Here is a 144,179-nt window from a genome sequence, read left to right as displayed (position 1 = left end):
TAAAAACAGGTAAGCTCCTAGATTTCCCTGTCTATGCCTCCTGAGAAAAGAGGAGCATATCTATAGGAAACTGGAAAGATGATGACTGGCCCCCCAAAAGGATCATACAGTACTATAGGCCTGCCATACGAGCACAAGACGGCTTGTGGGGATACTGAACCCCCATCTACATCTACATGCTCAACCAGATCATACGGTTACAGGCCGTCTTAGAAATAATCGCTAATGAAACTGGCAGAGCTTTGACTCTTTTAGCCCAGCAGGAAACCCAAATGAGAAATGCCATCTATCAGAATAGATTGACCTTAGACAATTTTCTGGCCGATGAAGGAGGAGTCTGTGGAAAATTCAAATTCATCAATTGCTGTCTGCAAATAGATGATCAAGGACAAGTAGTTGAAAACATAGTTAGAGACATGACAAAGCTAGCACATGTGCCCATGCAGGTTTGGCATAGGTTTGATCCTGGATCCTTGTTTGGAAAATGGTTTCCAGCTCTAGGAGGATTTAAAACTCTTATAATAGGAATAATAATAGTGTTAGGAACCTGCATGTTACTCCCCTGTATGTTACACGTATTTCTCCAGCTACTAAGAGGCTTCGTTACCACCTTAGTTCATTAAAAGACTTCAGCACAAGTATACATGAATCACTATCGATCTGTCTCACGGGAAGATCTAGATAGTGAGGATGAGAATGAGAACTCCCACTAGCGAGTGAGGTTCTCAAAGGAGGGAATGAGGAAAGAGGCCATTTCTCCTACTGTCCCCTGTCTCCAAAGAAAAGAAGGAAGTCAAAACTGAAAAATAACAGACTGATTGGCACTACTGGCCAGGTCTGTAGGTTTAAAGATTAACCCCCACCCCAACCGCTTGTGCTATCTATAGATCACAGACAATGGTATGGAGAAATACTTGCCTTGCTCACCACCCCCACCTAGTCACATACCCTATGCTTGCTCAATCTATCACAACCTTTTCACATAGACCCCTTAAAGTTGTAAACCCTTAAAAGGGCCAGGAACTCTTTCTTCAGGGAGCTCGGTTCTTGAGATACAAGTCTGCCAATGCTCCCAGCCGAATAAAGCCTCTTCCTTCTTTAACCCAGTGTCTGAAGGGTTTTGTCTGTGGCTCGTCCTGCTACAGAACCAATTCTTCTCAAGTCAAATCCACACTTTTATGCATGCTGAAGTTTTGAGGTTTTCCAACAACGAAAGGTTTGGAAAATGCACTTTGCACTGATACAACACACAAAATCTTATCATTATCAGCTAATGTTATTATTTGGAAAATCTGGCCGAGTATTAACAAAGGTGGGGTGTTTACTGTGGGAAAGTGAAGGCTGTCTTGAAATGGCTTTTTTTCTCAATAGAAGAAATAAAAAAGGGTGGCCAAGAGTGGTGGCTCATGCTTGTAATCCTAGTACTTTGGGAAGCCAAAGAGTGGATCACTTGAGCTCAGGAGTTTGAGATCAGCCTGGACAACACGGCAAAACCCCATCTTTACAAAAAAAATACACAAATTAGCTTCGTGTGATGGCTTGTGCCCGTAGTCCCAGCTACTCATGGGGCTCAAGTGGGTGGATCATTTGAGCCCAGGTGGGGATCAAGAGGTTGCAGTAAGCCAAGATTGTGCCACTCCACTCCAGCCTGGGCAACACATTGAGACTCAGTCTAAAAAACAAGAGAGAGAAAATACAGAAGTGAGAAAACTGGTTATTGTTGGTATCTGCTTCTGGAGAGCCTGGATTCCTGCTGCAGCCTGTGGGTCACTGCCCTGCCACACAAAGGACCATGTAACCATTAGGCACAATGGGCACACACTTAGGGGCACACAAAAGTTTTTTTTAAATTAGAAGAAAAACATGAATGTTCAAGTTGAAGAAAATGCATAATGTTATGTATTTGTCTTTACACCAAAGCAGTTGTAAAATTTAACCACAAAAGTCATAATGTAGCCCCAAGTCACCCCCACTACCGTGGAATTTGTATGCTCTGTACAGGAGCGCAAGGGCTAACTTTACTCCCATTCCTGACCAACGATCTTCCTCCAGATCACATGGGACCTTGCTGAATCATCCCCAGTGCTTTTCTCAGAAATGAGATCTAAAGTTATTCACCAATTCTGCATTCTTTCCTTTTTTAAAAACTCTACTTCTGTGACAGATTACAAATCCTGCATTCTTTATTCAATAGATATTAATTATTTAGTATTACACATGCAGACACTCTGCAAAATACTGGGACAAAATTGGCCAAGACAGGCTTAGTTTTTGTGCTTATAGGGATTAAAGTCAAATTGTGGAAGCATGTAACCAATGTGCTTATCTTACTGGGCTGTAATTACTTAGTTAATAGGGGAATATATATCCATGTCTAAGATTTTCTACATTTATGCTGATCATAGCATATATAACCTACCCTCTGAACTTGACATTCACAAACACACACACACATGCACAGAGTTCAGACAAATATGTTGCCTCTTCTTCTGCAACTTTTCCCCAAAATGCCTATCCTAACTACCACCATGAAGTCCCCTGGTAAGAACCCTTATTCAAATAAGTCCAGAATACAGACTTCTCATTGGGACCCTGCAAGAACAGAGGAAAGAATGGATGAATGGATGGTGTTAAATTAATATGTTAAGACCCTACCCCCCAAATGGATGGTATTAAGACAATGGGTCTTTAGGAAGTAATTAGATCATGAGGGTGGAACTTTCATGATGAGGCAGTGCCCTATAAGAAGAGACACGCAACAGCTTCCTCTCCACAATGTAAGAAAACTTGGACCCTGCTGGCACACTAATCTTGGACTTCTCAGACTCCAGAACTGTGAAATGTTTGTTTAAGCCACCCAATCTATCAGGTACTTTTGTTACAGCAGGCCAAACAAACTGGGATGGATGGATGGATGGACAGACGGATGGATGAATAATATACTGAATAGATGAATGAGACATGGATGGGTGGAAGGAAGAAATAACAAGGATGAAAGAAGATGAATAGGGAGATCGAGGAGTGGATGTCTAGATAAATACATAAAAGAAAAAGAAAATGAAAGAAAAAAGAATAGACAGAAAGATGGATAAATTAATATACATATAGAACTTTGACAGTAGGGATAAATAAACGGGTAGATGGAAGGAGAAAGCAAGAATTGATTTGAGGAAAAAGGGAAGGAAGGGATGTGTGAATATATTATTTAAAAAATTATAGAGAATTCAGTAAGCATGAATATAAGGGTGAAATGAGTTGATGGATGAATAGATGGACAATTAAATAAATGAACATAGTGATGGGCTACTAAATGGGCAGATGGAAGAATCAAGTAATGCAGTAAGAAGGGATAGATGTAGGGAAGGTCGAATTGATATTTGGAAGGGCAGATATATAGATGAAAAGGAGGGTGATGCAAGATAGATACACTGATGACTGAATGGACAAATGAACACACAAATAATGAGTGGCCAAAGTAACATAGGTAGAAATAGACGGAGTTTCATTTGGTCCGGTACAGGGAAAGGTAGATTCGTGACTACATGAGTTTATGAGTGGACTGCATGAATAACTGGATGAGTGGATAGATCAATGGATGATGAATTGGTGAATGAAGATTTAATAAACATGTGGGCATATGAGCATATATGAGAAGATACTGTATTTAATGTGATATACTAGAATGTGGAACACAAAGTGTTATGTTACAGCTTGGCCTAATACTGCTTTCAACTCTTCCAGGTCTGAATGGCTCAGAAGGCATCTGAGGTAATTAGCTCTGTAATCCCTTGAAAGCAGATTTTCATTTGGGCTGCAGTGACACAGGAAGACTTTATAGGGAGGCTGGCATATTCACCAAAGTGAAGAAAACATGGTGCTGAAGGGAGCTGAGGGTCCCACCTTTTCCTCCTCAGGATGAAGAATTCCTCACCTCCTATTTCTCTGAGACAATTTGTCTGCCAGTGATTATCACTGATAAATTGTTTGTTGCTATTAAATAACAAAACATACGGGGTGGGAAGATATTCTGCAGGTTCTCAGATATTCCCTTTTCGGTTGTGGCACATATGCATTTATTCTTCTAGTTAGATTCCTGTTTTAGAAGGGCCTACTCTGTGCCAGGTCCTGGGCAAGTCCCCATGTGGATGACAGGAAAGAGTAAGACAATCACTGCACTGCACTGAGTCCCAGAGCCTCTACACTTAGTAGCCACATGACCCTGGGCATGCTCCCTATCTCATGTCATTGTCATAGCAATCCCATGAAGTGAGTACTATGACCATCCCAGTTTCAAAGACGAGAAACCTCAGGCACAATGTGATTGGAACACATAAAACACTCCCTGTATAACAGGCACTGTTTTAAGTATTCAAATACATTAGATTTTTTTTTTGTTACTTTGCTGTAGGTTACAAAATTCGCCCCAATCCCCCACCCTCTCCCTGACTTTGTGATTTTGTAATGTCACTGCAGCAATTCCCATCAAGAGATGGCATCTATCTCCTTAATTCTTGAATCAGGGCTGGTTTCAGCCAACAGAATGTGGCAGATGTGATGTTGTGCCAATTGCAAACCTAGGCCTCAAGGGACACTGAGGGTTTTTCTGTCTCTTGGACCTGATGTTGTCATGTGAAAAAACTCAAGCTAGCTCCTAGAGGATGAATGACTTTATGGTTGAGAACTCTGGACACCTGGTGACAAGTAGCCAACTTCCAGACCTGGGAGTGAAGGCCTTCTACACCAGTCAGTCCCCAGATGACCCTCAACTAGTCAACTACAACATGTAAGTGAGCCCATCTGAGATCAGTTAAGCTTTGCCTAGATAAGCAGAACTGTCCAACTGCTCCCCAGACTCGTGAGCTAGACTCATGGCTATTGTTTTAAGCCACTGAGTTTGGAGTAATTTGGGAGACATGACAGGAACCTACAAAAGCCACATAAGTTTGAAAGACAGACCAACTTAAAATGACCAAGATATAAATACATGGGAGCACAAAAACAGAAGGAACTCTCTTCCACAAGGCAATCAGTGAGGTTCCTGGAGAGGGTGGTGTTGGGATCAAGCCTTGAGAAAAGTAGAGTCAAGTTCCTGCCAAGAGTGTCTGCAGGTCATCACCATCACCATTGGCAGAGCAGTGAAACCTAAGCCCCAAAAGCCCGCCCAAGACCCTCAGACAAATAGGTGAGTCAGGCTTTCTTCCAGCCACCAGAACCATGACTTGGGTAGGCACAAAGTTGGTCAGGACAAGCAGCACAACATCTCCACTTCAGGGCCAGACTGCTGGACATCAAGCTACAATCTAAAACACCCAGCCAGGGGCTACGCCCTCCATCTCCCTGCTTCTCCCATCCATGCACTCACCAAATCCCTTATCCTCCCATACTCCCATCAGCATTCATAACAGCTCCTGTCAAGAGTCAGGTAGCTCCAGACTCAGGGAAATGCTCAAAGCCATGTTCAATGTCAAAATGAGACAGGAGAAATTATATTTAATTCAACAATGAAGCAACTGGCCTTGGAGATGAGATGTGGCAGGCAAGAAGACAGGGGTGCCTGCCAGCTGCAGTTACCACAAAGAGGTACTCTGTGTGCAGTATATACCACACACCAGCCACGGGGCTATTGACTCTCTGGGAAGGAACACACGGCGAACTACTGAGCAGGCAGCTGCAGAGGGAGCTAGGCATGATATCTAAACTGGCTTTGATCAAAAAGATATACATACTCATAGTTTAAGAATCAAGTACATTTACGAGACTTGCTACAAAAATAGCAGCCTTCTGCCTCTCTCTATTCCTCCCACCCCCAGCTCCCAGAGACAACCACTTTCAACATTTAGCTGATTCATTGGATATTACCTTGATATCTCTGAAATATAAAAAAGGACCTATATAGTGTGCTTTTAGTTTTAGGTATTATCTCTGATCTTCCATGGTTAGAACATTCCTCTTTCACAGCTTCCCTGCCTCCACCATACCTTACCTTCCTTCCTGCCAGCTTTCCAACATAGGTCTTCTTGAAGGAATCTCTCCAGACCATTCCGATTTGCTCCAGTCTGCACCAATCACCCTCATATCTGGTGCACAGCTGTTGCCCTGGGGTCTCCCTTCATTCTGTACCTGAGAATTTCCTTCGCAACTCTTTTCAGTTAGATATCCTGCATTTCCATTCTCTGTTTTTCTCGCTCCCCTGATTTAAACCCTGCTTTTGCTGGAGCACCTCTCGTAATAATTTGATAACAGAGTATAGGAAACTTTAATGTCTAAGAAAGCTATTATTCAGTCCTTACATTTGCTTGATAGCTTGTCTGGATGAAGATTTCTAGGTTGAAAAGTATTGTCCTTCCAATCTTCCAAGGCATTAAACCAACACTGGCTTCTAGCTTCCAGTATTGCTGCTGAAATGTTTCAAGCCATTCTGTTTCCTGATTCTTTGTATATGACACATTTTTTTTTTTCCTTCCTGGAAGCTTCTAGTATCTTCCCTTTGTCCTTAGTATAATAAAATTTTATAATACAACAAAAAAGCTATAAAAAGAAACATTCAGAGAACAAGTATTGAATGTTAAAAATTGTAGAACATGAACAAAAATTCCTACAGAAGTGTTGGAAGACAAATATTTAAAAATCTACAATAAAGGCCAGGCATGGTGGCTCATACCTGTAATCCTAGCACTTTGGGAGACCGAGGCAGGTGGATCGCCAGAGATCAGGAGTTCAAGACCAACCTGACCAACATGGTGAAACCCCATCTCTACTAAAAATACAAGTATTAGCTGGGCACAGTGGCAGGCACCTGTGATCCCAGCTACTCGGGAGGCTGAGACATGAAAATAGCTTGAACCTGGGAGGTGGAGGTTGCAGTGAGCCGAGATCACACCATTGCACTCCAGCCTGGGCAACAGAGCGAGACTGTCTCAAAAACAACAACAACAACAACAACAACAAACAATAAAATAGAGAGGAAAGGCAATCTGAGGATACTTCTGGTTGTGCTGACTTCTTTCATGTAACAGGCTTTCCTCAGCTGTCTGGAGATCCTGAGCTGTCTGTGTAATTTAAGGTCAGGACCCTAACACACTGATGGGAGGCTCAATCACATGATGAGATCTATCAACTATGGGCTTTACCAGAGAGGAGTCATGGGGCATTCCCTTAAAGAATCTCCAATATCAGTATCACTGGGGAAACCGACCAAGAAGAGAGACCTAAAGATTTCTCTAAACCTCTGTCTATGGAGTACAGGCCTGGCAGTCAGTATCCTGGAAGCTGAGTGTGAGAAGAAAACCAGGGGTCATTCAATATAGAAATGTTCATATAACCCCATTTTCAGTACAGCGCCCCTGCTGTCTTTCGTGCCTGGTGTTTCACCCTCTCTGAGAAGATATACTTTCTGTTTTTTCAAGCCTCATCTTTACCTCCACTTCCAGAAGTACCAGGAAGTGCCAATTCCCAAGCCTTTAGTGGTTCTTCAGTGTAAATCAGGCTGCTTCTCAGTAGACCAGAGAAAGCTGACTCCTAAGCCAGAGAGGGGAGAAGCAAATCAGTTCCCACTTGTCCATGTGCTTTTCAACTCCCCAAATTTCCATGTTTTTGTTTCCTCTCTCTTTTTTTTGAGTTTATATATAACCATATTTTAAATCTTCTTACTTTCTGTTTACTCAGAACTGCACTAATACACTAGTTGATGTATACATTCAATCAGCCATCTATACCTAGAACCTAAGCTGGCTTTCAACCACCAAAGAAATCCCTACTTCCCTTTTAGTTTCCTAAGAACAACCAAATACCCTTCCTATGGAACTATGAAAGAGAGAAAAGTTCCCACAATCTCTCACTCTGGGCTGTAGTAGATGATAACAGCTATTGTTTGGGACTGCCCAGCCCCATTCCCTTTCTGTGGTTGGGCATATAATCCACAAATAACCAATCATAGCATCTCATTACCCAGGGCAGTGATTGGCTCAGGAGTAGACATATGATTCAACCAAGACCGATCAGCATCCTTTCCTGGGACAAATATACAGATGTTGGGAAGAGCAACTGCAATAGAAAAAGAGTTTCTAAGATGAAAAGTTGTTAATTTGGGGCTGCCAGGGGCTATCTTTTCAACACATAGAAAACACCTGTTTATAATGAGGAAAAAATAAAGCCAAGCAGAGATGTGTGAGAGAGAAAGTGAGTCCAAAAGAGAGGCACAGAGAATGCTGACAGCATGCAAACAGGAAAAACAGAAAGGGAAGGAGATCTGGAATAAGATGAAAAGAATTTTGTACCATGGACATGGAGACTGGAAACAGAGTTTTTAGAATGGGAAACAGGGAAGAAGTACAAAACTAACAATATGAAAATAGATGAAAGTATAAAACTCACTGTAAAGATAAAAATGTAGTCAAATTCAGAAAACTCTAATACTGCAATGGGGGTGGACACATCATTTTTAACTCTAGTGTAAAAATTTAAACACAAAAGTAATAAAATAATTATAGCTGTAATAATTTGTCAATGGGTATGTGACATATAACAGGTGTAAATTGTAACGTTAATATAAAATGTTGGGGGAAAAGAAGTTAAAAGTGTAAAGCTTTTGTATGAAATGAAAGTTAAATTGTTATCAGCTTAAAATATAATGTCTTAACTATGATTTAGGTAAGCCTTGTAATCTCTCACACACACACACACACACAAATCTGACATAGATACACAAAAGATAAAGAGAAAGAACTGCCCCTACAAAAAGTTATATCACATAGGAAGACAGCGAGAGAGAAAGAATGGAACAAAGGAAGTATAAAATAGTAAGAAAACAATAAAATGGCAATATTAAATTCTTACCTATCAAAAATTAATTTATATGTAAATGGATTAAGTTCTCTGATTTATAAATACAGAGTAGCTGAATGAATTGACAAACAAGATTCAGATAAATTCTGCTTAAAAGAGACACAATTTAGCTTTAAGGACTCAAAGACCTGACTTAGGCTTTCAGTCCATGACAGAAAGGGACAGAAAAATATATTTCATGATGATAGTCATGAAGTCCTTGTCCATACCTATGTCCTGAATGGTACTGCCTAGGTTTTCTTCTAGGGTTTTACGGTTTTTAGGTCTGACATTTAAATCTTTAATCCATCTTGATTTAATTTTTGTATAAGGTGTAAGGAAGAGATCCAGGTACAGCTTTCTACACATGGCTAGCCAGTTTCCCCAGCACCATTTATTAAACAGAGTATCTTTTCCCCATTTGTTGTTTTTCTCAGGTTTGTCAAAGATCAGATGGTTGTAGATGTGTGGTGTCATTTCTGAGGGCTCTGTTCTGTTCCATTGGTCTATATCTCTATTTTGGTAGCAGTACCATGCTGTTTTGTTTATTGTAGCCTTGTAGTATAGTTTGAAGTCAAGTAGCGTGATGCCTCTAGCTTCATTCTTTTGGCTTAGGATTGTCTTGGCAATGCGGGCTCTTTTTTGGTTCCATATGAACTTTAAAGTAGTTTTTTCCAATTCTGTGAAGAAAGTCATTGGTAGCTTGATGGGGATGGCATTGAATCTGTAAATTACCTTGGGCAGTATGGCCACTTTCACAACATTGATCTTCCTATCCATGAGCATGAAATGTTCTTCCATTTGTGTCCTCTTTTATTTCACTGAGCAGTGGTTTGTAGTTCTCCTTGAAGAGGTTCTTCACATCCCTTGTAAGCGGAATTCCTAGGTATTTTATCCTCTTTGTAGCAACTGTAAATGGGAGTTCACTCATGATTTGGCTCTCTGTTTGTCTGTCATTGGTGTATAGGAATGCTTGTGATTTCCTGCACATTGATTTTGTATCTTGAGACTCTGCTGAAGTTGCTTATCAGCTTAAGGAGATTTTGGGCTGAGACGATCGGGTTTTCTAAATATGCAATCATGTCATCTGCAAACAGAGACAATTTGATTTCCTCATTTCCTAACTGAATACCCTTTATTTCCTTCTCTTGCCTGATTGCCCTGGCCAGAACTTCCAACACTGTGTTGAATAGGAGTAGCAAGAGAGGGCATCCTTGTCTTGTGCTGGTTTTCAAAGGGAATGCTTCCAGTTTTTGCCCATTCAATATATTGGCTGTGGGTCTGTCATAAATAACTCTCACTATTTTGAGGTACATTCCATCAATGCCTAGTTTACTGAGAGATTTTAGCATAAAGGGCTGTTGAATTTTGTCGAAGGCCTTTTCTGCATCATGTGGTTTTTGTCATTGGTTCTGCTTATGTGATGGACTACATTTATTGATTTGCGTATGTTGAACCAGCCTTGCATCCCAGGGATGAAGCCAACTTGATCGTGGTGGATAAGCTTTTTGATGTGCTTCTAAATTCCGTCTGCCAGTATTTTATCGAGGATTTTAGCATGGATGTTCATCAGGGATATTGATCTAAAGTTCTCTTTTTTTGTTGTGTCTCTGCCAGGCTTTTGTATCAGGATGATGCTGGCCTCATAAAATGAGTTAGTTAGGATTCCCACTTTTTCTATTGATTGGAATAGTTTCAGAAGGAATGGTACCAGCTCCTCTCTGTATCTCTGGTAGAATTTGGCTGTGAATCCGTCTGGTCCTGGACTTTTCTTGGTTGGTAGGCTATTAATTATTGCCTCAATTTCAGAGCCTGTTATTGGTCTATTCAGAGATTCAACTTCTTCCTGGTTTAGTCTTGGGAGGATGTATGTGTCCAGGAATTGATCCATTTCTTCTGGATTTTCTAGTTTATTTGTGTAGAGGTGTTTATAGTATTATCTGAGGGTAGTTTGTATTTCTGTGGGATTGGTGGTGATATCCCCTTTACCATTTTTTATTGTGTCTATTTGATTTTTCTCTCTTTTCTTCTTTATTAGTCTTACTAGCGGTCTATCAACTTTGCTGATGTTTTCAAAAAACCAGCTCCTGGATTCATTGATGTTAGGCTGTCGATTTTAGATCTTTCCCACTTTCTCTTGTGGGCATTTTGTGCTACAAATTTCCCTCTACACACCGCTTTAAATGTGTCCCTGAGATTCTGGTATGTTGTGTCTTTGTTCTCATTGGTTTCAAAGAACATCTTTATTTCTGCCTCCATTTAATTATTTACCCAGTAGTCATTCAGGAGCAGGTTGTTCAGTTTCCATGTAGTTGTGTGGTTTTGAGTGAGTTTCTTAATCCTGAATTCTAATTTGATTGCACTGTGGTATGAGAGACAGTTTGTTGTGATTTCTGTTCTTTTACATTTGCTGAGGAGTCTTTTCCTTCCAACTATGTGGTCAACTTTAGAATAAGTGTGATGTGGTGCTAAGAAGAATGTATATTCTGTTTATTTGGGGTGGAGAGTTCTGGAGATGTCTATTAGGTCCGCTTGGTGCAAGGACTTCATGACTAAAACACCAAAAGCAATGGCAACAAAAACCAAAATAGACAAATGGGACCTAATTAAACTAAAGAGCCTCTGCACAGCAAAAGAAACTACCATCAGAATGATCAGGCAACCTACAGAATGGGAGAAAATTTTTGCAATCTATCCATCTGACAAAGGACTAATATCCAGAATCTACAAAGAAGTTAAACAAATTCACAAGAAAAAAACAACTCCATCAAAAAGTGGGCAGAGGATATGAAGAGACATTTCTCAAAAGAAGACATTTATGCAGCCAACAGACACATGAAAAAATGCTCATCATCACTGGTCATCAGAGAAATGCAAATCAAAACCACAATGAGATACCATCTCACACCAGTTAGAATGGTGATCATTAAAAAGTCAGCAAACAACAGATGCTGGAGAGAATGGAGAAATAAGAATGCTTTTACACTGTTGGCAGGAGTGTAAACTAGTTCAACCATTGTGGAAGACAGTGTGGCAATTCCTCAAGTATCTAGAACTAGAAATACCATTTGACCCAGCCATCCCATTACTGGGGATATACCCAAAGGATTATAAATCATGCTACTATAAAGACACGTGCACACATATGTTTATTGAGGCACTATTCACAATAGCAAAGACTAGGAAGCAACCCAAATGTCTACCAATGATAGACTGGATTAAGAAAATGTGGCACATATACACCATGGAATACTATGCAGCCATAAAAAAAGGATGAGTTCATGTCCTTTGCAGAGACATGGATGAATCTGGAAACCATCGTTCTGAGCAAACTATCACAAGGACAGAAAGCCAAACACCGCATGTTCTCACTCATAGTGGGAACTGAACAATGAGAACACTTGGACACAGAGTGGGGAACATCACACACTGGGGTCTGTCCTAGGGTAGAAGGCTAGGGGAGGGATAGCTTTAGGAGAAATACCTAATATAAATGACGAGTTAATGGGTGCAGCACACCAACATGGCACATGTATAACTACATAACAAACCTGCACATTGTGCACATGTACCCTAGAACTTAGTGTATAATTAAAAAAAAAAAAAAAGAAGAAAGAGAAAATGATAAACAAAAAAGAGCCAGCGTAGCTATTTTTATATCAGACAAAATAGACTTTAAGTAAAAGAAAATGTCACAAGAGACAAAGAAGGTCATTATATAATGTTAAAGTGGTTAATTCATCATTAGGATATAAGAATTGCAAATATATAATGCATGTTGGTTGCACACTGGAGCACCTATTAAATAAAGCAAATATTAATGGGAGGGAGAAATAGACAACAATACAGTAATAGTAGAGGACTTCCATTTTCCTCCCTCCCTCCCTCCCTTCCTTCCTTCTTTCCTTCTCGACCCTTCCTTCCTTCCCTCCTTCCTTCCTTCTTTCTTTCTGTCTTTTTTTTTCTTTTTTGAGAGAGAGAGTCTTGCTCTTCCACCCAGGTAGGAGTACAGTGGTATGATCTCAGCTTACTGCAACTTCTGCATTCCGGGTTCAAAGGATTCTCATGTTTCAGCCTCCCGAGTAGCTGGGATGATAGGCATGCACCACGATGACGAGCTAATTTTTGTATTTTTAGTAGAGACAGGGTTTCTCTATGTTGGCTAGGCTGGTCGTGAACTCCTAGCCTCAAGTAATCCACCTGCCTCGGCCTCCCAAAGTGCTGGAATTACAGGCATGAGCCACTGCACCAAGCCAGTGATCCCACTTTCAACAATTTATAGATAATCCAGACAGAAAATAAATAAGGAAACAGTGGACTTGGGGCGAATGGGCCTAACAGACATATACAGAACACTCCACCCAACAGCACCAAAATACAAATTCTTTTGAAGTGCACATGAAAAAACACCCAGGACAAATCATATGTTAGGCTACAAAACAAGTTTTAACATATTAGAAAAGACTGAAATCATATCAATTTTCTTTTCCAACAAAATGGTATAAAACTGGAACTCAAGAACAGGGGGACAGTTGGAAAATTCACAAATATGTAGAAATTAAACAATACACATCTAAACAATCAACAGGTCAAAGAAGATGTCAAAAGGGGGAAAAAAAAACAAAACCTTGAGATGAATGAAAATGAAAAAATAGCATGCCAAAACTATATGGCATGCAGCTAAAACAGTTCTAAGAGTTCAGTTTATAGTGACCAACACCTACATAAAGAGAAAACATCTCAAATAAGCAACCTAACTTCACACTTTAAGGAATTAGGAAAAAAAAAAAAAAAGCGCAAACTACGGCCCAAGTCAGCAGAAGGAAGGAAATAGAAATCAAAACAGAAACAAATAACTGAAATAAAGACTAGGAAAATAATAGAAAACATCAGGAAATTAAGACTTGTGTTTTTTTTAAGAGATAAGCAAAACTGACAAACCATTAGATAGACTAAAAAAAGAAAACTTTCAGATAAAAAATCTTTTAAATTAATAAAATTATAAATGAAAGAGGAAACATTACAACTGACATAACAGAAATATAAAAGATTTCTAGAGTACTATGAACAATTATATGTCAACAAATTGGATAGCCTAGAGAAACAGATAAATTCCTAAAAACATACAACCTACCAAGACTGAATCATGAAGAAATAGAAAATCCAGGCCGGGTGCGGTGGCTCACGCCTGCAATCCCGGCACTTTGGGAGGCCGAGGCGGGTGGATCACAAGGTCAGGAGATCGAGGCCATCCTGGCTAACACGGTGAAACCCCGTCTCTACTAAAAATACAAAAATTAGCTGGGCATGGTGGCGGGCACCTATAGTCCCAGCTACTCAGGAGGCTGAGGCAGGAGAATGGCGTGAACCCAGGAGGCGGAGCTTGCAGTGAGCCAAGATCGCTCCACTTCATTACAGCCTGGGCTACAGAGCCAGACTCCATCTCAAAAAAAAAAAAAAAAAAAAAAAACAAAGAAAAGAAAAGCCAAACAGACCAATAATGAGTAAGGAAATTACATCAGTAATCAAAAACTCCCAGTAAAGACAAGCCCAGTACCTGACAGTTTTATTGGTGAACTCTACCAAACATTTAAGGAAGGATTAACACCAGTCCTTATCAAATTTTTATCTGAAAAACTGAATAGGAGGAAGTTCTTCCAAATTCATTTTATTAGGCCAGCAATACCCTGATACTAAAGCCAGACATTATAAGAGACTACTGATCAATATCCCTAATGAACATAGATGTAAAAATCTTCCACAAAATACTAGCAAATCGAATTTACCAGTACATTAAAAGGATCATATATTATGATTGAGCAGGATTTATTCTTTGAATGAAAGGATGATTCAACATACACAAACCAATAAATGGGAACCCACATTAGCAGAATGGAGGACATAAAACATGATTATCACAACAGATGCTAGAAAAAAAAATCTGACAAAATTCAACATCCTGTCGTGATAAAAATTCTCAACAAGTAACAACCACATATGACAAACCCACAGCTAACATGACACTTAACTGTGAAAAGTAGAAAGCTTTTCCTCTAAGATCAGGAAAAAGACAGGGCGCCCATTTGTGTCACTTCCATTCAATCTAATACTGGATATCCTACTCAGAACAATTAGGCAAGAAAAAGAAATAAATGGCATCAAAGAGGAGAGAAAAAAGAAATTGTCTATGTTTGTTGATGACATGATCTTATATATAGAAAACCCTAAAGATGCCACCAAAAAACTGTTAAAACTAACAAATTCAGTGAAGTTGCAGGATATAAAACTATATACAAAAATCAGTAGCAACTATATATACTAACAACAAAGTACCTAAAAATAGAAATAAACAATTCAATTTATAATACCATCAAAAAATAAAATAATAATAAATTTAACCAAGGAAGTGAAAACACTGACCAAAAATTGAAGATGATATAAGTAAATGAAAAAATATATTTATGAATTGAAAGAATCAATATTGTTAAAATGGCCACATAATCAAAAGTAATCTACAGTTTGAATGCAATTCCTATCAAAATTCCAATGTCATTCTTCACAGAAAAAGTAAAAATAATCTTACAATTGGTATTAAGCCACAAAATAACACCAAATAGCCAAAGCAATCATGAGTGAAAAGAAAAAAGCTGGAAGCTTCCATATTGTTTAGAAGTTAGAAATGAAACAAAACAAAAAACAAAGCTGAAGGCATCACACTACCTGATCTCAAAATATATTACAAAGCTACAGCAATTAAAACAACATGGTACTGGCAGAAAAACAGACACATAGAACAATGGAACAGAATAGACAGTCCAGAAATATATCCATATATATATAGCCAATCTTCAACAAAGGTATTAAGAATACACAATGGGGAAAACACAGTCTCTTCTTCAATAAATGGTATTGGTAAAACTATGTATCAACATGGAAAAGAATTAAATTGGATTATACCATATACAATAATAAACTCAAAATAAATTACTCAAATATAAGACCTGAAAATGCAAAATGACTAGAAGAAAACATAGGAGAAAAGCTTATTGACATTGGTCTGGCTAATGATATTTTGGATATGACACCAAAAGTACAGGCAGCAGAAGCAAAAATAGAGAAATAGGATTATATCAAGCTAAAAAGCTTCTTCACAGCAAAGGAAACAGTTAACAGAAGAGACAACCTACAGAATGGGAGAAAATATTTGCAAGCCGAATATTTGATAAAGGGTTAATTTCCAAAATATATGAAGAACTCAACTCAATAGCAAAAAACAAACAAACAAAAAACAACCAAATAACTTTATTAAAAAACAAGTAAAGGGACCAGGTGCGGTGGCTCACACCTGTAATCCCAGCACTTTAGGAGGGCAAAGCAGCAGGATCTGTTGAGCCCAGGAGTCTGACACCAGACTGAGCAAAATGATGAGACACTGTCTTTAAAAAAAAGAAAGACAAAAAAATTAGCTGGGTGTGGTGGAGCATGACTGTGGTCACAGCTTCTCAGGAAGCTGAGGTGGAAGGATTACTTGAGCCTGGGAGGTCAAGACTGCAGTGAGCCACGACTGTGCCACTGCAGTGCAGCCTGGTTGACAGAACAAGACTCTATCTCATATGTAAACATATGGATATATGTCTCAACATAAAACAAAAATCGGCAAAGGACCCAACAGGCATAAAAATGGCCAACAGTTATATGAAAAAATGTTCATCATCACTAGTCTTCACGAAAATGAAAATTAAAACCACAATGAGACATTACCTCACACTTGTTAGAATGCCTATTATCAAAAAGACAAAAAATAAACGTTGGTGAGAATGCTGAGAAAAAGGAACCCCTGTACATTGCTGGTAGAAATGTAAATTAATATAGCCACTTTGTAAAACAGTATTGACATTCCTAAAAAAATTGAGAATAGAATTACCATAGGATCTAGTTGTCTTACTTCCAAGTATTGTGAAAGTTGATTATACAAATTGGGTGATTCTAACTGAATGAAAACAGAGTTGAGAAGCCAGAGGGGAAAAACACTCAGGGTACGTAACACCACTCCAAGAATGTAGTTATTTGTAAGCCTGGCTGTGAAATTGCCTGTAGTAACCTGAAGTCAGTTATATCTAATAGCTACTGACACAAACTGCTGCAAATCTAGGACTAGTTTTACCATCACCACCAGTCACCAATCAGAGCTTGCTCACTCCCCAGAACTTTACAAGTGCCACGAACTTTCTTGAAGAACAAATATGTAACATTTCTCCTTGTTATAAAACTTCCAACCTTCTCTTTGTTCTTTGGATACACCGAAGACCACGCAGTCCGTGTATATCTTCCCAGTTGCAATTTTTCCTAAACAAAACATTTTCATGTCAGAGATTCGTCTCTATAGTTTATTTGACTTCAACAGTATATATCAAAACGAAATGAAATCAGTATGTCAATAAAACATGTGCACTCCCATGTTCTTTGCAGCAGTATTCACAATAATCATGATACAACGTCAACCTAAGTGTCCATCAATGGATGAGTGGATAGAGCAAATGTGAGATTGATATTACATATATATATACACACACACACACATATAGGTACAATGGAATACAATTCAGCTTTGAAAAAAGGATAATTCTGTCACTTGTTCTCATAAGTGATATGGCTCCGGGACTCACACCTCCATCACAGAGTTTTACAATCCTAGCCACAGGAGGGCCCCCATAATCCTCCTTAGGCCTCCAGCTGAACACAGAGCTACCCAGAGACTTTGCAGAGGCACCGCTCAAGCCCACCTGGAATCCCACAGTCAGCCTGGTGCCAGCTGCCATGCCAAGGAGGGAGGCCAGGCTCTTTGCACACTCCCAGGAGAGACAGCACAGCTGCTGTGCAGAGGAGCTGCCAGACCACACACTATACCACTCCCCGCCTCGGCTGCTTCCTGCAAAATGGGGCTTACCTGCTGCAGGTCCCCCGTGCAGTTGACCCACCCCTGCAGAAACACTGGCCTTGGCTAGGTGTTTCTCTGAGACCCGGACTCCCAGAAGCCACCGACAAGCCACAGAAATCTGCCACTTTCTGCTGACCCCAGGCCAGGGAGAGAGGAGGCCTGGCACCTCTGCATGCCCCCAAGAACAAAATTCAGAACAATTCTGCAGGAACAAAGTGTGAGTCGGCCATGTGCCCCCCAGTTGCCAATCTCCAGTGCCCTGAGGGGCCCTCCCTTCCCCCCGTGAAAGGCCACCTGGCTCCTGTCTGAACATTTCCGCTGTAACCACAGCTCTTCTGAGAGCCCAGTCCCCACAGGCCTGTGATCTGCCCTCAGGCTCCCACCACCTGGGCCTTCTGCCTGCCCCCCGCCTGAGGGTTCTATCAGCCTCTCAGGGACCAGGCAGCCCCTTCCCCCAGCACAGCCAATGCCTGAAGCCTAGGGTGCCCCAACCCCAGTACAGCCCCTTAACCCATTTATGCCTGAGGTTGCAATTTTTAAAAATTTTCCAATCAGACCTTAGCAATGATCTTGAGCAGTAGGATGTAAATAAGTCCCATATGCTTAGCATTCCAATAATGGAACACTAGGCATAAATGGGTTTTAAGGACCTATGCTCTCTGTCTAGTAGGCCATCTAAGGGCTTGGGAACTGTGGCACTATGTAGACCAATCCAACAGTGCTGGCACTTGACCACTTTTCCCAGGGCCTGAGGTCAGGCCAGCCCAACCAGCTGACACCACCAGAACTGACACCCATCCACAGGGGCTGAAAGGCAGAGTGTATCCCCTGTCCCCCACAATGCAACAGCATTACCACATCAAAGGACAGAGAGCCATATGCTGTTCATATTGGGCTGAAAAGGTTCTGCCCCAAAACCACTCTTGTGGAGAGTCTCAAGACAGGTGTGTTCCATAGCTCTCAACCCACTGTGGCCTGGATGTAGACAACAGTGAGGATCTGAACTAAGAGTCATGAGTCCCAGGACTGGTGTGATTGGGAATAGATCACATTCCTGCCTATCTAGCACATGGAGCTGGTGCAGCCCCCTCACCCCATGTAGAGACCTCAGCACATGTCACTGGGAGCTCCCAAAGTCGATCCCCATAAGAGTTGGTGCCTATACTTGGCACTGGAGTATTTGTGGGCAAGCCAGGGGGGCCAGCTCTGCCCAGTTCTACCCACCCCCCGCTGAACAGAAAACTCAGGGCACCAAGCACTTCACTGTCCAGCCCATCACCTGAAGCAACAGAGCCCCTCAGGTAAACAAAGACCAAGTACCTACCTATCTGCTGTGCTACAAGCTGGCTCTTACCCATCAGCGCCATCTACTAGCCTGCAGGTTGAACTGCACAGCCAAACATAAAGCCTGGCCAACGGAAGTGCGTGGGCTATAGAAGCAAAGCTAAAAGACCCTACACAACATACTCTACAGTCACTCCCTCAGGAAAGGGAGGGATGGAGAAAGAAAAAAAATAATAAGAAAAAAAAACCACCTAAACAAAATTAAATTCAAAAATAAAAGTGGCTTTCTATGAGCAGCTGCTCCAGATGAGAAGGAATCAGCATAAGAAATCTGGCATCATGAAAAAAATCTGAGTGTTGTGACATGACTAAAGGACCATATTAGCTCTCTAGAAATAAACGCTAACCAAAATGGAAACTGAGAAATGACAAAGAATTCAAAGTATAAATTGCAAGGCAATTAAATGAGATTGAAGACAAGGTTGAAAACCAACACAAGAAACTATACAAACAATCCAGGAAATGACGGGAAAGATAAATATCTTTTAAAAAATGCAAAAGGACTTCTTGAAATAAAAAGTCCACTTAAGACATATGAAAATACAGTTGAAAGCTTTAACAATGGATTACACCAGCAGAAGGAAGAATTTCAGAGCTTGAAGACTGATCATTGAAACTAATTTGTCAAAAGTAAAAAGAATTTTGAAAACCAAACAAAGCCTGTGAGAAATATGAATTATCTAAAGCAATAAAACCTATGACTTACTAGCATTCCTGAAAGAGAAAAAGTAAGCCACTGGAAAATATATTTGAAAATAACTCAAGAAAATTTTCTTAATTTTGCTGAAGAGTTGGACATCCAGATACAAAAAATTCAGAGAACATCTTTGGGATTCTATACAAGATGAACATCACCAAGGCATACAGTCCTCAGACTATGCAAAGTGAATAATGAAGAAATAAAGAATATTAAAGGCAGCTAGAGCAAAAACTCAAATCACCTAGAAAGGAAAATTGATCAAACATTGGACTTCTCAGCAGAAACACTACAAGCAAGAATAGATTGGAGGCCTATTTTTAGCCTCCTTAAAGAAAATAAATGCAAACCAAAAATTTTACATCCTGCCATACTAAGCTTCATAAATGCAGGAGAAATAAAGTCTTCCCCAGACAAGCAAATACTAAGAGAATTTGTCACCACTAGGCAGATCCTACAATAAATGCTCAAAGGAGTTCTAAATATGGAAATGAAAGTACTATACTCACTATCAGAAAAAGATACCAAAGTACAAAGCTCACAAATCCTATAAAGCAATTACACAATTGAAACTCCAAAACAATTAGTTAATAACACAATGACAGGAACAAGACCTCATATATCAATATTAACTTTCAATGTAAATGACCTAAATTATACACTTAAAAGATACAGAGTGGCAAATTCAGTTATAAAAAAATAAGACACAACCATATGCTGTCTAAAAAAGACCCACCTACTGGCTAAAGACACATTCAGTGTCAAAGTAAAAGGGTAGAAAAAGAGATCATGCAAATATCATGCAAATAGACACTAGGAACTCTTAAAAGGGAGGAGGGTGGAAGGGGAGTGAGGGCTAAAAAATTACCTGTTGGGTACAGTGTTCAATATTTGGGTGATGGAAACACTAGAAGCCCAATTTCTACCATTATGCAGGCAATACCCTTGTAACAAACAAGCACATATACTACCAGCATCAAAAATTAAAAATTTTTAAATGAAATAAAATTTCAAACTCACAAAAGCAAAGAATAGTGTTTGCCAGGTACTGGGGATAGAGGGGCAAAATGAGATGTTGGTCAAAGTGAACAAAGTTTGATAGACAGCATGAGTAAGTTCTGCAGATCTATTGCACCGAATGTACAATAATAACGTACACTTGAAAATTGCTAAGAGAATAGATCTTAAATGTTCTCACTGCAAAAAATAAATCTGTTTGTTAGCTTGATTTAATATTTTCACAATGTATACTGTATCAAAACATCACATTGTACACTGTAAAGATAATTTTATTTGTCAATTACACCTTAGTAAAATTGGCAGGGAGGGATGGGTGCAAGAAATAAGGGATATGCCCAAGAAACAAAAGGCATCTGTGCTGGGCTTGACTTTTCCAATGTATTCACTTGTCACATTGCTGACAGTCTCACATTCTAACTTTTCTGACACTGTAGTCTGGAAAAAACTATCCCCTATATGCAACACAGCCATTAAAACACACACACACACACACACACACAGAGGAACTTAATATAGTAATATTCAATATCACCAACTTTGCCTGTTACCATGGTAACCAGCAGCATTAAGTCCTGCTGCTAAAATTTTAAGAGCAGATGACATGAACTATTTATATATAATTGCATTTTATAAAGAGAAAGAACTTGTCTTTCATATAAAATATGACTGAGTCTCAGATGAGATAGGTGATTATATCACACTGCTGTCAGAACAAATGTAGCAAGTCCCTTGTCCCCATGCCCTCTACCCCAGTGCATGTTACTTCCATATGGAAGTGGAAAGCAAGATGGCAATCAGGGGTTAGCCTCCCACAGAAAGTACCTGACCTGATTTGAGCTGCTGTCATTGCAAAGATACTCAGGGCTCAAGTATTCACTTCTCCAAATTGAGTTGTAAGAGATTCCTTTTCATTTCTACTCTTACAAGCTTGTGCACCTGCTGTCCCCTGTGGTTGGCTGGTTCTTGAGCCACAGCCACTTTTATAAGTCATCAGCTTGGAGTGGACACAGACCAGGTCAAAAGTCTTCATCTTGTATGTAGAGATTGAGAGGGGTAAATGTTTCTGGAGACAGGGTTGTGGTCAGTAGTGGCATCCCTTCACCAGAAATAGCACAGGCCTAAACTAGTTCAGCATTGGATCATGTTGATTTTTCCCTCATTCGGGGGTTTTCACTTTCACAGGCCATCATCCTTCCTGAACCAAGCTATCAAGGAACAAAAACAGCAGGTGTTACCTATGTGGTGACAGCTCCCACCCTTGAGCATTGAGCCTTGTTCCTGAGCATTGCAGCACTGTTCACAGCCAAGCGAACCGTCTTCAAGAAGCCTTCGTCACTCCTGCATTCAGGACCAGGAAATATTCTTATTCAATAACTAAGTAAGGTTATATGATTATCTCTTTAATCACATCTTTAATAAGTTTTCTGGGAATGATAGAGGTTTTAAATGAGAATGTATTCAACCAAATAACGTTGAGCTCCTTGAGGGAAGAAACAAATTCAATGTTTTATTCAAGGTGTGATCCCAATGCTGGGTACAGAGCCCCTCACAAAAGCGGTTCTGTTCTGATGCTTGTGGGATGGGTGGGAAGATGGACAATACATGGTTGAAAATTCCCAAAGAGGCAAATACATCTTGAATGAATGAATGAATGAAAATACTGGTTTTAGAAAGGATGGAAGGATGGAGAGATTATCAGGGCAGGGAAGATCTTGTAGGAAATGAGCAGGCTTTGGTGAAAGGGTTTCTTGTTAATGGGAAAGATCCAGATGGGGTTGGCCTGCCATTTACCCCTCTGCAGGAAATTCCTCCAGGCCACACCACACCCTCTCTCATTTTCTCAGCTGCCGAACCTTGATTGAGCTGTGTCCCATTACAATGCCAGAATTGAAAAGGAGAAAACAAATGTGAAAATAAATTATGATAATAATTTCTACTGCCTTAACAAGACACTTGCATTCATGTCTTGTGTGCCATGTTCTGTAGTTACCAGTGCAGTTCTGTAGTGAAAAGGTTTTTTGAGCCACGGAAAGACCCAGAAATGGACCCTTGGTGGCCATCTGGACAAAGTCCTTAATCAGCCACCTATGATACCCATTTGCTAGTCCTGCATCCAGGTTCATGGGAAATCTGCAGCCATGACAGGTTCTGCCTGGGGTTGGCACTCCACCAAAGGGCCTCCGGTCCCTGCCTTTTAGGGCACAGAACCCTACCGCCCCCAGCCCACTGACTTGCCCCAGGCCCCTTCAGTCTTTATCACCACCGCACCGTGTGGTTTGGGTGGCATCTGGTTCTAAAATGTTCCCAGGCTTCTGCCTCGCTCCTCAGGTGCACCAGTCTCTTCACACATGTCTGGGCTTCTCTGAAGCTGCTGCAGTTACTCCCAGTGGCCAAATCATTTCTTACTTCCCCTAATAAGGCAACAGGGTTTTGATTAAAGAGTTCCTTCTTTGGAGGGCAGAAAGGCTTCCTTCCCTTGATTAAAACGTTTGCCAGATGTTTCTCATTCTGGTCTCAAGGTGGCTTAAACCTTCAGGAAAGTCAGACACTTCACTCACTGGTAATTATTTTTCCTTATTAAAAATCTATTTGCCTCCATGTGACCAACATGCAACTCTCCATCATGATGTTGAGCCACTCCCACCTCTTCCATCCATCTCCACTCCAATTTGGTTTTATCATCTGACCCCACCAGGTAAGAGAGGGCAATTAGCCCTCTGCCCTTGAAGTTTGACCCCTACAAGATTAACCCGGTTCCTCGGAGTGTGTGAACACCCGGTGAAGACAAGCGGGGCCTTTTGTCAGGTCTCTCCTCACACCTGTGAAGGTCTCTGTTCATGACTACAAGGCACGACAGCATTCACAGCACAAAACACTTCATCAACATTTTAAGTATACCTTTGCAGCTAAAAACAGTCAGTACTTGAAGGTTTTCCTCTTCAGAGATGGTCTTATCACAACAGCACTGTGTGGTAGTTCTCCTGAGTGCTGCCCAAGATTGCACAGGACTCTGAGGTGCTGAGGTTGAGGAAAGACCGGATACAAGAACACCTCAAGAATTTTGCATAAATGTTTTAAAAAGAAAGACAATTTTCCATGATCTTGGAAATTGCTAGGTCAGATTGCTTTCACACCTATTTTGGAAAAGGGGCCTATTCCATCCTTGCATCAACCATAGCAAAGAAAGTCAACAAAGACCAAAAATATATCTGAATGAATGGGTTTTCATTTATTCTTTCAACAATTTATTGGTTGATTATTCTGCATCAGGCAAGGTTCTAGATGAAGGCACTAGAGCCTCTATTTAATCTGAATTTATCTTTTCATACATGAGTCAAATTCTGCTGACTGGGAAGCACTAATGAGACAATTAAACAGAAATCTAATCTAGAGTGACTGGGGCGGTGCTAGTTCAGTTTGGTTAATCAGGGCAGGCTCTCTGAGGAAGCCCTTGAAGGCATACATGGGAGGGCCTGCTCTGACTTGCTGGGCCTGGCCACCTCTACCCTATCCTCTTCTGAAAACAGCATTTTCAAGATCACAGAGATTAAACTGACACCACTGTCAAAATCTAATTAAAACCTCTCTTCTTCTAGTAAAGATGTTAACAGTGGATAAAGCAGATCTTCATCCCCAACAAAAAAAGAACGTTTTAATGAAATATCCAATTTTAAGTTGGTTTTATTGCTATTGTTGTGTTTTTGTTTCCATTTGTGCCAGACAGAGGACTGGAAGGCTGCAATCTCTTAGAAAACATATGAACATATGTCCTAGAAGGCAAGATCCCTAGGTATCTTCCTCTGAAGTCCTCAGTCACACTCTCACTCACAGACATCTGCTGGGGTGGAGGGACTGTCAAAAACTTTTTCAGGTAATCTGGTGAGATGTATTCAAAGACTTAAAAATGTATCTTTTTTTTGCACTTGTCTTTATTTCCTTAATCTCTGGAAATGGAATTTATCTGCAGTGAGGTTCATTATAGTGCCATTTGCAAAGATGAAAGGCTGGCAACAACCTAACTGTCCAGCCACAGGGGATAATGATGCATTCATCTTCTAGGGCATGGGGCACCATCCCACGAGAAGGTGACATGATTTACAAGAAATCTAGAAGGTGCCGTTGAGTGAAATGGTATGGACCAGTATGATCGCACTGTCACTGATTTTTAACTGTATATCCATAAGCTCAAAGAAATCCAGTTAAATCCCAAAATGTTCAGAGGAGTGACATTGTGGAAGATTTTTATTTTCTCAGCAATATTTTCTTATTTTACAAACATCACATAAATGACTTATCTTTTAAAGTTAATGTTTAAAAAGAGAACTAAACAGTTGCCCAGAGTAACCCTGTCTTTTAAGTATACCTCCTACCCCAAAGTGGGCAGTAACTGGCTTGCCTGGCACCCATGGGTGATCTTGTCTAAGCTTGCTGCCCTGTACTTAGGGTCAGAGGCTACCTGTGTATTAACTTGAGTCTGTGGATTGCAGTGAAGTCCTTGAGAAGGAGCAGGCCCTCCCAGAGTGCAGGCACACTCGACCATGCAGTGCCCACCCTGCCAAGACTCATGGGAGAACCAGCCATTCTGCTCAGCTCCTGGTTAGTCAGTCCTTTCCCCACTCAATGTGTCCAAGCACCCACCCTCAGTGCATTCACTGAGAGTCCCCTGACCATCAGACAATGACTGTCCACAGGCCATGAGGGAGGAAGGGGCGTCACCGAGGCTGCTGGACCTGCTCTCACATTGCCTGTCAGTGGCATGGAGGTTCCTCCCTCCCTGATCCACTCCTTGGTCCTCTGCCCATGTGAACGCTGGGAGTGGGCCTGAGAAAGAAGGAAAATTGCTTCTGTTTCCAAGACTAGCCTTTCTCATGTTTGTCATGGGTGTACTTCTGAGCAGAAAAACAAGCTTTGCAAACTTCATGACTCACCTTCATGTTTTCTGCATGCTTCCCTCTCCCCTGCCTTGTCTCACTGATCCCTTTGAGGCTCCCCCTCCCCAGCCCACATGTACTCCATAGCTTCCAGCAGAGTTTCAGGTTCCCTGCAAAGTGCAAATATACACACAATTCTGTGAGTCAGGCAGAATCTTAAAGAGGTTCCATCACACCTGCAGGTTTGGAGTCACTAGCCTGTTTGTGATGTCTTCAAGGATGAATGAAAGATTTGAACTCTTCAGCCTTAAAATAATAAAATAAAACCTGAAAATGAAAAACTTCACCAAATTACGCTTCTGCCCATTTTAGAAATCAAGGGCAACCACAAAGGAGATGACTCAGTTCTTAAAGACAAGGTTACCCAAATGGGTGCATTGTGGGGTCCAAGAAGGATGCTTCTGAACTTGTTGAGCTCAGCAACAGCACAGATACCCAGCTAGTCCGGGAACTCTGATAGGGATCAGGCTCTGTACTGGTGGGTTAAATCTTAAATCTCTATACAGTCCATTACTATCAGCAAATGGATCTTTATTTAAGCTCTGATCTTGTATTGTGTGTATCCTTCTCCCCAGCTCTGAGCTCTCTGAGAGGACAGCCTACAGTTTTTCCATTTCTATCTCCAGGCCTGCTCCCAAAAGACGAACATTCAGCTGTCTACATTGCACGTCTGGGCCTTCAGCATCGCTGATGCGCCAGCTGGCACTGTGTTTGCATCTGCCATGTCATCTTGGGGTCCTGGGCCCCTGAATGCAGCAGGCCAGCTTATATGGCCCCATCCTCTTCATCTCTGTCTGCCTCCGCAGTGTAGACAGCTCTGAAGTCACACCAGTCTAACTTCCAAGCCCAGACCTGGGGTTAGCCAGATTGCCACATCATTCCTGCATCCAGATCCAGATTTTTCCTGCTGCCTCTGTTCTTCCTAGGCCGCCCCTGTTACTCAGGCCATCCTCGTCCCACTGCCAACATAAGCACCAAGAACCACATCATTCCATTGCTTTCAGCATTCCCTCCATCAATGGTGGCACCATACACAGCTATGGCTGTGTAAAACAAGAGTTCCTGTGCCTGAGTTATGTGGGGTGCCCTTTGCTGCAATCTCTTTCATCTCAGATTCTTTCAGAAGTTTCATTCTTTTCCATGAGGACTTTTCTTTCATCCACAGGCATCAAAAGCCCATTAGAAAGTTCTTCTCAGTTCTGCCTGCATGTCAATATTTCTAAACAGTCTCATTTTTATTCTTGTTGTTGTGAAATAAATGCCTTAATGTCCCCCTTGCCCACACTGACTGCTGCAATCTGCCTGGCCATGCCTCGACCTTCCCAGATACCACGCACCTCTCCTACCCCATAATTAAAATTTACTGCAATCTTAGCTTTGTCACCTGGTCCGTGCCATATAAAAAGAAAGGCATAAACTCAGAATGTTTTTCCTTCTAAATTGCTGTAAAATTATGAATTATGGTAAGTACAGTAAAATTTCAATTATTCAGATGCACTAGGGGAACATGACCAAATTTTGAATGAGTGAAGCGGCTTTACAAAAAAGCAGGGTGTGCGTAAGGAAAGAAGTGAGATTTCAGAGCTTCCCATTTCTGCTACAGGACAATCAGCCTTGCACTGCAGCAGAAGACACAAGGAACCCACCTCGGAGTAAATCAGAAAGCACCCTGAAAATCAGCTCCCCTGTTAGGGTAAGGTGGAAATACACTACTGGAGGGAAGCCTCCCCCTGTGCCCATGTGAGATGTTGGCTATAAACCCCACCCTGGCCAGAGCAGTGATTTTCCACTAGGCAAATTTAAATGTGTGTTATTGTCTCGTGTGTGAGATAACAAAACTTAAGATAAACTTTCATTCACCAAAAACTTGCCATATCTCAAGCACAGCATCCTCCCTCTTTCTTGCCCACATCTCACCTTCATTCTAGTCATGGGTGCTTTTAAACCCTATTCTGTTGGAGACAGAAAGGGTTAACAAGCACCATGAGCCAACACAAGTTCAAGATATCATATACATTTGATTATCTGTTTTGGAAATGTTTATGCCGAAGGAAATGTTAAAGCACGTATCAGAATTAGAACAAGTGTCCATGTAATACAAGAATATGGATTCTGGCTACCATGAGCCACAAGAGCAGAGAGGGAACCAAAGGCAAGATGATGTGTCACGAGGTACGAGGAAGCAGAAGGCAAGCCACCCACATCTCTTTTAGTTCTTTAGGCATTTAATCAGCTAGAAAAGCTGGTGCCTGCTGCTCCACTCCCAGTGGCCTCTCCATTATCACTAAAATAATAATGACAAATTGAGAAAGGCACAGAGGACAGGCAAATGTGAAGCCAAGTGTTGAAGACGGCAACAGGAGGTGACAGCCAGTAGCTCTCAAACACCAGGAGTAGCCAGCGTCAGCCTTGGGGGCCTCCTCCTCTGGGGAGCAAAGCCAGCTGTCTACATTCACAGCCCACCAGGAAGGGCGGATGAGACAAGAAGGGCTGCAGGACAGTGACAAAGAATTCAACCCCGGAGCGCACCAGCCGTAAAGCAGCCTTGCCTCATTTCTGCCTGAGTAAGAGCAACCCCTGGAATCACAGTGAAGGGATTACGTTAGACAGGACCTATGTTAGACAGGAGCAAGGGCTCTGACAACTGGGCTTAGCAGGCAGGAAGGGGAGCTGCCTTCTGCAGGTTGGCTCACCTACCTCACCTGCAGAGTTGGCCACTCAAATGGCTATCTAGAGCCCAGCCTCCGCAGCTGTCCAGCAGTCCCCTGGTTTTGGGTTGCAGACTCTAGCACCCAAATTCCAGAATCCTCTTCTGTCTTATAAGCTCATAGGTTAAGGTACAGCCTGGTTTATTATCCTGCACAAAATCCCAATGACTTAAATTTAAAAACAACAACAAACAGAAAGGCCCATCAAGCACCTAGAACTCCCTGGAGCTCCAGCTTCTTAAGCCCTAAATATCAAAACATCATCTTGTGACTTCATTATTCTCTGTGTTTCCATTCTTCCTATAATTCCCTTCCCAACAACCTTCACCCAGGTAACTCCTGCTACTCCTGCTCTTCTTCAGAGACCATCTTGCATACCACCCCTCCTCTCCCATTACATTAGAGGCCCAGTTGAGCACTTTATTTTACCTTTGGGACATTTATTCCTTTCTTCATTCACTCAGCAAATATTTATTGTGCATCTACTAGTCATAGGCACAGAGCTAGACACTAGGGATTCTATCATGACCAAGAAAGAAACAAACAGTCCATGTCTTCTTGGAGCTTGCCATCTAAAGGGGAAGACATAATTAACAAGACAAAACAAATATCGTATGATAGCATGTGGTGTTTAAATGCTAGAAAGAAACAGCACACTGAGCTATGAGAAAACAGAACATGCTGGACCTGAGGTGAGGCCACTATAACTGAAGCGCTACCGTAAACTTAGGCAGTTTTCCTTCCCAGCCCCACCACCTCCTGACAGAAAGCACTCTCCACAAGGTAGGGTACCGTGACCAGCAGCTCACACCGCAGCACAGGGCACCAGGTACGACGGAGGGCCGGCGAGGGCAGGGACTCTTCACCCAGAAGACTCTGAAGTCTGGCTTTCCTTCACCTTCCTCTGCACCCAGTCGCACAATTTGTTCCTCATAATTAATCCATTTGACAAGTGAGCAAACTATTTTCGAAGTAAACAAAATAAATCAAAATGGTGCTAACTTCTCTCCCTAATGTCTTCCATCAATCATGGATGACTCGAGCTTTTTAAACAGAGAGACTGGGGGAGTGGAGGGAGTGAAAAAAGCTTTAAACTCAACTGTGCTCTCAGCTCTATAATATTAAGATGCTGGAATTGATTTGTCATTAGAAGGAGAGTTGCAAGGACTATCAATGCCTAGGAGGAGGGAAAAAAAATCAATGGTAAACCATGTAACTGGGGGAAGAGGTGAGGAAGTAGAAAAGGGTATATTCCTCATTGACTCAGAGAAAAACCCAACAAAGAGTCAAAACACCCTCATTTAATGCCTCACTTAAGGCTGCACAAGGCAGAGTGACAGCGCCAGGAAGATGTAGAAGAAGGAAGTATTAACTTGTCGGACCCTACATGACAACTGGGGTCCCTGAAAATGCCTCTCATCAGCCTCTAAGGGCAGGAGCTGAGCTGTCTGCTGAAAACCAAAAACTCACAAAGGAGAAGTGGGAAAAGAGGAAACAAGGATAGTGTAGGTCCTCTAGAGAAACAGAGAAGACAGAGCAGCCAGCCTTCCAAATCAGAAGTCACATGCTCATCTCCACACTACCTGTAAATAACTTTTTTTTTTTAAGTTTTTATTTATTTAATTCTGAGACAGGGTCTTTCTCTGTCACCCAGACTGGAGTGCAGTGGTATAATCATAGCTCTCTGCAGCATGGAACTCCTGGGCTCAAGCAATCCTCCCGCTTCAGCCTCCTGAGTAGCTGGACTATAGGCACATACCACCATACTAGGTTAATGTTTTAATTTTTTGTAGAGGGCGGGCTCTCTCTATGTTGCTTGGGGTGGTCTCAAACTCAGGGCCTAAAGGATTCCTCCAACTCAGCTTCCCAAAGCACTGATATTACTGGCATGCGCCACCGCACCTGGCTCTTTAATATTTGTACAGTGTATTGCTATGTTGCCCAGACTCATCTTAAACTCCTGGCCTCAAGGTATGCTCCCACCTCAGTCTAGCAAGCACTGGGATGACAGTCATGAGCCACCACACCAAGCTGCTTAATGTTTTGCCATTCAAATTAAAAATAAATGTAGGCACACTGGGATGGCTACCGTAAGAAATATGGACAATTGCCAGGTGTTGGCAAAGATGGGAAGAAATCAGTGGGAACCTAAACTGGTGCAATCTCTTTGGGAAACAGTCTGGCAGTTCTTCCAAAAGCTAAACAGAGAATTCCCATATGATCCCAGCAATTCCATGCCTGGGTATAAATCCAAGAGAACTGAGAACATATGGCCAGAGAAAAACTTGTACATATATATTCATAGTAGCATTATTCATAATAGCCAAAAAGTGGAAATAAACCAAACAGCCATCAACAGATGAATGGATAAACCAAATGCAGTACATGCACACAATGGAATATTCACGTATAAAAAGGAATAATGCACTGATACATGCTACAATATGCAGGAACCTTAAAAAATGCTGAGACAGTAGCCAGACATAAAAGACAACATATTGTATCATTCCACTTATATGAAATGTCTACAACAGGTAAATCCATGGATACAGAAGTTGGCTTAGTCACTGTCAGGGCTGGAGGAACGAGAATGGAATGAGAGTGACTGCTAGAAGTACAGGTTTCTTTTGGGGAGATCGACATGTTCTGGGATTAAACAGCACTGATGGTTGCACTCCTTTGTGAATATACTAAAAACCACTGAATTACACACGTTAAAAGATTTTTATGATACATGAATTACATTTTAATAAAAAGAAAACAAGATCTCTAAATAAGATATCTAAGATTTCTTATTTATATATAAATAAGAGATCTTATTTAGAGATCTGATTGTTTCTAAATCATGCCCAATTTAGCAACACCTTGAAGTAGATGGTTTGAGGTTAACTATTATGGCCCTGAAAATGGTAAAAATGTTACTTTTGAAACATTTTGTAGTATAAATTTTTTAACAAATTCTATTTGGCTTCTAATAGTTATGTACATTAGGAAGGTATTATGGGCTGAACTGTGTCTCCCACAAAATTCTTATGTTGAAGTCATAACTCCCAGTACCTTAGAATGTGACTGTGTTTGGAGATAGGGCCTTTAATAAAGAGGTAACTAAGGTAAAATGAGGTCCTGTGGTTGGGCCCTAATCCAATATGAGTGGTGACCTTATAAGAAGAGATTCGGATGCAAACAGGAACAGGGGAAAGACTACATAAAGGAACGGGGAAAAGAAGGCATCTACAAGCCAGTAAGAGAGGCCTTGGGAGAAACCACCCTGTCAACACCTTGATCTCAGATTGCCAGCCTCCACAACTGTGAGAAAATAAACCTCTGTGGTTTAAGCCACCCAGTCTGTGGTACTTTGTCATGACAACCCTAGGAAACTAATACAGAAGGCATTCATGTGTTAAATCCAGATTTAACTCTGTATTTATTATATGCTGAAGCATATGAGAGTGAACTAATAAAGAGTGAACTAACCACTACAAGAGCTATTCCAGTTCCTAAAAGCCATCATTAAGCATTTAACTGTAAGGGTCCACCGCCAAAGCAAAACAATTTTTTTGTTTTTTTTTTTAGAGACAGGGTTTCACTCTGTCACCCAGCCTGGAGTGCAGTGGTGAAATCACAACAGCCCACTGCAGCCTCGAACTCCTGAGTTCAAGAGACCGTCCTGTCTCAGCTTCCCCAGTAGCTGGGACTACAGGTGCATACCACCACATCCTTCTAATTCTTTTTACTTTTTTTCTGTGGAGACACAGTCTTGCTATGTTGCCCAGGCTGGTCTTAAACTTGTGACTTCAACTGATCCTCCTGCCTTCTCCTCACAAAGTGCTGGTATTACAGATATGAGCCACTATACCTGGCCTAAAATTCTTTTTAGAAAATAAAATACTTTTGTGTGTGTGTGTATGTATATACGTGTGTGTGTATGCACACTTTAAAAGAATTTTATGATATATGAATTACATACACACACACACACACAGAGTAGAGTATTACTCAGCCACAAAAAGAAATAAGGCACTAATAGATACTTTCCTGTGGTATCAATGTGGGTTGCTACAACCTGGAAGAACTTCAAAAACATTATGCTAAGTGAAAGAAGCCAACGACAAAAGGGTACATACTGCATTATTCCATTTAGATGCTCTATCAAGAACAGGCAAATCCAGAGACAGAAAGTAGATTAGTGGTTACCAGGAAGTGAAGAAGGCAGAAATAAGGAGTGGTTACTTAATAGGTACAGGGTGTTTCTCTGGAATTAATAAAAAAGTTTTGAAACAGAAAACTGGTGCTTTGCACAACATTTAGTGAATATCCTAAACGACACTGAATTGTACACTTTGAAATGGTAATTGTATGTTATGTGAATTTCACCTCATTTAAAAAATCATACTCCTACCAGTATAGCAGGATACCTCTTCCCACACAGGTTCTAAGAAAATAATCAGCTAAATGTACAGTCACACATGGGTAAAAGTGTTTGTTTTAGCAGGCATATGGTTAAAATGTTTTATAATAGTGAAAATTTGCGTAATGTTCATCAAAGAGTAGATAAATAAACAACGGTTCAGCTATATATTGGAATACTAAACAATCAATAATTAGGTAGATCCACACAAAAAAGTCCCTTCACTTAGAAGCACATTAAATTCCTAAGTACTATTAAAAATGTAACTGTTGGCCAGTAAAAATGATACTACACACCAGAGTACTTGCCACCTGTCAGTAGAAGGCAAAGCTGAACTGTGTTCTGTCCCAGCTTTATTTACATGGCTTTGTTCACATGGCTGCAGTTCCCAGAGCAGTGCCTGGCACATAGTAGGAGCTCAGTAAGTCTTAGATGGATGAGTATCTAGGAAGAACCATTAAATTTTAAGTTTTAAGAGGAAGTTCTGTAGGTCATATATCACGGACACTGCACTTTGTCAATAAGTAGAAAGAAGATTACAAACAATGTATCTGGAAAGCTGCCATTCTGAGAAATATAGACATATACATATGTATTATGTGCCAAGAAATAAGTCTGGAGACATATACATTAAAAAGTTAACAGTGATTATCTTTACATGGTGATATTACAAATGATTTAAAAATTTTCCTTTGCATGTTGTCTGAATTTTTCTTTTAACAATAAGCATAGACTACTTTTCTAATCAGGAAAAAACTGAAAAAGCAATAAAGCCATTTCCATGTAGAAAATAAATTCACCTTGTTATCTATAATTCAATTCTGAAGACTGTTAATTGGGCATGCTAGATGCTTTCACTGAACTGCTTTGGTTGTTCTGACAGGCTAAATCCATTTAGTTCTCTAAAATAAATAACTTACTCAAAGAAATACAAACTCGTTCAGGAAATGCTAACAGTAGTAATGTCCAGCCACACCACAGGTACTGGTGAGCCACTGTTGGTCCAATTATTAAGAATCTTTCTGTTTTGGGTGCAATAAGCAATAGGCTCACTCAGTACCTATCAGGCACCAATAGTACCTGCTACTGACATTAACTGGCCAAAGTCCTCAGAGTGTCATTAGATGGAAGAAACGATCCAGTCAGTCAATAACCAGAGGTTACTGAAAGAACACTCCACCAGCTTGCTATTCCCAAAGACCAGAAAGCTGCTATGCTCTTCAGAACTCTTTATTATTATTATTATTATTATACTTTAAGTTCTAGGGTACATGTGCATAACGTGCAGGTTTGTTACATATGTATACTTGTGCCGTGTTGGTGTGATGAAACCATCAACTCGTCATTTACATCAGGTATAACTCCCAATGCAATCCCTCCACCCTCCCCCCTCCCCCCTCCCCATTATAGGCCCCAGTGTGTGACGTTCCCCTTCCCGAGTCCAAGTGATCTCATTGTTCAGTTCCCACCTATGAGTGAGAACATGCGGTGTTTGGTTTTCTGTTCTTGCGATAGTTTGCTGAGAATGATGGTTTCCAGCTGCATCCATGTCCCTACAAAGGACACAAACTCATCTTTATTATGACTGCATAGTATTCCATGGTGTATATATGCCACATTTTCTTAATCCAGTCTGTCACTGATGGACATTTGGGTTGATTCCAAGTCTTTGCTATTGTGAATAGTGCCTCAATAAACATACGCGTGCATGTGTCTTTGTAGTAGAATAATTTATAATCCTTTGGGTATATACCCAGTAATGGGATGGCTGGGTCATATGGTACTTCTAGTCCTAGATCCTTCAGGAATCGTCATACTGTTTTCCACAATGGTTGAACTAGTTTACAATTCCACCAACAGTGTAAAAGTGTTCCTATTTCTCCACATCCTCTCCAGCACCTGTTGTTTCCTGACTTTTTAATGATTGCCATTCTAACTGGTATGAGATGGTATCTCATTGTGGTTTTGATTTGCATTTCTCTGACGGCCAGTGATGATCAGCATTTTTTCATGTGTCTGTTGGCTGTATGAATGTCTTCTTTTGGGAAATGTCTGTTCATATCCTTTGCCCACTTTTTGAAGGGGTTGTTTTTTTCTTGTAAATTTGTTTGAGTTCTTTGTAGGTTCTGGATATTAGCCCTTTGTCAGATGAGTAGATTGCAAAAATTTTCTCCCATTCTGTAGGTTGCCTGTTCACTCTGATGGTAGTTTCTTTTCCTGTGCAGAAGCTCTTTAATTAGATCCCATTTGTCAATTTTGGCATTTGTTGCATTGCTTTTGGTGTTTTAGACATGAAGTCCTTGCCCATGCCTATGTCCTGAATGGTATTACCTAGGTTTTCCTCTAGGGTTTTTATGGTATTAGGTCTAACATTTAAGTCTCTAATCCATCTTGAATTAATTTTCCTATAATGAGTAAGGAAAGGATCCAGTTTCAGCTTTCTACTTATGGCTAGCCAATTTTCCTAGCAAGATTTATTAAATAGGGAATCCTTTCCCCATTTCTTGTTTCTCTCAGGTTTGTGAAAGATCAGATGGCTGTAGATGTGTGGTATTATTTCTGAGGACTCTGTTCTGTTTTGGTACCAGTACCATGCTGTTTTGGTTACTGTAGCCTTGTAGGATAGTTTGAAGTCAGGAAGCGTGATGCCTCCAGCTTTGTTCTTTTGACTTAGGATTGTCTTGGCAATGCGGGCTCTTTTTTGGTTCCATATGAACTTTAAAGTACTACAAAGTACTTTTGAACTATAAAGCAGATTTTTCCAATTCTGTGAAGAAACTCATTGGTAGCTTGATGGGGATGGCATTGAATCTATAAATTATCTTGGGCAGTATAGCCAATTTCACGATATTGATTCTTCCTATCCATGACCATGGTATGTTCTTCCATTTGTTTGTGTCCTCTTTGATTTCACTGAGCAGTGGTTTGCAGTTCTCCTTGAAGAGGTCCTTTACATCCCTTGTAAGTTGGATTCCTAGGTATTTTAATCTCTTTGAAGCAATTGTGAATGGAAGTTCATTCATGATTTGGCTCTGTTTGTCTGTTACTGGTATATAAGAATGCTTGTGATTTTTGCACATTAATTTTGTATCCTGAGATTTTGCTGAAGTTGTTTATTAGCTTAAGGAGATTTTGGGCTGAGACAGTGGGGTTTTCTAAACATACAATCATGTCATCTGCAAACAGGGACTTGACTTCTTCTTTTCCTAAGTGAATACGCTTTATTTCTTTCTCTTGACTGATTGCCCTAGCCAGAACTTCCAACAGAGGGCATCCCCGTCTTGTGCCACTTTTCAAAGGGAATTTTTCCAGTTTTTGCCCATTCAGTAGGATATTGGCTGTGAGTTTGTCATAAGTAGCTCTTATTATTTTGAGATACATTCCATCAATGCCGAATTTATTGAGCGTTTTTAGCATGACGGGCTGTTGAATTTTGTCAAAGGCCTTTTCTGCATCTATTGAGATAATCATGTGGTTTCTGTCTTTGGTTCTGTTTATATGCTGGATTATGTTTATTGATTTGCGTATGTTGAACCAGCCTTGCATCCCAGGGATGAAGCCCACTTGACCATGGTGGATAAGCTTTTTGATGTGCTGCTGGATCCAGTATGCCAGTATTTTATTGAGGATTTTTGCATCGATGTTCATCAGGGAGATTGGTCTACAATTCTCCTTTTTTTGTTGTGTCTCTGCCAGGCTTTGGTATCAGGATGATGTTGGCCTCATAAAATGAGTTAGGGAGGATTCCCTCTTTTTCTATTGATTGGAATAGTTTCAGAAGGAATGGTACCAGCTCCTCCTTGTACCTCTGGTAGAATTCAGCTGTGAATCCATCTGGTCCTGGACTTTTTTTGGTTGGTAGGCTATTAATTATTGCCTCCATTTCAGAGCCTGCTATTGGTCTCTTCAGGGATTCAACTTCTTCCTGGTTTAGTCTTGGGAATGTATGTGTCCAGGAAATTATCTATTTATTCTAGATTTTCTAGTTCATTTGTGTAGAGGTGTTTATAATATTCTCTGATAGTAGTTTGTATTTCTGTGGGGTGGGTGGTGATATCCCCTTTATCATTTTTTATTGCATCTATTTGATTCTTCTCTCTTTTCTTCTTTATTAGTCTTGCTAGCAGTCTATCAATAGTGTTGATCTTCTCAAAAAACCAACTCCTGGATTCATTGCTTTTTTGGAGGTTTTTTTGTGTCTCTATCTCCTTCAGTTCTGCTCTGATCTTAGTTATTTCTTGCCTTCTGCTAGCTTTTGAATGTGTTTGCTCTTGCTTCTCTAGTACTTTTAATTGTGATGTTAGAGTATCAATTTTAGATATTTCCAGCTTTCTCTTGTGGGCATTTAGTGCTATAAATTTCCCTACACACTGCTTTAAATGTGTCCCAGAGATTCTGGTATGTTTTATCTTTGTTCTCATTGGTTTCAAAGAACATCTTTATTTCTGCCTTCATTTCGTTATGTATCCAGTAGTCATTCAGGAGCAGGTTATTCAGTTTCCATGTAGTTGAGTGGTTTTGATTGAGTTTCTTAGTCCTGAGTTCTAGTTTGATTGCATCGTGGTCTGAGAGACAGTTTGTTATAATCTCTGTTCTTGTACATTTGCTGAAGAGTGCTTTACTTCCAATTATGTGGTCAGTTTTGGAATAAGTGTGATGTGGTGCTGAGAAGAATGTATATTCTGTTGATTTGGGGTGGAGAGTTCTATAGATGTCTATTAGGTCCACTTGGTGCAGAGCTGAGCTCAATTCCTGGATATCCTTGTTAACTTTCTGTCTCGTTGATCTGTCTAATGTTGACAATGGGATGTTGAAGTCTCCCATTATTATTGTATGGGAGTCTAAGTCTCTTTGTAAGTCTCTAAGGGCTTGCTTTATGAATCTGGGTGCTCCTGTATTGGGTGCATATATATTTAGGATAGTTAGCTCTTCCTGTTGAATTGATCCCTTTACCATTATGTAATGATCTTGTCTCTTTTGATCTTTGATGGTTTAAAGTCTGTTTTATCAGAGACTAGGATTGCAACCTCTGCTTTTTTTCGTTCTTCATTTGCTTGGTAGATCTTCCTCCATCCCTTTATTTTGAGCCTATGTATGTCTCTGCATGTGAGATGGGTCTCCTGAAGACAGCAGACTGATGGGTCTTGACTCTTTATCCAGTTTGCCAGTCTGTGTCTTTTAATTGGACCATTTAGTCCATTTACATTGAAGGTTAACATTGTTATGTGTGAACTTGATCCTGCCATTATGATATTAACTGGTTATTTTGCTCGTTAGTTGATGCAGTTTCTTCCTAGCCTCGATGGTCTTTACATTTTGGCATGTTTTTGCAATGGCTGGTACCGGTTGTTCCTTTCCATGTTTAGGGCTTCCTTCAGGGTCTCTTGTAAGGCAGGCCTGGTGGTGACAAAATCTCTAAGCATTTGCTTATCTGTAAAGGATTTTATTTCTCCTTCACTTATGAAACTTAGTTTGGCTGGATATGAAATTCTGGGTTTAAAATTCTTTTCTTTAAGAATGTTGAATATTGGCCCCCACTCTCTTCTGGCTTGTAGTGTTTCTGCCAAGAGATCTGCTGTTAGTCTGATGGGCTTCCCTTTGTGGGTAACCTGACCTTTCTCTCTGGCTGCCCTTAAGATTTTTTCCTTCATTTCAACTTTGGTGAATCTGGCAATTATGTGTCTTGGAGTTGCTCTTCTCGAGGAGTATCTTTGTGGTGTTCTCCGTATTTCCTGAAGTTGAATGTTGGCCTGCCCTACTAGGTTGGGGAAGTTCTCCTGGATGATATCCTGAAGAGTGTTTTCCAACTTGGTTCCATTTTCCCCCTCACTTTTAGGCACCCCAATCAGACGTAGATTTGGTCTTTTACATAATCCCATACTTCTTGAAGGCTTTGTTCATTTCTTTTTCTTCTTTTTTCTTTAGATTTCTCTTCCTGCTTCATTTCATTCATTTGATCCTCAATCGCTGATACTCTTTCTTCCAGTTGATCGAGTCGGTTACTGAAGCTTGTGCATTTGTCACGTATTTCTCGTGTCATGGTTTTCATCTCTGTCAGTTTGTTTATGGCCTTCTCTGCATTAATTATTCTAGTTATAAATTCTTCCACTCTTTTTTCAAGATTTTTAGTTTCTTTGTGCTGGGTGTGTAATTCTTCCTTTAGCTCTGAGAAGTTTGATGGACTGAAGCCTTCTTCTCTCATCTTGTCAAAGTCATTCTCCGTCCAGCTTTGATCCGTTGCTGGCGATGAGCTGCGTTCCTTTGCAGGGGGAGATGCGCTCTTATTTTTTGAATTTCCAGCTTTTCTGCCCTGCTTTTTCCCCATCTTTGGTTTTATCTGCCTCTAGTCTTTGATGATGGTGACGTCCTGATGGGGTTTTGGTGTGGGTGTCCTTCCTGTTTGTTCGTTTTCCTTCTAACAGTGAGGACCCTCAGCTGTAGGTCTGTTGGAGATTGCTTGAGGTCCACTCCAGACCCTGTTTGCCTGGGTGTCAGCAGCAGAGGCTGCAGAAGACAGAATATTGCTAAACAGTGAACGTACCTGTCTGATTCTTGCTTTGGAAGCTTCCTTTCAGGGGTGTACTCCACCGTGTGAGGTGTGGGGTGTCAGTCTGCCCCTAGTGGGGGATGACTCCTAGTTAGGCTACTCAGGAATCAGGGACCCACTTGAGCAGGCAGTCTGTCCGTTCTCAGATCTCAACCTCTGTGTTGGGAGATCCACTGCTCTCTTCAAAGCTGTCAGACAGAGTCGTTTGTGTCTGCAGAGGTTTCTGCTGCTTTTTTGTTGTTGTTGTTGTTGTTGTTGTTTAGCTGTGTCCTGTCCCCAGAGGTGGAGTCTACAGAGACAGGCAGGCCTCCTTGAGCTGCTGTGAGCTCCACCCAGTTCGAGCTTCCCAGCGGCTTTGCTTACCTACTTAAGCCTCAGCAATGGCGGACGCCCCTCCCCCAGCCTCACTGCTGCCTTGCTGTTAGATTGCAGACTGCTGTGCTAGCAGTGAGGGACATGGGACCCTCCAGGCCAGGTGTGGGATATAATCTCCTGGTGTGCCCGTTTGCTAAGACCCTTGGTAAAGCACAGTATTGGGGTGGGAGTTACCCAATTTTCCAGGTGTTGTGTGTCTCAGTTCCCCTGGCTAGGAAAAGGGATTCCCTTCCCCCTTGCGCCTCCCAGTTGAGGTGATGCCTCACCCTGCTTCAGCTCTTGCTGGTCGGGCTGCAGCAGCTGACCAGTACCGATTGTCCAGCACTCACTAGTGAGATGAACCCAGTACCTCAGTTGAAAATGCAGAAATCACCTGTCTTCTGTGTCGCTCGCGCTGGGAGCTGGAGACTGCAGCTGTTCCTATTCGGCCATCTTACAGACCTCTTAACAAAAATGACAACGACAAAATTTGCTTTCCTTGACTCTCACCTTGGGAACAAAAGACTAAACCAGAGTACAATGACACAACAGAGTTTCTTGTATACTGTTTTCAGTTCGGTGTCACTTCTGGTTTCTGTGACTCTTACTTTGGGAGTAATTAAACGTCATTTCCTCCAGGATCCTGAACTGGTCATACATAAAATCTTCCCGGCAGGACAAGCCTCAGGTGGGCAGGGAGTCTGTGAAGTGGGGAGTCTCAATCCCAACTCCTGCAGAGGCCAGTGTGGCTCAAACCTGGCGATCTCACTCATCGAAGGGACATGAAGAGAGGGATGTGGGTGGTTAACCTGTGCCAGACTGAAGGGTCCTGCTGCCTGTCAGCTCCTGACATGCCTGACTCAGGGTCCAGAAGCCACATCCTCCAGGCTTTAAACAGATAATAGAAATTCTGATTTTTATGTAAATGCCTATTTTTTGTTCTCTTAGCCACTAATTAGATTTTTTAAACACTATGCAGTCCTAACCAAGAACATCTATGGGCCACCAGTATGCGACAACTGAGCATTTGACCTTTGAGTCAGTATTGAGGCCTGGAGTCAGTATTGAGTTTGATACTGACTCCAGGCCTTTCTACTCCTGGCAAGTCACCTAAACAGAGGACAGGTCATTATCTCAGGACCTTTGGACTTGAATTCCCTTTTCATCTTTACTTCGTGAGTTTCCTCATGTAACTCTAGGGGAGATGCCCCTCCTAAAACTATGCTGTTGTTTGGAAATCACATCAATTACAATCCACAATCAATTTTTCCCTCTAGTCAACTGCAAAATAGGATTATAGGCCCTATTCCTAGAAAGTGTGCTTAGAAAACCATTAGCAGATGTTCACGACCTGAATTCCCTTACTCCACACTATCCTGGATTCCAACAAAGACAAGGGAGCCAGGGCAGCTCTGAAACCAGGCCTGCTGGAGTGGGAAGTGAATGACTTCCCTTCAGTGGCCCAAAAACCTGGCAAGGAGAAATGATGCCTTGCCCCAACAGCCACTGCAGAGGCTGACTCTTACCCCACTGGAAACCTTCGTGTCCTTCCCCTACATGCCTACCCCTCAGTCTGCTGCCCTGCCACTCCTGCATTTCTCTCTATTCCAAATGTTCCCATGCAAAGGGCTTGGAGGCAATCCAGACTCCCTCTCTGGCCAGCCTCCCAGGCTTCCAGGGCACTAAGGAGCAAACACAAATCTCCCTCTAAGCAAGAAGGATAGGACAGAATGGGTCCACACTGCCCATCTGTACTGGATTTGGTAGAAATGAAGTCCATGCACATGTGCCATCTTCCTTGTCGTCCTCATAAAAGCTCTGAGAGAGGTTTCATGTCATTTTCACAAAGGAGATGGAGGCTTACTTTAACAAGAGAGAAGCCTTCTTAGAGAAGGTGAACTTCCAAGCAGAATCAGAAGTCCTGGCAAGAACATGAGGGGCCCACTGGGAGAACAGTGAGTTTCCCCAAACTTAGCTTTCCCAAAGCACCCCTACTAGAGCCCACCAAGTCCTCAACACTCCAGCCACATGGGCTACCATGGGAGGCTTTAGGGAGCTTCAGCACAGAGGATAGGCTCCTTATAACACAATCAGACTTCAGAACCAGATGAAAGGCATGATGAGAGAACACAGTCAGCCCCACAGCAGACAGTTGGAGATGACAGCCTGAAAACCGAAACAGCCCACAGGTGTTTAATGAACACAGGCCCTGCCTAAGAGTCCATTAGCCCTACTGCTCCTGTCCCAGTTACTTCACACACACATGCATGCAGATGCATGCACACACGTGTACACACATGCACACACACACACTCACACATATTTCTTGCAGCCGGCAAGAAATAAGGGAGACTTGAATGAAGTGCAGCAGAGGGCCTGGGAGAGAGGCCTGCAGGAAATTGCTCAGGGAAGAATGCGTGGGATTCAGCAACCCAGAAAGTTGCAGGTGGAGATTGAGGGGAGGCTGTCAGGAGAGGGAGAACTGACTCTTGTTTAACAACAGCACATCCCTACAGAGCTGTTCTTCCTGTGTCGTGTTTAGACATCTAGTTTGCCCTTCGTGTGGCTATCTGACCGACAAGCATCTCCATCAAAAGTAAGGGTTTGGAGCTTGATGAAATGTCAGCACTGGAGACACTGCTCTGAGAATTTTCTGCATAAGAATTATATTTGAAGTTGTACATATAGATGTAATCAGCAAGAAAGAGGGTATAGAGGAGAGGGGGACAAAAGCAATGAATGATGCCAGCAGCAGAAACAGAGACTGAGTCTGGGAATCTCCTACTGAGTATCTTTCCGGTAAACTCCTTTCTGCTTGTTAACGAAGGCAAAGCGGTCTGAAAGGACCAGAGCAGCGGTGGACACCTCAAAGCAGAAATCACAAATAAGCACTGCCTTTAGGAGAACTAAACCCCCACCATTTTTATTCTTCAGTCACTCTGCTCAGGAACAAGTTTCCAGGGAGTTTGGCTGGGTGGCTGCGGTGATCCACAGACATGTCACCAGAAGTGCTTCCTTAGATCACAGGAAAGTGGCCAATGACCGTCCCATTTTACCCAAGAAAATTAAATGGTCAGACCCAGATGACTTGGCAAGACCAGGGCTAACAAATCTGGTTCCCAGGTTCCACTGCTGAGAAGCAGGTCAAGGGCAGTGCATGCTTCCTGGCCTGGGCCCTTGGGACACTGCCATAGGCTGCAGAAGGGCTTTGTGTTACAGGGCTAGAAGTGCTATGATTTTTGTCTAAAAAAAATTACATAACTTCGCATGCTGTGAAAACACTCATTTATTTTACATCTTCATTTCACATTGTTGCAATTTAATTTTATTGTTACTGATATCCTTCTATACATTAATCTAATATTTCATTTGGTCCAAGAAGTCAGACACTGTGAATTATGCCCATCAGCCAAAATTTTATCCAATTTAACAACCTTGATGTGATTTAGAATGTAGCCATAGCCCTATCTTTAAGATAATAATAATAGATAAAAATGTTTGGAAAACCCCAAGAAAATAGATGCCAGGGTATGTCTGACAGACTAAGTTTGCATCACCTATCTCCCTCTTGGCTAGAAGAGAAAATAAAACCTTCAGTGACCATCCTCCCAACATCGCATCCAATAAGAGAGGAAAGATATTTCCTCTTATTAAAGTCAGGGTGCTTTACCACGTGATCTAAACCACTCATACAGAGACAGCTACACTGATTATGTGTGAGCTTACCTGTGACTACTTATTCTAGAAAGCTTTCTCAGCAGATGATGCCACAGAACCCAGACTGCCTTCTCCTTCCCGTCTTCTCAAATCCATGTAGAGACAAGGGAAGGTCAAGTGTACAGCAAACACTTAGGGGATGTGTTGGGTGGGGCCATGCTCAAAGTTCAGTGCAATGCAGAAACAACTCATTAGGGACTACCAAGTGAACAAGCAACAACCAACCATGAACTCAAAATACTCTAGGCAAACTTCAAAATATACCCCTTGGGAATGAGGGATTCCAAAAAATCTTAGGAGGCAGGAATCCTGCTGGCACCCCCCATGCGCTACAGCCATGGCCCACTGTAATAAAAGATCGTCCCTACCATGCATCTGTACTGCCTAAAAGCACCTAAGAGAGGGACTTTCCACCTTAGACAAGAGCAGGTAGGCTTAATGAGTTAATGTTTTCAAATGTTTTCTGAGCTCTTTGATGGGAGCAGCTGTGCCACTACAAAGCAGCCTTTCATCTCCAGGACTGAAATAATCTCTCTCTTTCTACCCCCTCTATCCAGCTAAGCCTAACCAACCTCAGCAAGTTCACACTCTCCAAGACAAAAGGAAAGGGAACAGCTCACACAGAATGTGGCCTCTGATCCTGTCTTCCTTTGCCTAATGCACCCTGGCTAATTTTTCCCTAACGGTATCATCAGCGGCACATGTGGACCTGCTGCAATGCTCTGTGCCATCTGAAAAACAGGAGAAACCCTTCTGCTGGAAAATGAATGCAAATAGATTCTAATCAATAGGAAGAGCTCAATTAGAGCAAGTTCAGCACACTTCAAAGGTGTTGCTATTTTCTTGCTGGCTTATCCCACTCAGCCATTTTAAGGTGCTCGACCTTGGGAGCTGGCTGGCTACAAGGGCTGTTCCAGACAACTCTGTAACTGGACCAGCAAACTTCCCACCATCCTGGATGTCTTTTGCAAGCCAGAAGAGGGGGGAAAACTCTTTATTTCAGTTCAGAGCCACATTTCTCCCTTGCACACCCCAGCACCTCCATCAGAACACTGAGGGCAACTCAGTGAAGACCTGTGCCTTGGCCACTGGTCTGAAAGGCCCTGGGGTATAGCAGTGCCCAGGTCATCGCAACCACCTGCAGGAAGTCAGCTGCTTCTTCAATCTGCAAGGAACAGACTCCTTCCCAGGAGACCTCAGGTAATGAGGTGTTAAGATATAAGAGCCGGGAAAGTGAGGCAGAACAGGAAACATGGGCCAAACACCAGGCACTGTTTTCTGGGTTCAGATCTTGGCACTAACTACCTATCAGCTGTGCAATCTTGCAAAGATTACTTAACAATCCTGCAGCTAGGTGCTATTGTCATCTCTAGTTTATAAGGGACACAAAGGCCGAGGTGGGCGGATCACTTGAGGTCAGGAGTACAAGACCTGGCTAACAGAGTGAAACCGCATCTCTATAAAGAATACAAAAAAATCAGCCGGGTATGGTGGTGCACATCTGTAATCTTAGGTACTTGGGAGGCTGAGGTGGGAGGATTGCATGAACTCAGGAGGCAGAAATTACAGTGAGCCAAGATCATAATACTGCACTCCAGCCCAGGTGACAGCGCGAGAAGACTGTCTTCAAAAAAAAAAGGAAAAAAAATCCTCTCAATATCTCAAAGCCTTAGGAAGAAAGAAAACTATTTAGCACAGTAACAGGTGTACAGTAAGCGTTCAATAAATGCTGGCTAATGATATGCCTTCTGCTGCTGTTAGTAATACCGATGTGCTGGAAAATGTTGAGAGGAACTCTGAAGAGCTAGTGGCCAGAATTTTCAGGAAAAGCTGCCTACATCCTCCTCTGTGAGTTTCATAAGGCACATTTCTGTGGCACTTTCTCGGGACTTTTAATGTGTTGAAGACAAGTTTAACTTTGAGAAACATTGAATTAAATAATATTTTTTATATATTTTTGCTACAAAGAATATCTGTAGATAGATCAAGATGGCCAACTAGAGGAATCTACCACTCATCTCCTTCAAACAACTGACAAAAACAACATAAATAACTGCATTTTGAGTAAAGTGACTAAAGGAAAACACTGGAAGTGACAACATCTCTCTGAAGCATGAAAACTTGGAAAGCTGGCATAGCGAGGGAAGCGAAACACCTGGCCAGGATCTGCTCGGGGCCAAGGGAAAGGTAAGCAGGGGATCCTCCATGGTCTCCACAGTCACTGAGGCTGCCTGCAATCCCAGCTACAGGCTAGCCCCACAGTCCCCACAGGCCCTGAGTGCAGTGGAGGAAACAACCTGGAGTCCACAAGGTCACACTGCTCCAGAGAAGGGATGCATGCTGAGTCACCCCTACCCCCAAGAAGTCAAGCACAGTTCCACAGTGGGACAGAGCCACTGTGGTAGCACATGCTGCCCTGGAGGCCATTAGCCCCTATATATACATCTCCATGTCCCTGGGTCCCTGCCATCATTCCACTGTGCCCACAAAAAATGCTGAGTGCTGTGATCCCAGCTAGACTCGATGGTGCAGTTATCATCCCCGCCCCCAAGCCCAAGCAGTGCTCTACACTCCAGGGAGCAGGCAGAGCACACAGAGGAGAGGATGCCCCAGAACTAGGGGAGCCAGTGTACATACTGAGCAGAGACCTAGAGCTGACCACCTCACATCTGCCACCATCAACAACCCCTCCAGTGGCGGAGGTGCTGCACATGTGTGCACATCCTCCAGGAACTAAAGTGCAGCCAGTGCAGTGATTGCCATCACAGACGGCCACACCTCCTCCAGAGGTGGAGCTGCTGGATGCCATGTGTCCATAAGGAGCGGCCCATCTGGTGCCTACCAATGCAAGTAACCCCATCCACTCCGGGGCCAGAGCCACCCCATGCCATGCACATCCCCCAGAAACCAAGGAGTGACCTGTCCAGCACTGCCAGCATCCCCACCCCCAAAACCAGTGGAGCCACTGTGCCAGGCGCATCCCCCCAGGGCCTGAGAACCACCTTGTCCTGCAACCCCCCTCAATCACAAGCAATGCTGCACCACTGCCTTTACAAACACCTGCAATTTAAGATTCTGAGGAAATCTCAGACACTGCTGGCATTAATTACAGTCAAAGAAATCAGGCAGGGACTACATTATGATGCCTACCTAGAACAAAAGCCAAAGCACCCTACCCAACAGACACCATAGGAAACGTCTATAGGAAAAGGTATTTCTCTACAAAAGTGACTCCATATATTTGGAAGACATGACTATACTCCACCAGATGTGCAGATATCAGTGTAGGAACCAAAGAAACATGAAAAAATAAGTAAACATAACAAATCCAAAGAGCACAGCTCTCCAGTAACAGACCCCATAGAAAAATAAATCTATAAAATGACTGAAAAGGGATTAAAATAATATCAAGGAAACTCAGTGAGATATAAGAGAACACAAAATCAGAAAAACAATTTGCAATCCAAATAAAACATTCAACAAAAAGATATAAAAAAGAACTAAGCAGAAATCCTGGAGCTAAATAGCTAAATGAATAAGATAATCAAGAGCTTCAACAATAGATTGAGCAAAAGAAAAAAAATTTCCGAACTTGAAGACGAGTATTCTGAAATAACCTAGCCAGACCAAAGAATAAACAGGGTGGGAAGGGAATTAAAAGAATGAAGACAGTGAAGAAAGCCTACGTGACATATGGCACACCATCAACTGAGTAAATATTCAAAATTTAGGAGTTCCAGAAGTAAAAGAGATTTAAAAAACTATTCAATAAAATAACAGCTAAACTTTTTTGTTCCTTCAAGATGGTAGATTGGAGGCTTTTAACATGCTTCGGCCACTTGGAAATAGCAAAATAGTGAGTAAAGATCAATTCTGAAGAGTTTTAATTCAAGAAGGAAAATGTTAATTCAGCAGAATAGTGAAGAATACCCCAAATCCCTTTGAGAAAAACGTAGGCAAGCAGTCTTTGTGATAGCGTTTGGCTGATAAACATGAGTGAAGCCCCTGTACATGAAAGGGGCAAAGAGTTTTCCTCTATGACTCACCTTTCCACTTGGTATCTGTGCAACCCATGCCAAGAAAGAGCACCCTGATTCTCCCAAGCCCTGGAACTACCATAAGGAGAGGCTGGGAGACACTGAGAGGGAAATACATTGGAAAAAGTTGCATGTATTTTCCCAACCTTGGATCAAGGGGAAGATGTCATTTTTAATCCACACTAATACAAAGTGAGTCATTGTTTGGTGACCTAACAGTGCAGCCACGCAGGCATTTTAGTCTCAGACTAGAGACTGGAGCCCTTGCTTTGGAGTGGGGTAGAAGCCTCCCAGCCGAAATGGAGCAGCTAGTGTGGAAAGTGCCCCAGCAGTAAGTACTGGAATTGGGCAATCTCCCACCACAGGACTAGTGTGGGAGGAGGGTTGCTGAAACTGTGGTTTCCTCTGAGAGGTGAGACTTGTAGCCAAGAGCAGCTTTGTAACCTGGAACTGGTCTGTGTGTCATTGCTTGGAGTTCCAGCATTCTCCCCTGAGACCACGGTGTAGCAAGGCCCTCTATACTCTATGCTCAGGCCGATCTCCAGGGCATAGCGTATAGAGCACCCACTTCCCTACATTAGCAGCCTAAGCTGCACCACGCTTGCTAAGCAGAGAATTTGGTACAGTGGAGCTCTGCTTCATACCCAGGCAGATCTCTAGGCATAAGGAGCACCCATCTTCCTGGATTAGTAGCCTGAGCTACTTCATCCCTTCTGTGCAGAGATCATGGTGGAGCAGGGTCAACTCCACTCCTTGCCCAGGCAGATCTCCAGGTATATGGAGCATCCACTTGGCTGGATCAGCAGCCTGAGCCACCCCAACCTTCCTCTGCAGAGACCATGGTGCAGCGAGGCTGTCTCTGCTCCACAGTCAGAGATCTCCAGGCACTCAGAGAACCCATTCACCTGATTTGCTTGAGCTGCCCACCCCACTTTCCTACAAAGACCTTATTGCACAACTAATTACTCCACTCCTCACCAGTAGATATATTTCTAGGCAATCAAATACCTACTCACCTAGATTAGTAGCCTGAGCTGTCTCTCCCTTCCCCTGCAAAGACCTTGTTGCAGTTACAGTTTTTCCAAGGCAAACTCCCAAGTATGCAGCATGCTTGCTCCCCTGGATAGGAGCCTGAGCCACCCCTCCCTTCCCATGCTGAGATCTTGGTGCAGTGGCACATTCTGTGCCCCATGACTGGACATGTCTCCAGGCCTTCAGTGCACCTGTCTCCCGGAATAGAAGTATGAACTGTTACACCTTCCCACACAAAGAAATTAGTACAGCATTACTCACTTCACTTCACATTCAGATATAACTCCAGGTATTTGTCACACCTGCTCCCATGGATAAGGAGTTTCAGCTACCCCTTTGTAACATGTAAAGACTTCGTAGTGGCAGCACTTTCTCTGCCTCTTCCCCAGGCATATCATCGGACACGGGGCATACCTGGGATGGGAAGAGCTTGACCCACTCCTCCCATCCCCTGCAAAGACCTTGTTTGAACAGCAGTTTCTCGACTCCCTCCCAGAGCATGTGGCACATCTGCTTGCCTTAATGAGGAGCCTGAGCTGCCCTTCCCTTCAGGTGTGGAGACCTTAGTACAATGGTACTCTTTCATCTTGATGCTCAGACATATCTTCAGGCATTTGGAGTACCCACTCTTCTAGATTAGGAGTTTAGGGCATTCCCCTCTCCCTTCCAGAAACTTGGGGCAGGGAAGGTTTTCCAATTCCATGTCTAGACACATCTCTGAGTCCTTGGCAGCCTCCACTGCAACCCCTCAGAGCTGGTGCTTGTAACTGCCATTAGGGGACCTGAAGGTTGGTCTGCCTAGTTTGGCCCTGCCCATATTGGTGCCCCTACCTGGGACTGAGCAGGGAACTCAGATGATTGTGCATTCCATAGATCAGTCCCTTGCCTGAGGCAAGAGAGAGCTTCCTCCACTAAACAAAGATCAAGTATATACCTGACAAGTTTGGATGCAGCCAGCTGTTACCCATAAGCATCACCTACTGGTCTGGAGATTCAAAGATAAAACATAACAAGAAATCTGAAACAGGTGCACAGTACTGGGGAACAGGGTAAGCTTCCTAAGACCTCTACTACCCTGGCCAGAGAAGGGGTCAATGAGCCTGCTCATATGCCCAGTATATAGTTACTGCAACCAGCATTTAGCAAAGTTGCCAAATAAAAGCTATCTAAAACCATGGAACTTAATGTAGACTATTTGGTACTGAAAACACCTGGAACCAAAGCCATAGGACCCTACATAACAACATATATTACAGATACCTTCCTCAGGGGCGGAAAAAAGATGCCATCCAAACAAAAGCAAACTCAAAAAAGGAAAGATATCCACATGAGAAAGAACCAGAGAAACAATTCTAAAAGTATGAAATAAAAAAGTATTACAACACCCACAGAGTGAAACAGTAACTCTCCAGCAACAGAACCTAACCAAGATAAACTCTAAATACCAGGTAAACAATTCAAATTATTTATTTTATTTTGTACTTTTCTGAGACGGAGTCTCACTCTGTTGCCCAGGCTGGAGTGTAGTGGCACAATCTTAGCCAGGTAAAAGAAATTTTCTTGCCTCAGCCTCCTAAATAGCTGGGACTACAGGTGCACACCACCACGCCTGGCTAATTTTTGTATTTTTAGCAGAGAAGAAGTTTCACCATGTTGGCCAGGCTGGTTTTGAACTCCTGACCTCAAGTGACCCACCTGCCTCAGACTCCCAAAATGCTGGGATTATAGGCATTAGCTACTGTGCCTGGCCTCAAATTATTGATTTTAAAGAAGCTCAGTGAAATCCAAGAGAAAGCTTAAAACCAACATAAAAGAAATCACATTAGCAAGTCAAGACATAAAAAAAAGAGATAGGCTTCATTAAGGAAAAAACCAAACAGAACTCCTGGAAATAAAAAATTTATTGTAGCAGTTACAAAATACAGTTGAAAACTTTAACAACAGGCTAGAACAAGTAGAAGAAATAATTTCAGAGTTGTATGATAGGTCTTTCAAATTTACCCACACAGATGAAAAGAAAGGAAAGAAAAGAATTTAAACAAATCAATAAAGCCTTCAAGAAATATGTTATGTAAACCAGCCACAGCTACAAGTTGTAGGTATTACAGAGGAAGAAGGAAAAAAAGTTAAAAATATAAAAAATATATTTGAAGAAATAATTCAAGACAACTTCTCTGGTTTTGTGAGATAGATAGATAGATAGATAGATAGATAGATAGATAGATAGATAGATAGATAGATAGATATACATGCCATCCAGGTAAAAGAAGATCAGAGAATTCCTGGAAAACACATTGCAAGAAGAAATACACTAAGACATAAAGTCATAAGACTATCCAAAGGCAATGTGAAGGAAAAAATTCTAAGAGTAGTAAAAGAGAAAGGTCTAATCAGCTATAAAGGAAATGCCATAAGACTAAATGCAGACTATTCAGCAGAAACTTTACAAGCCAAAAAAAACTGGGGGCCTTTTAGCTTCCTTAAAAAAAAATGCCAGCCAAGAATCTTATATCCTGCCAAGCTAACCTTCACAGATGAAGAAATAAAGTACTTCCCAAACAAACACTGAGGAAATTTGTAAAAATTAAAATGGCCTTTCAAGAAATACTCAAAAAGTTCTAGACATGAAAATAAAAGGATACTTGCCATCATAAAAGGCCATATAAGTAAAAATCTCACAGATTCTCTAAAGCGATTACACAATTTAAACCCAAGGGTAACTAGGCAACAATATTATGACAGAAACAAAACTTCATATATTAATAATAACCTTGATTGTAAATGGCCCAAGTGCTCAACTTAAAAGATACGGAGTGGGAAACTGGACTAAAAAAACAAACAAAAAAAAAACAAGATCCAACCACCTGCAGCCTACAAGAGACAACACCTCCTGGCTAACAACAGCTACAGACCCAAAGTAAATGAGTGAGCAAAGATATATCATGCAAAAGGAAAACAAAAGAAAGCAAGGGTAGCCATCCTCACATCAAATAAAAGGACCTTAAATAACAGTTATAAAAAAGACAAATAAGAGCATTATATAATAATAAAGAGCTTAATGCAATAAAAAAGATGTAACTATCCAAAATACATGTTGATATGATTTAGCTATGTGTCCACCCAAATCTCATCTTGAATTGTGTAGCTCCCATAACTCCCACGTTTTGGGAGGGACCCATTGGGAGAAAATTGAATCATGAGGGTGGTTCCCTCATATTGTTCCTGTGGTACTGGATAAGTCTCACAAGATCTGATGGTTTATAAGGGAAAACCCCTCTCGCTTGGTTCTCATTTTCTCTCTTGCCTGCTGCCATATAAGACAAGCCTTTCGCCTTCCACCATGATTGTGAGGCCTCCCCAGCAATGTGAAACTGTGAGTCCATTAAAACTCTTTTTCTTCATAAATTACCCACTCTCGGGTATGTCTTTATCAGCTGTGTGAAAATGGACTAATACATTCATGCATCCAACACTGGAGCACCTGGATGCATAAAATAAATACTACGACACCTAAGAAAACAGATTGATAGAAATATAATAATAGTGGGGGAGTTCAACACCCCACTGACATGACAAGACAGATCACTGAGGCAGAAAATCAACAAAGAAGCTCTGAACTTAAATTGGAATATAGACCAAATGAACCTAATAGTCACTTACAGAACACTACTTCCAACGATTGTAGAATATCCATTCTTCTCATTTCTGCATGAATGTTCCAAAACTGACCACGTGCCTGACTACAAAGCAAGTCTCAATACATTTTAAAAACCTAAAAATCTTATCAAGTATCTTCTCAGACCACAGAGAAATAAAATTAGGAATCAATACCAAGAGAAATGCTCAATACTACACAAGTACACATAAGCTAAACAACTTGCTCCTGAATAACCTTTGGGTAAACAACAAACTTAAAGCAGAAATTGAAATCTTTTTCAAAATAAATGAAAATAGATACAATACACCAAAACCTAGGGCACAGCAAAAGCAGTGCTAACTAGAAAGTTTATAATGTTAAACACCTACATCAAAAAAATAGAAAGATGCAAATTAACAACCTAATGTGGACCCTCAAGGAACTAGAAAAACAAGAACAATCCAAACTAAAATCTAGCAAAAGAAAGACTAAGCAGAACTAAATGAGATTGAGATCAATAAAATAATTATAAAATAAATATTACAACTGATAATACAGAAATACAAAAGAGCATCAGAGACTAGTATGAACACCTCTATCCTAAAGGAAATGGATAGATTCTGGGAAATATACAACCTCCCAAGATAGAACCAAGAAGAAATAAAATCCTGATCTGACGATTAAGGAGTAATAAAGCTGAATCATTACTTCAAATAACAACAACAAAAAGGCCCAAACCAGACAGATTCAAAGCAAATTTTACCAGATATGTAAAGGAGAGCTGTTACTAATCTTATTGGAATTATTCCTAAGTATTGAAAAAGAAAGATCTCTCCCTAACTACTTCTATGAATCCAGTAACACTCTGATACCAAAATTAGGCAAGGACACAACAACAATAAACATGACAGGTTAACATTCCTGATGAACATAAATGCAAAAATCCTCAACAAAAATAGTAGCAAACAAATCCAACAGCACATCAAAAAGATAATTCATAATGATCAAGTGAATTTTATTCCAGAGATGCAAGGATGGTTCAACACCTGCAAATCAATAAGTGTGATTCTTTACATTAACAGGACTAAAAATAAACACCATATGAAAATCTCAATAGATGGAGATAAGGCATTCAACAAAATTCAAAATCCCTTCTAAATAATAAATCCTCAACAAACTACACATCAAAGGAACATATCTCAAAATAATGAGAACCATCTGTGAAAAATCCACAGCCAACTTTACACTGAATGGAGAGAGGCTGAAAACATTCCCTACTAGAACTGAAGGAAGACAGGATGTCCACTCTCATCACTCCTACTCAACACAGTACTGGAAGTCATAGCCAGAGCAGTCAAGGAAAAATAAATAAATAAATAAAATCCAAATTAGAAAGAGGAAGTCAAATTATCTCAGTCCCTTAATGACATGATCATATACCTAAAAAAACCATAAAAACTCTTCCATTAGTTTGGTAGATTTCAGAAGTGAAGCTATCCTGGGCTTTTCTTTGCTGGGAAACTTTTTTTTTGTACCCTGAGGTGCATCACTGGATTATTTGAAAACTTTCTACTGTTCTAATGTATGTGTTAATTGCTATAAAATTCCTTCCTAGTGTTACTTTTACTGTATCCTGTAGGTTTTGTTTCCAATTTTTTTTCTTTTGATTTCCTTCATTTCTTCATTGACCCAATGATTGTCCAGGAGCATGTTGTTTAATTTCCATATATATGTACAGTTTCCAAAATACCTTTTGTTATTAATGTCTTTTGTATTCCATTGTGGTCTGAGAATAGACTTGACATGATTTTGATGTTTTAAAATTTGTTGACACTTGTATTGTGGTATAACATGTGGCCTATCTTGGAGAATTTTCCATGTGCTGATGAGAAAAATGTGTATTCTGTAGCTGTTGGATAAAATATTCTGTAAATATCTGTTAGGTCCATTTGGTCTAAAGTAGAATTTAAATTCAATGTCTATTGATTTTCTGTCTAGAGGGTCTGTCCAATGGAGAGAGTAGGGTGTTGCAGTCCCTAGCTATTATTGTATTAGAGTCTATCTTCTTTTTTATACCTGTTAATATTTGTTTTATATATCTGGGTGCCCTGGTGTTGACTGCATATATCTTCTTGGTGAAATGACTCCTTTATCATTATATAATAATCTTCCTTGTCTCTTTACAGTTTCTGACTTAAAGTCCATTTTATCTGATAAAAGTATAGCTACTTCTGCTTTGTTTTGGTTTCTGTTTGTATATTTATTTCTATTATTTCAATTCAATCTATGTATGTCATTAAAGGTGAAGTGACTTTCCTGTAGGCAACATGTTGTTGAGTCCCGTTATTTCCTTTTTTAAATCCTTTCAGCTAGTCTTTATCTTTTAATTGGAACATTTAATCTGTTTGAAGTCAAGGTTATTATTTATACGTGAGGACTTACTTCTTTCATTCTTGTTAATTATTTTCTGGTTGTTTTGTATATTGTTTGTTCCTTTCTTCCTTTCATTTTATTCTGATAAAAGATGTTTTTTAACTACAGATGCAATTCCATGACTTGTTAATGGTCTGATCAGGATTTCTATTTCTTCTTGGTTCAATCTTGGGGGTGCCTGTGTCCTAGAATTCATCTTCTTCCTCTGGGTTTTCTAGTTTGTGTGTATAGAGGTATTCGTATTAGTCTCTGATGCTCTTTTGTATTTCTGTATTATCAGTTGTGATGTCCCCTTTATAATTTCTGATTGTAGTTGGAATCTTTTCTCATTTTGTCTTGATTTATCTACCTAGTGGTCTGTCAATTTTGCTTACCCTTTCAAAAACCAACTTTTTGTTTCCTTGTTTCTTTGTATAATAATTATTTTTTCATCTTAATCTCAATTAGTTCTGCTTGATCTCTTTGCTTTCTTTTCTTTTGCTAGATTTGAGTTTGAATTGTTCTTGTTTTTCTGGTTTCTTAAAAATTTTTAAACATTGATCAAAGAAACTGAAGAGTTCACAAACACCTACAAAAAATAGAAAAAATATCCCATGATCATGGATTGTAAGAATGCTGTTAAAATACCTATACTACCCCAAAAGATACAAAGATTCAATGTAATTCCAATTGAAATACCAACAACATTATTCACAGAAATAGAAAAAGCAATCCTAACATCCACATAGGATTGCAAAAGATCCCAAACAGCTAAAGCAATATTAAGCAAACAAAAACAAAAACAAAAAGCAAAGTTGGAGGCATCATACTACTGGACCTCAAAATGTACTACAAAGCTGTACTAACCAAAACAGCATGGTACTTGCACAAAAACAGACACATACACAAACGGAACAGAATAGAGAACCCAGAAATAAATCCATTTATTTACAGCCATCTGATTTTCAACGAAGGCACCAAGAACATTGAGTGGGGAAGGAATAGTATCTTCAATAATTGGCACCAGATTATCCATACCCAGAAAAATGAAACTAGACCACTATCTCTCATCATATACAAAATCAACTCAGAATGAATTAATGACCTAAATGTAAGAACTGAAACTAAAAAACTACCACAAGAAAACATAAGAGAAACACTTCAGGCTAATATCCTCAGAAATAAAACCTCAAAAGCAGAGGCAACAAAAGCAAAGATAAATGGGATTATATAAAACTAAAAAGCTCTGTGCAGCAAAGAAAACAATCAACAGAGTGAAGAAACAACCTATAGTATAATAGAAAATGTTTGCAAACTATTTATCCAATAAGGGATTAATATGTAGAATATACACAAGGAACTCAAACTACCCAACGGCAAAACAAAAAATAATAATAAAAATAATCAAAGTAGCGATACAAATGGTCAACTATATGAAAAAATGTACAACATCATAATAAGAGAAATGCAAATCAAAACCACAATGAGATATCATCTCATCCCAGTCAGAATGGTGATTATCAAAAGGACAAAAAAAACTCCCCCCCCCCAAAAAAACAGTTGCTGGTGAGGATGTGGAGAAAAGAGAACTTTTATACACTTTTGGTGGGAATGTGAATTAGCCATCATAAAAAAAGTATGGAAGTTGCCCAAAGAACTAAAAATAGAACTACCATATGATCCAGCAATCCCACTACTGGGTGTATATCCAAAAGAAAGGAAATCTGTATGTCAAAGAGATATTTGCACTGCGATATATATTGCAGCACTATTCAGAAGAGCCAAGATGTGGAAGCAACCTAAGTGTCCCTCAACAAATGAATGGATAAAGAAAATGTGATTATATATAGATAGATATCTAGATCTAGATATACATATAGTATAGATAATGATATCTATACTATAGCTACATCTATATCTATATGTATCATTTAGCCATAAAGAGTGAATGTCGGTCATTTGCAGCAACATGAATGAACCTGGAAGACGTTATGTTAAGTGAAACGAGTCAGGCACAGGAAGATAAATACCATACATTCTCACTCATATGTAGAAGCTAAACGAGTTGATCTCCCAGAAATAGAGAATAGAATAGTGGCAACTAGCAGCTAGGAAGAGATGAGAGATAGATGAGACGGTAGTTAAAGGACACAAAAATTATAGCTTGATAGGAGTAAGTTCTAGTGTTCTACAGCATTGTAGGCTAACCATATATTAACAATAATTTACTCTATATTTTTCAGTAGCTAGAAGGGAGGACTTTGAAGGTCCCCATAATGAAATTATAATGGTTTGATGTAATGGATATGCTAAATACCCTGATTTGATCATTATAAATTATATATAGGTATTAAAATGTCACAATGCAAGCCATAAATATGTACAGATATTATGTGTCAATTTTAAAATAATATCTGTAAACATAAAGATATATGAATGTTAGGAAGATCAAATTGAGAACTGCTAAATCAGCATATTCTCCACTCAGTCTCCTTTTCTCCCAAATACTAACATACATACCTGACAGACATACAAGACCTTGTGCAACATGTGAGCAGGTAGCAGGCTGAGGTGTCTGCTCAGCTCAGTATTTGGATATTAACCTCCACTGTATTTCACTTTTCGCTTCCTCTAGACTGGATCATTCCAGGCTAGAGAACATTGTTAATTTATCTTCTATTTGCTTTTGAACTTAGTACATTTCAGGGTTTAGTTCTGTTTTTGTTTTATAATATCTAGCTACATATTTCATCTCTTTAAAAAATAAAAAGAAAATGGAGCCGAGACATTTGGGTTAATTTTATCAAAAAACTTTGCAGCCTCTAAAAAAAAAAAAAGAGGCTGGGCGCAGTGGCTCACGCCTCTGGTCCCAGCTTTGGGAGGCCGAGGAAGGCGGATCACGAGGTCAGGAGATCGAGACCATCCTGGCTAACACAGTGAAACCCCGTCTCTACTAAAAATGCAAAAAATTAGCCGGGCATGGTGGCAGGCGCCTGCAGTCCCAGTTACTTGGGAGGCTGAGGCAGGAGAATGGTGTGAACCCGGGAGGCGGAGCTTGCAGTGAGCTGAGATCGCGCCACTGCACTCCAGCCTGGGCGACTCAGTGAGACTCCGTCTCAAAAAAAAAAAAAAAATGAATTCGATTAGTCCATTCACTGCCCTAATATCTGCAGCCCCAATTTAAAGCCTTCCTTTTTAATTACAAAAATCTAAATTGGGAAAATGCTTCTCCCCAGGAAGATTTTAATATATGGGAACAGGGTAGAGTCATCCCAATACAAGGCCCTAAGCAGCAGAGGTGGGCCCCAGGACCCCTATGAAATATTTCTTGCACTGTTTCTTGTGTGCAAAAAGTCCCCAGAGATAGCCAGCAAGACTCTGCAACTTTCAATTCATCATTCCATACCTGTCCTTCTAAAACTCTATGCTGGGACCAAAGTCCTACTCTACCTTACCTTACCAGGGATTATAGGGTTTTCTTATGGTAAAAACAAAACGAAACAAAAAATAAAAACGACAACAACAACAACAAAACACACACACACAAACAAATAAATAAAAACCCTTAGAAGCTTAGGTCCATATCCTATAAAAATAATGTCACAGTTGCACTTTCAATCCCCACGTTTTGACTATCTGAGCTTTCACCCATAGCAGAAACTCAGACTTCTGCCCACATGTGACCTCCCTGAGGATAAGCTGGACTTGTAACGGATAGAGGTATGGTAAAGAGGCAGTCGCAATTAGCCCTTCCATTTTGTCCCCATATGGAGGTAGGGAGACAGTGCTTTAGTTCCTTCCCAGACTCCAAGATGCCCTACTACAGCCAGATCTGACTCAAGTGCAAGGCAATAAAGAGGTTAGGAGTTCAGGCTCTAGAGTCAGCCTGCTCTGGGTTTGACTTCCAGTTGTGTGATCCAAAGAAAGTGCCCTAACATCTCTGAGACTCACTAGCCCAGTTTAATAGATGAAGAAGCTAATAGCTGTCTCATAAGCCATAATTTGGGGGCGGGAGGGGGGAGAGAGAGAGAGAGAGAGAAGATAAATGAAGCTCTCAGCTCCTGGAACATAATTAATGCCAGCCAACATTTATTAAGAATTTATTACCATAATTAGCAACTAACTAATGGGCAATGAATGCCCACAAAAAGGAGAAAGAAAAAGCACAGAACCAATCAACAGGGAAACAGTTACGTGAACTTGCATGTTGCTTTTGGGTTTAGGAAGCACTGGCACAAACATTGCCTCATTTTATTATGGTGAACATGTAAAAGAGGCAGGTACCATTATTCCCACTCCACATGTTGGAAGTAAAGCTTGGAGTCACAAAGAAAACGAACACTTTGTAGGGACATGGATGCAGCTGGAAACCATCATTCTTAGCAAACTATCACAAGAAGAGAAAACCAAACACTGCATGTTCTCACTCATACGTGGGAACTGAACAATGAGTTCACTTGGACTCGGGAAGGGGAACATCACACACTGGGGCCTATCATGGGGAGGGGGGAGGGGGGAGGGATTGCATTGGGGAGTTATACCTGATATAAATGATGAATTGATGGGTGCTGACGAGTTGATGGGTGCAGCACACCAACATGGCACAAGTATACATATGTAACAAACCTGCACGTTATGCACATGTACCCTAGAACTTAAAGTATAATAATAATAATAAAAAAAAAAAAAAAGAAAACGAACACTTAAACAAAGGATTTCTCAGCAAAGCAAAATTTACTTCTGCAGAAGGGTGCTGCTAGCAAGTCTGGTCACCACGAGAGCACACCAAACAAAGGGGGAAAGAGGCTTTTATCCCTAATGCAGTTTGTCCCTGCTACTGTGTCCTGCATCCATTGGCTGGAGTTGGACTGTACAATCTAAGCTGCACCCAACTGGCTAACTTGAGAGGTGCAGGAATGTGGTTATACCAGTGAAAAGGGCAGTTTTGGCGGGAAGAGCTGTTGTGACAGGATGGGTAATTCACAGAGTGGGTTAGCAGATGTGGTCTCTGCAGATAAGGACTGGGGGGAAAGTTATTTACTGAAACTAAGACAGGGAGGCATAAGGGATAAGGAAGTTGGTTTGGGCTTGAAGTAGGGAACAAAGAACAAGGGCGCTGAACAAGCTAAACCTTTGAAGAGGAACTTCTTTTGTATCTGACACACAGACTAGAAAAAGGGTAGTAGGCCAGGCACGGTGGCTTATGCCTGTAATCCCAGCACTTTGGGAGGCCGAGGCAGGTGGATCACCTGAGGTCAGGAGTTTGAGACCAGCCTGGCCAATATGGTGAAACCCCATCTCTACTAAAAATACAAAAAATTAGCCGTGCACGGTGGTGGGCATCTGTAATCCCAGCTACTTGGGAGGCTGAGGCAGGAGAACCACTTGAACCCAGGAGGCGGAGGTTGCAGTGAGCCAAGATTGCGCCATTGTACTCCAGCCTGGGTAATAAGAGTGAAACTCTGCCTCAAAAAAAAAAGTTCTAAAAATGTGGGTGGGTTTGCCAGAGGCCATATGACCAGGAGGCAGAGAATCCAGGAAAGGAATCCAGATGTTCTGCCCCTAAATCCACTAAGCTAAGTTGTTTCCCACAGAAAACTGAACTCCTTTCTTTATAATCTTCCAAGAGGGCTAGCTTTTCAAGCAACCAGTTCTGAAAGCATGTTCGCTAATGAAGAATTCGGGAAATGCCAAAGAAACCTTTGCATGGTGACCCTCATCTTGCCTCCGTGTCCTAGCCACCAGAACTCTGCTGTTCTTCATTATTTTGCATTGAAACAAGATATGCCCCAAAATTTCCTGACACCTTTTCCATCCACCCTACTATATTTAAAGCTACCAGCTCTGCCCAGGGGATGGGAACTCTGGAACAAGTTCATGGGACTACTTCTTAAGAAAGTAAATGGTAATTTTAAAAAAGCCACACCTGAAGAAAAAAAACACACACACACAAAAACACCAGTGTAGTAACTTAGATATGACAAGGCCTGAGTGACTTTTGAGATTAAAAGTGAAACATTTCTTAGAAAATGATGATTGACTTGATGTCTTAGACTCTCCAGCACAATTGCTGGCCTGTGGCCTCACTGCTGCTGCGTTCTCGAGCTTGGGTCCTTTCTGACTCACCCATAGACCACAGTGACACGTCCTAATTAAGACTTTACCTCTTCTTCTCTCCCTGCCAAGTCACTGTGCACCCAATAAAGTCTCTTTAGAATACTTTCAACGTCATTGCCTTGTGTTCAATGTATTTTGCATCGTATTCAACACTCTCTATACCCCAATCTCTAACTCTCGGCTCTCTCTATTACTGTTCCACTACACATCCCATTCTGTGCCAGATAGCTCTCCAAGGGAAGACCTCTGCTTAAAAGGCAGAATGAAGTGTTTCCTAAAGTCCTCTAAAATTCTGTCCTCCCAACCCCCTTCCTAAAAATCTGTGGTCAAGTTAAGAAATGTTGCTTGGTAATCCTTGATCTAGTTTCCTCATAGTTGTTACATTATTGCTTGGTAGCCATATTTGCAGAAAGCCCAGAACTCTGAATATTTAGAGTTGTGTGAAATTTTTTTTCCTGACCTCTACCACCTACTAGTCATGTGATCTTGAACATGTGAAAACTCATCTGTGAATACTTTCTCATTTAAAAAATGGGAGTAATACAGCTCTGCCTATATGCTTAGAATCCACTTCAGAAGGGTTCCTTAATGTCTAAGTCTCTTAACTAACATTCTTATGAGAATGTCTGAGCATTCCCCAGTGGCATACCTGGACAGTGCTCTGTAGAAGGCATTCTACTGGGTGTGTGGGAGAGTGAAAGATATATGATATCTAGCTCCTGTTCCAATGAACCTTTGTAGGTGAGGAGACTCCTACCAAAAAAGTCTGTACTACTGCACATTAATAGTCAAATGATAAACTATGATGTACAGAGAAAAGAGAAGGCACTGCAGACTGTGTGGTAGGGGGATCAGCTCATCCTGGTCCGTCTGGGACTTCCTTTGTGTTAGCACTGAAAGTTCCATATCCTAGGAAACCCTTCAGTTGTGGGCAAACCAGGAGGGCTGGTCACCCTACAATGGTTAAGGAAGGCTTGGCAGTGATTGGAGTGTGTCTCAGAGGGGCATTTTTATTTAGGTGGTGCAAAACACACAAATTGCCTCTCTACTAAACAAACATACACCCACCCTATGACTCAGCAATTCTAGCGATGTAACTGTGAGAGATAAGTTCATGGCAGCATTATTTATAATAGCCCCACTGCAACCAAGCAGATGTCCATCAATAGGAGAAGGGATATAGAATTGTGCATTTATAGACTAGACTATTAAATACACACATGGCGAATTTCTCAGGTATAATATTGAGTGAAAGAAGCCAGACTTACAAAAATCAGAATCTGTATGACTTCTTCCATATGACAGAAGAGAGAATTAGGAGCTATACATTAGAAGGTGGCACAAGGGAGATTTGGTGTGCTAGAGAGGTTCTATGCCATGATCTGGGTGGTGGTTATATGGTGTGTACATATACATAAGTTAATCAAGCTGTTTACTTAAAATTTGTGCACTTTATTGCATGTATTATTCCTCAAAAAAAATTTTTTTAAGTTGCCATTTATTAAGCGTATGTGCTCAGCACAGCGTTAAACATTTTTTTCCTCACAATCCTGTGAGGTGTAGACATTGGCCATTTGATAGACTAGGCCCAGAAAAAGAAAAAGAAAATTTCTCATGACCAAGTGTTCCTCAAAAAGTGTTTCAAGGAATAGTAGTTCTTTCTGCAGGTGTTAATCTGGGGGAAAAAAAATGGCTTGTGTTCAACTACGTTTGGGGAACTCTGGGATTAAAAGGGTTAAATACCTTTTCACTGCAGGATTAATATGCCAATGTGCATACCTGATCCCTTTTGTAAAGCCTCCAAGGTGTAGTAAATACTGCAGAGAAATACCTGTAGACCAACATTTACATTTTGAGAAAATGATTTAGCTTTATATTGTCAATATTTGCTTTAATATTCTGAGATTTTCCCCTATGACATTATGCAGTTAATTTTACAGTATAAGCGCTCATCTAACAGTAACAGCTCACGTCAGCCCCTCCTCCAGAAACGCTTTTAGGTGATAGTGTTCTTCCCTCATCATAGAATAATGCCATTAGCAAATTAGTTATTACATTTCACAGAGCCTAGTGGAAACCTCTCCTGCCAATTACTGAGTAGTCAATTACATTCTGGACATATGCATTTTACACTGATTAAAAAAAGAATTACAGCCGTTGATTTTGCTTTTCAAATTAAGAGATAACATCTATGTAATATAGAATTACAGTGACTTGACTCAATAAAATAGCGATTTAAAAGAAAAAAAATGGGATTTAGAGAAAAACTGTGACCAAGACATTATGACTTTCCAAAAACAAGGAATAAGAAATGTTGTTAGCCTTGGCCGGGTGCGGTGGCTCACGCTTGTAATCCCAGCACTTTGGGAGGCCGAGGTGGGCAGATCATGAGGTCAGGAGATCGAGATCACAGTGAAACCCCGTCTCTACTAAAAATACAAAAAATTAGCCGGGCGTAGTGGCGTGTGCCTGTAGTCCCAGCTACTCGGAGAGGCTGAGGCCGGAGAATAGTGTGAACCTGGGAGGCAGAGCTTGCAGTGAGCCGAGATTGCGCCACTGCACTCCCGCCTGGGCGAGAGAGTAAGACTCCGTCTCAAAAAACAAAACAAAACAAAAAAACAAAAAAGAAAGAAATGTTGTTAGCCTTTCTAAGTCCCAAAGACTGAAAGACCTCAGGGAACTGTAAGCTCTAACTTAATACCAATACTATCTTGAAAAGCCAAAATGTTAATTTACTCCAGCACTAGAGAGGATTTGTCTCACTAGAAATTTTTAGATATAGACAACAAGTCAAAAACAATTCTTCAGTGACTCTGAGCATTCTGCCAGTGACAACCGATTTGAAATGCATTTTAGAAGCAATGACAGGGAATTAAATAGATTTCTAGTGCTGTAAAGCTTAATATTATTTCACAAAGTGTTAAAGTGTCTGACCTTCCGTCAGCTCATTTGGTACCTTGGGAGCACTGAAGAAAAGTTAAGTGCAGGAGAACTTTATTAATGTATTGGAAGCCACATCAATGGTAGTATGCCTAACACCTTCCAAAAAGTTTTGAGAAATCTAAAGTAAAACGACATGTGAGTTCCTAAAAGCCTTGATGGAAAATATTGGCAGCTAACAACTACAAAGCTGCCTCTAGCTAAGGGCCAGCTATAAATTAGAGATATTTAATTTTGCAGTAACACTCACAAGAAACTACAATGTATTATGCTTCCCCTGAAAATAATGCAAAGATTCTAATTAGCTTTTAATTGCTTGCTAAATTGTTCCAATTTTATTCAAAATGACCTTTAAAGAGCTACACACCAAAAACACTTCCAATATTTCTGTGAGAAAGTTGTCAGACCTCCTGGCCTGAAGGCAGCAGAAACTGAACTCCACAAGTGCACAGGCATGGGGGGCTCACATGCTTTTTAGTAAGGGAGGATTTTATTTCAACCACCTGTGACCTCACCCAAACAAACAGGTCTGAGTGCAGAAAACAACTTGATGGAATCTGGGTTGCAAATGGAATCTGGGTTGCTGAGATCTGGGTGTGAATGTGTTCACCTGGAAGAGATTAATATCCTGGGAGGTCACTCCACCCAGACTCCCCTTTATCTAAATGTTCTCAAATGTTTCTGTGGTCAAACAACAACCATTTTAGTTAAGAGCTATACAGAAATGAGTCAGAGAAACTCTTAGAAATTTGACCTGGTTACCAGTTGGCTACTAACAGAGTCCTCCACTTCCTTTGGAAATAGTTCCAATCTTGAAGATTCAAGACAACTTTAGCTTTCAGTCAAGATTGAGTAACAGGTATCAGATTTACCCTCCTGCCTTAAATAACTACAAAAGTGGACAAAATAAATGAAGCAATGGTTTTCTGGACATTAGATATCAGGCAACAGAGGACTGTGATTCGTAAGAAGGGAAACAAAATGTGTTTTAAATAACTGTCTTAAATAACTGCCTTAAATAACTACAAAAGTGGACAAAATATATGAAGCAATGGTTTTCTGGACATTAGATATCAGGAAACACAGGACTGCGATTCGTAAGAAGGGAAACAGAAAATGTGAACTCTACAATTATACCAGCTTCCTACCGGAAGGCAGTTTCCAGGCCTCAGTAACAGGGAGGGGAAATGAAGCTCGGCTGATTCACTAATTCAGGGAGACAGAGTCAGAGTTTAGAGGACAAGGCAGCCAGAATTTGTAAGGCAGCGCATAGGAGATGAGGGAAATGCAGAGCCAGAGAGCACCAGAAACCTGCAGACGGTCCCCTCAAGGATTATTTGAGTTCCAATCTGTATGGTGTGAGAAGATAATAGTCAGGGCTGGGAAAGAGCCACCAGAAAGGAATAAGCAGGAAAAATCTCACTCCTACCAGCCAGAGTGAAAAGATCACATAATACATGAGGGACCAGGTAGATTTCTTCAAAATAAAGGGGACTCACATGAGGTATCTAAATAAATCAAAATCACAGAAACAGAAGTTGGAAGATGGTTGCCGCGGTTGTTGAGAGGAGACAGAATTAGTGCCTAATGGACATAGAGTTTCAGTTCTGCAAGCTGAAGCTCTGGAAACCTGTTGCACAACAATGTAAATATACTAACATTACTGATCTGTACACATAAAAATAGTTAAGGTGGCAAATTTAACTTTATGGGTTTATAACCACAATTAAAATAAAATTTAAACATAAATAAAAATAAAATGAATAAAAGGTGAAAGGAGGGCCTAAATTAGCCCGAGACTGCTCTGCATGTGCTCAAACGAAGCTTACAAGCAAGCACTGAAAGGATCCAACTAATCCCAAATAACTGTACTCCACAAAAAAGCCACATGACTTAAAGAAATAAAACCAATCACAGCAATAATACGAAATTCTTCGTATTCATCATCCAGTCAGAAATAAGACAGCAAAGAAATGGAAAAATATGACCCATAACCAAGAGAAAAAGTAATCAATAGAAACAGAACCAGAGACAAGAGAGGTGATAAAAAGAGCAAATAAATATACTAAAATGGCTATTAGAAAAACATGATCAAGATGAAGAGAGAAAGAGAGTAAAAACCATTTAGAAACGAAAAATACAATGTCTGAAATAAAAAGTTCACTGAACGGGATTAACAGCAGTGTAAACAGTGCAGAGGAAAAGATGAGCAAACTTGAAAACATGGTACTAGAAATTATCCAAAAAGAAAAAAATGACAGAAGAATGAATAAAGCACCAGTGACCTGTGGGACAAAATGAAAGAAGTAACATACATGCAATTACAGTCAAGGAAGAAGAGAAAAGAGAAGGTGGAATAGAAGAAAAATATGAAGAAATAAACTCATATGATGAAGTACAATGAACTCCTTGAAGAATAAAAATGAAGAAAACCACACAAAGACACAATAATGAAACTGTTGACCAGTAATACAACGAAAATCTGAAAAAATATCCAAGAGAAAAAGATACATGACAGCAGCATTGTCAGAAATTATGTGAACCAAATGACAGCGGAGGAATGTCCTTAAAGTATTGAAATAAACTGTCAATTCGGGATTCTCTACTCAGCGAAAGTCCTCTTTCAAAATTAAAGACATTTTTCAAATAAAAGAGTTTGAATTCAGTTGTCAGCAGAACTTAAGCCAAAGAAATTATGAAGTAACTCGGATGGAATAAGACACTAAATAGAAATCTGAACCTTTACAAAAGAATAAAGAACACTGGAAGTGGTCATTATATTAAAACCATTAAAGAAATTTTAAATCTTTATAAAGGATAAAGTTTCAAACAAAAATAACAATATCTTCAGAAGTTTATAAACATATGTAAAGAGTACAACGTATGACAGCAGCACAAACAATAGGTGGGAAATGGACCTTACACAGAAGGGGATAAAATATTATTTGCAGGTAGTACATGCATGTTGTAAACCCTAAAGCAGGGGTCAGCAAACTCTGGCACAGACTAAATCCAGCCTGCTATTTTTGTATAGTTCAGAAGCTAAGAATGGTTTTTACATTTTGGAAGAGGTCACACAAAATCTAAAATATTTGCTACCTGGTTCTTTACAGAAAAAGTTGCTAAGTCCTGTCCTAGAATAAAATTTCTCTACCTTGGTGCTACTGACATTCTGAGCCAGATAATCCCTTTTTGTGGGGGGTGTCCTGTGCACTGTAAGGTGTTCAGTGGGATCCCTGGCCTCTACCCAATAGATGCCATGAACACCCGCCCCCAGTGGTGACAATCAAGTATGTCTCCAGACACTGACAAACATCCTGGAGGTGAGAGAGAAACCTGATGAACTACTGCACTAGAGTACACCTAATTTTTTTTTTTTTTTTTAAATAAAAAAGAGGTAGAGCTTGGCCAGGTATGGTGGCTCACGCCTGTAATCCCAGAACTTCGGGAGGCTGAGGAGGGTGGATCACCTGAGGTCAGGAGGTCAAGACAAGCCTGGTCAACATGGTGTAACTCCGTCTCTACTAAAAATACAAAAATTAGCTGGGCATGGTGGCACCTGCCTGTAGTCCCAGCTACTTGGGAGGATGAGGCAGGAGAATCACTTGACCCCAGGAGGTAGAGGTTGCAGTGAGCTGAGATTGCGCCACTGCACTCCAGTCTGGGTGACACAGTGAGATTCCATCTCAAAAAAAAAAAAGGTAGAGCTGATAAGCCAACAGTAGACATAATATTAATTCCTCAAAAAACATTTTTAAACTCTCATTCCAAAAGAAGTCAGAAAAAGAAAAAAGATTTTTCAGATAAGGCATAAGCATAAATCACAGAAAAAATATTGATAAATTAGACTTGATCAAAATGTAAGCTTCTGCTCCTCAAAAGACACTGCTAAAAAAATAGAAAACCAAGCCACAGACAGAAGGAAAATATCTGCAACACACACATTTGATAAAGTACTAGCTTCTCTGCCCCATGCCCCTCCCCCGCAAAAAAAAATATATATATATGACTCAAGACAACTTGATTTGGAGACAATATAAAAAGAAGGTCAAAGATTTAAACAGACACTTTACCAGAGATATAAATGGCAAATATGCACATGAAAAGATATTAAACATCATTAATAATAAGAGAAATTTGAATTAAAACCAAAATGAACTACAACGACACATCCACAGAACACTGAAGATTTAAGAGACGGACAATAGCAATTGCTGACAAAGATGAGGAGCAACTAGAACTCTCAGGCACGGCTGGTAAGACTACAAAATGGGACAGCCACTAGGAAAACAATTTGAAACTTTATAATGAAATAAATGTGCACTTACTATATAGTCCAGCAATCTCACAGGTATTTACCCCAAGAGAAATGAAATATATGTTCAGGCAAAAATTGTTGCCCAAGTATTCTTAGCAACTTTATCCATAATAACCAAAAACTATGAACAACCCAAGTGGTCCATCAACTGGTGAATGAACAGACAAATAGAAAGAAACAAACTACTGATACAGGAAACAACAGATGAATTCATTTTAAGGGCATTATGCAAAGTGTAAGAGCAATAGCAAAGACTATATACTGACTCATTTCTTTTCTATGTAATTCAAGAAGAGGCAAAACTATGGTGACAGAAAGCACATCAATGGTTGCCAGGTTCAAGTATGGGCAGGGGAATTTGCCTGCAAAAGAAAATGAGGGACTTTTGGAAGTGATACAAACATTCAATATTATGATTGTGATAGGTATAAAACTGCATATATTTGTCAAGACCCAGAGAATCACTTAAAATTGGTGATTATTTTATTGTATCAAAAAAGATGATATAAGCTGATTTAAAACAAAAATAGCTAAGAAGCCTTTAGAAATAAGAATGGAGTAAGAGTAAGACTACATTTTCCCCTAGTCATTAGTAGGAAAAACAACTTGCTACATTCAGGATGTCTGGGAAATAGTCCTTCTGGTCAAATTTGGTAGGGTGCTAGTGCTTTGGGTCCTTGTAGCAGAATATACATTTAACTAAAATACTGGTTGGGAGTATTTAGGCCAGAAGGTTAACAGTAGGCACACGTGGGAATTTAGTATTATTCCCAGTAAATGGGGAAAGAATCAACGCTTCAATAGACAGTATCGTGAGAACTCCTGAGGCATTTAGAGAAAAATAGTTCCATATCATACAGTACACAAAATCAAATTACAGATGGAATACAAATGTAAATTTAAACAAGATTATAGCCATTAGAAAATATTAAATTTTTTAAATCTTGTGATAGATAAGGCCTATATAAACAAGTCACAAGACCCAGAAGAGTAGATCTGACTATAATTAAAACTTAAATAAAATACCATAAACCAAGTTCACAAGCTCAGACAGCCCAAGAGAATACTTTATACTTGAAAGTATAAACATTTCTATAGATATGAGTATGTTATTTATATATATATACTTATATATATATGATGCTTTTGTTTACATACTAAACGATTAAAAGCTACACTGTATACAATACCTATAAATCAATTTAAAAATTCAAATCCAATAGAAAAGGCAAAAGATGCACTGGCAATTTTCAGAAGAATAAACCTGTGAAAATATAGTAAACGATGAGATAATCAATCAAATAACAGTAATCAAATACAAAGTACAATGTTTTTTTTCATTCATCAGGGAAGCATTTTTTAAAATTGCTAAAATTCAGTGTTACAAAAGCATGTCAAACTATCACTCCCATATACCGTGGGTAGGAGTGTAAACCAGTGCTCTGTTTGTTCAGGACATTCTGGCAAAAGCTATCAAAATTTTAAATCCACAACCCTCAACCCAAAAAGTCTTCATCCAACAATCTAAACATAGAATATCTTAGAGAAGACACAAAGTGTTGCGTTTTGAATCCTTTCTATGTGTCTATTTGTAATAATGAAAAACTAGAAATTTGAATACCCATCAATACCGGCGAATAGGTTAAGTAACGACTCATCCATCCACAGCAGACATCGATGTTTTTGCCTGCAAAGCAGTCTTTCTACCTTCTTCTAGCAACAGAATCTGCCCCTTTCCCCTAGAAACTGCCTTTCCATCACCTGGAAGGCATCATTCACGAGGCTCTACCTGCTCTCTATCAGGATAGAAACGTGATTTAATAGAAACAGATGACTCCATTTCTCTGGTTGTACAGTGAGTGGTCAAAACACAAGCAGAAAATATGGCCAGAGTCAAGCAGATGCTAGAAGAAAGGAGTCTCTCTCCGAGTCCATAAAAACTGGGGCTGCTGAGGCCATCTTTGGCACCGCATCGAACAAAGCCAACCTGAGAGTGACAGCCACACCAGAAAAGGCAAAACTAAAAAGACAGACCCACCAACCATGCCTAAAATCAGCTCTTGTCCTCAGACTTCCTAGTTCCAGGATCGACCCGTATAAGGCCTGCTTGAACTGAGTTTCTGTCACTTATAACTGAAAGAACTCTGGCAATGGAGTAGAACACAAATACACAGGGATGAGGTGGATTTGTATGTACAGACATAATTTTCCACAAGGTGTTAAGGGAAAACAGCAATAGCAATTTTCAGAGCATTATTATATTATGCCTGGTTTGTTGTTTTTAAGATATATATTTTTATGTTAATAGTGAGAGCTGGCAAAAGAGAAGAATGTTCACTTTAACACTAACACATAAAAGACCTTGAAAAATATTATTTATACACATTTTTAAAAATCACACGATAAAATAAAACTTCATGCATAAAATTTGCATCAAAGCCCAGTCATCAAATTTATCTTAATTTCCAAAGAAGCCCATGGAATATTTTTCCTAGAAAGGAGAAGAAATAGCAGCAGCAAACTGAATTATAAAGAAACAAAAGTGGTATTGTTCCCATGAGGTCATCAGTGTTTGATATATAACTTTCTTCATCTCCCTCTGGAAAGCCAAATCCAGAAAATAAATATTTCATCATCCTTCTACAACTCCAGGAAAGGGGGATATACTTGAGGTCAAATGATCTCTAGGCAGTTTTTAAAAATACATTCATGTTTACATCTATGGTGCAATGACAGAACAAGAAACCTAGGAAAGGTGATACTTGTGAAACTCAAATGTAGTCAATTAAGGTACAGAATTTTGCTACCTGCCATATTCAGATTACACTAAGGGAAGACCAGAAGGACAGAACACGGGGTAACTCAATCAACACAGAAGACTATCCTTTTTCCACATTAGCATTTTCATCTAAAATGCCAAATCCATACCACTCCACGGTGCTCTCAATACTCCCTACACTACGCCATCTGAGATGTGTGACTCTCTGTGACTGAGAAAAAAATCTACTCTCTGTAACTTAAACAAGACCACATAAGGCCTATTCACTAATAACTAATCACATGAATAAAAATTAATATTAGCTTAGATTTAAACTAAAATCAAAATAAACTCTTAAAAACTATCAGGAACAAGGATGGTATTAACTTCACTGACCTATCTGTATATTGTCTTGACACTCTAGAAAGTTACAAAAGAATATACAAAATCTAAACTCCAAGATAAAGTGAAAATTCAATTGAAAAACCAATATGGTTTTCTTTAAGATGAATAAATGGCTTTATCTTGGGGCATCATATCTAGAGGGAAAAAGAAAAAAGAATAAATGGTTTTTAATCAATATTTGGCTGAAGCTGAAGTAGAATTAATCAGCATTACATTTTAAAACTCTTTGCAACAGGATTTTTAAAAAGAAGTAAAAAAAAAAAAACATTTCAGTGATCAAACAATAAATCTAACATATATCCTTCTACATTTAGTAGCATCTTAAAAATAAGAGTTTTTTTGTTTTTTGTTTTTTTCAAATTTAAGAAACAAACATAACCACACTTAAGGAAGAAAAACAGTAATACTCTTTCTGAAACACCAAAAAGATAAAATACTGTGGGTTCTTAAGATAATCACATAGGCTGCACTAGCACTATGGTCCATAATGGGTTTGAAAAAATAACAAGATTTGATTTTATTATTTCATCACTATAGTCTTAATCATTAGGCATATTAATGTCACATACACTTTTAAAATATATATTATTAAAAGCTGTGTCTCAACAATATGATACCAAAAACACACAACCGATATAGGTTGTATAGGTAATCATTCTGACTGTGAAAGAATATGATCAGAATACTGTTACAATGAAGGAAAAATAACTTCTTTTTCAATCATTCTCATTAAGCAATAGTAAAAATGCTCTGTCTACACGGTGGCTCTGAACAACACATTTCATCTCTTTTTCAGACCTGGTGTGCTACCTATTGCTGTTTTGATGATTACACAGTTCAAAATGAAAATGCGTCCCATTCAGATTCCCAATAATAAGACGGATTAGGCAGATAACTTCCCAATCATAAAAGCTTTTATTTTAGGACAACTATTATGGAAATCTAGGGTGGAAATCGGACTCACTGTAATTGGGATAAGAAGACACTCTGAGAAGAAGGCTGTACATGTGACATCTACTGCATTTTATGCACTCATTTTGCATTCTCTTCCTTTCTTCCTCCTCTTTGAAGCGCCAGATTAAAGTATAATTACACTAGACAGTTACAAATGGGCTTATTACAAGAGAACTATATGTTTAAGAAAGTGAGGCTTTCAGATAAGAAATCTCCAAATATTTTCTGTTATATGTTTTTACAATCTTTCTTATAAAGGAGTGTTTGATGCGCAACATCTGCTAACAGAAATAAATCTACACTCAAGCCCAGCAGAATAATCGAATATAAAATACAGACATAAAGCAAACTACAACGGCAACAGTGATTCTTCGGGCAGCATGTGCAAAATATACTATTTTGCTATCTAATATCATCGTGATCAGAAATGTGCCAAAACACTCTTTCTCATTCCACTTGAACTGGATCCCCGTAATTCCAACAAACATCACTTGTGACATTAGGTTGTCATCAGCTTGCATGATCCCCAGTTCACTTAACCTTTTCTTCTTTATCTGGCCTTTTTGTGTAAAGGCAGGAACCAGTTCATTTACAGTTTCCCTCAACTTGCTCAGAAAGGTCAGATCTTGCATAAAACTCCATTTCAGCAGGTGCACAATGCATCAGCTCCTCTGGATCTACTCTTTCAGCTACATCTGCCTTTCTACTTGTCTGAATTTTAAGTGCTTTATTTTCTGGAGAAACAAACTATGACAAAGTTCAGTATACGAGCTAGCCCAACTAAAACATGAATATTTCTACACAGTTTGTTAGAGCTTTCAAGTTTTTTCTGCCAAGCATCCTGCTGTCATCTAACTGGAGTTTACAAATTCCTTGCCATAAGAATCTCAATGAGCGACTGTCTTGCTCTTTATGCGGTTTCCTGATCTTCATACAGGATCACAAATTTTGAACTATTTGTCTACCCTTTTCATCCTGGAATCTTCTCCACTCAACAGATATTTATTGGATATTTACTATCTGTTAAGCATTGTGTTAGGAACTAGGATGCAGATTGGTAAGACAGTGCTATTTTCTTTTAATTCCCAATCTTGCAGCAAACCCTAGATGAGCCCCAAGATCCCAGCCCCCTGGTATTATTTTCATGATGATAAAATGGCAAAAGGACTTTGCACTGCAATTTGCAATGTAATTAAGGTCCCTAATCAGTTTTCTCCAGCTGGTTGGAAAAGAGGAATTCAGAGAGATTCAAAGCATGAAAGGTTTGCCTTGAGGGAGGTTCTCTTTTGCTGAGATAGAGCGGACCATGGGGCAAGAATCTGAGAGCAGCCTCTAGAAGCTAAGTGCGAGCCCCAGCCAATAGCCAACAAGAAAACAGAGACCTCAGTCCTACAACCTACATAAATGAATTCTGTTGATGAATAACATGAATGTGTTCGGAAGCAGGTTCTTCCAACTGAGCTTTCTTTTTTTTTTGAGATGGAGTTTCATTCTTGTTGCCCAGGCTGAAGTGCAATGGCACAATCTCGGCTCACTGCAACCTCTGCCTCCCGGGTTCAAGCGATTCTCTTGCCTCAGCCTCATGAGTAGTTGGGATCACAGGCATGTGCCACCAAACCTGGCTAATTTTGTAATTTTAGTAGAGACAGGGTTTCTCCATATTGGTTAGGCTGGTCTCGAACTCCTGACCTCAGGTGATCTGCCCACCTTGGCCTCCCAAAGTGCTAGGATTACAGGCATGAGCCATTGCGTCCAGCCCCAACTGAGCTTTCAAATCAGAGCACTGTCCAGCTGACACCTTGACTTCACCCTTCAGACCTGTGAAGAAATAAAGAACTAGTTCTTCAGGAGTGGACCCTGAAGGATGACAAGGAGTACTCTTGAAACTGCTTTAAACTTTCCTTAACTCAGTCAATACTTAATTCTTCTCTACAACTGAGATTTAGTAGACTGAGATCTATGTCACTGCTTTGAAGTTCACAAATATCCAGTGAGTTAGCTCACCTTTGCTGCCAAGAGAGGCAGATGACAGGGAGGCACTTCCTTCTACCAATAAAAAATGGAGGCAAACTCCACTATCCACTCCAGTAAACACAGCTCTCAACCTGGCACATGGATTTCCCCACCTCCAACCTCAACAGATGCCAGCCGGAGCCACCACTGCTATCACACACCCATCCTCATTCTATCTGTTTATAGAAAGCCAACCACGGTAAGAAGGGAACTGCAGGACCACAGAAACCACAATGTCAAAGTTTTGAATGAACAGTTGAACTAGCTGACTTTGAAAGTTCCTTTGTCCCTCAGATTCTATATTATAGCTTTACCAAACTTCTCTTTCTCCATGCCCAAATATATTCTGGCAATCTTAAAAAAAAAAAAAAAAAAAAAAAAGAAAAAGAAAAACAAATAAAGCAGGAAGACTCAGATCCTTAATCAGATTTTAATGCTAAAAACAAGTAAATTAGGTCTGATTTTTCTATCTAAAATTCCTAAATATCGCATACCTTCAGTTTCATCTTGGGCATTTTCTTGCAGATTAGAGAAAATTGTAGTTTTCACCAAGAAAACACCATAACCTTCATTTTATGATATTACTCACCAAGGATATTCTGGGAATGTCATAATGCTCATCTAAGAAGACCTGTGACACTGAAACAAATGTTTCAAGGAACTGTCTTTTCAACACTGCCTGCTTAAAAAATCTTGGCTTTTTTCACACTATTTTAAAAATAAAGCAGAAAAGCTATGCTGATTGACATGCTGTAGCACAGTGTGATGCAGCATTCCTCTGTCATTTCTGCAGATCTATAGGCAACAAAGCATTCCTGCAAAAGACTTTCAATCATTAGCTACTGATATTATTAGAATTTATATACTATTTAGGCCTTTCAAAATCAGAAAACAATAGGACCCAACATGGGAATGTAATAAAGCATAATTTCTTAGGTGAAATCATTCCAACCTTTAGAAAGCAAGTGTCTCAGTTGATGCTCAGCTTAATGAGAAGCCCTTCCTTGCAACAGCAGGTCCATTCTCACTCAGGGAACCCGAACTTACTGCCATATATTTCTATGCCAGCACCCTACAAGTTACAATTTGAGATAATAACAATCAGTTACAAAAACGCAGGAAGAGTTTTATTACAATCACTTTTTAGCCTTTTACACAGTGCAAATGTAAAGCACAAAGATCAAATGTTTTACAGATAGGCTTTATTAGGTATTTTAAACCAACACTTCATTTGTTCCAGATTAGCAAGTCATTAGCATACATCATTTTCAAACCACCCCACCCCACCCCAACACACAGACTGAGTGTCAACATTTCAATTCCTGTTCCACTGTCTTTCATTCTAGACAAATCGGTTTTCAGATTCTGCCAAAAGTAGAAATCCTTTAACAATTTTGTTGAAAGATGCACTTATTCAAAATGACCATTCTCTCATCTACTCAATTAGTGAAGAACAGTATTTGAGTTTAGTAAAGTATAATTTGAGACTAGAAACAAGGCCCTACATTAAAAAAATGCCAGTTATAAGATACCCCAATCCAACTCAAAAATTGCTTCTATGAATTAAGTAATGGCCTTCACTGCTACACAGGTTAAAATTAACAACTAATTCAAGTGTCTCTGAACCACATATGTACACACTAACTTATCTCTTCTATTGAGATGTTTTTAAAAATCTGCTAACTGGGACTTAAGCTAAAAAAATGTCAGATTGGGGTTATGTGCAAAAAAGACATGGGAGTGATTATATTAAAAATACATGCCGGGCGCGGTGGCTCAAGCCTGTAATCCCAGCACTTTGGGAGGCCGAGACGGGTGGATCACGAGGTCAGGAGATCGAGACCATCCTGGCTAACACGGTGAAACCCCGTCTCTACTAAAAAATACAAAAACCTAGCCGGGCGAGGTGGCGGGCACCTGTAGTCCCAGCTACTCGGGAGGCTGAGGCAGGAGAATGGCGTAAACCCAGGAGGCGGAGCTGCAGTGAGCTGAGATCTGGCCACTGCACTCCACCCTGGGCGGCAGAGCGAGACTCCGTCTCAAAAAAAATAAAAAAATTAAAAAAATTAAAAAAAAATAAAAATACATATACAAATAGTTAAATATCAAACTATCAGGAATCATATCAAATTTAAAAAGAATGGGAACAGCAGCTATCTGGCAAATGATACAATCATATTCAAACTCAGTTATAAAGATGAACAGATAATTTGGCAATTAAAAAGTAACTGCCACTTGTGAAACAATAGGGATGTCTCTATTTTTCCTGCTAGGTATAACCAAAAACCATCGGCATTATACATAAAATAAACATAAGATAACTGAAAAATGGAGAGAAGGTGGCAGACCAGCAACAGACCTCAAGACCCAAGAAAGAACACCAACACAGTGGGAAGTTCCCAGGGTTTTCTTTTCATTTCACAATCCCCAGACTTGGAGCTGATGTAGCTGGCAATCCAGTACACAAACAGACAAAGACAAAAAAAGCCCCCAAAATACTGCTTTGTCTAGGCAACCTAGAAATACTGAAAACAGATAATAATACCTCCATTCTAGTCAAACAGCACAAAATAAAAGAGCAACCCCATTCCCATCATGCCAGCCAAGGTCGAGAGGAACCTGGACTTTTGGCCTCTGAAGGCTATAACCAGATATACTCCCACTGGGGTGGAATCAGTGAAAGCAAAACAGGGAGCCAGGACTTTCGTCCCCAGTAACTGGTTACAAGGCTGTCTCTGCAGCAGTATCAGTGAAGACTGAGGAGCCTGGGCTTGTACCCCCACCTAGCAGCAACAAGATGCTTGTCCCTCCCCACTGGGGTGGTGTCAGAGCAAGCCTAGTGGAGATTACAACTTTCACAATTAGCCAATGGTAAGAAGACCAGGCCCGTATACCACAGTGTCAGCAGAGACCAAATGGGAAGCTAGAATTCCCACCCTTACCCAGCAGTAACAAGGAGCTCCTCCACCCAGCTTGAGTATCAACAGAGGCCAAGGGGAAACTATGACTTCTACCTTAACAAGTTGATGGCCACCTACTCCCATCTTTTATCTTCCTGCAGGAATGTCAGAGAAGTTAGAGAAGATCCAGACTTCCATAATGTAATACAAAAAATGTACAGGATTCAAATGAAAATTACTTGTCATGCCAAGAACCAAGAAGGTGTCAAACTGAATAAGACAATCAACTGATGCCAAAACCAAGATGTCAGAGATGACAGAATTAACTGACAATAATTTGAAAGCAGCCAGGATAAAAATGCTTCAATGAGCAATTACGAACATACTTCAAACAAATGAAAAATGAGTCTCAGCAAAGAAACAGAACATAGAAAGCACCCAATTAAAATTTTATTTTTAATTTTTATTTCAATAGCTTTACGACTGTAATATAGTTTGGATATTTGTCCCCACCCAAATCTCATATGGAACTGTAATCTCCAATGCCGAGGGTAGGGTTTGGTGGGAGGTGTTTGGGTCATGGGGGCAAATCTCTCTTGGCTTGGTTCTGTCATTTCAATAAGTGAGTTCTTGTGAGATGTGGTCTCACATCTCACAAGTGTGTGCCCCCTCCCACCCCCCTTTCACTTGCTCCTGCTTTTGCCATGTGAGGTATCTGCTCCCTCTTTGCCTTCCACCATGATTGTAAGCTCCCTGAGGCCTCCCTAGAAGTTAAGCAAATGCCAACATCATGCTTCCTCTAAAGCCTGCAGAACCATGAGCCAATTAAACCTCTTTTCTTTTTAAATTACCCAGTATTAGGCATTTCATTAGAGCAATGCAAGAACAGCCTAATACAGAAAACTGGTACTGAGGAGTGGGGCATTGCTTTAAAAACACCTGAAAATGTGGAGGCAGCTTTGGAACTGGGTAATAGGCAGAGGTTAGAAAAAGTGTGGAGGGCTCCAAAAAAGACAAGAAGATGAGAAAAAGTTTGGAATTTCTTACAGACTGGTTAAATGGTTGTGACCAAAATGCTGATAGTGATACGGACAATGAAGCCCAGCCTCAGATGGACATGAGAAACTTACAAGAAACTGGAGCAACGGTCATGTGTGTTATGCCTTGGCAAAGAGCTTGGCTGCATTCTATTCATGCCCTAGGGATCTGTGGAAGTTTGTACTACAGAGCAATGACTTAGAGTATCTGGCAGAAGAAATTTCTAAGCCACAAAGCACTCAAAAAGTGGCCTGGCTGCTGCTTCTAACAATCTACGCCCAGATGCAAGAGCAAAGGAATGACTTTAAGCTGGAGCTTTAAAGGGGGAGCAGAGCATAAATGTTTAGAAAACTTGCAGCCTGGCCATGTGGCAGAGAAAGAAAAAGCTTTCTGGGGGAGAAGAATTCAAGCAGGCTGTGGAACAACTACTTGTTAGATATTTGCTTAACTAAAAGGGATCCAAGTGCTAATATCCAAGACACTGGGGAAAAGGCCTTGAAGGCATTTCAGAGCTCTTCTCACCAGCCCCTCCTATCACAAGCCCAAAGGCCTAGGAGGGAAGAATTGTTTGGGTGGCCAGGGCAAGGTTCCCAAAGCCTGCACAACCTCAGGACAGTGCTCCCCACATTCTGGCTGCTCTGGCTCCAGCTGTGGCTCAAAGAGTCGCAGATACTGCTTGTGCCACCAATCCAGAGTGGGTAAGCCACCACAGCCTTTGGCAGCTTCCACATGGAGTTAAGCCTGTGAGTGCACAGAGCGTAAGAGTGAATGGAGGCTTGGTACCCTCTACATAGATTTCAGAGGATGTACAGAAAAGCCTGCTGGGTGTCCAGACAGAAGTCTGCTGTAGGGGAAGAGCCCCCACGGAGAACCTCTACTAAGGCAGTGCCTAGAGGAAATGTGGGGATGGAACCTCTAGAGTCCCCACTGGAGCACTGCCTAGTGGAGCTATGAGAAGCAGGTGGCCAAACTCCAGATCTGAGAATGGTAGATCCACCATCAGCTTGCACCCTGAGCCTGGAAAAGCCACAGGCACTCAACAGCCAGTGAGAGCAGCTGCAGGAGCTGAATTCTCGAAAGGCACAGGGGAAGAGCTGCCCAAGGCCTCAGGGGCTCAACCCTTCCATCAGTGTAACTTGGGTGTGGGACATGGAGTCAATGGAGATTAGTTTGGAGCTTTAAGATTTCATGACTGCCCCGCTGGGTTTTAAACCTGTATGGGGCCTGTAACCCCTTTCTTTTGGCTGATTCCTCCCTTGTGGAATGGGAATGTTTACCCAATGACTATAGCTCCATTCAATCTTGGAAGTACATAACTTCCTTTTGACTTTACAGGCTCATTTGTGGACTGGACTTGCCTTGTTCAGATGAGACTCAGATGAGATTTTGAACCTTAAACTTTGAGTTAATGCTGGAACAAGTTAAGACTTTGGGTGACTATTGGGAAGGCATGATTGTATTTTGCAATGTGAGAGAGACACGAGATTTGGGAGGGTCTGGGGCAGAATGATATAGTTTGGATATACATTTTTCCCTGCCCACATCTCATGTTGAATTGTAATCCCCAATGCTGAAGGTGGGGCCTGGTGGGAGGTTTTTGGATCATGGGGGCAGATCTCTCATGGCCTGATGCTGTCTTCAGGATAGTGAGTGAGACCTTGTGAGATCCGGTCATTTAAAAGTGTATGATATCTGCGGCCCCTCTCTCTCTCTCTTGCTCCTGGTCCAGCCAGGAGCCGCAATGTGCCAGTTCCCCCTCTGCCTTTTGCCATAAGAGTAAGCTTCCTGAGACATCCCTAGAAGCAGATGCCACTATGCTTCCTATATAGTCGGCAGAACCATTAGCCAATTAAACCCTTTTTCCTATAAACTACCCAGCCTCACATATTTCTTTATAGCAGTGCAAGAACATCCTAATACAGAGTACATGTGCTTTTTGGTTACAGGATGAATTGTATAGTGGTGGAGAGTTTGGGATTTTAGAATATCCATCACCCAAATAGTACACATTGTACCCAACAGATAGTTTTTCATCCTTCACCCTCCTTCCAACCTTGTCTATTCTGAGCCTCCAATGTTGGTGATACCAGTCTGTACCTTTGTACACCTAAAGCTTAGCTCCCACTTGTAAGTGACAACATGTAGTATTTGATTTTCCACTCCTGAGTTACTTCCTGTAGAATAATGGTCTCCAGCTTGATCTAAGTTGCTGCAAAAGACATTATTTATTTTTCATAGTTCATTATTTTCTGAGTAGTATTTCATGGTGTGTGTGTGTGTATATATATATATAAATAAAAATTTTAGAACTGAAGAATAATTGAAATAAAAATCTCAATGATAAGTTCAACAGCAGAATGAAAAGAACAGAGGAAAGAAACAGTGCCTACAAAGATAGAACAATAAAAATTACCCTATCTGAACAATAGAGAGAAATTAAACTGAAAAATAAATGTAAACAGAGCTTCAGGGACCTAACTGGACTATAACAAAAGATCCAATATTTGTGTCATTACAGACCTGGAAGGAGAGGAGAAAGAAGGTGAGGCTAAAAAGGTAATTGAGGAAATAATGACTAAAACCTCCCACATTTGGTAAGACACAATAAGCCCACAGAGTCAAGAAGCTGAGCAAACTCCACACAGGATAAACTCAAATAAATCCGTGAAAACATATATCATAATTAAATTACTGAAAACTAACGGCAAAAACAAAAAAAAGTATTGAAAGCATCAGTGAAAAATTTACACCTTACCCGTTGGAGAGAAATTGTGATTGAGAGCATCAGAAACCATGGATGGCAGACAAAAGAGGCCCAGTATTATTTAAGGGTGGAAAGAAAAGAACTGTCAATCCAGAATCCTATAGCCAGTAAAGATATTCTTCAGGAATGATGAAGAAATCAAAACATTCTAAGAAGAGGAGAAACTAAGATAATTAGCAACCAGCAGATCTACTCTAATAGAATGGGTAAAGAAAGTTCTCTGAACAAAAGAGAAATAATAAAAGAGGGAATCTTGGAAGATCAGAAAGGAAAAAGGAGCAAAAGTAAGCAAAAATGCCAGTAAATAGGCTTTCCTTCTCCTCTTGAGTTTAAATTATGTTTGAAATTTGAAATGAAAATATTATTATTGTCTAATGTGGTTCTAGATGTACATAAAGGAGATGTTTAAGACAATTATAAAAAGAAATTGCAGGGAGCCAAAGGCTGGTGGGATGTGACCAACTCAGCATTCCACTGGAGGCTCTATGATCAAACAACAAACTGTTTTTCATGAATGCAGGATGTAGGCAAACTCACGACTGCTCCTGCTGACAGAAGGTTTGCTGGAGGCAATCACTCCCTGGTGCTGAGGTTATCTACTGTGACTTCTACAGCCCGTTGTTCAAGGACTGCATTCTTGCAAGCCTGCTCTGGACCAAGCAGCTGATCCCTTCTTCCATTCCCCTTCTCACTATCTCTTTTGCCGAATAAATATGGAAGACTGTGTAAAGCTCAGGGCCCTTGTCCACTAGAGGCAAGGTGCCCCCTGACTCCTTCTTCCAAATATACTCTTTTGTCTCGTGTCTTTTATTCCTACATTTGCCCAGCTTTGTTTGGTCCCCCTAGGTTCATGCGGGTTACATAGTGGTGCCACAATCAGCGACAGAATCGGGTGCTCCACAAGAGATGTAAAGGAAAGCAGAGTTTCTCTACTTCACTTGAACTGGTGAATGAAGACACCAGTAAACTGTGAGGCTATGTACATATATTACCTGAAGCAATCACTAAAAAAAATAGCTATACAAAAAGATATACTCAAAAACAAATGAAACTATGAAAACTGCTCAGGTAATCCCCAGGATGGCAGAAAAATGCAAATCAAGAAATAAAAAGCAGAACAAACAGAAAACAACAAATAGATTAATGACTAAACATCAATAATTAAATGTAAATGATCTAAATATAAAGACATTAAAAGACACAGATTCGCAGAGTGGATTAAAAACATGACTCAACTACAGGCTGTCAACAACCAAATTTAAACAAAATAATATAGGCAAGTTGAAAGTAAAATGGTGGAAAAAGATGTATCATGCAAACATTAATCAAGGGAAGGCAAGTGTGGTTATATTAATGTCAGATAAGGTAGACTTTGGAGCAAAGAAAATAACCAGAGACAGATAATAACATTATATAATCAGAAATATGTTTCACCAAAATGACAACATAGCAATCCTAAATGGGCATACAACAAATAACAGAACTGCAAGATATGTGAAGCAAAAACTAACAGAACTGAAAAGCCAAACATATCCATACGTGTGCTTAGAGATGTTAGCAACTCTATCTCAAAAACTGACAGAATTACTAAACAGAAAATCAGAAAGAATACAGGAAAACTCAACAATACCACCAACCAATTTGATCTAGTTGATGTTTATAGAATGAAATACCCAACAACAGCAGAATACATATTCTTTTCATAGGGTCACTTTACACATAACAAGATAGACCACATCTTGGGTCATGAAACAAACCTCAACAAATTTCAAAGAGCTGAAGTCACACACTGTGTTTTCTGACAACCATGGAATCAAACTAGGAATCAACAAAAAGATAACAGTAATACTCCCAATACTTAGAAACTAAGACTTCTAAATTCTGCATGGGTCAAATGATGAAAATACAAAATATAAAAATTTGTGGAACACAGCTAAAGTAATGCTGAGAGGGAAGTTTATTAACATTAAGTGTGCACATTAATCAAAAGCAAAACAAACCCAAAACAGGCAGAGGGAATGACATAATAAAAACAACAAAAACCAATGAAATTGAAAACAGAACAATTTCTAAAAATCAATGAAACAGAGTTGGTTCTTAAAAGAGAGAGAACAAACGAGCTACCAATATAGATTACGAAACAGAGATGATCACTACAGACCCTGCCAACATCAAAAGAAAAAGGAAATACTATAAAAGATTCCAATATATGTAAATTTGACAACTTAGAAGAAACGGTTCAATACTGCTAAAATAAAAACTACCAAAATTTACTCTATATAAAATAGGTCATTTGAATAGTTCTTTACCTATAAAGAAAATTGAATTCATAATTTTAAAAATTCCAAAAGATAAATTTCCTGGCTCAGATGGTTTCATTGGAGAAATCTATTAAACATTTAAAGAATTAACAGTAATTCTACAAAATTTCTTCTAGAAAATAAGAGCAAAAAATGCTTCAGAGTTCATTTTATGAAGCTAGTATTAGTGATACCCAAACCAAAGACAGGAGTTCAAAAAAACAAAACTACAGACCAATATTCTTTATGAATATAGATGCAAAATTTCCTCACAAAACATTAGCAAGTACAAGTCAGCAAAATATAAAAAGATTATACACTATGGCAAAGTGGTATTTATGCCACTGAGGCAAGGCTGATTCAAAATTTGAAAGTCAACCAGTATAATCCATCATTATCTTTTTTTTTCTAATAATAAAAATCAGGTGATCATCTCAGGAAATGCAGAAAAATCATTAAGGAAAGTCAACATTCATTTATGATAAAAGTTCTCAGAAAAAGAGAAATAGAGGAGAACTTCTTTACCTTGATAAAGAATATCCATAAAACACCTAGCTAACCTCATTCTTAATGATGAAATATTGAATGTATTCCCCATAACATGAAAAATAAAATTAAGCTATCTACTCTTATTCAAAATAGTGCTGGAAGTTCTAGCCAGTGCAATAAGGCAAGAAATAAAAAAAAAAAAAAAAAAAAAGCATACTAATCAGAAAACAAAACAAAAACAAGAAAAAACAACTTTTGTTACTTACAGATAACATGATTGGCTACATAGAAAATCCCAAGGAATCTACAAAAACACTTCTATAACTAATAGGTAACATTCAGCAAGGTCACAAAATACAAAATGAACATACAGAAATCAATCATATTTCTATATACTAGCAATAAACATATGAACATTGAACTTAAAAATATAGCATGACAATCTAATAACAAGTACATATGAACATTTAACTTAAAAATATAGTATGACAATCTAATAATAACAAGTAATGGAGAAAAAACTCTCTATTCAGTAAATTTAGCTGGGATAACTGGCTAGCCATATGCAGAAGACTGAAACCGAACCCCTTCCCTTCACCGTATTAAAAACCAACTGAAAATGGATTAAAGACTTAAAAGTAAGATCTAAAAGTATAAAAACCTTAGAAGAAAAACTAAAGAGCTACTGCAGGGTATCAGCAGAGTAAACAACCTACAGAATGAGAGTAAATATTTGTAAGCTATGCATCTGACAAAGTCTTAATGGCTAGAATCTATAAGAAAAAAAAAGGCAAAAACCCAACAAACCCATCTAAAAATGAGTAAAGGACATAAACAGACACTTCTGAAAAGAAGATATACACATGGCCAACAAGCATATGAAAAAATATTCAATATCAGTAATCAGAGAAATGCAAATAAAAGCCACAATGAGATACCATCTCACACCAGTCAGAATGGTCGTAATTAAAGTCAAAAAATAGCAGATGTTGGTGAAGTTACAGAAAAGGGCATGCTTAAACACTCTTATTGGTACTGTAAATTAATTCAGTCACTATGGAAAGCAGTTTCAAGATTTTTCAGTGAACTTAAAACACAACTACCGCTGGGCGCGGTGGCTCAAGCCTGTAATCCCAGCACTTTGGGAGGCTGAGACGGGCGGATCACGAGGTCAGGAGATCGAGACCATCCTGGCTAACATGGTGAAACTCCGTCTCTACTAAAAAATACAAAAAACTAGCTGGGCGAGGTGGCAGGCGCCTGTAGTCCCAGCTTACTCAGGAGGCTGAGGCAGGAGAATGGGGTAAACCCGGGAGGCGGAGCTTGCAGTGAGCTGAGATCCGGCCACTGCACTCCAGCCTGGGCGACAGAGCGAGACTCCATCTCAAAAAAAAAAAAAAAAAAAAAAAAAAACCACTACCATTTGACCTAACAATCCTATTACTGGATATATACTCAAAGGAATATAAATCATTCTACCAAAAAGACACACGAACTCGTATGTTCACTGCAGCACTAGTCACAATAGCAAAGACATGGGAACAACTTAGATGCCATCAAGGGTGGACTGGATAAAGAAAATGTGGTAAATATATACCGTGGAATACTACACAGACATAAAAAAATCATGTCCCTTGAAGCAACATGGATGCAAATGGAGGTCATTATCCTAAGCAAATTAACACTGGAATAGAAAACCAAATACTGCATGTTCTCACTTATAAATGGGAGCTAAAAACTCAGGACACATGGACACAAAGATGGGAACAACAGACAACAGAACCTACTTTAGCAGGGAGAGTGGTAAGTGGATAAAGGTCAAAAAACCTACCTATTGGGTACTGTGCTCAATACTTGAGTGGCTAAATCATTTGCACATCAAACCCCAGTGACATACAATTTACCCATGTAATGAACATGCGCATGTCCCTCATGAATCTAAAATGAAAGTTGAAAAAAAAAAAAAAAACACAAACAACAATTGTATGCTGAAGACTACATAATGTTGACGAAGGAAATCAAAGATATAAATAAACAGAGAAATATGTTCACAGACTGGAAGACTCAACATAATAAAGATGTCAATTCTTCCCAAATTTATATATGTTTATTAAAATTCCTATCAAAATTTCAGCATGATTTCTTGTGTATACAAAATTATTCTAAAATTTATATTGAAAGGCAAAGAACTTGGGTAGTTGAAACAATTTTCATAGAGACCAAGTGGGAGAAATCACTCTATTTGATTTCAAGACGTAAATCTAGCTACAGGTATTAGTGAAGAAATAGGCCACTGATCAGTGAAACAGAATAGAGAACACAGAAATAGACCTATACAAATATGCCCAAACAATATTTGAAAAAAACATAAAACCAACTTATTGGAGGAAGGACAGTCTTTTCAAGAAATGGTAAAGGAGCAACTGGACATCCACAGGCAAAAAAAAGGAACCTTGATCTAAACCTCACATCTGACAGCAAAATTACTAAGAACTGGATCACAACTTTATGTAGAATGTAAAACCATAAAAATTTCATAAAAAATAGAGGAAAATATTTTGAAATCTACAGTTAGGCAAAGAGTTCTTAAACTTAACACTGAAAAGCTCAATCCATAAAAGGAAAAATTGATAAATTGGACAAAATAAAAACTTTACTCTGTAAAAACCCACATAAAGAAGATAAAAAGACCAGCTACAACGCAGCAGAAAGTATCCGCAAAACACATACTTGACAAAGGACTAGTATCTAAAATATATATATATAACTCTCAAAGCTACAGTAAAAAAGGACAAACAATCCAATTAGAAAATAGGCAAAAGTCACAAATAGACATCTCACTAAAGAGGATAGAAGAATAGCAAATAAGCCTATGAAAAAATGTTCAACGTCGTTAATTAAAACCACAGTTAGACAGTACTATCACCTATCAGAATGGCTAAAACAAAAAATAGTGAAAACATCAAATGCTTTCAGGATATGAAGAAGAAACTGGATCACTCAAACATTGCTAGTGGGAACTGAAAATGGTACAACTACTCTGGAGAACAGTCTGGCAGTTTCCTTAAAAAACTAAACACGCAACTGCCATAGGACCTACAATTGTATTCCTGGGCAAACCCTAAGAAATAAAAAGTATAGTCTCATCAAAATCTGTACACAAATGCTTATAGCAGCTTTAGTGACAATAGGCAAAAACTGAAAATAATCTAGATGTCCTCCAATGGGTAAATAAACAAACTGTAGAACAACCACACATTGGACTACTACCCAACAATAAAAAGGAACAAATTACTGGTACATACAGCAACCGGGATGAGGCTCCAGAGAATTATGCTAAGTGAAAAATGCCAGTCCTACAAGGTCATATCCCAAAAGGAATGTGATTTCACTTTTAAAACTTTTTCAAAATGATGAAATAATAGAAATGGAAAACAGATTAAGGTTCGCCAACAGTTAAGGAAGCGACTGGTGGGAGAGGAAAGTAAGTGAATGTGGCTATAAAAGGGTAACTGGAGGAATCCCTGTGGTGATGGATGTGCTCCTCAGCCTAACTGAATGTCAGCACTCTGGCTGTGCTACCATACTGTGTATTCATAAGTTGTCACCACTGGGCTAAACTGGTAAAGAGCGTACATACAGGATCTCTTTGTGTTATCTCTTACAACAGTAGTGAATCTATAATTACCTCAAAATAAAAAGTAATTAAATAAAAACAACTGAGCTTTAACTGTTACAAAATTGTTTACAAAGTTATAATTTTAAGGTCTAAAATTCTCTGAAAATTACCATAAATTGTGAGATTTATTTTTCTTACTAATCTATGTTTTGAAAATGCTACATAAGAACCTTGCACAATTGAGCTTGCATGACTTAGTAGATATAAATGTCTGAACTTCTTTGAAGAGAATAGGAGTATGCAGTTACATCTTGGTCTCATATTTTACATATTTATTTACAACTTAAACTCAAACTATTTCCCAAAAAAAGCTCATCATATCTTGTCACCATGTAAATCCAAGTTCTTCATTAAAAATTCTACTGATGTGTGTGCTGTGCCTCATGCTACTTTACATGGCAGCACAGTTTTCTGATGGAGTCTCACTATGGTGAGTGCCTGTGATGAAAACATACAGCTGACTGCTTTAAGAAGTAATGTACCTTTTCCAGTATCAGGGACAGCCTGGAGCTGACATTAGATATAGTCTAAATATTTAATAGCTTCCATTTAATCTTGAATTAGAAATTCATAAAATACAAAACAATGACTATTTTGAGTTATTTTCTAAAATCTAAAAGCAACATTCTTAAAAAAGAATGACTTGACCTCAGAAATGCAAAAGAACTTTTCTTTCTTTTTTTTTTTTTTTAATTATACTTTAAGTTCTAGGGTACATGTGCATAACGTGCAGGTTTGTTACATATGTATACTTGTGCCATGTTGGTATGCTGCACCCATCAACTCGTCAGCACCCATCAATTCATCATTTATATCAGGTATAACTCCCCAATGCAATCCTTCCCCCCTCCCCCCTCCCCATGATAGGCCCCAGTGTGTGATGTTCCCCTTCCCGAGTTCAAGTGATCTCATTGTTCAGTTCCCACCTATGAGTGAGAACATGCGGTGTTTGGTTTTCTCTTCTTGTGATAGTTTGCTAAGAATGATGGTTTCCAGCTGCATCCATGTCCCTACAAAGGACGCAAACTCATCCTTTTTTATGGCTGCATAGTATTCCATGGTGTATATGTGCCACATTTTCTTAATCCAGTCTGTCACAGATGGACATTTGGGTTGATTCCAAGTCTTTGCTATTGTGAATAGTGCCTCAATAAACATACGCGTGCATGGGTCTTTGTAGTAGAATAATTTATAATCCTTTGGGTATATACCCAGTAGTGGGATGGCTGGGTCATATGGTACATCTAGTCCTAGATCCTTGAGGAATTGCCATACTGTTTTCCATAATGGTTGAACTAGTTTACAATCCCACCAACAGTGTAAAAGTAGTGTTCCTATTTCTCCACATCCTCTCCAACACCTGTTGTTTCCTGATTTTTTAATGATTGCCGTTCTAACTGGTGTGAGATGGTATCTCATTGTGGTTTTGATTTGCATTTCTCTGATGGCCAGTGATGATGAGCATTTTTTCATGTGTCTGTTTGCTGTATGAATGTCTTCTTTTGAGAAATGTCTGTTCATATCTTTTCCCCACTTTTTGATGGGGTTGTTTTTTTCTTGTATATTTGTTTGAGTTCTTTGTAGATTCTGGATATTAGCCCTTTGTCAGATGAGTAGATTGCAAAAATTTTCTCCCATTCTGTAGATTGCCTGTTCACTCTGATGGTAGTTTCTTTTGCTGTGCAGAAGCTCTTGAGTTTAATTAGATCCCATTTGTCAATTTTGGCTTTTGCTGCCGTTGCTTTCGGTATTTTAGACAAGAAGTCCTTGCCCATGCCCATGTCCTGAATGGTACTACCTAGATTTTCTTCTAGGGTTTTTAGGGTATTAGGTCTAACATTTAAGTCTCTAATCCATCTTGAATTAATCTTCGTATAAGGAGTAAGGAAAGGATCCAGTTTCAGCTTTCTACTTATGGCTAGCCAATTTTCCCAGCACCATTTATTAAATAGGGAATCCTTTCCCCATTTCTTGTTTCTCTCAGGTTTGTCAAAGATCAGATGGCTGTAGAGGTGTGGTATTATTTCTGAGGACTCTGTTCTGTTCCATTGGTCTATATCTCTGTTTTGGTACCAGTACCATGCTGTTTTGGTTACTGTAGCCTTGTAGTATAGTTTGAAGTCAGGTAGCGTGACGCCTCCAGCTTTGTCCTTTTGACTTAGGATTGTCTTGGCAATGCGGGCTCTTTTTTGGGGCCATATGAACTTTAAAGCAGTTTTTTCCAATTCTGTGAAGAAACTCATTGGTAGCTTGATGGGGATGGCATTGAATCTATAAATAACCTTGGGCAGTATGGCCATTTTCACGATATTGATTCTTCCTATCCATGAGCATGGTATGTTCTTCCATTTGTTTGTGTCCTCTTCTATTTCATTGAGCAGTGGTTTGTAGTTCTCCTTGAAGAGGTTCTTTACATCCCTTGTAAGTTGGATTCCTAGGTATTTTATTCTCTTTGAAGCAATTGTGAATGGAAGTTTATTCCTGATTTGGCTCTCTGCTTGTCTGTTACTGGTGTATAAGAATGCTTGTGATTTTTGCAAATTTTGTATCCTGAGACTTTGCTGAAGTTGCTTATCAGCTTAAGGAGATTTTGGGCTGAGACGATGGGGTTTTCTAAATATACAATCATGTCATCTGCAAACAGGGACAATTTGACTTCTTCTTTTCCTAACTGGATACCCTTTATTTCTTTCTCTTGCCTGATTGCCCTAGGCAGAACTTCCAACACTATGCTGAATAGGAGTGATGAGAGAGGGCATCCCTGTCTTGTGCCAGTTTTCAAAGGGAATTTTTCCAGTTTTTGCCCATTCAGTATGATATTAGCTGTGGGTTTGTCATAAATAGCTCTTATTATTTTGAGGTACGTTCCATCAATACCGAATTTATTGAGCGTTTTTAGCATGAAGGGCTGTTGAATTTTGTCAAAAGCCTTTTCTGCATCTATTGAGATTATCATGTGGTTCTTGTCTTTGGTTCTGTTTATATGCTGGATTACGTTGATTGATTTGCGAATGTTGAGCCTTGCATCCCAGGGATGAAGCCCACTTGATCATGGTGGATAAGCTTTTTGATGTGCTGCTGAATCCGGTTTGCCAGTATTTTATTGAGGATTTTTGCATCGATGTTCATCAGGGAGATTGGTCTACAATTCTCTTTTTTTGTTGTGTCTCTGCCAGGCTTTGGTATCAGGATGATGTTGGCCTCATAAAATGAGTTAGGGAGGATTCCCTCTTTTTCTATTGATTGGAATAGTTTCAGAAGGAATGGTACCAGCTCCTCCTTGTACCTCTGGTAGAATTCAGCTGTGAATCCATCTGGTCCTGGACTTTTTTTGGTGGGTAGGCTATTAATTGTTGCCTCAATTTCGGAGCCTGCTATTGGTCTCTTCAGGGATTCAACTTCTTCCTGGTTTAGTCTTGGGAGAGTGTAAGTGTCCAGGAAATTATCCATTTCTTCTAGATTTTCTAGTTGATTTGCATAGAGGTGTTTATAGTATTCTCTGATGGTAGTCTGTATTTCTGTGGGGTCGGTGGTGATATCCCCTTTATCATTTTTTATTGTGTCTATTTGATTCCTCTCTCTTTTCTTCTTTATTAGTCTTGCTAGCGGTCTGTCAATTTTGTTGATCTTTTCAAAAAACCAACTCCTGGATTCATTGATTTTTTGGAGGGTTTTTTGTGTCTCTATCTCCTTCAGTTCTGCTCTGATCTTAGTTATTTCTTGCCTTCTGCTAGCTTTTGAGTGTGTTTGCTCTTGCCTCTCTAGTTCTTTTAATTGTGACGTTAGAGTGTCAATTTTAGATCTTTCCTGTTTTCTCTTGTGGGCATTTAGTGCTATAAATTTCCCTCTACACACTGCTTTAAATGTGTCCCAGAGATTCTGGTATGTTGTATCTTTGTTCTCATTGGTTTCAAAGAACATCTTTATTTCTCCTTTCATTTCGTTATGTACCCAGTAGTCATTCAGGAGCAGGTTGTTCAGTTTCCATGTAGTTGAGTGGTTTTGATTGAGTTTCTTAGTCCTGAGTTCTAGTTTGATTGCACTGTGGTCTGAGAGACAGTTTGTTATAATTTCTGTTCTTTTACATTTGCTGAGGAGTGCTTTACTTCCAACTATGTGGTCAAAAGCACTTTTCATTACCACAAAAGAATATCAGAGAGCAACTTTGCCCAGTATCTTGGGAAAAAAATACCTTATTCAAGAAAGAAGACACAGATCCTAGGAAACAAATACTACTGCAACGTGAAGATAGCTAGTTTCAGTCTAGTGATAAATTGAAAACAATGAATACAGACCACCACGTTGGAAAGTATTAAAAGAAAAAGATGACTGCACCGAGAAGAAATTAATATTAAACTAACACATTTTCAAGAATAGGCTGAACTATTTTTCACATCAGGGTAAGATTCCTAAGTTGTCATGCTGTGTACACAAATAAATAATCAGCCTTCCACATATAGGCATATTGTCATTTCAACAATATTCAGTCTCTTTACCAGGAGTAGATTCCATCTCAAGAAATCATCTTTGCTCATCCATAAAAACCAAATCCTCACCTGTTCAAGTTTTGTCACAAGATTATAGCAACTCATTCCCATCTCCAGGCCCCACTTCTAATTCTGGTTCTCTCACTATTTCTACTACATCTGCAGTTACTTCCTCCACTGACTTCTTGACCCTGAAAGAGTTTGGAAGTATTGGAATCAAGTTCTCCCAAACTCATGTTAATGTTGACATTCTGACCTCCTCTCATGACTCTTGAATGCTCTTAGTGACATCTAAGTGGTGAATCCTTCCCAGAAGGTTTTCAATTGACTCTGCCCAGATTCATCAGAGAAATCACTATCAATTGAAGTCTACTTATGAAGTCTACTTCTTAAATATTACGACTTAAAAGTTGAAATTACTCCTTGACCCATGGGCTGCAAAATGGATGTTGTGTTAGCACAAAAAGAACATTAATCTCCTGGCACATTTCTGTCAGAGCTCTCAGGTGGCCAGGTGCTTTGTTCAGTAAGCAACAATATTTTAGAAGGATTTTTTTTTTTTTCTTTTCTGAGCAGTACATCTCAACAGTGGGCTTGAAATATTCAGCAAACAATGCAAATAACAGATGTGCTATCACCCAGGCTCTGTTCCATTTCTAGAGCACAGGCAGAATAGATATAGCATAATTCTTAAGGGCCCTAAGATTTTCAGAATTGTAAATGAGCACTGATTCAACTTAAAGTCACCCGTAAAAGAGTTGGCCAGTCTTTTGAGGCTCTGAAGCCAACTAATGACTTTTCTCTAGTTATGCAAGTCCTAGATGCATCTTCTTCCAATAGAAGGTCATTTCATCTACAGTGAAAATCTGCTGTAGTGAGCCACCTTCATCAGTGATTTCAGCTAGCTCTTCTGGATAGCTTGCTGCAGCTTCTACAATAGAAACTGCTGCTTCACCTTGCACTTTCATGCTACAGAGATGGCTTCTTTCCTTAAACTTCATTAACCAACCTCTGCTAGCCAACTTTTTCTTCTGTAGCTCCCTTGCCTCTCTCAGCCTTCACAGAATTAAAAAGAGTTCGGACTTTGCTGTGTAGGCTTATGCTTAAGGGAATGTTGTAGCTGCTTTAATCTTCTATCCTGACCACTAAAACTTTCTCCATATTAGTAATAAGGCTGTTTTGCTTTCTTATTCATGTGTTTGGCTTTTGACGTGCCTTTCTCACTAGGCTTAATCATTTCTAGACTTTGTTTAATGTGAGGGACATGCAACTCTTCCTTTCACTTGAACACACAGATGTCACTGTAGGGTTATTAATTGGTCTCCTTTCAATATTGCTTTGTCTCAGAATAGAGAAGTCCAAGAAGAGGGAGAGAGAAGGGAGCATGGCTGATTGTTGGAACAGTCAGAACACACACAACACTTACTAAGTTCACCATTTTCTATGGTGATGCAGTTCATGTCACCCAAAACAATTACAGTGGTAATATCAAAGACTACTGGTCACAGATTAGCATAACAAATATAAAATAAAAATGTTTGAAATATTGTGAGAATTACCAAAATGTCACACAAAGGCATAAAGTGAGCACCAGTTATTGGAGAAATGAGGCCAAGTAGACTTGCTCGAAGCAGGGTTACCAAAAACCTTCAATGTATAAAACATTCAATATCTGCGAAGCACAATAAAATAAGGTATTCCTGTACTTAACAGTGGCATTTCATTAAATTCTCTCTTTCATAGAAAGTAAAGTTTTTCTTCAAAGCCTAGAATGAGTAAATACACCAAACAGTCAGACACTTACTTAAGATTCCTTCTACAACACCATGCTGAACAAATCTTAAGTCTGAGATGTTAATATCCTCATTCACGCAGTCCACAGAAGTGTCACCTTTTCCCCTATTTTCTATCACAATATCAATTGGTAGAACACATCTTAAGGGAGAACAGAAACATTTAGGGTGGGTGAGGGGAAATGTCCAAACACAAAAATGTAGAACACATTTCTCTAGTGCAAGAGACTCGAAATGATGAGACCAGCCAACCCAGATGCATTTAAATAAAGTTGATCTCCCCACATATCCTATTTAAACCAGGGCATCAAATTTTTAACAGTAACAACTTCCCAATGTGTCTCCATATTAGCAAGACTACTCTATCAGCCATCTCAGACCAGACCAGCACAAAATTCACACACAAAGCTGCCATAAAAGTTAAAAAATAATCTTAAGGACCTACATCTGGGTGAAAGGGCTTTAAAGCCTTCAGCACTCTTAAGCTTTTTTCTAACTGCATGGGTGCTGTAGAAGGAATCTTAAGTATCTGAGATTCTATGATTCTAATATAAATTACATTTGAATAAACCTAAGCAGTTATCAGGATTATCTAATTTTAATATTCTTGTAGAAAGAATGACTTAAAATCTGACAAACTGACTTAGGACAGTTTAGCTACAGGAAAAAACAGTCTACCTCATTAATTAACAAAAACCATCAGCTCTCTATAAATCTTAATCAAATCAATAATACAGGCCAAGCCTCTGAGTGGGTTTACAAAAACCTGGAATATCAGAAAACAAAAATCTCGCTTGACTTTCATTATAAAACAGAAGCCAAACACACAGACAAAGCTGTAAGAAAGAAAGACCTCATTGTCTAACGATAAGTCCTTGAGTATATGAAAGCAGTAACTGCAGTAACAGGCAAAGCCACTGAACTTATCCGTACTTGAAGGGTACAGATAAGCCTTTGGGGGCACTAGAGAAGGCAAGACGACTCCATACACTAGAATGCTATCAGGGGTCGTCTAGAAATGACTGAACAGTGAGTAATTTTGTTTCTGATTCTGTATGTGTCGGCCTGTACTTTGAATATTTTCCACAATAATCATTGGTTTTTTTTACCATTAGAAAAATTAAAAATAGAAAATTATTGCATATTGAAGAAAAAACAGATTTTTACACAAATTATGTATTCTTACCAATTTAAAACATAAAGCCATTACCTAAAATGAACAGACTTTCTAAAGAAGAAAGAGAAGCCCAACTATAAGTACTATTAATACTCTGCACATAGTAGGTACTCAATATATCTCGTTTTAAGTGTTAGCTATAGATTACCATCAGATAAGCTTTAATTTACTCATAAGCAAGTGCTCCATATATTCACACCAGAGATACCATTTGATTCCTCAGTTCTCAGAAATGTCCTCTGTTAGTAAATTTACAGTCATTTTTACACTCAACTATCAGAATTTGATAGGTTATTTATGACACTCTGGCAATTACATTGTAATTTCCTCACCAATCTAAGAAGAACTCTTATCTACTATACAATTTATAATATCAATGTTATTTTTACTCTGCCAAAAAAAAAAGTGTTTTTATTGCAGTGATTTATCCTGCAGATGTGTTACTTATACATACACATCTATTATAAATCAAGCATTGGAGATGAGAAAGAACAAAATTAACAAACATAAAACAAAAAAGGGAGTGAGATGATGTACTAGTGAACAGCAGGAAATTAAACTCCCAGCCTTGATTCCATTAAGAAATTTTGACAAGATAAAGATCAAGAGCACAGCTTAAGCAGTTTGTGAACAGCTGCACAAGTCCCAAAACGATATATGAATTTTTTGCATTACAAGCTTCATTGCTAACTTGTAGCAGTTTTGGTAAATAGTTGAACAGGTACAACTAAATTTGATACATTATGGAAATACACAGGACCAAGATGAACAATTGTAAAGTAATCTAAACTTAGGAATTACTCCAAATGAACAAAAAGATTATAACTTGAAAAGTTATTTTTAATAGATATTAAAGATATCTATTAAAGCAGATAATAGTTATCTATTTATTAACTAATATATTTATTTTAATATTAATATTTCAACATTGTTTCAATGTTTTCAAAAGCATACTGTGTCGAGAGACAAAGTGCAGCATTTGTGACACTCAGCAAACTTTTAGAGAATTAAGATAATTTTTGATACCAATTTCAAGTAAAACATCCTTCACCATATCTCTCATAAAAATAAGCTAAATTTAAAACAAAAAAGTCATGCACTAAGATATCACAATATCTATGAGACAAGAGCAAGCAACAAACTAAAAAATACTGAAATTAAAAAATATATATTGTTGCAATTTTTTTTTTTTAATTCTAGAAATTTGACATCCTTTCCATAAATCACCTACAATCTGTAAAGCATGCTTCTTCCTCATGGTCTTTTTTCTATATAGGCCTGTAAGTAACTTCCCAACATATACACTGCTACAAAGAACCACAAGTCCACTTAAAAACTGGGTCAACTCCTTTTAAGCTTCCAATGCCTTTAATGTTTCAAGGCAATTCAATAATTCATTTGAAGCCAAATAGGTTGAAATCACATTCTTGGAGTGTTAACAAGAACAGTCGTTTATTGTTTACTTAATCATGTCATGCATGAGAGTTTGGTTGTGTCTTCCATTCCCACCTTCCAACTCAATGGAGTCAACACTGCACTCCATTATGCCATGTACCACAAAATGGCCAGGACAAACAATAACAGTGTCACCTTCATAGCAGGCATTTATAACAGGTAATGGATCATTACAGAACTAGAAAACAACATACTTGCAAATATACACCCTCACATGGTTTGGATCTGTGTCCCCACCCAAGTCGCATGTTCAATTGTAATCCCCAATGTTGGATGTGGGGTCTAGTTGGAGGTGACTGGGTCACAGGGACAGTTTCTAACAGTTTAATACCATCCCCCTAGTGCTGTCTCATGATAGAGTTCTCACGAGATCTGGTTGTTTAAAAGTATGTAGCACCTACCCTCTCTCTCTCTCTTCCTCCTGCTCCAGCCATGTAAGCCTTGCCTGCTTCCCCTTCACCTTCCGCCATGATGGTGAGTTTCCTGAGGCCTCCCCTGCCATGTGTCCTTATAACCTGCAGAACTGTGAGCCAATTAAACCTCTTTTCTTTATAAATTACCCTGTTTCAGGTATTTATAGGCAGTGTGCAAAGTGACAAATATACACCCCCACAAAGCAACTTGAGTATTATTCCAAGTGCCTTTATATCTCACTCTGAAAATGGAGCCAACACTGCACACTGAAGCATCTCCTTTGGTAGTGGACTGAACCAAATGAATGCCTGGTAAATGGCTACTGCTGATGAAAGGCAGGGTTCTCACTACTTCCTATATAACAGAAAACCATCTCTGGGAAGCTTTTTGTAGAATTCATGAAAACGTATGGTGAATCAGAAGGAAAAAAGCCGCTTGCAGCAAGAAACTCTCCTTTTACCTGTATTTCTATCTCTTTCCCCAAGGCACCTGGCAAAGCCTGTCCGTGAGTAGGGTCCACAGCAGACCAGTCATCCTGGTGAAGGAGATCTCATGGGTGGAACTACTGACCACTGGATGGACACCCTTTGCTTAGATGTTAGAATTCTGATAATCAAACACATACCATGAAGAATCCAAACAGACGTATCAGTTCTCAGTAAGACAGCGAGGAAGAAAAGATGCTAACTAGCTAAGAATTACAAAGACACACATACCTCAACAAAGGATTCTTCATGAGTTTTAGCTTTTGCTTCACCTGTTCAATCTCTGAATACAATTTTAACCCTTCAACCATGGAGATATTTTCCTGCTCAAAGCTACAATTTGACAAACTGCTTCTCAGATTTAAAAATTTGCTGTAAATCTCCTCACACTGAGACAACAGATTGTGGCAGTCACGTCCTGAAGGAACTCCAGTTTTCAAGAATGTCATAATGCCTGAGAGTTTAAAAGCAAACTGAAATCCATTGCCTTTCAGACACATTTTTTCTCATTAAGAAAGCCCATGTAGTCCTCAAAGACCCACTAAGAAAAGTGCTTTATAACTCAGGTACATGTTAAGTCTCCCTGAATAGTACTCTAAGTAGTAGCTGTAGAAAGTTTGAAGCACCACTTCATTAAAGTCACTAATTTTTCTTCTTTTGAGGAATTGTTTTTTCTTAGATCCAAACATTTGTGCTGTAGAATTACATAAAGTTCATGTTGTACAATTTGTAATCATTATTTAATAAGAAATTATTCTCTTTTCATATATATTTGATTCAAAATCTTAATAAGGAGTGGGTGGCAAGGGCCAACTGGGGAATAGGTGCATAGAGCGAAGTAAATTGTTTCACAATGGTTAAGAGTGCCATGTTTTTCAGAGATCTCAATGTAATTTTAAAATGTTTTAAAAGATTACCATATTTATAGGACCAAAAATTAGAAATGACTCAAATTGTCTAGTCCTTCCTTGCACTTAAAGCACTATATAAGCACAAAATTATTTGAATATTCCCTGAGAAAGATCATGGGATTTCAAAAAAATAAATCTTTGAGATTCCGAGGGGAAAAAAATGCTGTCATTATTAGAGAATGATTAACACAAAATAACCTCGTACTGGACAACCTCACTAGCACTTGAAATTTATTCATTTACATAAGTTCTCAAATATAATGACAGAACAAAAAGTATGTCTCAATGTAATAAAATAATTTATAGATGTACAGTCAATAGATATTAAACTAATGGGTTTAACACTAAACTATTGCCACTACTTGTAGTTTTAAAATAATTGCTTTATTTTTCAGTTAAATGTATATCAACTAGCTGTGCCTTAGGTTACAGCTTCTCAATTCTGATATTAGAATCACCTAGGATCTTTCAAAAATACAGACGCTCAGGCCAACATCCAGAGCAATAAAAACTGGTCTCTGAAAGTGGAGAGGTATTTTTTAAAGTTCCCTAGGGATGTAATGTGTAGCCAAAGTTGAGAACTATTGTCTTAGATGACTATTATCTTTTTAACTTAGTCATGCTCTGAAGAAGATGGGGGGGAAAAGCAGAACAAACCCCTAATTTATATCAAATTATGGTGAACACTCAATATTTAAAATGAACAGAGGATTTTATTTTCTTGCTTTTCAAGTAAATGGATTAGGTAAAGCTTGAAAAAGTAGGGATTTTGTCTACTTTGGCTACCCACACTCATTTAAAGATATTCTAGAAATCTACTTTGCAAATAAGAAATTAGGAACCAAATCATTGGTCTATTAAGTCGTAAAGATTAAGACTAAAATTTTAAAATAAGTTTCTTAGCATTTCCAATATCCATGCAAGTTAGCTTATTTCTTCTCATTAGATTGAAACTTCATAGTCTAGAACCAATAAACCAACACCATCTTCAGACCCCTAAGTTCTGAAGCAGTGTGTTTTGAATTAAAAAGGAAAGTATTTGCCACACAGTGCAAAATCAAGACAGTGATTTGATCTTGCTGGCTGATAGCTCTACTCCTATCTTAGCCCAAGGACCTTTTTAGAGTCTGCCTACATTTGGTAACATTCCAGTCCCTCCATCAAGTGCCATAGTTTCTTCTCCGTAACTAAAAACAATTCCTCCCTTATGCTGTCCCATCTGCCAGTGATGTACAAGGCATGTATGGAAATCATTACTTGTTCACACATGCAAGGCTCTCAAATCAGAGTACAATTTTTGTCCACATACAGATCAAATTTGCCAGACATGCATTATATTCTCCTACCATTACATCCACTTCAATCAAAACCAATGACTACTCTTTAAGAGCAAGTGTATCAAACCTAGAAAATACTCAAGCTTTTTGATGTTCTGGGATTGTACTGAACACACTATAGAAAAATAGGAAATGCATAATGGAAAAATTAGAAAGGCTAAATAGAAATCACAGCCAACTTATGAAAGCTGAAATCAGACATACATAATTCTAAACCACGTAGAACCATTAACCAGATTTTCGTTTTTTAAATTTTGTTATTATTTACTACTTAAACCAAGAGAAACTTACTAAATCAAATCAAACTGCATGAAAATGTAAAGAATTCCTGCCTTGTCTTATATAGTCAAATCATCTTTCACATAGGAAAAACAAATTACCTTCTACAATTTTTTTTAATGTGAGTTCTAATTTTATTGCAGCATTGCCTAATAATTTACTGCTCATGAATATAGGAGAAAATTACTGTCTTAGGGCACCATCTAGTGGAAAGATAAGTGTCACATGTAACAAGACCAGCATAGAACAACTACTTAATTTAGGTTGCATGATTAATTTTGGTAGTTTTGTATGGAAGGGCTTTTCCTTGTCAAAATATGATAAATTAAAAGAATGTGTTTAGGTATTTTGGATTCATCTGTTAGTTTAACCTAGTATGTTTTACTATAGGAACTTAGAGTAAAGCCATATAGCTTAAAAAGTATTCTTTAAAAGTTTAAAGCAAAAAAGTCTCTATAATTCAAATAAGTTCACTCTTTGAAAAAAACAATTGTCATTGAATAGATGTTCACAAACCTCCTGATTTTGGACTCAGTTTATAAACAGTAAAAGCAGGTTTCTCTGCACTTGTTCGTTTCATTTAATAACTTGAAAAGGGGTTGCACTATTTGGATATTGGTCTATTTCTGTCTATAGGCCCTTGGAGTAAGAGTGTACATATGTGTGTGTTGTGCATGCATGTGCGTGTGTGTGTGTCTCACAAAGGTAAAATTAAGCCATGATAACTATTTTTTCAATATGTACAAGATCAGTAATAAACACAATCTCAACTGAGGTTCAACACATCTGACAAAACAATCATATGCATCATCCTTTTCTTCACTCCAACTCTTCCAAATGTTTTGGTAGGAAAACCTAAAAAATAACTTAATATCGTTCAAATTTAATCACTGGCCCCAAATGTTAGGATTCTGGAGGGATGAGAGCTAAAAAATAAATCAAAGCAATTCTCATATCTCAGAGAATGCTGCATATTTGCTATGGTTATCAGTTGAGTCACATAAGATAATGACCTTCTTTGGATCAGCTAGAGGGGTTTTTCTACAACATTCTTTGTATAAAACTTTCTTTTTATCAGAAGTAGTATTTATTTACCACCTGTAACTGGGCAGATAGTAGTTCCATTTGTTGAGATAGAAAACACGGGGAGAGAAACAGGTTTGGGGTTGAAAATGAAGAGTTTTGTCTTTGCCATGTTCAGGTTGAGATGCCTATCTGACCTCCCAGTAATGATGTCAAGTGTGCAGAGGAATACACAAGCCCAGAGATCCAGGGAAAGGTCAGGGCTAGAGACATAAATCTCGGAGGTGTCAGCACATTAATAGTTTTAAAGCAGTAAATGAGATCATCTAAGGATATAATATAAAGCAGCAGTTCTCAACCCTGGTTGCACATTAGGGTCCCCCAGGACACTTTAAAAAATTGATTCCCTATCCCAGACCAATAAATCAGGTATCTGTGGAGGGAGGGGGGTTAGCATCCACATTTTTTTTAAAGCTCTCTAAGCACTTTAACAAATTTTTATGACAAAAAATTCTAAACATATAACAGATAAAATAGTATCATGAATATCATGTATCCATCAGTCAATTCCAATAATTACCCACTTAGGAGCAATCTAATTTCATCTCTACCTCACCAACCTACCCTCTGCTCCTCTCCTCCCACCATCCTTTCCCTGGCTTATTTTGAAGCAAATCTCAGATACATAAAATCATTCACAAATTTTTAGCCCTAAAATAAATCTTTATGCCAAAAAAGTTTTAATTTCTAATATTACCAAATACCCAGTCAGTACTCAAATTTTCCTAATTTTCTCTTTGCTGTTGTTGTTTTACAGTTGACTTATTCAAATTAGGATCCAAACAAGGCCAGCTGTGGTCCTTAATGGATGTGTCTCTTAAATCATTTTTATTCTATACATTACCCCTTGTTCTTTTTACCCTTGTAATTTATTTAATAGCTTCCCATACACTGAATTTTGTTGATTACTTCTCCAGGGGGTCATTTATTTAACATGTTTTTCTGTTTCCTTTCTTTCTAGTAAACTGATAGTAAGATCTAGAGCTTGATGGGCTTCAGGAAAGATTTGCTGGCAGGAATACTTCAAGTGAGGTATGATGTACTTGCATCAGGAAGCGCATACAGCAAGTCCTCTAATGTCAGCCTTTCATTCAATGTCTTTCATTATATAAAGGAATAAACATCAATTCCTGGACATAGTCACAGCCTGTGTGGAGTTTTCATGTTTTCCCATGTCTGCATGGGTTTTCTACACGTACCCTGGCTTCCCACATCATAAAGATGTGCATACGAAAGATGTGCATGATAGCTGAACTGGTGTGTCAACATCCTCCCAGTCTGAGTGTGGGTGTGAGTGCGCCCTGGGATGAAATGGCATTCTGTCTCATGCTGGTTCCTATCTTGCACCTTAAGCTGCCATGATAGGTTTTGGCCACCTGCAATCCTGAACTGGAACAAGCAAGTTGGAAAATGAAAAAATGAATATGAATTATTGTCAAATAAAAAATTTTAAATTAGACAATAATCATACAAATGCACAACAATAAACAATGCAGTATAAAATCGCTCGGCAAGTCCATCAAGTTTGTGACTGGTTTCAACCACGTGGTGGTAAAGGGTACTCCTTACAATATTTACTTTGCTGACATTTATTCCTCAATTTGACCAACAACCACCATGAATGACTGCCATGACTCACCGGTTCACCAAAAATTGGGTAAATAATTATTTTGTTTTCTTACATGTATACAGGATTCACATTTATTTCAATGTTCAAGATTAAAATTGTTTTGGGTCTTTATTAGAAGTTTGGTGATGTTTTTGTGACCAGAAATATGCCATAGGAACTTTAACTTTTGTTTATATGTATTAGCCTATGGTAACATTGGTTTTGTTATTTCGCTTAAAGTTGAAGTTTCCAAGAACCTGTCAACAACAGTAAGTGAAGACTTCTATAATGCCTAGCCATCTCTTTTTGTGAGGTTAAGACTGATCAATGGATTCAGGTGTTGTCAACCTGATTCATCCACTACAAAGTTCTCTATTAATTTTTTACCTAAAGATTATAGCAGTCATGGAGGATCACTGCTTATAACCTTTATTTCATTAGTGGTTACAAAATATGGATATTCTATCATTCCTTCTTCATGTAGTGGTTGGAACACGTCTATAAGGAAAATCCCCAAGTTATTATAATGTACTTCCAAGGTAGAGTAGATTAGAAAAAGAAGAGTAATCGGATTGATCCCTTGGTAACTCGAACACTCTAAAAAGATAGAGCATGAGAGAAGAGCTGGGCAAGATAACTAGAAAACCAAGCCAGTGAGACACGAAATGAACAGTGCTGTCACAGAGGCTGAGAGGACAGTGTGTTAAGATGGGAATGGAGGAGGCGGAGCAAGGTGGTAGAAAAGAAGGCTCCTCTGATCATCCTCTGTGCAAGGACACCAATTTAACAACTAACCACAAAGAAAACCAACTTCGTCAGAACTAAAAATCACACGATCACCTATAGTACCTGGTTTTAAGTTCATACCACTGAAAAGAGGCATGGAAGAGATAGAAAAAGAAATCTTGAATCACCAATGCCACCCCTCACCCACCCTCCTGTGTGGTACAGAGAGCATATCTGGGCGCTGGAGGAGAGAGAGCACTGCAATTGTGAGGCGTTAAACTCAGCTGTCCTGCTACAGCAGAAAGGAAAACTGGACCAACTCAGCTGATGCTCACCCATGGCAGCATTTAAACCAGGCCCAGCCAGAGCGGAATCACTCTTCCCAGCAGTCCAAACTTGAGATCCTGTAAACCTCGCCACTGAGGGCTAAAGCACTTTGTGTCTCTAAGTAAACTTGAAAGGCAGACTAGGCCATAAGGACTGCGACTCTCAGGTGAGTCCTAGGGCTGAAACGGGCCCAGAGCACAGTGGACTTGGTAGGGGCACACAACCTACTGAGACATCAGCTGAGGTGGCTAAGGGAGTGCTGGCATCACCCCACTCCTAAACCCAGACTGCACAGCTCACAGCTCTAAAGGAGACCCCTTTCCTCCACTTGAGAAGAGAAGGGGAAGAGTGGTGAGGTCTTCATCTTCCATCTTGGATACCAGCTCAGCCACAGCAGGACAGGTCACCAGGCAGAGTTGTGAGGCTCCCCCACCCCACATTCCAGGCCCTAACTCCCAATCCCCAATGACATTTCTAGACACATCCTGGGTTACAAGGACCCAGTCCTGCCAGCATTCATCATCTGCCAACTGAAGACCCCTTGGGCCCTGAATAACCAGCAGTGATACCCAGGTACTATGTCAAGGGCCTTAGTGAGCCACTGAGACTTGCTGGCTTCAGGGGAGACTCAGCACATTCCTAGCTGTGGTGGGCCACAGGCCAAGACTCCTTCTGCTTGAAAAAAGTAAAGGGGACTTCATCTTGCACCTTAGACACTAGCAAAGCCACAGTGGGGTAGAGTACCCAGCGGGCTATTAGCATCCCTAATTCCGGGACTTGATTCTTGAATGGCATTTCTGGACCTGTCCTGGGTCAGAGGGAGGGAAGCCCACTGCCGTGAAGGGTGAGTCCCAGGCCAGGCAGCATTCACCACCAACCGAGTCGAGAGACCTGGGGCCTTACGGGAACATCAGCAATAGTCTGGCAGTAGTCCTTGTGGCCTGGGATGGTGGTAGCTACGGGGTGAGGCTCCTCTGCTTTTGGAAAGGGGACAGAAGAGTGAGAAGGACTGTATCTTGTGGTTTGAGTGTCAGCTCAGCCACAATACAACAGAACATCAGGTAGACGTCTAAGGCTTTGGCTCTAGTCCCTGACTTCAGGACACCTCTGGATCCACCTGGAGCCTGGGGGACCTCATCACCCTGAAGGGAAAGACACAGGCCTGGCTGGCTTTGCCACTTGCTGATTGTTAAGCACCAGGTTCCTGAGCAAATATAGGCAGTAGCCAGGATGTGGTTACAGTAGGCCTTGGGTGAGACTCAGTGGTGTGCTGGCTTCAGGTCTGACCCAGTACAGTCACAGCGGTGGTGGCCACAGGGGTGGTTGTGTCACTCCACCCCCAACTTCAGGCGACTCAGAAGAGAAACTCTGCTTGGGAGAAAGTAAGGGAAGAGAACAAGAGTCTCTGCCTGGTAATCCAAAGAATTCTCCTGGATCTTGCCGAAGACCATAAAGGCAGTACCTCTATGAGTCTGCAAGAACCATAGTGTTACTGGACTTGGAGTGCCCTCTAAAGCAGGTACAGCTTAGATCACAACACTCAAGTCTCTTCGAATATCTGGAAAGCCTTCCTAAGAAAGACGAGTACAAACAAACCCAGACAGTAAAGACTACAAGTAAGTACCTAACTCTTCGATGCCCAGACACAGATGAACACCTACAAGAATCAAGACATTCCAGGAAAAAAATACCTCACCAAATGAACTAGATAAGGCACCAGGGCTCTTCCTGAAGAAACAGCAATACATGACCTTTCAGATAGAGAATTCAAAATAGCTGTTTTGAGAAAACTCAAGAAAATTCAAGGCAACACAGAAAAGAAATGCAGAATTCTATCAGATAAATTTAACAAAGAGACTGAAATAAAAAGAATCGAGCAGAAATTATGGAGGTGAAAAATGCAATTGGCATACTGAAGAATGGGATAGAGTCCATTAATACCAGAATTAATCAAGCAGAAGAAAGAATAGTGAGCTTCAATACAAGCTATTGGAAAATACACACTCAGAGAAGAAAGAAAAAAACAATGAAACATGTCTACAGGATGTAGAAAATAGCCTCAAAAGGGTAATTCTAAGAGTTATTGGTCTTAGAGAGCAGGTAGAGAAAGAAATGGGGGTTGCAAGTTTATTCAAATCCTCCTTAAGGATAGGTCATATGTTAGGTATCAAAACAAGTCTTCAAACATTCAAAAAAACTGAGATAATACCAAGCATCTTCTCTGACCAAAGGAGAATAAAACTAGAAATCAGTAAGAGGAATTTTGGAAACTACACAAATATATGGAAATTAAACAATATGCGCCTAAAGGACCAGTGAGTCAATGAAGAAATTAAGGAAAAAATTGAACAATTTCTTGAAACAGATGATAATGGAAATACAACACAGCAAAACCTATGAGATACAGTAGAAGTAGTACTCAAAAGAAAGTTTATAGCTATAAGTGCCTACATCAAAAAGAGGAAGAACTCCACATAAATAATCTAACAATGCATCTTAAAGAACTAGAAAAGCAAGAGCAAATCAAACCCAAAATTACAAGAAAATAAATAATAAAGATCAGCACAGACATAAATAAAACTGAAATGAAAATACAAAACAGCAATGAAACAAAAGGTTGTTTTTTAAGAAGTTAAACAAGATTGACATAGCCAAACTAAAAAAAAAAAAAAAGATACAAATAAAATCAAAAATGAAAAAGGAGACATTACAACTGATATTGTAGAAATTCAAAGAATTTGATTCCTAGTATCACTGGTAGATAGTATAAGCAACTATACACCAATAAATCAGAAAATCTAGAAGAAATGGACAAATTCCTAGATATATACAACCAATCAAGATTGAATCAGGAAGAAATCTAAAACCTGAATGGACCAATAAGAAGTAACAATGTTGAAGCTATAATAAAAAGTCTCCCAGTAAAGAAAGGCTCGGGACTGATGGTTTCACTGCTGAATTTTTACCAATCCTCCCCAAACTATTCCAAAAAATAGAGGAGGAAGGAATACTTCCAAACTCATTCTACAAGACCAGTATTACCCTGATATCAAAATCAGACAAAGACACATCAAAACAAAACAAAACAAAACAAAACAAAAAAGAAAAGAAAGAAAACTACAGGCCAATATCTCTGATGAATATTGATTCAAAAATTCTCAACATTACCAAACCAAATTCACTAACATATTAGATCATTCATCATGATCAAATGTAATTTATCCCTGGGATGCAAGGATGGTTCAACATACATAAATCAATGTGACATATCATAACAGAATGAAGGATAAAAATCATATGATCATTTCAATTGGTGCTGAAAAGGCATTTCATAAAATTCAACTTCCCTTCATGATGAAAACTCTCAAAAAGCTGGGTACAGAAGGAACATATATCAACATAATAAAAGCCATATACAGCAGACCAATAGCTCTTATCATACTGAATGCAGAGAACTCAAAGTCTTTCCTGTAAGATTTGGAATACAAGGATGCCCACTTTCACTACTGTTATTCACCACAGTACTATAAGTCCTAGCTAGAGCAATCAGACAAGAGAAGGATATAAAGGGTATCCAAATTGGAATGGAAGAAGTCAAGTTATCCTTATTTGCAGATGACGTGATCTTATATTTGAAAAAAACCTAAAGACTCCACCCAAAAACTATTAGAAGTGATAAATTCAGTCAAGTTGCAGAATACAAAATCAATATATAAAAATCAGTAGCATTTTTATATGACAATAGTGAACAATCTGAAAAAAAATAAGTACCCCCTTTTAAAATAGTTACACATAAAATTAAATACCTAGGAACTACCCAAAGAAGTGAAAGATTACAATGAAAACTATCAAACAGTGATGAAAGAAATTAAAAAGAACACCAAAAAAAGGAAAAATAATCCATGTTCATGGAATGGTAGAAGCAATTTTGTTAAAATGTCGATACTACACAAAGCAATCTACAGATTCAATGCTATCATAAGGAAAAAGAACAAAACTGGAAGAATCACATTACCTGACTTTAAAATTATATCACAGAGCTATAGTAACCAAACTGCAGGGACTGGCATAAAAACAGACACATAGACCAATGATAAAGAATAGAGAACCAAAAAACAAATCCCCACACATACAGTGAACTCATTTCCCACAAAGGTGCCAAGAATAAACACTGGGGAAAAGATAGCTTCTTCAGAAACTGGTGCTGGGAAAACTGGATATCTATATGCAGAAGAAGGAAACTAGACTCCTATCTCTTGCTATACACACAAATCAAACCAAAATGAAGACTTAAATCTAAAACCTCAAATTATAAAAAACCCTTAAACTATAAAACTACTACAAAAAATATTAGGGTTTTCTCTAGAACATTGGTCTGGGCAAAAACTTACTGAGTAATACCCTACAAGCACAGACAACCAAAACAGAAATGGACAGATGGGATCACATCTAGTTAAAAAGCTTCTTCATAGCAAAGGATACAATCAATGAAGTGAAGAGACAACCCATGGAATGGGAGAAAATATCTGCAAACTACCCATCTGACAAGAAATTAATAACCAGAATATACACGGGGCTGCAAACAACTCTATAGGAAAAAATCTAATCATCAAAAAATGGGCAAAATATTTGAATAGCCATTTCTCAAAAGAAGACATACAAATGGCAAACAGGCATATGAAAAGGTGCTCAACATCATTGATCACCAGAGCAACGCAAATCAAAACTACAATGAGATATCATCTCACCCCAGTTAAAATGGCTTATATCCAAAAGACAGACAATAACAAATGCTGGTGAAGATGTTAAGAAAAGGGAACCACACTGGGCACGGTGGCTCATGCCTGTAATCCCAGCACTTTTGGAGGCCAAGGAGGGTGGATCACTGGAGGTTGGGAGTTCGAGACCAGCCTGACCAACATGGAGAAACCCCATCTCTACTAAAAATACAAAATTAGCTGGGCGTGGTGGCACATCCCTATAATCCCAGCTATTCAGGAGGCTGAGGCAGGAGAATCGCTTGAACCCGGAAGGCGGAGGTTGTGGTGAGCTGAGATCGTGCCATTGCACTACAGCCTGGGCAACAGGAATGAAACTCCATCTCAAAAAAAAAAAAAAAAAAAGAAAGAAAGAAAAGAAAAGGGAACCATCCTACACTGTTGGTGAGAATGTAAATTAGTAAAATAACTATGGAGAACAGCTTGGAAGTTCCTCGAAAAACTAAAAATGGAGCTACCATATCATCCAGCAATCCCACTCCTAGGTATATATCCAAAAAGAAGGAAAATCAGTATATTGAAAAGATACCTGCACTCATACGTTTATTTGCAGGACAGTTTACAATAGCTGGGATTTGGCAGCAACCTAAGTGTCCATCAACACAAAAATGGATAAAGAACACATGTGACTTATACACAATGGAATACTATTCAGCCATAAAAAAGAATGAATCATTTGCAACAACATGGATGAAACTGGGGATCATTCTGTTAAGTGAAATAAGCCAGGCACAGAAATACAAACATTGCATGTTCTCACTTATTTGTGAGATCTAAAATTCAAAACAATTGAGCTTATGGAGATAGAGGGTAGAAAGATGGTTACTACAGGCTAAAAGGGAAGTCGGGGGGGTGAGGGGAAGGTGGGGATGGTTAATTAGAAAGAATGAATAGAAACTATTAGTTGACAGCACAACAGACTGACTATACTCAATAATAACATAATTGTACATGTTAAAAGAACAAAAAGAGTCTAATTGGATTGTTTATAACACAAAGGATAAGCACTTGAAGAGAAGGATACACTATTCTCCATGATGTGATTATTTCACATTGCATGCCTGTATCAAAACATCTCATGTAACTCATAAATATATAAACCTACTATGTACCCACAAAAATTAAAAATAAAAAAATAAAAAGATAGAAATGATCAAATACCTAGAATGCAGTCAAAAGGTCAAGCAGTATGAGATCAGAGAGGTGTCAACTGGATTTGAGAACATGGAAGTCTTTGGTAATCTTGAGCACAATTTTCATGGTGAAGTTAGACTAGAAGTGTTACTGGGATGCCAAGAAGTAGAGACCGTCTGTCTGTGACTATATATAACTCTTTTGAAAAGTTCTGTGTGAAAAGAAAGGAGCACTAAAAATGAAGCCAGCCATCTTTTAATTCTTATGGATTGGGCTGTCAGTCTCTTCACCCTCTAGAGTCTTTTCTTTTTTTCTTTCTTTTTTTTTTTTTAATGAATCTAAGCATGCCTTTACTCAATTCAAAAAAACCTCTGCTGGCTCTTTGTTGCCCTTAAAATGAAATCCTAAACGTGGTAATATAACATGGATTCATAATTTAACTCCAATTACCTCTCTTGCCTCAGAGCCCTTGTGGGTAAACTCTCAATTTCACAAGCTCTTTCAAACCTCCATGTAACATGCTGGTCAGGCTGCCGGAAGTGTCTTCCTTCTCCACCTGGTAAGCTTGTATTTATATCCCATGACTCAGCTCAGATATCCTCCTCACCAGTACCATGTCGGGCACTTACACATCATTCACATCTGCACCTCCCCAGTCTTTATTCCTTTAAGCCAGAAACATGGGTATCAGCCTTGACTTCCACATCCACTCATGTCTCATCCCCCATAACCACTTGACCACCAAGGCCCAGCTATTCTACTTTCTCAATAAGCTTCTACCCCACTCTAGAACCCTCCATATTCCCACTCTAGACTCCTCCATGTCCCCACTCTAGACCCCTCCATATCCCCACTCTAGATCCCTCTGTGTCCCCATTCTAGACCTCTCCATATCCCCATTTTAGACCTCTCCATATCCCCACTCTGGACCTCTCCATATTCCCCACATCCCCCCATATCTCCACTCTAGACCCTTCCATATCCCCACTCTAGACTCCTCCATATCCCCACTCTAGACCACTCCATATCCCCCACTCTAGACCCCTCCATATCCCCCTCTCAACCTCTCCATATCCTTACTCTAGAACCCTCCATATCCCCACTCTAGACCCCACCATATCCCCTCTAGACCCCTCCATATCCCTACTCTAGACTCCTGCACATTCCCACTCTAGACCCCTCCACATCCCCACTCTAGACCCCTCCACATCCCCACTCTAGATTTCTCCATATCCTTACTCTAGACCCCTCCGTATTCCCAGTCGAGACCCTTCCGTATCCCCACCTCCCTATTCCATCTCCCTCCATTTGTTTTCCACACAGCAGCCAGAATGAACCTTTAAAAACACAAAGCAAGTCATATTCACGCCAAAATAAAAACCCCTCAATGGCTTTTCATGCTCTTACAAAATGATTCACTGGTTGACAGAGCCCTGCACTGTGCCCTGCCAACCTCTCTACCCTGGCTTCCTAGGCCTCTCCCAGCACTGTGTTCTGACCACATTGACCTTGCAGCTCCTTAAACCCACTGAGTTCCTGAACCTGTTCCCCCATCTCTGCCACCCCTTTCACCTGCCACTCCTTTCACCTTTTAGACCCAAATTCGAATGTCATTTCCTCAGGAAATAAGCACAGAACAGCAACCTGACCCAGTCTTAGGACACTCTGAAATTCTTCATGGTGCTCACGGCCGCTTCCAATCGCATCTGCATCCTTATGTGATTATTCCATAAAGCTTCACCTCCCACCTGTAGACTGGCAGCTCCCCGAAGAGGGTGTTGGTTTTGTGCACCAGTCATACCCCACCCTCAACTGAGAACCCAGCACTCCACACTTACTGAATCAATAGGCAAATGAAAACCCTCATAATTTGACCTTCTCTAGTCACTGACCAGAATCTAAGTCCTCAACATGGAGAGTAAATGTAATCAGGCTCCTCTTCCTTAACAGGAATTCTTACCAGTTCCCGGTACTTGTCTTTCTACCAACTTCTATACCCACAGAGATTGGCACCCTCTCTCCTAATTTCCTGAATTCATCAGTTATCCCTTCACCTTCAAATGCTTCGACTGACAGACTATTTTAAAGCAAGAGAAACATAAGGGAGTTATTTTGGTCCTGGACAGAAACCAGTTCTTTAGATTTATATTGCTTGGCTTAAAACTGAACACCCAGGGTTAAATGTTCTTGCATGCAATTAGAGATTGTCCATAAGATGTCAGAAGTGGTGTCTGAGGCACTCTGCTTCTTTATCAAGTATGTAAACTAAGCTTAGCAAAACCTGGTTAGCTGACTAATGGTATAGAAACAGGAAAGTACTTTCAAAACTACAAAACACCATGCAACATTATTAACATTATGATCATTGCATTAGCCAGTCTTCCAGTTACTAGAAGAATATAAGTCCATTTTTACACGGCTAAAAGTAGCCTTCTTCAGTGAATATACTTATATCTAGAAAATCCAAAAGAACTATCTGTATCAGGCACTATCTGATAGAAGATTTATCTGAAAAAAATTTTAAATCATACCTATTAATATGAATCCAGGTGTGGGCTTTCTTTCTCAGGTAAGGGACAAAGGGTCTGCTTGTACAAGTGGAAAGGAAATAACTGCCAAAAAGGCTGAATGGCAGGAACACATTCCCTAGGGATCCGGGAAGCAGCCTCAGAAAACACCTTCTCTGACCAGATACCTCCTTGAAGAAAATGTGTATTAGTTAAACGAGTGCATACATCATCATCATGGTATACAAACTTCTTCACTTTCTTTCCTTTCCTCTTTCTGTCCTTTTAGACTCAAATATACCAACCATAAGCCTTAGCATCCATAACTTTGAAGTCAGTTTCTAAATATACACAAACCAAATTAAGAATCCCCTACCTTTTGTTAACATTTGGGGATACTAGGTAAAAGACAAATAGGAATGCTTCGTACTGTACTATTTTTGTTAACTTTTCTGTGAGTTTGCAATTATTCCAAATGATTTAAAACTTTTTTAACTTAAAAAAGATTATCCTATCATTGAATATTTTAAAATATTGCCATGACCAAGTTTACAGTTTGAATTTTAAAGCTGGGTCTAACACAGACCAGAATTACTTCAATTCATCCAAAGTTTCTGGCCACAAAGTGATTTTTATCAACTTACCTTCCCATCTGACATGCTCAGTTGCAAGTGCTATCTGGTCAAACACTCCAGAATCATCGAACACTACCCAGCTCCTGCAGGGGCAACTGATGTTCCTTCAGCTCAAGGAGCTCTTTTATATACTCCAAGGTGAAAGTCCTCGCTCAAGATTCACAGATTTACAGCTCAGCAAGCTGTACCACTGCCTTCAAGGCTGAAATGTCCACATCTGTCACCTAAAATGTAAAATAATGTGACTTAACATGTGGAAATCAAAATTAAGCTCCACATATAAAACACTACTAACAGGGTGATTTTTCAAAAGCATGCAATAGGGGCAGGGATTCTTCTTCCATTATGGAAGCCTATCCTTCCATAAAGGATAAACAAGAGAGGCCTAGCTTTTAGCCTCATGGAACTTACATTGTAATCAAGGGAGTAAATAAACAAGATACTGATGAGTAGGTGACAGAGAGTAACTAGCAGGGTGGTGATCTGGTTTTGCTGGGATGGCCAGGAGAAGTCACCTGAGCTGAGAATAAAAAGGAAGCAGCCATCTAAAGAGCACGGAAGATGCAAAAGGCCTGTGGCAGAGATGGGCTTGGCCACTGAAAGAGCAGAAAGGCAGTCCTTCTTGCTAGAGCCAAAGGGAGGAAATTGGGAGCGGGGGAGAAACAGTAGGAGATAAGGTGGGAGAGAAAGGCAAAAAGACCAGGACACATAGAGCATCAGGCGCTTGGATTTTACAAGTTCTCCAGCACAATGAGAAGCCATAAAGCCAACACGGAGCCCTTGAGTAGTTTTAAGCAGAGAAATTGCACACTTCTTTTAAAACAATGACTTTGACTGCTTTTAGAGAAGTGACGAGGGCAGGAGGGGCGGGCACTATCATAACCCAATGAAAAGGCCTGAACTTCAACTGAAGATATTGGCATAATCCAAAACTTAAAAACTCACAAGGAAGAGCTGCAACCCACTGCCTCGTTCATAATCACTGCAGTATGCAATGCCATTTACTAAAGGAGCTGCAAAAAAACTTGTATTCACACTCCTTGATTTAACATTTTAGCTTAACAGGGCTTTTTGTGGTTCAGTTAACAAACACTGCGAAAAACTCACAGCTGTAATTGGAGTGCAAATTTAATGTAAAAGGCCCAGTCATTTGAAAAATAAGATTGTTTTTACTTTCTGCAAGGAGACACATTATCAAGAGATTAACCACATACCTACAAATTTACTAGGCAAAAATGGGATAGTTTTAAAATGCCTCTTTGGTTTGAGCTACTTAATGGGCTACAACTCAGAAGGTAAAAAATTAATGGAGACTGTTGACTTCATAATTAGTCCTCCTCATTTTTTAAACGATCTCAAATATTTCCTCCACTTCATAGGTTTATAATCCAGTTCCCCTTGTCAAAGGACACTGAAACTTAAGCCACTTTAATTCCCTGGTAGCTCCTCCTCAATTGCCTTTAAAATTTGCGGAACACTTCCTGCACCATGGCAATTAGATGTGAAAAACATGCTATTTCAATCAGCTCATAAACTTTAATTAAAAATAAGCACTTTGGCTCTAAGAGTCTGAAGTAAAGTGCTTATAGCTTGAGACAAATGTCTTAACAACAAAATTAACTTCACCTCAAGCAGCACCTTGAGCACATTATGTGCCAGACTGCACGCCATCCAGATGGCTCAAGGACCTTCTCCAAAAACTCAGCTGTGAATTTCTGTGCCTCAGAGGCCTTGCCGTCAGCTACAAACAAATTAAACACAGTAAGAAGTGAAAATGCAGAAAGCAGAGGAAAGTTAATAAATCCACTTAAATCCATTTTCTCAGAACCAACAATCTGAGGGACTGAGATAGGCAATCTACTTATAAACTGAAAAGATAAAAGGGGCAAAAAAGGCCGGGCACGGTGGCTCACGCCTATAATCCCAGCACTTTGGGAGGCCTAGGTGGGCAGATCACTAGAGCTCAGGAGTTCGAGACCAGCCTGGGCAACATGGCAAAACACTCTCTCTAGAAAAAACACAAAAATTAGCCAGGTGTAGTGGTGCATGCCTGTAGTCCCAGCTGCTCAAGCGGCTGAGGTGGGAGGATGGCTTGAGCTGAGAAGCAGAGGTTGCAGTGAGCCAAGATCATGCCACTGCCCTCCAGCCTGGGTGACAGAGCAAGACTCTATCACCAAAAAAAAAAAAAAAAAAAAAAAACCCAGAAAAGAAACAAAAAAGAGAACCTACTCACCTAAAATGTAGTCTTGATAGGCCCTGGATTACTCACAGAGCAAAAGTTGATTTGTTTGGAAAATTTCTAGGTGAAGTGGCTTTTTTTCTTCTGGAATAAAACTTTGTAAACTAGAACCTGGCTTATCAAGACAGCTACGACCACTGAGTGAATCTTCATTTTGAAAGAAACCTAAAAAACCACAAAAAATAAGCAGGCATAAGTATCCCAGATACTTCCAGTGCTCGTAGAGTGCTTGTCTTCACATCCTTGCTTGAAATTCAAAACCAACAAGGATTTGAGTATGAATGCTCTACTTTTATCTCTATTATTGTCAGAAGAAACAGCTTTACAAACTTAAAAATATCTCAGAATCCAAGTTCTACTTAAAAACAGTAAGAGCTTAAGACCTTTCACAAGTTAGGTTTTTGTTGTTATGTGGGGATTTGGGGGAAAGCAGAGAAATAACGTTTTTTACTCCAGTGGAAACCACCTAAGTTCTTCTAGGGATCTTTACTATAGTTAGCAAGTTATAAAAGTCAAGTATCTGTTATTTTTTTCCCTCCCAAACACTGCCATAAAGCAGCATTAAGAGAGCTGATTTCCTATACTCCCTCTCCAATGGGTTGAAACCTCTTTATTTTCTACAATATCAGTCTGCCAATGGCTCCTCAATAAACAGGGATGAGAGATTCTTAATAATGCATAAGGTTTGCTTCACTAAGACTACTACTAGGTTCCTCCTCATTAATTTCAATGACTGTGTCTAAGGAAAAGATGAGAAAATGCAAATCACATTAGGTTTGGGCTGTATGTAATTATGTTTCATAAGGCATGATTCAGCCAGTGGCATATCTAATTCTGTGTAATAAGATGTTTTTAAAAAAATGAAATGACTACTAAATAAGCAATGCTGAGGGTAGCACTTAGACTGGCAGAGTAGTTTCTGAAGGCAGTTTCAAGGAAGGTGTCTGAGACGGTAATTAGCAGCAGTCTTTCTTCCCCTACCACCTTTGATTTTCTCCTTTCCCTTTCCCTTTCTCCTTCCTTCCATTCCTTTGTCCTGGCTCAGGTCTCTAGAATTACTTGATCCCACAGATGAGATGATCAAAGCAGACAAGGGTCTACTACTGTTCACAAACACTGACGCGCATGAGCCTTAGAGGGCATCCACACCTTACTGGCTGTGCGACAATCTCTCTGTGCCTCAGTTTTCTTGCCTGTAAAGAGAAGATAAAAACAGTATGCCTACTTCATTAAGAGAATTAAATTAATTACTTGTTAACCATTTACTACAGTGCCAATTACACAATATATATGTATATTTGTTAAATATACCTTACTTCAGCACCACTCTTTACAGCCATTTTGTTTTTCCAGTTTTACCGAAGTAAATAAAAATATTGTATAATCTAAGGTGTACAATGTGATGTTTTGATATACATTATGAAATGATTGCCACCATAAAGCAAATTAACATTTCCATCACCTTGCATTTGTGTGCTTAGAACACTTGTTTCATTCTTGGCAGATTTAAAGTACACATTAGTGTCATTAACTACAGTTACCAAGCTGCACACTAGATCCCCAGAACTTACTCAACTTTGTACCCTTTGACCCGCATCTTCCCCATTTCTCCCACTTGGAGGCCCTAGCAAGCACCGCGCGTATTCTCTCAGTTCTGCTTTATTTTCCACATAGGTGATATTATTTAGAATTTTTCTTTCTTTACAGCCACTTTAAAAATATTCCGCTTCGCACATTGTTTCACTGCGTCTTCACCACAAGGACAGTCACTGGCTCCGTCTTTAGATGGGAAAACTGCGGCCCGGAGACTTTCGCTAATTGGAAAGGTGGGTCAGTGGTGGAATTAAGTCACACTTACGTCTTCTCACTTCGCGGCGGCTCTTTCCACTACACGATACAACTGAACGTGTTAAAAGTAAAAAACGAGATCCAGTTTAAAATGTCGGGGGGGGGAGCGGGGGAGGAGGAATCTGCCCGAGGAGTGAGGAGGCAGAAAGGACCGAGAACGAGGGGACCCCGTTCCATTTCTGGACCCCGTCCGTAGGCTGCTCGCCAGACTTGGGGTCGCTCTGCCCTGGGCGATCAGGACAGATGCGTGGGCCCAGGGTTCCAGCTGCCTTTTTCTTCCGGAGAGCGAATGGCTCGAATCTCCGCGGAGATGGAGCTGGAAAATTGGAGCCACCGCTCCACAGCTCGCGGCAGTTCCTTGAAGCCCACCCGGGTGGGGAGTCCCTGACGCAGCCCAGCTCCCTGCAGTTTCGGGGAAGCTGAGGCAGAGAGGGAAGCCCCGCCCCTGGTCCTTCCCGACCCCGACGTCCTGGCCCGCCGGGTACCGAGGCCCCGGCCCGGGCGCCCCACGAGGGTCCCGACGCCCAGGCCTCGCTCGAGAGCGGCTCCTGGCCCAGCCCGGCGGGCGTTCACCTTCCTCCCGGACACTGGCGCCTCTCCGGCCGCCCAGGTGCACGCGACCCCGAGTCTCCGTCTCCCGGCAGCCCAGTCACTCACTTCAAATTCCCGCGGACTGTCCCCTGGACAGTGACGCGACAGCGCGGCGCCTCTGATTGGACGGGCGGCCGAGCTCGTACCCTTGAGAGCCCCGCTCCGCCGCCCCCGCCGAGCGCCCCCTCCCGGCAGGCGGACTGCTGCTCTCGCTTAAGCTCTGGCGTGGGGCTGCGCGGGACCAACGGGAGCGAAGTTGAACGGGGACATCATTGGAGATGATTTTTGAAAAATGAGCAAGCCATGCCTGGAATGAGAGAGAGTGGGAAATACACTGGATTGAGAGTCAGAAGACATGGTGTTTAGACAGGCTTTGGCCATTCTTAGGGGCACTGCCTTGGGCAAATCATTTCCCCTTTCAGGCGCACCTCACCTGTGCCAGGATGCTGCCCACCCCCCCACCATGGCCAGAAAATTCCACCACCAAAATCAGTCTCTCTCTCTCTCTCCTCTCAACACACACAACCACACTCACACGCACATGCACAGTGTATTTTCAAAGAATGTCAAATGTAGTATTTTTTTTATTATTGATCAAAGGCAGCTGTAGCTTCCAATAATGGCTAACATTTACTGAGTACTGTGTGCGAGACACCCTCCTGCAGCTTTACCTGAATTATCTTATTTAATCTTCAAAAACCATCCCGTGAGAGAGGAACTATTATTATACCTATTTTACAGAGAATGGAGTCAACGAGAAGTGAAGTGACTTCTCCAATCTCACTAGGTAAAGCCAGGAGGCGAAACCAGACAGACTCCAGAAGAAACCCTTTAGTGTCTCTGCCAGGCCCTCACTGCCAGGCTAATGAGAGCAGCCTGAGATAGCCCATGTCATCAGGACACCAGGCAGGGTGACTCCACAGGAGGCCAGGAGCCTGCACATGACACCCAGTGTAGCCTTGTCATGGGGAAACATTTTCACTTACTTCTTGGAAGGAAAACCTGGGCTACAATCTCTCAGATCCCCTACGGCTCAAATAAAACGGAGCCAGGAGAGGTGATTGTGGAAACCTGCACTTAATTCAGCTAGCTTTGCCAGGAAACAAGATTTCTTTGACTTGTGTGCGGAGTCTGAACTTACATTTATTTGTTCATTGAACAAATATTTATTGAGCACCATAAGGTGAAAACACAGAAAACAATAAAATGAGGACTAACAACGGGGCTTGAGGACTAAGGTAGCTTTTTCATAATTTTTCCCTTCAACCCTCCCGCCCATAAACCTCACAAGTGGCAGCACTTCTCCTTACCCATTTTCATTATCACTGGAGACAACACAGCTCACTTCTTATTCAATTACCAAATATTTCTTCAAACATCAAGATATTACTCAAACCAGTGCTTCTAGAAAATTATTTGAAAGAAATAGGAGGCCACAGGGTCAGACAAAATACCAATGCTATTGCAAACTCCGTTAAGGAGAAACTATTGATTACATGGGATACATTTGCTAGACACAGCCCTTCTCATTTCCAAACCTGTGTCACCACATATTCACTACTTGTTCAGATTCTGTCAGAGGTCTTTAGATAGATGACCTGTTAAACGCACATATTTCTTGGGAGTTTTCTTTCCCTGCCCCTCCGTATCCTAAAGAAACTATTTTTCTTCTTCCTCCTTTTCAATCTCTTCCCTTGTAGCCTATCACAACCTTCTACTTGCCCAAAGGTGGACATCACCTACCGCTATTCTGACTTTTTTATATCTTTGCTCTTTTTATCACTACCGGGTCCTTACCCTCTGTTTAAACATGGGCTCACAAATATCTGCGCTCCCCCTAAAACCTTCCCAAACCCAATTTCAACCTTGAAAAACTGTCCTCTTGCTTCCCTTCTTGGTAGCCCCAAACTTTTCAGTACAGTGCCTCCCTCTCCTGCTTTCTTGAAGGCCAGCAGCCCCTCCTGAGGCCCCCAGCCTCCACCCCACAGCACTGACGTAGCGGACCACCCTCCCCTGTGCTCTTCCCTCGCTTGCCCTCTGTGTCCTCTCCCTTGATCTCCAGTCTAGTTCTCTGACTACAGTAGTACCTGGGTCAACTGTGGTCTGAAAAGATTGAATAAAAAATTCCAGAAATAAATTATACGTTTCAAATTGTGAGCTGTTCTGAGTAGCAACACTCATTCCTTTGTCCAGAAGTGCCCACACTGTATACACTACTCATCTGGTAGTCGCTGTCACGGCCAAAGGAAACTTCTCCTTCACGCTTGAAGGTTTGCTGAAAATCAACCAACAAAAGGCAGATTAATAAGAGAAAAGGCATACAAATGTATTCACATGCACAGGGTTGGGGATATTACACAGCATGACCGCACCACGCAGAGGGGTAGAGATGGTTGTATACCCTTCTTCTTAGGGCAAAGGGAGGTGAGGAAGTATAGATGACTGGGGGGGAGTAAATTATTTGTGGGGAGAATTCCATGGGCTTAAAGAACATACAATGACCTGGGACAAAATCTGTTGAGCCCACAGAGCAGGCAACGGTTTATGACAAAAGTCTATCCAGGGGTATTGAAAAACTCCAGTCTTTCTTCCTGCCATATAAATTCAGTTAATGAAAATTCAGGGAAGAAACCCAAGGTTTCTTCTTTGGCGAAGAAAGAAGAAGAAGATTCTTCGGTGGGTCAGACTTTAGGCAGAAAAAGGAGCTTCAGAGAACAACTTCATCTGTGCTTTGTGAGAGACAGAGGATTGGAAGAAGGGATAGTGAAGGTCAGAGAGACCTTGAGGCTGCTTCTCCAGCTCACCATGACAAAGCACTGTGGTTTGGGGTATCAGTTTCTGGGCCCCAATATCACTTAGTGGCCATCTCAATTATCAGATCAAAAAAGCATAGTATAGTATATGCAGGGTTTGGTACTACTTGTAATTTCAGGCATTCACTGGGGGTCTTGGAATAGCATAGTGGGAGTACAGTAGTGTCCCCAAGGATAAGGGGGCACTACTGTACTCTTTCCTGCCCTTGTTTTTCTTCCTGCCTCTCAGATTCTCTAAGCCTAGGTGATTCCCAGGGGCATATACTAGAGAAGGCCTAGTGCAGGCTATGGTGATTTATGCAAGAAAGTAGATTTGCTCATTCATTTGTCCAGTAATAAATATATATAGTATAGACTGCGTGCCAGACATTGTTCTACATTCTAGGGTAATAGGGCAAATAAGACAGCCAATGTCCCAGCCTGCACAGAATTTATAGCCTAGTGGAAATACATGATGAAAAGGTAAAAAAAAAAAAAAAAATCAAAATGCAAAAAATAAAATTCAATGATGTGCCAGAAAATGAAGGGGAACAAATTCAGATTTTATGCAAAACACTTGGCTTTAAACTGTTAGCAACTACTTTTTTAAAAAGTTAAATATCATGTAAGCCAGAAAAACTTTACTTCCCGGGCCAAATTGGCCCATGGACCATCAGATTGTGATTTCTGTTCCAAGCCCCAACTACTGAAAGTGTAGTCCAGGGACCAGGAACTTGTTAGAAATATAGAGCCGCTCCCTCCCTCCCTGACCTGTCCCCCAAAGCTGCTTGATCAGAATCTGTGTTCAACAAGATCCACAGTCCCCGAGTGACATCATTCACATTTGATGCAAGGGCCTTCAGAACTCATGTCTCTCCTGAGGCTGTTTCAATTTTCATATTCCTGCTGGAAAATGTGACCTGGGGTTCTTACCTGTGGTTCACCTCCACCTCCACTATGCTGCAAAGCCACACCTAAGCACAGCCCATCTTCCAGTTCAGATGTCTCTCACCACATCCCACTCCCTGACCACAGCCTGTGTGGGCTGCCACCATGTCCCCTAGGGCTGCTGGGGCGGCATCTAGAAAGTCACACTCAAGCCTCCACCTGCCCCAGCCCTTCAGAATTGACTGCTCTCCTTTGCTGCTTCTGGTCTAGGGGTCTCAAACTATCCAAAGTCTAGACCAAAGACACAAAGCAGAGAAGTGAGTGCTGCTGTTTCTCCAGTGGGCAGGAGATGAGCCAGTGTTGCCACATGGACCTTCCCAGAGAAGCCATAAAGCTAAATGTAATCAGACAACTTCCATATTAAAATGTTAACATCTAGTTTTTAAAAATTCAAACAGTATCCCTGCCAAATAAAACCTATATGCAGACCACTAGTTTGAGACATCTAAGACCTAGTCTGCATGGTGCATTGTCACAGAGGCTGTGCACTCTTTGAAGGCAAGAAATGTGTCATATTCCTCATTGCGTTGCAGGCACCTACCACTAGGACCAATTTAGTAAAGGGAAAAACTAAATTAATACTGTTTCTTTCTGTGTGTGTGTGTGTCCCTTTTCTTTTAAATTTTAGACTCAAGGGTACAGATGTGGGATACTTGCAAGGACATATTACATGATGCTGAGGTTTGGGTTTCTATTGATCCTGACACCCAAATAGTGAACATAGTACCTGTATTTTTCCATTTTCACACTGCTATAAATAACCACTTGAGACTGGGTAATTTATAAAGAAAAGAAGTTTACTTGACTCACAGTTCCGCATGACTGGGGAGGCCTCAGGAAACTTACAATCATGGAGGACGGCGAAGGGGAAGCAAATCACATCTTACATGGTGGCGAGACAGCGAGAAAGAGAGAGAGAGAGGAAAAAGGAGAAGGAGAAAGAGAAAGAAGAAGAAAGAAGCAGCAGCAGCAGAAGCAGAAGCAGAAACAGCAGAAGCAAATACTTTTAAACAACCAGATCTTGTGAGGAGACACTATCATGACAACAGCAAAAGGGAAATCTGCCCCTATGATCCAATCACCTCCAACCAGGTCCCTCTCTTGACACATGGAGATTACAATTCCACATGAGATTTGGATGGGGACACCAGAGCCAAACCATATCAGTACCCAGTAGGTAGTTTTTCAGCCCTTGCCCTCTTCCTTTTCTTCCACTTTTTGGAGTCACCAGTGTCTACTGTTCTCATCCTTATGTCCATGTAAACCCCGTGTTTAGCTCCCACTTACAAGTGAGAACATGCAATATATGCATTTCTATTTCTACATTAGTTTGTGTAGGATAATGGCCTCCAGCTGCATTCATACTGCTGCAAAGGGGATGAGTTCATTCTTTTTTATTGCTGTGTAGTATTCCATGGTATATATATGGTACATTTTCTTTATCCAGTCTGCCACTGATAGGCACCTAGGTTGATTCCATGTCTTTCCTGTTGTGAACAGTGCTGCAATGAACATACAAGTGCAGGTGTCTTTTAGGTAGAATGATTTCTTTTCCTTTGGGTATATACCCAATAATAGGACTGCTGGGTGGAATGATTGTTTTATGTTTAGTCCTTCGAGAAATCTCTAAACTGTTTCCCAAAGTGGCCAAACAAACATTCCTACCAACAGTGGACAAGTGTTCTCTCTCTCTCTCTTTTTTTTTTTTTTTTGCATCCATGCCAACATCTGTTATTTTGTGACTTTTTAATTAATAGCATTTTGATTGGAATGAGATGGTCTCTCATGGTGATTTTGATTTGCATTTTTCTGATGATTAGTAATACTGAGCATTTTTTTCATAGGCTTGTTGGCCGCATGTATGTCTTCTTTTGAGTAGTGTCTGTTCATGTTCACGTCCTTTGCTCACTTTTCAATGGGGTGGTATTTGTTGTTGCTGATTCATTTAAGTTCCTTATAGATACTGGATACTTGTTCTTTGTTGGATGCATAGTTTACAAATATTTTTGGCATTCTGTATTTTCAGTTAATAGTTTATTTTGCTGTGCAGAAACTCCTTAGTTTAATTAGGGCCCAACTGTCAATTTTTGTTTTTGTTATATTTGCTTTTGAGGACTTAGTCATAATTATTTTGCCCAGGCCAATGTCCAGAGAGTGTTTTCAAAAGTTTTCTCTAGGAATTTTATAGTTTGAGATCTTACATTTAGTCTTTAATACATCTTTAGCTAATTGTTATATGTGGCAATAGATAGAGGCCCAATTTCATTCTTCTGCCTATACTTAGACAGTTTTCCCAGCATCATATATTGAATAAGGTATCTCTACCCATTACTTTGTTGTTGCTATTGTCGTTGTTACCTTTGTTGAAGATCAGTTGATTGTAGGCGTGCATCTTTATTTCTGAATTCTCTATTCTGTTTCATTAGTCTATGCATCAATTTAGTATCAGTAACATACATTTTTGATTACTGTAGCCTTGCAGTAGTTTGAAATCAGGTGATGCAATGCCTCTGGCCTTGTTCTTTTTGCTTAGGATTGCTTTGGGTATTAGGGCACTTTGGTTCCACATGAAATTTAGAATAGTTTTTCCTAGTTTTGTGGAAAGTGAAGTTGGTAATTTGATAGGAATAGCATTGAATTTGTAGGCTGCTTTGGGAAGTATGGCTATTTTAATGATACTAATTTTTCCAATCCATGAGTATGGAATGTTTTCCATTTGTTTGTGTCATTTATACCTTCTTTCAGCAATGTTTTGTAATTCTCCTTGTAGAGATCTTTCACTTTCTTGGTTAGATATATTCCTAGGTATTTTACTTTTTGTGGCTATTGTAAATAAGATTTCAGTCTTTACTTGGTAATTGGCTTGAACATTATTAGTGTATAGAAATGCTACTGATGTTTGTATGTTGATTTTGTATCCTGAAACTTTACTGAAGTCATTTATTGAGTCTAGAGATCTTTTGGTGGAGTCTTTGGTTTTTTTTTAGGTACAGGATTATATCATCAGTAAAGAGAGCGAACATGATTACTTCTTTTCCTATTTTAATGCATTTTACTTCTTTCTCTTTCTTTATTGCTCTGGCTAGGACATGCAGTACTGTGTTGAATAAAAGTGGTGAAACTGAATATCCTTGTTGTGTTCTAATTCCTAGGGGAAATGGCCCAGCTTTTGGCCATTCAATATGATATTGGCTGTTGCTTTATCATAGATGGCTCTTATTATTTTGATACATATTACCTTTATGCCTAGTTATTTGAGGGTTTTTATCATAAGCAAATGCTGAATTTTATCGAATGCTTTTCCTGCATCTATTAGATAATCCTGTAGTTTTTGTTTTTATTTCTGTTTATAGGTTGAATCACGTTTGTTAATTTGCATATGTTAAACTAATCTTGCATTCCAGAAGTAAAGCCCATTTGATCATGTGTGAACTAAGTTTCTGATGTGTTGCTAGATTTAGTTTGCTAGTATTTTGTTGAGGATTTTTGAATGTATATTCATCAGGGATATTGGCGTGTAGTTTTATTTTTTGGTTGTGTCTTTGCCAGATTTTGGTATCAAGATGATACTGGTTTCATGGAATGTTTTAGGAAAGAATCCCTCCTCTTCAATTTTGTTTGAATAGTTTCAGTGTGATTGGTACTAGCTGTCTTTTATGTGTCTGGTAGAATCCAGCTGTAGTCCAGGGCTTTTTTTGGTGAGAAGCTGTTTTTATTTGTTTTTGTTGTTTGTTTGGTAGTGAGTATCGTTCTTTTATTTCCATGTTTAGAACTTCCTTAAGCATCTCTTGTAGGCCTTATCTGGTGGTCATAGATTCCCTTAGCTATTGCTTGTCTGGGAAAGACTTTATTTCTGCTTTATGAAGCTTAGTTTGTTGGCATATAAAATTCTTGGCTGGCATTTCTTTTCTTTAAGGATTCTAAATATGGGTCTCAATCTATTCTGGCTTGTAAGGTTTTTGCTGAGAAGTCTGCTGTTCTTCTGCTGGGTTTCCCTTCATAGTTAACATGACCCTTTTCTTTAGCTGACTTTAAGATTTCTTTCTTTCACATTGACCTTGGATAGTCTATGTGCCTTGGGGATAGGTGTATTTTATAGTATCTTGCAGGAGTTCTCTGGATTTCTAATATCTGCATGTTGACCTCTATAGAAAAGTTGGGGAAACTCTCCTGAATTATATTCTCAAATATGTTTTCCAAGTTGCTTACTTTCTCTTCTTCTCTCTCAAGAGTGCCAATATGTCATAGATTTTTATTGCTTTACGTAATCTCATGTTTCTCAAAAGCTTTGTTCATTAAGTTTTTTTCTTTATTTTTGTCTGTGTTGATTCAAAGAACCAATCTTTGAACTCTGAGATTCTTTCATCTGCTTGGTCTATTCTGTTGCTAAGGTTTCCAATGTAGTTTAAAATTCCTGTAGTGAATTTTTAAAATTTCCAATCCCAGAAGTTCTGTTTATTTCATAACATAATTACGTTGTCTTTCAAATCCTGAATCACTTTTCTGTTTCCTTTGTGGTAGATTTCAATTTTCTCTTAGATCTTGTTGAGTTTCTTTGCCACCCATACTCTGAATTATATTTCTGTCATTTCAGACATTTCTTTCTGGTTAGAATCCATTTCTTGGGAGCTAGTAAGATACTTTGGAGGTGACAAAACACTCTGGCTTTCTGTATTACTAGAGTTCTTGTGCTGATTGCTTCTCATCTGAGAAAGTTGACGCTTTATTTTTCAAATGTGCTATCATTTAGATGGGGCATTTTGATTTCTTATCATTTTTTCCTTTGAGGATTTGACTGTGGCTTATGCTGTGTATGATCAATTGACTTTATGTCTGAGAGCTTTCAGAGGGCCTGGGTTCCTTGGTTGCAGACAGATTCGTATGGTGGCTTTCTCGGAAACTGCTTGGTGTGGCAATGTGTTTTCATTTGGTGCTGTAATTCAGACTGCAGTAAAGTTGATGGCACCTCAGGGTAAGAGCCAGCATAAGGGTCTCACTTTGCCTGTGCTCACCCTCAGCAAGGGTGAAGGCAGTAGAGAAATACAAGAGCACCCTCCCCGAGTACTGCTGTTCTTCAGCAGAAGTAGAAGCCCTTGAGAAGCTTGAGAACTACCTTTCAGCCCACACTTCCCGGGACCCAAGAGGAAGATCTGTGGCTGCATCCACAGCAGTGCACTGGGGAGAGACGGGGCAATTAAACGACCTCCTCTCCATGTTTGTTAGTAGGCTTTGGTGTTGGCCCCTCCAGTGGTTGGCACTGCGCTTGCATTTCCTTTGACCCAAGGGAGGCTCTGACAGCCTGTGTTCTTACTTCCCTCAAAGGCAGTCCCCACCAAGGGTTAGGTCTCCAGGGCAGCAGTGCAGATGGGCAGGGGGAGGGGTGCCTCCCTTCCACTCCTCAAAGTTGGTGGGTCGCACTTCGGCAGCTGATCAAGGGAGCAAGCTGGGGCACCCAGCAAGGACACACACTGACTGGTTCCAGATTGTAAAACTGTTCTTGGCTGCAAGTCCTACTGCTAAGGAGAAACCTCTTCTTCAGCATTTCTCCTCCTGTGGCAGCCCTGTAACAAGAGAATCTAATTTCACTGGCTGCTCCTGGGGTGCTCTCCACACTCACCACTCCATTCTGGATGTGGGGGCCCTTCCCCTGCTCCAGGGCAAATGCTTCACTCTCTGGCCCGAGACTAAAACGTTTGCAGAAGACACTATTGCCAAGTTGCCACACAGTGACTGCCTTGGTGTGAGCCCAGATTAAAAATGGTGTCACCCTCTCAGTCCCAAGTCTGGGAAAATGCCAGCAGCTTTTCCCAGTGTCTTCCCTCCCTGCATCTCTCAGCCTCCCCCAAGCTACCTCCAGGGCTTGGGAAAAAAAGTGGTGCTCTGTCTTTGTCTGGGTTGCATTGCACAGACCCCTAGCAGAAGGGTGAGACACAGAGGGAGACAGGCTGCCGCCCTTGCAGACAAGGGCTTCACTCACTGATCAGCCAAGCGCTGTCATGGAAGCTGCTTGTGCGTCTTTCCCTCCCCAGAGTCTGGTGTGTCCTTCACTAGTCTGAACTCCTGTCTTCCTTCTTGAGGGTGAAAGTTCACAGAGTTGATCTTTAAGCACTATTTTTCTATTTCCCTGCGACTGTGTCATGTGCAAAGTCTCTCATCTGCCATCTTCATCATTACCAGATTCTCTAATTAACTGCTTGTTTTATTTCCTTCCCTCCCTCCCTCCCTCCTTCCCTCCCTCCCTCCCTCCCTCCCTTCCTTCCTTCCTTTGCATTCTCTTTTCATCACCAACATGGTCTCTAACCCCTAGTGGGCCATTCAGATAGTGGTTTGCCTACAGGTCTTTTTATGTATAATAACACAATGTCATTAGCCGAATAACTTGGGTTTAGAGTCCAGCAGCCAGGGCTGGGACCATGCTGGCTGCTTCTGCCCAGATGCTCCTAGGAAGCAGATTCAACATTGACGTCATTACCCGAGTCAGGGTCAGTGAAGGCTGATTGTGTTGGTGACCCTCCTCTGCCTGCAAATCATCTCAACATCTTCCCTAAGAATAGAAGCAGCCTTTTGGGTGGTAACTAACAGCATGGCTAAGGGCTTTGATTCCCTGGGAGACAGGTACTACTGTAAGTCATTATTGGACATTCATGTGAATGGATTTCAGAGAGCAGATATGGACCAGACAGACAGCACATATTCTGAACAGCAGAGAAAGGGAGAGAGGGCCCTGATTGTAGGAGGGGTCCCATTGGGGTAAGGCTTATCTCTCTATCTGCAGCTGTATGGAGCTCTACATGGGCCCAGGGTGGACCTGAGCACTTTCCATAAGAAAGAAAGGTAGCCCACAGCACCCATCAGCTTCAGGGAGAGAAGAGATACTAGCTCACTGCTACTGATTTGAGTGTCTGGGGCTCCCAGATGATGAAAACAAAACCAAAGAAAAGCCAGGCCCAAATCTTGACATGTATTTTCCACTAGAGGGCAGCTTAAACTTTCAAAATAAAATAAATCTTGCACACTGTGTAAAGCACTATATACAGGGTTTGTATGTACACATCACGTAAAACTAGTGCTCATATTCTAGTCTTTGCAAACCTGTACAAGCAGGTCAAGTGTTTAATCGCATATGTCTGAATGTATGTATCCTAGGAAACTAGTCTAGGATACAACTGAAAAATTCTTAAGAAAGTTAAGAGAAGTGCCAGTGCCCAATGATTTGCCCTCTCAGTCCAAGACTCAGGCACCACCCGCCCTGCATGGCCCAGTGTTTATGTTTTTATCAGGCCTATGGAGAGAACGCAGGTCAGTGTGTCTGCTTCTAGCTATGATGAGGAACTGAAGTTAAATTTACCTTCCCAATATAAGCAACTAGAAAACCAGACAAAATATATGAAACAGCCGTTTTTAAACAATGGTCACAGCAGGGCTGTGATCCCCAAGAGAAGACAAACAAAAGTTGTGAGTCCTGTAATCCCCCTGGCTTTCTGTCTGCAGGCGCCTCTGGACTGCAGAACTGGAAGGGGGAATTTGAACAGAGCACAGCATTTCACCAAGTTAGGGAAAGAGAGATCAGAGTTTGGAGAGACAGAAGTGGCTGGAATTTTTAAAAAGAAGTGTCAGGAGAAAGAGCTGATTTCAAAAAGAGCGTGAGAAATCTTTAGAAGGTTGCCACTCTAGTCTGATTCTGAATACTGAGCCACATGTTACTAGGATGAAACTGCGTGGGCTGAGCCAAGAGTTAAACAATGACCACAACTCACACAGGGGTGGGAGACATGGAGTTCAGACAAGTCAGAGTGGTGACTCCTCAAAGACAACTATCTAAAGTGTATAAAGCACTCACAAAACTCTGAAAACAACAAACAATGAAAGACAACATAGGCAAAAAACACAAACAGACATCTCACTGAAGAGGATATAAGGATGCCAAATAAGTACATGAAAAATATTCAACTTCATTAACTATAAGGGAAATGACAAATGAAACCTGATGGCTCATGCCTATAATCCCAGCACTTTGGGAGGCCGAGGCTGGTGGATCGCCTGAGGTCAGGAGTTCAAGACCAGCCTAGCCAACATGAGGGAAACCCTGTCTCTAATAAAAATACAAAAAAAATTAGCTGGGCATTGTGGTGCATGCCTATAATCCCAGCTACTCAGGAGGCTGAGGCAGGAGAATCACCTGAACCCAGGAGGCGGAGGTTGCAATAAGCAGAGATCGTGCCACTGCACTCCAGCCTTGGTGACACAGCGAGATTCTATCTCAAATAAATAAATAATGATATTACTACACACATATCAGAATGATTACAATAAAAATTAATAGAAGTAGCATAATGCTTCTAAGGATACAGAGAAACTGGATCACTCGAACATTGCTGGTGAAACGTAAAATGGTACAAACACTCTGAAAATAGTTTGGCACTTTCTAAAAAAAATGAAACCTGTAAGTACCATATGACACATCACTGTATTCCTGGGTGCTTATCCCTGAGAAATGAAAATTATGTTTATACAATCACCTGTATGCTAATGTTTATAACAACATAGTCATAATAGCCCCAAACTGGAAACAACCCAGACATCCTTCAGTAGGTGAACTGTCAGACAAATTGTGATGCCTTCAAGCCGTGTGTATAAATTAAACTTCTCCAGAGAAAGAGGATTAATATAAGATTATATATGAGGGGCGGGGGAGAGACAGAGAGAGAGACGGAGAGACAGAGAGAGAGAGAGAGAGAGAGAAGGGGGAAATTTTTAGAAATTGGCTCACACAATTGTAGGGGCTGGCATTTTTTAACTTTGTAGACCAAACAGGCAGACTGAAAACTCAGGCAAGAGTGGATGCTAAAGTCTTAAAGCAAAATTTCTTTTTCTTTGGAAAAACCAGTCTTTTCTATTAAGGCCTTCAACTGTTTATATGAGTCCCACTACATTATTTTACTTAAAATCAACTGATTGTAGATGTTAACCATGTCTACAAAATACATTCACAGCAACACCTATATTGTGTTTAATTAAATAACAGGGTACTATGGCTTAATCATATTGACACTTAAAATTGATCATCACACCATATTCAGCAATTAAGAGGAGCAAACGATTGATATACATAACAAACTGGGCGATTCTCCAGTGAATTTTGCTGAGCGAAGAAGCCATTTCTAAAAGGTTACATACTGTATAATTCCATTTATATGACATTTTTGAAATGACAAAATTTTAGAAATACAAGACTAATTACTGGTAGCCAGAGTGGGAGGCAGAGGTGGGAGTAGATAAGAACAAGAAGAAGGAGGGTGTAGTTATGAAATTACAACATAAAGGGTCCTTGTGATGCTGGAACTGACCGGTATATGAACTGTGGTGTTGAAGACATGAACTTATACAAATTCTAAAATAATATAATACTTAATCCACACACATGACGAGCACAGCAAAATTAGGGAAATTGGATTATGGTCAGTAGATTATATCAATGTCAATATCCTGGTATAATAGATACTATATTATACTATATTATAGTGTATAATGAACATAATTTTCATGTTTCAGGGATAAATGCCCAGGAGTAGAGTTGTGGGTCACATGGTAGTTACATGTTTTATTTGTTTTTAAGAAAGTGACAAACTGCTTTTCAGTGTAGTTGTACCATTTTACATTTCCAGCAGCAATGTTTGAGTAATCCAGTTTCTCTGTATCCTTGGCAGCATAACACTATGCTATAACATACTATCTGTTATACTGTATTATAGTATATTATATATACACTATAGTATATATTAATGTGTACTCTATTATACTATAGTTTTCAAATGTTACAACTGGAGGAAACAACGCAAAGTGAACCGAAAACTCTGTATTATTTTTTAACATCAACTTTATTTTTGTAATTTACATAAATAAAATGCAGCCACTTTAAGAATACACTTTAAAAGTTTCGACAAACATATGCAATTGTACAATCATCACCACAAGAAAGATATAAAATATTTTAATCATCCCAAAAGAGTCCCTTGTGTCACGTCCCAGTCAACCACCTTCTCCTAAAATCCCTGTTTCCAGCCCCTGGTAAACATTGATCTGCTATCATTATAAATTTATCTTTACTAGGTTTCACATATGTAGAATCATGGAGTATGCATACTGTATAATTCCAACTATATGTCATTCTGGAAAAGGCAAAACTATGGAGACAGTAAAAAGATCAGTGATTGCTGAGAGTTACGGGTAGAGAGTGGGATGAATAGGCACAGTAGAGAGGATTTTTAGAGCAGTGTAATTTTTTGTATGAGGCTATAATACTGGATACATATCATTACAGTATACCTTTGTCAAAACCTACAGAATGTGCAACATCAAGACTGAACCCTAAAATAAATTATAAACTTTAGGGGAAAGGATTCCCTATTTAATAAATGGTGCTGGGAAAATTGGCTAGCCATAAGTAGAAAACTGAAACTGGATCCTTTCCTTACTCCTTATATGAAAATTAATTCAAGACGGATTTGAGACTTAAATGTTAGACCTAAAACCACAAAAACCCTAGAAGAAAACCTAGGTAATACCATTCAGGACATAGGCATGGGCAAGGACTTCATGTCTAAAACACCAAAAGCAACGGCAACAAAAGCCAAAATTGACAAATGGGATCTAATTAAACTAAAGAGCTCTGCACAGCAAAAGAAACTACCATCAGAGTGAACAGGCAAGCTACAGAATGGGAGAAAATTTTTGCAATCTACTCATCTGACAAAGAGCTAATATCCAGAACCTATAAAGAACTCAATCAAATTTACGACAAAAAAAACCAAACAACCCCATCAAAAAGTGGGCAAAGAATATGAACAGACATTTCTCAAAAGAAGACATTCATACAGCCAACAGACACATGAAAAAATGCTCATCATCACTCGCCATCAGAGAAATGCAAATCAAAACCACAATGAGATACCATCTCACACCAGTTAGAATGGCAATCATTAAAAAGTGCAGAAACAACAGGTGCTGGAGAGGATGTGGAGAAATAGGAACACTTTTACACTATTGGTGGGATTGTAAACTAGTTCAACCATTGTGGAAAACAGTGTGGCGATTCCTCAAGGATCTAGAACTAGAAATACCATTTGACCCAGCCATCCCATTACTGGGTATATACCCAAAGGATTATAAGTCATGCTGCTATAAAGACACATGCACATGTATGTTTACTGCGACACTATTCACAATAGCAAAGACTTGGAATCAACCCAAATATCCATCAGTGACAGACTGGATTAAGAAAATGTGCCACATATACACCATGAAATACTGTGCAGCCATAAAAAAGGATGAGTTTGTGTCCTTTGTAGGGACATGGATGCAGCTGAAAACCATCATTCTAAGCAAACTGTCACAAGAACAGAAAACCAAATACTGCATGTTCTCACTCATAGGTGGGAATTGAACAATGAGATCACTTGGACACAGGAAGGGAAACATCACACACCGGGTTCTATTGTGGGGAGGGGGTAGGGGGAAGGATAGCATTAGGAGATATACCTAATGTAAATGATGAGTTAATGGGTGCAGCATACCAACATGGCACATGTATACATATGTAACAAACCTGCACATTGTGCACATGTACCCTAGAACTAAAAGTATAAAAAAAAATTATAAACTTTAGGTGATAATGATGTGGCAATGTAGGCTCAGTTGTAAGAAATGTACCACTCTGGCAGACAATGTTGATAATGAGGTAGGCTGGGGAGGACAGTATTAATACAAGGGAACTCTCTGTACTCTCCACTTAATTTTGCTGTAAACTAAAACTGCTCTGAAAAAAAGTATTTTTAAAAAGAAAAAGTAAGAAAAGCTCAGAGCCTCCCAGACTCATAAATGTTAGTGTTATTCAGGGATGGCCTCACTTCTTTTATGTCTCTGTTGTTTCACTAGATAATTTCATCCAGTCAACCCAGCAATCTCCTTGTTGGGTATATGCCCAAAGCAACATAAACTCTTCCACCAGAATGCATGTCCACACCAGCATTCACCATAGCAGAGACAGGGAATCAACCAAGGTGCCCATTAATAGTGGACCGGATAAAGAAAATGTGCTAAATACATACCATGCGATACCACAAAGCCACAGAAAATAATGAAATCATGTCCTTTGCAGCTACATGGATGCAGCTGGAGGACATTATCCTTAGTGAAACAGTGTAGAAAGAGAAAACCAAATACCATGTTTTCACTTATAAGTGGGATCTAAACACTGAGTATACATGGGCATAAAGATGGGAACAACAGATGCTGGTTGCTACAAGAGGAGAGAGGGTTAGATGGGGGGCACTTTTAAAAACGACCCATCAGGTGCTACGCTCACTAACTGGGTGATGGTATTATTCATAACCCATACCTCAGGGACACACAATTTATTCATGTAACAAACCTGCACACATATCCCCTGGACCTAAAATAAAAGTTGAAAAAAACCCAAAAAGTGTGTTATTATTGAATAAAAGAATAATTTTGAAATTACTTATAGCACTCTTTCCAAGTTTTGGTCCCCCGTGTTAGACCTTAAGGTATTGATTTGCTCTTAATATTATGAAAAGTTTTGATTTTCAACTCAGAGAAGTTCTCCTTTTGTTGTGTCTTACTGCTTTCAGCTTTCTGTCCTCTTGAGAAGGCCTGAGAGGATAACTTTCTCTTTGTAACTTTTTCATCAGCATTTGTAACTTTCCTTTCCTATAACTCTAAATGCTGTTGAAGCCTGATGCTAAAACATTTTATCTTGAAGGTCTCAAAGGCAAAGGTTTCCTCCAGTATAACTTGATTCTGCACTCTTGGTTTTTCTTAGTATGTCTGAATTATTTCATGAATAGAAAAACTTGACTCATGACTCCGAGTAATTTGAGTATTCTTTCCATTAGGTTTGACTTCCAGGTGATCTGAGTGGGTTTCTCATAAGGGGAAGCCATCACTACAGAGGGTCTTTCTTTGACTTTTGGTAACTGGCCTAAGAAATAGATCTTATGTTTTATTGAGATAATTCCTATATCATCATTATTAAATTTTTTATTTGCTTAAGAAATATATCTATATAACATTCTGTATTGATTTTAAAATCCTTATGTGGTTAAGTTACAGGACTTTGACTCCTGGGTCTTGAAAAAGCACCAATTCCTGCTAAATCTTGAACATTTAAAATGCATTTGTGAGACACAGGGCCAGAAATCAAACTTATTAAATCTTTCTCAGCCCAGGGACTACTATGAAAGAGTGGGCATGTGAGATTATAGGGGCTTATTTTAAGAGAGAAAATTAGTTCAGAGTTTCTCTGTAAATTAAATGTTATTATCAAAAGCACACTGATGCAAGGTCAGCATCTAGGTCCCTGTGTTGGAATAGCAAGGTTTCCTTGAGGCGCTAATCTGCTCCTTGACTAAAAAAGTAATAAAAGCTTATAAAAGATTTATGGAAGTTATATCTTACCATCAAGCTGATTAAAATTAGATAGATATGTTCATAAGGTTTATTTATACTAGCTTAAATATTAGTAATACATTATATGAAGGTAAAATTCAGTTTTCTCTTTTGAACAAAATGTTTCTGTAATACTAAGAAATAGTAAAATATTTTTGTATGCCCTTTCAGTGAAAAAAGAAGAAAAAATCAGGAATAGGGAGAGAGAGAGACAGACCCACTGGCCTAATGATGTCTTTATTAGGTCTTATTATTGGGGAACATGAGTCTCTTCTATGTTAAGAGTAGAAGTTTCTGCTTTTTTGAAATCTTTGAGTTATCACTTTGGCTAACTGAGTAACTTATTTTCAGTGACATATAATGCCATTTTATGATATTAAGTGTTTTAAACTTTTGTTATTTGACAAATGCTTCAAAATCAAATTCTAAATTCAGTCTTTTGGCCTGAAACTAATTTTTTGGAAGTCCAAGAAAGACATGTTTGTCTTATTTGGTAAAATAAAATAAAACAGGAAGCATTGTCAAACATACAAAGGTGTTTAACTTTCTTTGGGTTATATTTACATAAGTGTCTTATTTGTATGTGCTTCAAAATCGTATGATTCCTACAATTCTAATATGTCTAAGTATATGTTATCAGTAATAATTATAACTATTATGTTAAATTGTTGTATGTTACAAAATAGTCAAATTTCCTTGTCAACTGTATCTCTAACAATGGCAATTCTAAGATTTTGCCATCCACAAATATTGTATTACTTTAATCCTTTACAAAAAGTGGTTTATAATCAGCTACAGAACTTCAAGGAGTTCTCTTAAACATAGGTTTCTGATAATTTTGGAGACTGTGTTGTTGGAATAGAAAAATATAACTTCCAGGACTCTAATTTAAAAGTTAACATGTTCATGAGAATTGCCAACACAATATCAAATGGAATGAGTTAATTGCATGGACTAAATAACAGAAGACTGAAATAAATTTTTTGATTATTTTTGTTAGAAACGTTGATTCTTTTTGTTTTGTTATTTAAGAGCCACAAAAACATTTTTCTTTTGATATATTACAGCTATTAGCAATTGAGTAAAGTATATTCTTTTGAGTAAAATTCGAAGCACATTTCTTCCTCTCTACCTGATTTCTTTAAAATTTGAAAACTGTTTGTTAGTATTCTTAATAAATGACAATATAGTTATTTGCATAAATTCAATAAGAATCTATTTTCTTTTGTATAGGACACAATTGAAGACACAATTTACCAAGGCTTTGACTGGCAGGGCATATTTTCATACTGTCTTAAGAAACGGAAATTGACTTATAGAGCCAAGAAAAGCTCCTTGGAAAAACTGATCACATACCTTGTCTATGCAGGTTCTTTACAGAATTTCTGGTCTGCGGTATATAAAGACTATCACTTTCTGACCAGCCCAGAAACCCCAAGTTATCTTGGGTCCTTAAAAAAAGAGAGGAAATATTCATACAGGTATTTGTGGGAAAAGACAAATCTTTGTTTGGGCTTAATGGTTTGAAAAAAATCTAACCTGAGATTTATTGTATTAAAATGTTCCAGTAAAGCCAATTTAAAAAAGAAGCCTATATGGAAGATAGTTTTTCTTCCTAGACTTTATGCAAATAATCAGGTCAAGTATAATAAAACTAAAACTTTTTTTTTTTTTTTTTTTACAAATAAATTAGTTCTTCTATGAGTTGTCTTTGGTAAAAATGGAGAACTGAAAGAGAAAAATTATCTTTCAAAAGAAACTAGTCTTGTTCAGTGATTTTTCAGTTTTTATTATTTTCTACAATTTGGACCAAATCCTAAAGTTTTCCTGGCTACAAGTTTTCCAAACTAATGTTTTTAATTTTTTCTTTTTTTTTTTTTTAATCTCCAATTTGTCTAATTTGAAATCACTAGAAATTAAAGCTGTGTTTTCCTTAAAGCCCTATGAACTGAAGCTAAACAACTTAGGATGAAATAACAACCTATTCATGTCCTACATCAGTTTTCCAGGATTCTTTTCCCCTTTTGTTGTTATGCTCTCTCCTCCTTTCTTTTTTTCCCCCATTTTATTTCTCTGTTCTTCTCAATGGAATGTGAGAATTCACAACCTGAATGAGCCTTCCTAACAATGTGGGACTTATCCATCTAGGAATGAACTATCCTAGTGATGAGAGATCAGACAAAACCCAATACCACAGATTCATTTTCATTGAAAATACTTTATTTGAAAGATCCTTTTAAATAGGGTGGAAATTATAAAGAAAAAATAGAATGTTGGGACCCCAAATTAACTATGTCAAAGGGAAAAGTTAAAGCTTAGAAGCTGAGTTATTAAAAAAAAAACAAAACAAAACAAAACAAAAAACTGCCTTTCCTTTTGTTCCTAAACTGACTGCTACAGATAGAATGCCACATTTCTCCACAAAGGGCCTCCCTCATCCTGACAATGTAAATTAACAGCTTATCTTCGTGGATATAAAACAAGAGGAGACTGGAAACTGTCCCACTACCCACCCCAAGACAAATGCATACTTGACTGCTTCCTCAACTCAATGCTTACTTTATCTTATGTAAAGTGCATATTTACTGAACATGAGATGAATGCATAATTGACTTTTCCCTCTATGTCCTCCTTTTCATGTGCAACAGGTGTATTTGGTTAACCTAATAGAAGCCTCACAAGAATGTGACCATATCCATCTCTTTTCTTTCTTTCCCTTTTCCCCTTCCACCACATTTACCCTTTAAATATTGAAGCCATCAAAATCTTCTTCAGAAAAAGCACAGGCCCCAGATCCTGTTGTAGGTTATATGTTTTTCCCAGGTACATTGTCAACCTTGACAAAATACATCTCTAACATGATTAAGACTCACCTCATTTTTTCTGATATGAAAAGAGGGTCTACATTTACATTAATCTCTAAGTGTTCTTGGCCTCACTGAAGACCCACTTCCAAAAATTAGACACCTTCTCAGAAATTGGGAGGAATATAATTTTTTGCTTCAAATCTCACCAAACAGCCCAGAATCTTCCTGACATCTTGGAATGTCTTTTAAGAATCCCAGTTATCCCAGTAACCATTTTCACATACAACACAGCTGGACTGGCTGGATCATGATATAAGTAGACCTGTTCTGTCACCTCTACCCCATCACTGCTGTCACACAGACATTCTTCTTCCCCTTCTAAGGAAAGGTCTTTATAATGTGGCAACACCTTTCTCAGGAAGTCTTGCAGTCCTTATTTCTGAGTGAGCCTCATATTGCATTATTTTTGGAGGATACTCCTGGTCAGCTGGGGTGATGGTACCCTAGGAGAAGGTATCATTCCATACTAGTCTTGAGCTCAGAAGCAGATCCACTCTCTTAAGCACTAAGGGTTTTTCCTCTTCTCAACCTATATTCATTCCTTAGTTTATCCCACCCAGTCTCATGGCTTTAAACTCCATCTACATTTTTACTTTTTAAAGCATGCTCTGTGGACCAGTAGCAGCATCTGGGAGCTGGCTGGAAGTGCGGCTTTCCGGGCCCTACCCCCGTCCTACAGAATCAGAATATGCATTTTAACAAATCCTCAGGTGACTTGGCAGCATGTGGTGGTGTGTTGCCCCACGCCTGGTACCTCTCAACTTATCTCCTGTCCTGAAATCTCTCCCAGCCACTCTGCAGCTGCTTACGTCACAGTTCAGCTTGAAGGTCCACCAGGCATATTAAACATATCCAAAACCAGATTCTTAGTTCCTGCTCCCTAACCCTGCCCCTCCCCCAGCCTTCCCCACTCCAGCAATTCCCCTTATCCAGTTGTTTGGAACAGCAATCTTGTCATTATCCCTGAAGACTGCTTCTCACACTTCCTATCCAATCTCCCAGAAATGCTTCCATCCATTTCTTACCCCTTGCCCTGCTGCCTGTCCAAGGCAACATGGCGTCTGACATAAAGTGATACAATTTCCTCCATCTTCCTACTTCTAATCTACAGCAGCCATCATGACCCCCACAGCAGCCATTATGACCCTTTAAAAATGCAAGTAAGAGCAGTTGCTCCCAGGGTCCCATCTCATGTTTTGCAGTACTGGTCACAGGCTTCACCATGGCCTCCAGGGCCCTGCAAGAGCTGAATATGCCCCCAGCCCAGCTCACAGCCAGCCATTCTCCCATGACACAGCTCACCAGCCAAACCAGCTGCTTCATGCTCCTTGAAGTGTGAACACGTGGGCACACTCCTAGCCACAGTGCCAGTGTGGCTCATGCTTCTTCCGTTCATGTTTCTTCTTCATGGAGGTTTTCCTCACCACCTCATCAAAACGATGCTTCTGCCTATCCTCTAGTCCCATTTTCTGTTATTTTTTTTCACAGCAGTTCTTGCCACCTGACATTTTTCACATTTATTTACTTATTTATTTATTTTCTGTTTTCCCAACTAAAGTGAACATGGGGCTTTGTGGTTTTGCTATCTCCAGTACCTAGCTCAATGTCTGAAACATGGTAGATTTTTCTTAAATACTTGCTTAATAAATGAATTTTACTGCTCAGTGGACACGGCTCTTACCCCTGAGAAAGAGTCCTATCATGTTTCTAAATAGGCCAGGAGAAGAGGTCCTGACTGGTATAATTAATCATTAATTAGTCCACTAGTTTTGCCCAATGGAGTAAACATATTCTAATAACGTTTTCCCAATGTTTGCTTACAAAGTCCCTTCTGGATCAAATTCTTATGTTATAGAAAGAAAACAGTATAAGATGCATTTGAAAGAAAGCATAATTCCATTTGCCTTTTATTGTCGCATATTACTATAGGCCTATGGAGTAACCAATACAAAATAAAAAATATTCTTCTAACATTTGTAAACGTTCACTTAGAAAAACTTTCTTGGCCGGGCGCGGTGGCCTATAATCCCAGCACTCTGGGAGGCTGAGGTGGGTAGATCATGAGGTCAGGAGATCGAGACCATCCTGGCTAACACAGTGAAACCCCGTCTCTACTAAAAATACAAAAAATTAGCCAGGCGTAGTGGCGGGCACCTGTAGTCCCAGCTACTCGGGAGGCTGAGGCAGGAGAATGGCGTGAACCAGGGAGGCGGAGCTTGCAGTGAGCCAAGATCGCACCACTGCACTCCAGCCTGGGCGACAGAGCGAGACTCTGTTTCAAAAAAAAAAACAAAAACAAAAAACTTCTCATTCACTGAACTCTTTTCATACCCAGAGAAAAAATAATAGTAAATGTTTTTAAAAGCAAGTTTATATTTACTTTTTATGAGTGGATTTCTCTATAAGTCTTAGTACATATCAGAGAAAAAAAAATGTTCTAAAACTTCTCAATGTTTGCTAACAAATTCCTTTCTGTGTTAAACCCTTCCAATTACTAAAAAGAAAATAGTTTATAATCCTTTTGATCAAACTATAATTTCTTACAAATGTTTTTCTGTATAAAATTTTTTCATTCACTTTAATAAAAGTTAATTATATATTCTAAGAAAAACTCTTTCTTACATTTGTCTTTTATTGCTGGATGTCTTATTGGTAGATGAAGGCCACAAGAAGTAAAAAGAAGTTCAAATTTTATATACATATATATATATAATTGATTAGAAATTGGTTTTATTGTACAACTCATTCATGCACTGAAAGAAAACAGTTAATAATAAATTTTGATAAAAGCAAGCTTGACATTGACTATAGGTGGATTGCTCTATCGTCCTCTAGGCCAGGGGTCCCCAATCTCTGAGTCATGGACCAGTAGTGCTCTGTGGCCTGTTAGGAACTGGGCTGCACAGCAAGAGGTGAGTGGAGGGTCAGTGAGTAAAGCTGAACTCCAACAACTATTGTGAACTGCCCCTGCGAAGGTTCTAGGTTGCACACTCCTTAAGATTCTAATACCTGATGGTCTGTCACTGTCTCCCATCACCCCCAGATGAGACCATCTAGTTGCAGAAAAACAATCTCAGGGCTCCCACTGATTCTACATTATGGTGAGTATGTAATATAATAGAAATAAAGTGCATAATAAATGTAATGAGTTTGAATTATTCTGAAATTATCTCTCCACTATATGTGGAAAAATTTTCTTCCAAGAAACTGGTCCCTGGTGCGAAAAATTTGGGGACCACTGCTCTAGATAGCTATTAGCAAAAGGAATATGTTCTAATACACATTTCTCAATATTTGCTTACAAATGCCATTTTGGGACAAATTCTATTCACTGACAGCAAACAGTCTATGATGAATCCTAGGGGGAGGATGATTACAAATGTATTTTATATCTAAGTATCTCTCTAGGTCTATAAGCACTGAATGAGAAAAAAATTCATATAACAAGTTCTAAATTTTCACGTTGTAGAACATCTTATTCACCCAACTTTTCCATTAACTGAAAGAAAAGTTAACGAAGAATCATGAAGAATTCAAGCTTATATTTACTTTGTGTGCATAGATTTATCTATTGGCCTCCTGGCATAAATGGACAAGGATACATGTTCTAATAACCTATTTTCCAAATTTGCCTAAATATGCCTTTCTGTGTCAAACTCTTCTATGTACTAAAAAAAATATTTTATGATGCATCCTTAAAGAAGCATAATTACATTTTCCTTTTATTGCTGAGTATCTGTGTTGGCTGATGAGGGCTCCAAAAACCCAGATATATGTTAGAATACTGTATTAGTCCATTTTCACACTGCTGATAAAGAGTACCTGAGACTGGGAAAAAAGAAGAGTTTAATTGGACTTACAGTTCCACATGGCTGGGGAGACCTCAGAATCATGGCAGGAGGCGAAAGGCATTTCTTATATGGTGTTGGCAAGACAAAATGAGAAAGAAGCAAAAGTGGAAACCCCTGATAAACCCATCAAATCTCATGACACTTATTCACTATCATGAGAATAGCATGGGAAAGACCGGCCCCCATGATTCAATTACCTCCCCCTGGGTCCCTCCCACACATGTGGGTATTCTGGGAGATACAATTCAAGTTGAGATTTGGGTGGGGACACAGCCACACCATATCATTCCACCCCTGGCCCCTCCAAATCTCATGTCCTCAAATTTCAAAACCAGTCATGCCTTCTTAACAGTCCCCCAAAGTCTTAACTCATTTCAGTATTAACTCAAAAGTCCACAGTCCAAAGTCTCATCGGAGAAAAGGCAAGTCCCTTATGCCTATGAACACGTAAAATCAAAAGCAAGTTAGCTACTTCCTAGATACAATAGGGGTACAGGCATTGGGTAAATACAGCCATTCCAAATGAGGAAATTGGCAAAAACAAAGGTGCTGCAGGCCCCATACAAGTCCAAAATCCAGCAAGGCAGTCAAATCTTAAAGTTTCAAAATGATCTCCTTTGACTGCATGTCTCACATCCAGGTCAAGGTAGGTTTACATGGGCTTGGGCAGCTCTGCCCCTGTGGTTTGGCAGGATACAGCCTCCCTCCCAGCTGCTTTTATGGGCTGGTGTTGAGTGTCTGTGGCTTTTCCAGGTGCACGGTGCAAGCTGTCAGTGGATCTACCATTCTGGGTCTGTGGGATGGTGGCTCTCATCTCATAGCTCCACTAGGCAGGGCCCCAGTGGGGACTCTGTGTCTGGTCTCCCACCCCACATTTCCCTTCCACACTGCCCTAGCAGAAGTTCTCCATGAGGGCCTCAGCCTTGCAGCAGACTTCTGACTGGACATCCAGGTATTTCCATACATCCTTTGAAACCTAGGTGGAGGTTCCCAAGCCTGAATTCTTGACTTCTGTGCACCAACAGGCTCAACACCACATGGAAGTTGCCAAGGCTTGAGGCTTGCACCCACTGAAGCCACAGCCTGAGCTCTACATTGTCCTCTTTCAGCCACAGCTGGAGTGGCTGGGACACAGGGCACCAAGTCCCTAGAATGCATACAGAATGGGGACCCTGGGCCTGGCCCAGGAAACCATCTTTTCCTCCTAGGCCTCTGAGCCTGTGATGGGAGAGGCTGCTGTGAAGACCTCTGACATGCCCTGGAGACATTTTCCCATTGTCTTGGGTATTAACATTACTTATGCAAATTTCTGCAGCCAACTTGAATTTCTCCTCAGAAAATGAGTTTTTCTTTTCTATTGCATTGTCAGGCTGCAAATTTTAAAAAAACTTTTATGCTCTGTTTCCCTTGTGGAACTGAATGCCTTTAATAGCACTCAAGTCACCTCTTGAATGCTTTGCTGCTTAGAAATGTCTTCCGCCAGATACCCCAAATCATTTCTCTCAAGTTCAAAGTTCCTCAAATCTCTAGGGCAGGAGAAAAATGCTGCCAGTCTCTTTGCTAAATTGTAATAAGGGGCACTTTTACTCCAGTTCCCAACAAGTTATTCATCTCCATCTGAGACCACCTCAGCCCGGACTTTATTGTTCATATCACTATCAGCATTTTTGTCAAAGCTATTGAACAAGTCTCTAGGAAGTTCCAAACTTTCCCACATTTTCCTGTCTTCTTCTGAGACCTCCAAACTGTTCCAACATCTGCCTGTTACCCAGTTCCAAAGTCGCTTCCACATTTTCAGGTATCTTTTCAGCAACACCCACTCTCGGTACCAATTTACTGTATTAGTCTGTTTTCACACTGCTGATAAAGACATACCTGAGACTGGTAGAAAGAGAGGTTTAATCGGACTTACAGTTCCACATGGCTGGGGAGGCCTCAGAAACATGACGGGAGGTGAAAGGCATTTCTTATGTAGCAGGAACAAGAGAAAATGAGGAAGAAGCAAAAGCAGAAACCCTCAATAAACCCATTATATCGCATGAGACTTATTCACTATCACAAGAATAGCATGGGAAAGATCAGCCCCCATGATTCAATCTCCTCCCCCTGGGTCCCTCCCACAACACATGGGAATTCTGAGAGATACAATTCAAGCTGAGATTTGGGTGGAGACACAGCCAAACAATATGAAATACCATAACAAAATTTTTAGTTAAAAATTATCTCATTCATCCAACTATTTTATTCACTGAGATAAAGCAGTTGATGATAAATTTTGAAACAAGTTAACTTACGTTTACTGTTTAAATTTATGAGTATCTTTTCTGGCTGTTGGTGTCTATTGGAGAAAGAAGCATGTCCCAATAATGTCTTCTCAGTGTCTAATTACAAATTATTTTTGTGTTAAACTCCTCTATTCACTATCTTAAAAAGCAGTTCTTGATGCATCCTATGGAAAGCATGCTTACATTTGCCTTTGATTGCTTGACATCTCTCTAAGCCCATAAGAGCCCAACAGGGAATAAAAATGTTCAAATTATATAACACAAACCTTTGCTTAGAAAAGGATCTTCTTCTTCAAGCTCTTTTATTCACTGAAAGAAAAGAGTTAATTATGAACCTTAAAGAAAGCAAGCTTACATTTACTCTTTATAGGTGGACTTTCTATTGGCCCCTTGCTGTCTACTAGAAAAAGAAACATAATAATTTCTTCTTTGTGTTTGCTTAAAGATGATTTTTTTTTCAAACTCTCCCATTTACTGAATGAAAAAATACTGTGATGCATCTTAAGGAAATCATAATTAAATTTGCTTTTTTTTGTTCTGGATAGCTCTACTGGCCAATGAAGGTCCAAAGAAGAAAGAAAAATGTTTCAGTAGCATGTTCTCAGTTTTCACTTAGAAAATTATCTTATTCATAAAAATCTTATACTGACTGAAAGAATCAGTGAACGATGAATCATAAAGAAATACGCTTACATTTGCTTTTTCTACGTGTATTTTTCTATTGGCCTATTGGTGCCTATTGGAGACGGAAATATGTTCTAATAACTTCTCAACATTTGCTTACAAACACCTTTCTTTTTGAAACACTTCAATAAAAAAGGAGTTTATTATGCATTCTAAGAAAACCATAATTACACTACTCTTTTATTGCTAA

The 144,179-nt window shown here is 39.7% G+C and overlaps 1 pseudogene; it reads right to left on the bottom strand.

Annotated features, from left to right (window-relative positions):
• Nucleotides 1–72,399: 72,399 nt before the first annotated feature.
• Nucleotides 72,400–115,799, bottom strand: LOC111529997 (annotated as a pseudogene).
• Between the last annotated feature and the right edge of the window lie 28,380 nt (nt 115,800–144,179).

The sequence above is a fragment of the Piliocolobus tephrosceles genome, chromosome 21 (genome assembly GCF_002776525.5).
Source record: "Piliocolobus tephrosceles isolate RC106 chromosome 21, ASM277652v3, whole genome shotgun sequence".
Taxonomy (NCBI): Eukaryota; Metazoa; Chordata; class Mammalia; order Primates; family Cercopithecidae; genus Piliocolobus; species Piliocolobus tephrosceles.
Note: the sequence above shows the minus strand (reverse complement) of the source record. Positions and strands in the feature narration are given on the sequence as shown.